Source organism: Halichoerus grypus, chromosome 1 (genome assembly GCF_964656455.1).
Source record: "Halichoerus grypus chromosome 1, mHalGry1.hap1.1, whole genome shotgun sequence".
Taxonomy (NCBI): domain Eukaryota; kingdom Metazoa; phylum Chordata; class Mammalia; order Carnivora; family Phocidae; genus Halichoerus; species Halichoerus grypus.
This window is the reverse complement of record NC_135712.1, coordinates 63,849,238-63,957,086: the sequence shown is the minus strand read 5'-3', so window position 1 is coordinate 63,957,086 and position 107,849 is coordinate 63,849,238. Positions and strand designations below refer to the sequence as shown.

Below are 107,849 nucleotides of genomic sequence, written 5' to 3'. Positions count from 1 at the left end.
GGTTGGTCCAGAGTAGTGAACTGGAATGAAGAAGTGAATTAGAAAGTGTTCTTGGGAGCCCTTGGGAAGGAGGAATAGCAATTTCTGTGAGCTAGAAGGGAGGTTAGATACACACATACATGGAGAAGGGGAAGTGCTTGCTGGGGGAGTGGGGGTGGAAGAAACATCTGACAGCGGAAACGTGGTGAAGTAAGAGGCAATTTGGGGGGGTCAATCTAGGAGGGGGCTTAGAATAGTGGAATGGCTTTTGTGAGTTTTGGGAATGAGGGTACTGCTGAGGTGGTAAACCATAAATTTCCAGTGGCTCTTTAGCCACGGTTTTATGATTTTTCTCTGGTCTAACTCAATAGATAAGGAAAAGGGCGGAGAAGATGGGTGTAAGAGTCCTGGTCCTAGTTTGGAGGTTCACCAGGCAGGTACGGCTGAAGTGGTCAAGGGAGTTAGTGGTGCTGGTGTGAATAGTTGAGATGCTGTAGCCTGGGGTCTGGAAAGGCTAGGGAAGGAAGACTGAAGTCTGGTTGGACGTACTGTCTGTCAGAAAGGGTAGGGGTAGACCAGGCATTAATGATCTTGAACAGGTTGGAGAAATAGAGGAGCAAGGATAGAAGTTCTGAGAATGGAATATGAGAGTTTAGGTTGTGAAACAGCATAATGTGTAACCCTGGAGGCAAATGGCCAAAACTGAAGAGAGGTAAAAGCTGTGAGCAACTGTGCCAAGACTGTGGAGTGGGTTTTCCTCAGAAACACTGAAATCATCCAGAACAATGGTGGAAACAGGAAGCTCGGTGCCAAAGACTGGGAGATCTGGGACATTGACTACATCATGGCCACAAAAAATGGTAAAAAAATAGCTGGACTCCATGAATTTTGGTAATGAGAGATTTCTGTATGAAATGGGAAGAAGCAATGGTGCAGAAACAGAAGTGAGACACGAGAACATCTCAGCAATTTGTAGTCTGTAACAAGGAAGGAATGTAGCCTTCTGTGTAGGAACGCTCAGGGGAGCGTCAACTTTTATGGGAGTCCAGGAAGTGGAATCAACATTCAGGGAAGACCCCAGGTTTGTGAGGAGAGAAGACTCCAGAGGAACTGTGGGATAGATTAGCAGTGAGGGCAACTGTGTGCTGCCAGTTGGGGAGCAGTGGGCACGGAGAGAGGAAAGAGAAACAGAGCTGAATGGGGATCTGGGAGTATGGAGGAGAAAAGGCATTTAGGGAAGTAATGAGGATGACAGGAGCAGGCCTGAGTAGCCGTAAAGCTCTAAAAAGAATATTATTGTCAAAATACTAGTATTTTTATCCCCTTGGCAATGGTGTTTCTCACTGCAAATATCACCAGATTATGAGCCTCCATTGCATGATTGTTTTTTCTAAGGGCCTGTGATTAAGACCCATCGAGTGCCCCTCTCCCCCTTTTTTGTGATTACATATGCCAGGATTTTTCTTCTTTAACATAATCATTAACATAATCATTCAAATGAAAGAGTAGTCCCCTCGATTGATGCAAGTAATAGAAAAATTGAGTTCACATCTGTTCAGATGGACCCACATAACTCCGTAAGCTGCGGACTTTTGAGAAGCAATAGGTTTTTTCTTCTTAGTTTTCATGACAATATCCATTGATTTATATGGGGTATCTTAGGTAACGTGTACGATTGCAACAGTAAGAGAGAGAAGTTGCAAATATTTGACAGTAAGAGGTAAAATAACAAAAGAAAAATTTACTGAAGCAAATCATCCGGACTTTAGCTGTGAGACCAAACCTTGAAGTAAAAACTAACACCGAACTAGAACAATGAGCCTGATGCATATAATCTACTTCTTCTAATATTGATTTTGGTGACCCCAGGTCCTCCTCTAGTTCATAGTGCCATCATAAGCATTATCCTTTATATCATTTATTAGAATACATTTTTAAAGCTTAACAATCTGTTTTAATTACACTTAAATGTCTCTATGGATAGGTTTAATATTTATACTTTTTTAATCAATAGAAAAAATTTGATTATATCTTTGGAAACATATTTGTCGAGCTCAACAAACAAGCTGAAACCATGTGGATTTCTAACAGATGCCTTTGACAAAGTTCTTTACCTTACAGAATTATCAGCCAAGAATTAGTATGGCATTAAGTTATTGCAAAGCATTGTGATCCATCCAGTAAAACACACGGCTACAGACTGCGTGGGTTTCTTATACTTAGCTACATCCTCCTTCATCCTCACAGAGAAGTGATTTTGCACTGCTCATGAACATCAAGGCTGCTAAATGACCTACTGTATGCCCATCCATCTGTGGTAGCCCCCAGTTTTATACTATCTGGACCAACACTGATCTCAGGCAATCACCCTTCTTCCATCTCCTATGCCTCTCTATGCTAGGAAAGGTGCCTGCTCCCTCTTCTGGCCCGACTTTGCTAGAGAAGGTGTTGACAAAGGAGGACACATTCTTTGTCATTCTACATTTTGAGCTGACCTTCTGCTGGAAGTGTCTAAAATCATACTCCTGACAACATTTAACTCCAGGATTCATTTTGTCATCAGATAGGACAAGCCGGGGTAGAATGTGGTCCTAGTCAATCATGGTGGAATTGGACCTGTCCTGAACCTCTCCCACTCCAATTCCAGACCAGTGAATCTTATGTTCCCACTACGTCTTCAGGCAGGAACATGAGACCTGTGTAGACCAATGACTGTACCACCCAATTTTAATAAAATGTGATCAGTATGCTGAACATTAGACACAAAAGTAACAGCTTATCTTGGACCTATGACTTCATCATCAACACAAGTTAACCCGTCTTGTGATGATGGAAGTCTCTAAAGCCCTCTCCCCAGGAGCATGGAATGCTGATATTACCTGGCTCATTAGCAGCGATCCAGCAGGACTTCACAACCAAACCAATTAAGACCACACACAACTTCAGAACTCTTTGTTCTTAATTATTACTCTTATATTTTTTAAGCAATTAAAGCAAAATTCTCGTGCCTGAGTGTCTCCCTGGTACCTTCTATTGGATTTGCAATTGTGTTTAATTTGAGTGAAGTCAGTAGGTAACCTGAACACTATTAAAAATCCTATTAAAAGATGCTAGTTGCTACATTTTTCCCTTTCAGCTTTCATTTGGTAATGTAATGGTTCTAAATCTTCCTCCTGTTTGTTTATGGACTGTTTCATTTGCTACCACCCCTATCCCTTTTTTCATTAGACTCTTCAAGGATTTAAGAGTACTAAGGTACCCAGGGCAATATTACTAAGCTCTTGATAAATATTGTTGAGGAGGAGGATGCTTACATTTTTAATTTCCCCAGAACCCAGAATTTTGACTTGGCCAATATTTTTAATTTTGGGGCTTAGATCAGGCTGTCTTAACGGGGTTCTTGGTCAGGTCTCTTCACATTCCATCTGAAGCAAAGAATAAAAACCAAATTTCCTCTATTTGGTCCAAAAAAAAAAAAAAGGAAAAAATATTTGGCCTGAGAGGGCCATTTTGCCAATAAATATAGATTATTATCTTCTTAAGCAAACACTAACATTGAAAGAAAACATTAGAAGATGCATGCATTTCATTTCAAATTTAACATTTAAAATCGACCATCCCCATTTTGAGGACTGGTAACTGATTTGAAGGAGCACTTTGAGAATTTGATTTTGCAGCCCTTTCTAGGGCACCATGCAGATGCTCCTAAAAACACCAGCCCTTGTCCTGTCCCTCCTCTGGATGGAAGCGGGCGATTTGATTTCCATCCAGCCATTCTCAGGGGGGTCATTTTTCAGTCCCAAATGAATGACCAAATAGGTAATCTCGGGGCATTTGAGGGAACAATTTCAGGGGGGAAATCTGAGTTCTCTTTGTCATGAAACGGAATTTCCTCAGTGCTGGGTTAGCCCACAGGAAGCTTATGAATGTGTTTGTGACAGTTGACAGGCTGGCCTATAGTGAAGAAGTCCACACTTTAGCCACGGGACACTGATCAAGAAGGTGAGTCAGCTTCCACAGCCTTCCGGATTGACTGGCTTAGGAAAGCTCAGAGTAGAGAGTATCTCCAGACAGTTGTCATTGTGTCTCATAACGGCATCCACACACCCACACTCCTGAAGACGATGCTACAAACCAAAGATGTCAGAGTCTAAGGAGCATGGCACCCATTTAAGAATCTGCCTAGGCGCCTCGAGCAAACTCATTCATGTGTACTAAGTGGCTTCTCAGTCTATCCCCAAATAAAATCTATCCTCTAAGTGTTACGAAAATTCAAAATAATCATAAAATAGTTTAAATATTTCATTACTCGGCTCAGAGTTCTGATGGTGAAGCAAAGTCCAGTTTTTTCTTCTCTCACATTCTAACTGGAACATGGTCTTTATCAAAGCATAGACACCATAGTGCACTGAGATTGGGATAAAGCCTATCTGCCCACATTTTCTGATAAGGCAGGAATGTACTTTTCAAATCTCCTGAACATGGCCTTTCTCATCTGTCACCACTATATTTCTTCACCTTGCTTGCCAAGGAGGAAAAATGCCATACCCTAGGACTTTTTTTATGGGTTGACATCCCATTGGTCCAGGGTCTCGCTCACCTAATGAGAATGCAAGACACTGAACTTCCTATTAACCGCTCCCCTTGCTCACTCACCTCAATGTCCTCTGAAAGTAGAACTCATCAGCTGGCCGACCAGTTACCCCTGCCACAGACACGGGCTTAAAATGTCCAGCACAAGATTTCAGAACTGTAAGGTTTATCAGGGGAGAAGGGAGAGAGGAATATGGATCTGTTGCAGGGCATCAGCTTCCAATTTCTCCCCGGCCGAGGTCACTTCAGTTCAGCCCCTACCCACCCCAGCAGCAGCCTTGGTTGTAGGTCTGCCGAGAGGTACTGCTGGCCCCTAGAGAAATTTCTGCAATGACGGAGCTTGTGGACAGAGTTCGGCCAGACTTGAACCTGAGATGACGTGCACAGGGCTAGAAACAGGTCTATTTTAATTTGTTTTTTAAATAAGATTGTTGTCTTAGAAGGTTTGAAACTGTAGATACCCTAATGGGTTTTGCCTTGAGAAGGGCTCCTGTGAAGCCCCTTTTTGGAGGAGGACCAAAAATCTGCCAGCAGGTTCTATTAGTTCTTTTTCCTCTCACCAGCTGAAAAAGAAAGAACCATTGGAAGTTCTAAATAACTGAAATAAAATCAGATTGGTTTATTGCTTCTGCTTGCATATAGACAGGAGAAAGGCAAGTTGGAGTGTCTGGGGTGGGTGACAGATGAGGGGGATTATGGGAGGGAGAAAGATGCCTCAAATCTGCTCTGAGTAATGGAAGGAGAGGGAGAAAGGGAGGCACCACCTGGCTAAAATGAAATATTTTCCGAAGGGCAGCTCTCCCCAAGTGGTGGAGATGGCCATCCTGCTAGGGCTCCCTCCTTATCCTCTCCTGCACTCCCAGCCTAGTGTGGAAGGACAAGGAAGCTGAGCTAGAAGTGTTTTCTATTAATGCCCCATCAATTTAAACACATTGACTTTGGAGCGTAGTTCTACCCATGCGTGAGGTTTTTCTCTACAAAGATATCCTGTTCATGGGCTCTGATTTGGAAAGAAAACAGATCACTTCACTATTGCATACCTAAGTGAAAATGCAGCACATTTCATTGAGGTAACCCTCGGCTCAGCCCTCACCCTGCCCAGCCACTGGATTTATAAATCAGAGGTCAGGATAATAGTAGAGTCCCAAATTAACGAAAGCTACAGCCAGTCTTCTTAGATTTTGCCAGTCTCAGAATTTGCTCTTGCGTATAGATTCTGATTTTCTACGCTGATAGACACAACCATCTCTGACAGGTCTGCAGAGAGATTCCAGGGAAAGAGCACGGGTAACTTCACCCACTTGGATCTTTAAGTGTACATTAGTTTGTACTTCCAAATCTGCTTCTATTCTGGAGTGTACACATTTACAAAACTTATCAGAAATCTGGTCTAAAAGAACACATGCTTTAAGGAGCATTAAAAAGCGTGAAGTAAAAAGGAGGCCTTCAAACCTCAACAGCAACATTTTCCAGCACAGGCAAAGGATTTCTCTTTCTTTCAAAAGACGTTATTTTAGCCAGCTCTCAACAGTAATAGATAATGACAATGTGGGAGAAATGCAACTCACAAACAACCCCAAATCTCATTGGAAGCAGGCATTTCAGCTTCTTCCCTTACCTGACCTTTTCCCACCTGCTGTTATGGACTTATCTAAATTTCATCTCTTGGTCCTTCCCTTGACCTCTCTTCTGGCAAATGGACTAATTAATAAATGGTCAAAAAGCTGAAGAAATAAAAGAGGCCAAAATAAGCCCAAACTTGGATAACCTATGCCTGGGATAATGGCAAGTCAGCCCTGTAATAACTTCCAGATGATGAATCATGAGTTTTTTTTTTTTTTCTCTGACACCAGCAGGTGAACTGATGTCATTCTATTTGCCTCCCACTTCTTCCATCCAGAATCACTGATCTGCGCTGGGGCTGGTAAAAACAGCTGGTTGAGGTCTCTAGTCTTTGGCCATTCTTAGGGATGGTCATTTTATTCCTAAGCGTAACCCCTTCTGGTGTGACCCACGTGTTTTCTGCCAAATCCCCACAAAGAAGGCCAGGGGAAACTGTCTGGGTGGGACTTCTGATAGGGGACAGGAGAACCTTGGAATCTGTCACTGTGGATGAAGGGGGTGGGTGGTCCATAATGGGAAAAGGAGGACTGAATAAGATTAGGCTCTGAGGTCTTCCTGGCCTTGACCTGTGGAAAGGTTTAGAACCCCCTGATGGTCGCTCCATTTTTGAAGAAAGAAGGTTGTCTCCGGACGGCTCTGTCTCTGATGTGCGCTTTCTGCATTGCACTGTTGCATCCTGGGTGGAGAGCAGATTAGCCAAGACTGGTTCTGGAGGAAGGGTGGGTCCCTCACACATGTGGGATGTAGTGGTATCCATTGGCAAGGACTCAATGGCTCCTGTATCTTGCTTTGGTTTCTCTTCTTTTGGGCTTTCCAAGGAGAGAGAATCATCTCTGGCAGATTTCTGTGAGGTCCCACCAGTTGAGCTGGGTTCCTCTTGGCTCCTCTCCAGAGGCTGGACTCCACTGTCCCCTGAGCTCTGAGAGGGCAGGGGCTGTGGGATCTGTGTGTACTGAATCTTGGGTGGGATGACTGGGACTGCCCTAGCCTGGCACATTTTGACCATGAAGGAGGTTCTCACAGCTGACACACTCACAGGAGCTGAGTTACGGCGGCCTGTCAGGGCATGAGCAACAATGTCCAGGTCCTGAGGGTCCTGGGAGCAAATGCTCCACGGGTCTCCTTTACAGTGGGATGAGGTCATCCATGTGACTTTTGTGTCTCCTGGCTCAGAGAGCTGCGTTCCAGGTGAACCAAATGAGGCCACATTGTCAAACCGGAAGAGGTCAGTGATGGGACTGGCAGAGTCCAAATTGAGGGAAGAAGGCCTATTTTTCCCTTTTGGAGGCCCACACTCAGGGCTCTTCAGCTGTAACTTTGGGGGATGCTCTCCACGTGAGGTGCTGTCTTGCACATGAGGTGAACTCTCCTTGCTATTGTCTGGCCCAGGAACACTACCTTGCTCAATCTGAGGGCTGCTGTGCCCTTGGTGTGTCCCCAGTTCCTTTCCCTCTGCTAGGCTGACAGGGCTGATTTCTGCTGATTTGGGCTGCAAACCACCTGGTCCCTTCTGGCTGGGAATAGCCTCTGTCCCTTCTGGGCCAGAGAACTCTCTGAAGGACCTCAGGGTTTTGTCATCCCATCCAGTAATCTCTCTCCTGGGTGCCAGGGGCTGCAGAGGGTCGGAATTCCTCTCTGCTTCAAGGTTAGCACAGCTGCTGGAGGAGGGAGCCTCAAGAGTCCACTGGCTCTTAACCGTGGTAGTTTTGCTATCTAGAGAACGGCTCTGACGAAGGCTGGGCCTGTGGGGGAGCCTCTTCTCCAGTCGGTGGCCCTGGGGGCCCTGCACCTGGGCCTCTTGCACATCTTTCAGGGTGGGAGAGTGAAGGGGACTCGTTACCCACTGGGGCTCCTCCCAGGGCTCCACCATCTCCAGGCCCTGCTGGGCAATGTCTGTCACAGTTTCGTCTTCATCACAGTCTGAGGGCTCCTGCACTGAATGGGCTACATCCCCCTCTCTTTGTGGGGAGATCTCAACCTCTCTTGTTGGGCTTTGAAAACCAGAGCCTTTTCCCTCAGGAGCAGCATTCTTTGAATTTTGCTCTTCACTTTGTCCTAGAGAGGCCTCCTCCTCCTCCTGACACAGGCTGGGGGTCCCAGGGCTGCCCCTGGACTTCAGCTGGTCTGTGTATGGATTTGTCCTCAAATTCCTAGATGAGTCTTCTCTCTCAGGACTGCCCTTTGATAGCTGGACTCGAGGTGCCTCCTCCAGGGGAGTTGGAGGAGGGGCAGCAGGCGGGAGAAGAGCGGACAGATTTCCTGGGCCTTCCTGGTCCACCTTTGCTTGTGCAGAAGCCGTCTCAAATGGAACAATTTCCAGAGGAGCCAAGCTGGTGGGGTCCGGACGCTTCTCGGGCTCGGGTCTCTGGAGGATGCTTGTTGTCTCCGGCTTTTCCCTATTGGCTGCTGGGGAAGTCCCCTCTGCACTCTGATTGGTTAGATCCGTAGTCCCCTCCTCCGCAGGGGTGGAGCCTGGTGTTGGGCCGCAAGACCAGCTCCCAGGAGGCTCCTGGGAAGTGAAAGGCCCTGGACTGGGCTCCAGGATCGGCTGAGTGGGGCTGACCTTTAGAGCAGGTGGTGGCAATGAGGAGAGCTCCTCCTCAGATTCGATGATCTTCAGCTCCTGTTGAATCTCGGGCCAGATCAGGGCATTGGCCAGATCATCTTCATCCTGAAAAACATCGAGAAACGGATTATTTTAGAGCCAAGGACTCGCGGCCTTGACAATGGCACCATTTCCCAGTGACAGTGAAGGGACTGGTGCCGGGACAGGCTGCATTATCCCAGCAAATAAAGGCCACCACATTACTCATAATTGTGGATGTTTATTCAGGGCTTACTGCATGCCCCAGCACATTCTAACTGCATGCTCTTGTTTAACTGTCCCAACAACTTAGATCTAAGAGATAAATACTACTCTAATGACTTCCATTTTAGAGGTGAGGAGACCTATGTTCAAACAGATTAAACAATTTACCTAAATTACACAGCAGCAGCCTGGGACTGAAATCCAGCTATGTCCACATCAGAACAGAAACACTTAATCCCTGTGCACTGTTGACTTATAAAACCAGCCAAGCCCTGATCTCAGTTAACCTCAGGTTTACCAGATGGCACACAAGAATGAGATTCTCCCGGTGGAATGTAAGTGTTAACTCTTGCCCTGACATCTGCTTTCCAAATAAATAAATACAGCTTTTCTCATTACTAAAGAAATACATATTTCCCATGGAAAAAAAATATTTAACACATGTTAAAAGAAAGGAGAATACAAAGACAGCAACATCTTATATTCCGACTACCCACGGATAACCGCTGTTGATCTAAAGGGGTGCCTCCTCCTCCATCGTGTTTGCTGCCCCTTGTCTCTCCTCAAGTCTAGTTTCTCTTTGACTCCTCCCTTCCCCTACACAAAGCCCCAAACTACAGACAGGAAAGGGATGAAAGGAGGCCTGGTCAGGGCCAGGGAAACATTTCAGTGGCCTTCATTTCTTGGCTCAAGACCTGTCTGTCCCAAGGAGCCGCAGTTCCAGGAGGCATATCCATCCTGTGGGGGGGTTTAGGCCTTTATGAGAAACCTGACCTGCCGCCAACCTGACATCACTTCCCACCTGGCTCTGATCACGTTTCATATTACAATTAATTTGATGGCTTATTTTTCCCAGTGGACTATGAGCTCCTTGAGGTAAGGAATTGTGTCTGTTCATCCTTGGTTCCTCCAGGCCAGATGGTGCCTGATACTGTGAGTGGTTGCTCAATGAGAGGTTTTCTTTCGCGGTATTTCTATTTGACTGTTTCCTTCAGAGAACTCTCCAGGAGCAGGATTCCTTGGTCAAAAGGCAGGGATGTTTTTGAGATCTGATTCTACTGTATCACACTTATTTGTGTCTATTTCCATTTCACCTTCAGGGCAGAGGCAGCCTTTTACTCATCTCTTTACTCTCCTCAGCACCTACACTAATTGATCTCTTACTAAGAAATCAATAAATTTAGATAAATAAATGAGCACGTAAACTCCCCTCCCCCACCATCTCAGTAAGTGGACCAGTTACTTATTACATATTACAGTTACATATTACTTTCTGCTTAGATCAGAAATCTATGAGGTGTCCTGACTCTTCCTTCTTCCTCTCTTATCCAATCCTTCACCAAGTCCTGTTCATTCTAGCTTTTTTGTGTGTGTGATAAATATTATTTCAGACACGGCTTTTTATTTATTTCATTTCATTTCATTTGACTGGGCTCCATGCCCAATGTGGGGCTTGAACTCACGACGCTGAGATTGAGAGTCACATGCCCTACTGGCTGAGCCAGCCAGGAATCCCCCCCAAAATATGGAATGCTTCACGAATTTGTGTGTCATTCTTGCACAGGGCCATGCTAATCTTCTCTGTATTGTTCCAATTTTAGTATATGTGCTGCCGAAGCAAGCACCATTCTAGTTTCTTTTTTTTTTTTAAGATTTTTTAAATTTATTTGACAGAGAGACACAGCGAGAGAGGCAACACAAGCAGGGGGAGTGGGAGAGGGAGAAGGAGGCTTCCCGCCGAGCAGGGAGCCCGACATGGGGCTCGATCCCAGGACCCTCGGACCATGACCTGAGCTGAAGGCAGTCGCTTAATGACTGAGCCACCCAGGCGCCCCCAATCTAGTTTCTAAATAGTCTTGAAGCCTTCCATTTCTATCCTTGTTGCCCCACTCTCCTCCAAGCCACCATGTTTTCTTGCCTGGCCTGTCATATACTAGCCTTCTAACTGGCATCCCTGTCTCCTCTCCTGCCTTTTCCAACCCATTCTCCTCACAAAATAGTGACCTTTAAAGCATAAAATTCCAGGGGAGCATGGGTGGCACTATTTATACTTGGGCTCCCCCCGCCTCCCCCCCCAATTCAATCCCTGTAAGAATCTCTGTATCCTTCTCTTTCTACAGTTGCAAACAGCCCTCCTGAGGCCGCTAACTCTCAGCACGTGGTTGTGAAGGTTGTCTCCTCAAGTCCCTTTGGCAGAAATTAGTTCTTAAAACAAACACCACCCCCCCACAAAATCCCTGCTTTCAGCTATACCAAGAGCTCTTGGGACAAAGAGGACTCTACTGGCTGAACCCAGCAGTGAGTCCATCTTACCATGTCATGGAGAAGGCCCGCTTGGACACTGGGGCTCTTCTGCAGAGTGCTGGGCTCCACCTGGCCAGCCTCTCGACCCTCCTCCTCTGCTTTCTCCGGGTCCAGCCTCTTCTCTAATTCACTTGAATGTTGAGAGCCCAGGGAGGTTTCCGAGGCCTTCTTTTCCTCCTGTTGGGGGCCTGACTCCAGGGAGAGGTCTTTGTTGCATTCCACCATCCTAATTGCCTCTGGTCCTGGCTTGGCATCCTCGAGAACCACCTTCTTAGGTATGGAAGCTGCAATGGATGAGAGTTAGCCATTGAAGACGTCATTTGCAGAGAGGCCTTGCCCTGCACAGTCACTGTCCTGGACTAGTCCCACTTCACAAGGGTGGAGGGAATTCTCCCAGCTCACTGCCCCTCACATTTTCGACCCTTTCCCCCAGCCGTGTCCTGCCTTTAGTTCCCAGAGTCACAGACTGTCAGAGATGGGAGGGGTCTTGAAGATCCTCTCATCCAGGGGCTCGCAACTGGGGACCACTTGCTCTTCCCCTCCCCAGGAGACATTCGGGTGGGGACAAGGTGGCGATTGGCCTTTAGTGAGGCAGAAGCCAGGGATGCTACTAAATATCCTACGAAGCATAAAATAGCCCCTGCCCCCAATAAAGAATTGCCTGGCCCACAATGTCAATAGTACCAAATTGAAAAACCCTTTTCTAATCTTTTACTTCACAGAATCTGTGATTTATACCAAGCTACAAAGATGTGTTAGGATTATGATTGGCAGCTTCCTGTGTGACTCTTCCCCGGGGTTAACTCCATACCAATTCGGATATATCTCAAGTGATTAAGCTCTGGTCTTAAACATCCACCAAGGCATCGGAGACCCCAAGTTTGACCTCTACTACCTCCATGCCGAAGGTCCCACCTCATTGTATAACACTGTTTTCACAGGGTAGAGTGAAGACTAAATACCTAGGACAGGAACCAATCACACAAAAGCCTCTGGAAACACTTTTTCCTCAAAGGCTTCCCTTCCTCTTCCAGCCCTCACCCTGCTCCATCCCACCAACCCCCCACAGAGCATTCTGCACACAGGGCATCACTTGACGCCCCTGAGTTTTTGCTCATCTTCTGCCCCCTATCCTGAAGGGAAAGGGAGGAGAAAAGGACAAATACTTATTGAACATCGTCTGTGAGCCAGACCATGAACAGGCATCTTAAGGACATTCCCACCAACTCCCCCCCACCCCCCTGGCTCAGAGATGTCAACCACTGTCCACTGTCACACAGCCCCAAAGTGCTGAAGTTAGGATTCGAATCAGCCCAGGTGAAGTCCAAAACCTACAGTCTTCCCACAACATTCAGCTGCCTCTCAGCCCAGAATGCCTTCCCCATCTTTTCTGTATGGAGAAAGCCTACCCATTTATGAAGGCCTGCACAAATGTCACCTCTTCTGGGAAGCCTTCCTAGAATCCTCCTGAGAGTACTGCCTCTTGTTGATGCCCTTGCAATCCTTTCTGAACACCTCTTTCATTATGTTTCAGGGACTGAAGTCCTCCCTCATTCAAAAAGCCCAGGGAGGAGGGGCGCCTGGGTCATGCAGTCGGTTAAGTGACCGACTCATACCATGATCTCAGGGTCGTGAGATCGAGCCCCACGTCAGGCTCCATGCTGAGCTCGGAGTCTGCTTGAGATTCTCGCTCCTTCTCCCTCTGCCCCTCCCCTTCGTGCTCTCTCGTTTTCTCTAAAAATAAATTAAAAATCTCTTTAAAAAAAAAAAGCCCAAGGAGAGTCTTATGCTACTTCTGCAGCCTGACCCTCTGCTGCACTTTGGTATGGTTTTAGTTTCTCTTCCTAGTTCATGAGCTCGCTGGGCGCAAGGATCCTGTTCTAACAATCTCTGTAACTCCACAGCCCCTTGTAAACAAGTGAAGGTGCATGGTGGAGTGTTTTAAAGCAGGGGTTTTAAAATCTGGATTAAAATCCTGGTTCTGGGGCGCCTGGGTGGCTCAGTCATTAAGTGTCTGCCTTCGGCTCAGGTCATGATCCCAGGGTCCTGGGATCAAGCCCCTCATCGGGCCCCCTGCTCAGCGGGAAGCCTGCTTGCTTCTCCCTCTCCCACTTCCCCTGCTTGTGTTCCCTCTCTCGCTGTGTCTCTCTCTGTCAAATAAATAAATAAAATCTTAAAAAAATAAAAAATAAAATAAAATATAATCCTGGTTCTTCCACTTCCTTGCTCTGAGTCATCTGGCAAGTTAACCGATTTCCTCTCTAAGCAAACGGGGATAATAATAACTACCTACACCTCACAGGGCTGTTGAGAGGAGAATGGAGATAATACATATAGAACACTTAGGACAGTGCCTGATACCATAACAGTTGTTCAAAAAAAAGTTAGCTAATATTAATAATGAAAATATGCTTAAACCACACTGAGCATTTGTTGGTGTGTCTGTCAGTCATCCTTCCCTTTGAGGTTCTCCCTACTTCTGTTTTATGTGGCTCACAGTTGCCTGTTGACCACAGAAGCCCTTCTAACTCCAGAGATGGTTCAGAGACTCGGGCTTAGCCAATCTTAGACCCCTAAGTGCCTGGCAACCATGATTGGTCCAAGGCTGGGCATGTGACCCAAGCAGGCCCAATCAGAGTCTTCCCTGCATTTGATATATGGAAATTGGGAGCAAGATACCCTTTCTCATTGCTAGGGTTGCTAGCCATGTTCTTTGCAGATATGAGGTAGAAGGGAGGGAGGGATGGATGGAGAGAGGTTGAGTCTAGAAGAGTTGAATTCTTTGAGCTTTTCCTCCTGTCTTCTCACTATATGAGTGAATAAAAGAATAGGCAACATTTACTGAGTACTTACTATGTATTACTCACTGTTCGTGAGCTTCACGTGTATTAACTAACTTAATATTCCCAGCAAACTTATGAAGAAGATATGATTAGGAACATCATTCCCATTTTATAGCTCAAGCAGCTGAGGCACACAGCTGCGAAAGATCGTGCAGTGAAATGGCTGAGACTAGACTGGGGCAATCTGGCTCCAGAGCCCACAGTGTTAACCACTTCACTGCACTGTCCTGCAAACTCTGTTTAAACAACTTTACGTCTGTTTTTTAATCACTTGCCATGAAAAGAAACCCTCCCTCCCCTGCTTTACCTGCAGAGGTCTCAGCTCCCAGGGGCTTGTCGTCTTCAGGCCAACCTCCACTCTCTGACCCCGGGAAAGAAAACTCCTCCAGGCTGGAAAGCGACTGGAGCTCCTTCGGGGGTGTTCTGCACGGGGTGCTGTTGGTGCTGATGACCGCGGACACGCGCAGCGGCACCGACACGGCGAAGGGCTCTGAGATGTTCAGGGCCTTGCGCTGGTGGCGGGGAGAGGGCTCCATCTGGAAGAGACTGCTGGTAAAGACAGATTTGCTGGGGCTGTCGTTCGAAGTGTAGAACATACCCAGCATCTTCGGGGCTGTTTGCTCGCTCTCCGGATCCTCGAGCGGCCGGAACACCTTCAGCTGCTCAGGTGGGGGCCGGGCCTGGGCGCCCTGAAGTTGGCTTCGGTCACTGCTCGTGTCAAAGCCCCCCTCCGCCCCCGCCGGCATCCCCTCCTGGCCCCATTCGCCCTCCTGCTTGCTGAGGTCACATGAGCTGCCAGTGTTGGTCGAATGCAATTTTGCCGCTGGAATAAAGAATCCACCGGTCGTGACTGTTCGATTAAAATTTCCTTTGGTTTCTTTCCCTAGTGAAAAAGCAAACACACACACGGTCAGCAGCCTGGGCGCACCCACCGTGACACAGCCTTCCAGTAAGGGACGGTGCCCAACACCTGAGCACTGGAAAGGCATAGCATTGTCGTAAGGGCATAGCCCTCCGAAGAGAGACAGATAACATTTGGTTGGCGAGAGAGTAAGAACTATTCTCATGTCCACAGAATGTTGGCAGGATGCCGTCGTATGCATGCATTTGTTTTAAACTCTGCAGGGGGAGCAGTTTCCAAAAGGCTAAGGGTGCTAGGCAGAGCAGTCATCCACCCAGCAGTAAATGTAGATCAAGAAAAAATAAAAAGATGCCAGATGGCAGAATGATGTTTGCTCAAAATGAAGGAAGAAGACAAAAAGGGCAAAATAACAGAATTTTGTTTTACTTTAAAACTTTAAAATGTGTTGTTTCAAGCCTCCTCTGGCAGATGGACCCAAACAGGGGTTTGATTTCCCAGCAAGGAGACAAATGCTGTTCTCAACTAGAACTTTCTCCCTTTTCCCAGGCTTCCTGCTGCTGATTCAGGGGGTGAGAAACTAGAAATGTAAATTAACTAAAAGTTAGAAAGCCCAGTTGTGAGGAGCAAGTTCCCAACGGACTTAAAAGTGAAAGCAAAGAGGAGAAAAATCTGGATGGGAAATAAACAAGCTGCGAGATAACACGTGAGTCGCCTGGGATCGGGAGAAAAACTCCCCACGAGGTACTAAGGGCTCTGCTGGGCATCTTCTGTTAACATTAGGTTTAAAATAGGTTTAAAATTCCCATGGCTGTAATGACCTCCTTTAACATGCGAGGAAACCGAGACTCGGAGAGGCAGAGAACCTGCCCAGTGCCCATCAACGTGAAGAACCATGCAAATTCAAGACACATACGAATCTAGGCACTGAAGTAGGAGGTAAAAACCAGTGCTGGGCTCTTCTTTATGCCCAATGGGGAGGCCTCGTCTGCCTTGGTTCTCAGGTGTTGCCCTTTTACCCGGTTCAGATTTGCGTGAACAATGGCTGCCCGTTCCAGGTGTGGTTAGAGGGAGGCGGGAGGAGGAGGATGGCCCTTGAGGCCAAGACTTGTGGTATAATGTGGGGCGGGGGGGAGGTGGTTAATGCAAGGGCTGTGTGAACCCGTTGGGTTCAGGAAGGGTCAGGGGGGACTGTGACGAGCCCAGAAGGCAGGTAGCTTGTGAAGGCAGGTCTGGTACCGGAGCTCCTGTCTCCCAGTGGTAATCCCCAGGTCTGAAAGCGGCTGTGAGAGCTCACCTTCCACAGGCACTGAGCACAGTGAGTCCATGCTTTTAGCTGGTCGGATAGTAGCCTTTTCCACTAAAGACAAAAGAAAAAATATCCCTGATGAATGCATATTGAGAGGAAGCATTCAGAACAGAAGTCAGGCTGTAAGGACACAAGAGAACGTTCTTTAGTAAAGTGTTTCAAGTATTTATAATTTTCCCCTTTGGAAAACATTCCTCCATTCCACCCTGGATGCTCCTACTTTCATAATGGGACTGAGCTTATAAAAACAGGGCATTTCTAGATCAAAGTTTCATGAATATTTTACAGATAAAGGTAAATTCCAATTTTGTCAAATAGCTGTTAGCAAATGAGGAGTCCTGAACCAAATTTTATGATACAAAGATTCATGCAGGGGGTAGGGTCCATGAGGCTCAAGGCAATCCCCCCTATCCTGCAGGCTGGAGAGCAGGATTCTTGGCTGCAGCCATGACTGACAGCATCCAGGAATTTGGTACAGCAAGGGAGGGGGCCCCAGGGACAGAAGGCCCCTTTCTCCCACATGCAGCTCTGCTCCTGAGGTCTGTGGGCTGGTTGCTCCTCCAAATGGCCTCACCCTGGAGCAGATCCAAACCAAACAAACCTTTTCTGAGCACCTGCTATGCACCTGGTGTCCTCTGTGCACCTTGATAAGCCACCGAGGCAGCTTTGGGGAAGAGTGTGGCTTAAATAAGTAAACACTTATTCCGGGCATGGGATTAGGCACTTCAAAATATTGCTTCTTCTCAGGGAGCTGAAGTGGCTGAAAGGTGGTTCCTCCTAGCGAGCTTGCCAGGAGGGGAATGAGGGCAGTCTGGGAGCTGAGTGGGAGCCCTTGTGTTCCAGAGGCTGTATTTCTGGACTTTCTCTGGGTCTCATGTGTCAGCCTTGAGGGCCGTGACCTGATGACACTAAGTGTCATGATAAAGGACGGGCGACAGTTCTCTCTGCATGGCCACCAGTGTTCACGTTTCACGTTGGACCCTCTTTCTGACGATGTGGCTTCTTGTGGCCTTGGTGGCCACAGCAGCTGCTTTTGGGAACAGTCCCCAAGGATTCCCTGGCTCCATTTAAGTAACTGAACACTCAGGGCTCCTTGGCCCAGGACTATATTTAGCTCATAGTTTTCTGTCTGGGACCTTGTCCTGGCCTCGTGGAGGTACATCTCCCAGTTTTCCGGCAGCTTTGGGGTCCTCAAGTCCCCTCTCTTAGATTATCCCTATGGCTTTGGGGCTTCCCTGCTGAAAGGCGTTTACTTTGGAGAGTTCCCTGGACTCTCCCTGCGGGATAATGCATCAATTCCAGTACAACCCCTTCATCTGCCCCCCTCCAAAAAAATCCCCAGAGCTATACATGGTGAATCAATTTTTAAAATTCCCTTAGTTATGGAGTTTAGAAAAGATTTAAAAAATTATTTAAATATGCTAATCCACTGACTCACTTTTTTCACATGCATATTTCCACAAATAGTGAGTTCGTGTCACTTACAGACAGCATGCCGGCGGATGTGACCACAGGCGGGCCCCACCCCTGGTCTTTAGTTTTGAGGGTCCCAGCAACACTCCTCTGGTGCAAAGTGGGCACTTAGGACCCCTGGTCAAGGTCAGAGAGCCACTTGTACTGGCACTGATGGCTCTTTCATTTCACCCCCTCAGCCCATCAAAATTCAGCCATCCCAGTGATCCAGTGGCTTCCAACCCTGGCTGCATTTCAGAATCACCTGGGGAACTTTCTAAAAATCACCAAGACTCTGGCTTCCCCACAGACCTCCTGAGGCAAAAGTGCTATGCGTGTGAGCCTCTGAGGTGCAGCCAGGCTGAGACCCCCTGGCCAGGGACATCCTGTGCATTCTGTGAGGAGACTAGCATTTGATCCAGCACCTTGGACTTCTTCCTTTTGAAAACCACACGGCGGGGGTGGCGGTGGGGGGTGTTGGAAATCTTCCTAAGGCAAGATCAAAGCAGATCATTTATTCATTGTTTTGCTCTATTGTTTTGGACTTTTTGTTATGTGGTAAACTTCTTTCATTGTATCACCGATTCTGTAACTGAAACGCTCTTTGATGTGCTTAAGCAAATCTCTTTATTATTAGATCAGGAGTTTCTTGCCAGGTACTCCTCACCTCAAATTCTCCTTTGAGAATCCTAATTTCTGATTTGTATCTGATCCAGCATACCTGTGGCAACCTGCCCTTTTCACCGGAGATACTTCCAGTTGGTGAAAGCCATGTTTCCTCATACGGTGAAGGTTGTAGATGCCTACCCAGGATCAGTTCCCTTCCTCCTTCTCACAGAACCCTTGTACTTCTTGGCTGCATCCCATTCCTCATGCCAGTGATTGGTTTAGGAAGGCAGGCCGAAGCCGGTCAGCACAGGGCACTGCCTTGGCCATAGGGGTTGATCCCTATGACTCAGTGAAGGCAACTGAGATGGGGGTGGGTTGGGGGGTGTTTCTGATGGGTGGCTGCTGGGAAAGAAGAGTCCCTGCTCTGAGGAGCAAGCTACCAGAAATGATGTTCTTTCTCCTTCTGGACGTAGTGACAGTCAAAGGTAAAGCCTAGAAGTACTATAGCCACTTTGCTGCGGCAAAGAAGCCAGACTGGGGGTGAAGCTGACCCAACAGCTGAGGAAAACGGGGGACTGGAGGCAGAGCCACTGTGTTAAACCCTGCAGCCTCCCCTACGTCTGGGTGTCCAGTTACAGAGCCCAGTAAGTTCCCTCGCTGCATAAGCCAGTTGAACTGGATGTCCTCTTACTTCCAGTCGCTGGACCTGCTATAACCCATAACATGCCTCATTACTCCAGGAGGCAAATGTGAAGGTTTCTAACGTCTGTCTTTGGCACACAGTTATCACTAGCTTCAAGGAAAGTCCTTCAAAATATTTTCTCTCATTTTTCCTTTAAGCATTCATTTTCCCCCAAAATCTTTATTACTAAAAACTTCAGGGGCACCTGGGTGGTGTAGTCGGTTAAGAGTTGGACTCTTGGTTTCTGCTCAGGTCATGATCTCCAGGTCATGGGATGGTTCCCTGCATCTGCTTGAGATCCTCTCCCTCCCCCCACCCCACTCGTGTGTGCGCTCCCTCTCTCTCTCAAATAAAATCTTAAAAAAAAAACAAACTTCAACCATTCACAAAATTTGAAGATCTCTAAACCTACCACCCAGGCTGACATTTGCCATATATTTGCTTTCTCTATTTCTGTATCCGTATCTACCTATGTACTTAAATTTTGCTGAATCATATGAAAGTGAATTTCAATATTTTGACCCTTCATCTTTACATACTTCAACCTTGGGGTGCCGGGTGGCTCGGTTAAGCATCTGACTTCAGCTTGGGTCATGATCCCGGGGTCCTGGGGTTGAGCCCCACATCAGGCTCCTCGCTCAGCAGGGAGCCTGCTTCTCCCTCTGCCCCTCACCCCGCTCGTGCTCTCTCTCTCTCAAATAAATAAATATTAAAAATAATAAATAAATAAATACTTCAACCTTAGCATATGCCTCCTAAGAACCATTAGCACCCTATGAAAATTTACAATTCCTTAATATCATCTAATAACTTACCTGTCCCCAAAATTATTATTTGTAGCCCCTTTTTTCAAAGGATCCAAAGTTTGCTCATTGCATTTGTACATTTACCTTTTACAGCTTGTTTTCATAATGCTTGCCCCCCATTTAAAAAAAAAAATCAGTTTCAGTCTATCACACTAAAGGTCATTGTGGCAGATTTCTCTGGACTTCCCTTTATGACAGTATTCAGCTGAATTGGTTATATTCCCCATTGTACCGTGATTACCTCAGTTCCTTCCTGCACTAATTCCCATTAATTATTCAGATATCATTCCCACAATGCAACACTCCTATTTAAAAATTATAACCCTGGCATGAGTCATGAGGGAGAAGGGACAGATCTTCCTTATAGTACAGTTCAATTAATCAATGTAGAAGGAATGATGAAAACAGAAAATGACCAGGAGGTGGATTGAACGGAGTTTTTCTAATACAATATACATCTCATAAAACATAACTGCTAGTAATTCTTACCTGAGAGCCTCTGTCCTCTCACAAATACACTCCCGTTTCTACTCAGCTTTGATTTGGAGTCTGATCCAGAACGTCCCAGGTTAAATATTGATTTCCACTTCTTCGATTTACTGGAGAGCTTTCTTCTAAAAGAGCCAAGCCATAATAAAGGGTTAGTTTGGTGACTGGTCATTTCAGTGGGACCTTTACATTGAGAAGGAATACCCCAGTCATGTTCTTGGTTATGAATGGCTCTGACATTTCAGGAAATTCCTCTCTAAAATTCAGTTTGAGCCCGAGTCTGGCCCTATCTGGGGATGCCCTGGACGACCAAGCTAGGCTTTCACATTCCTCAGGGGAAGGGGCAAAGGTGTGCTATTAAAGGCAGGTGTGAGGGCAGACAGAAGGAAGATGGGTGGGAGACCCGGAGGTCACAAGCAAGCACACAGTTCTAGGAATTCTGGTAAGCACCACAGTCCTGGGTTTTCAAAGACACCTATTTTTTTGCAGGAGTAAACACTAAAGACCAAAGAACTCAGTGCCGATATGCCCCCTGCACTTTGGCCATCCTGCTGGGTCATCCACAGGTGAGGAAAGGGCTGGTGAAGACTTCTGGGGACTGAAAAAGGGGTGGATGAGAATGGAAAAGAGTTTGGCCTGGGAGAGTCAGAGGCTGCTGGGTGTGGCCAAAGATCACTGCAGAGAAAGGCAGAGGGTAATTAGTGTGTCTCTGGCTTCCCTCTCATTTCCCTGATGCCTCTCGCCAGGCTGCCTCAGTAGGAGGCAAGAAAAGGAGAGTGCTAGACTGGGTCCGGAGGGCCTGGGGCCACCAGAGGTCACCAGAGGCCTTGCCCCACTCTGGCTCGCCCAGCTATCAGACTTCATAAAGTTCCACGATGAAACCCTCCAACTTGTGGGTTCCACAAAGGACCTTTTCTCCACAGGGTTCTCATAGAACACCCAGATCTCAAGCCCAACATGTTTTTACAATCAATCAGAGATAGATCTGCAACGCTTGGTGGTTTCTTTTGAATCTGGCCCAGTTTTTTTCCAAGCACTTGGCCTGGGATGTATTTTATAGGCTTGCGTACGTTGGGGTATGGTGCACCCCAAGTGTGGCTAAGGCACAGAGAAAATGCACTTGATGGTCCTCCTGGGGTACTCTTCTTTCTGATCCCTGGGTGGAAGTCTTATTCTCCAGGGATTTAGGGAGTGAAGTAATGGGGCTCAGTCTAGAGAGAGCATGATCCATGTACTTCAGGAAACGGAGGGGTTTCTTGCCAGGTGAGGTCTACGTGTGCCATTCCCATAATGCATATATATGCACTGTGACAGACACCCCTACTGGTGTGTAATGTGGCAGCACTCCTCCTCCCTCCCCAAAGGGAAATAGCCCCACCATCTTGGGGATCATGCTGACAAGAAGACCGAGGTGCCTCTTTTCATACCTCTTTCTATTGACCAAACATTGAGGATGACAGTCTCCCGTGAAAAGTTTGCCTTCCAGCCCCACCACCTACTGTCTGCCTGGAGTTTGGGACTCCTCTCAATCACTGTTGACTTTTTAGAGTGGGCTGTGAAGCTGAGAAGGAAAGGGGGCTGAGTGGAGACCAGGGTTCCAACAGAGAAAGCAACAAAGAAAGAAAATATCCTATGAATAAAACTGATGTTCGGTTTGGTTTTGGAGGCGAAGGAGGGCCCTGACGGGTATGGAAGGAGGAACGGAAGCCAGGCAAGTGTGTCCCCATGCCGCCTGCCCAGAGCTCTTGGTCTAGAGTGGCACTTCTTGTTAGCTTATCCTCCACTCGTCTCTATGACTTTTATAATGTCACCTGGAGGTGGAGGCTGGTGGGAGGGGGTCAAGTTGTTGACTGCAGCAAACTTCCTTCTGAAAATGTCAAGACTGTTTTGTCTAAACTAAGGAGTAAGGGATTTTAGCCATGACTCTTGACCCCTATGAGCCCCACCCCCAACATGGTACTTAGGGATCTCTGGTGGGAGAGCTGGTCTTGATAACTTGGCGGCAGGGAGGGAAGACATCAATCACCAGTGAGAGAGAGCTGTGGAGACAGCTCCCTTCTCTTCTGGAATGTTCCCTCACATCCCGACCCAGCCGGTACCCCCAACCCATGCTGTCATTGTGACCCTGAGACTGTATAACTACTTCCTCTGTCCCCCTCCACCCAGATGTTCCCCAGAATTTAAGAGAACGCTGCTTACTTGTTGTCTGGTAACTCAAGAACAGTGTGGAAGAGGGTGCCCATGGGAGGGACAATTTCAGGCAAGCTATTCTCCCTCCTTTCCTTCCGAGCAGGATGGTTAGTAGCCAGGCTCCGGGCCTGAGCTTCCTCTAGGCTTACCAGCTTCATGGGCAAGGAGAGGGCTGGCAAGGTCAGGCTCTTGGTGATGGGCGGGTTTTCTATACAAAAAAGAAAAGAGCTCAGTCATGGAAGGAGGCCTGTGCATCAGGTGTAGCCAGATTCCTCATCCACAGCGCCTCCGTTCCTGACCCCCTGACAGGAGGCTTCTGGGGGGTTTGGGGGTTGGGGGCAGAGGCTGAACATAGGAAACTGACAACCTCATGGCCAGACAGCCAGCAAGCATGTAGGACTTCAGGAGGTAACCTGTACTTCTTGTACTTTTCAGAGAGGGGCCCTCCCTCTCTCCCTCCCTCCCTCCCTTCTCCCTTCTTTCCTCCCTTCCTTCCTTCCTAGGACATTTATTGAGCATTTACTGCCTAGTACTTTGGCCAGGTTGGAATGTACGTCCAGCCACAGACGTGGCCTCACTCGGCCAGAACAAGGCAGGAGACCGTTCCTGCTCTCTGCCGCCACAGAACACACACTCCAAGACGATTTAACGTGGGAGCCTATACTTTCCCTAGATCACTAAGGTTTATATCCCTGCAGTGAAAAGACATTTTATGGCCTCCACTATTCCCTAAAAGATAGCTGGCTTTTTACTCACTACTCAGTGGTGTTAAGTGTATGCAAGCTAATCTTTTCTTTCTATGGTTTTGGGTTTTATTTTGTTTTTTGTTTTTGTTTTTATTTTTTGTTTAAAGAAATGGAAGTGATGATGATAGATCAATGGTGTCCAGGGCATCTCTTTTCTCCAAGTCATTGGTTCTCAACTTGGGGCACTTTTGCAGCCCCCACCCTCCCCCCTTCCCCAGGGACACCTGGCAGTGTCTGGAGACATTTTTGGTTGTCATAAGCATGTGTGGGAGTACTACTGGCATCTAGAGGCCAAGGTTGCTGCTAACCATCCTACAATGCACAGCACAGGAATGCACACCACAACAAGAATTCTCCGGCACTAGCACATGGGGATACGCTAATGGCGGGCCCTTCTCTGTGGGCCTCTCACAGGGGACCCATGCCAGGGGAGCGGGCAGTCCCGAACCATTGCCCAACCTCCTCACTGGTGGGCTGTGAGCGCTGAAGGGGGCTGTCCAGTGTGGAAAAGTAAAAAGGGAAAAAAACCCAGCCACACACACAAACAAAAAAAACCAAAAAGAACTATCCGGCACGAAACGTCAGTAGTGCCAAGACTGAGAAACCTTGATCTAAGTAAAAGAAGAGGAGGTCCAAGTTGGGCTCTGTGCAGCTTCTGGCAACCTGGCCAGTTCTCTGTAACTTCAGAAGGTGTGCAAAGACTCAAAGATAACTTGGACCAACGGAGACTAAAGCAATCTTTTTTTGTATAGGACTCACCTAATTTTCAGAAAGCATCTTGATGGCACCATTTCTCTTTGCAGAGCATGACCCTCTCTGGGAGGAGGGAACTAAAACCACTGAACAAGGGCCTTGTAGAAAACAGAGATGGTGGGCAATACTGGGGTTCTTCCAGGCAGGAGAGCACATGGCAGTCACTCAGCAGGACTGCAATTAAGTCAATCCGCGATCCTAAAATCTTTTCAGTAAAGTTTCCAACTTTAACCCAGTTTTCCAACTCAATCCCAAGGAGTTTAAAATATTTAAATTTTATACACTCTTAATATTTGCATTCTAGATTATTTACGATTTATTAATTATTTATTTACTTAAAAAATTCAATCATTCTGGGAGCAACTGGATCAATGGGAAGAACCTACACTGTAGGGTCAGGAGACCTCAGTTGGTATAGCACTTACCCCTAGTTTCAGGCTGCAGTATCCTAAAAGGCCTGCTCATTGTCTCTGCTTAGATGTTTAACAGGTATCTCTAACTTATCATTTCATAACAGACCTTGTGATTGCTGCTCTTCACCTCTAACCTGCTACCTTCTCCCATCTTCATCAAGTCAGTAAATGGCACCATGGACCACCCAGCTGTAAGCCGAAACCTGGAAGAGTTCTTTTTCATTCATTCCTTTTTTTTTTGATGCACCACCTCCTCCCACATCCAGCCCATAAGCAAGTCCTATGATTCTTACCTCCAAAATGCATCCTGAATCCAGCCACCTTCCTTCCACCCACTGCCAACATGCTAGTCCTGGCCACCATGATTGCCCACCTGCTTTCTGCCATTGCTCCTTCGCTGGTCTCCCTGCTTCCAGACTTGCTGCCTTTCCATCTCTCCTTCACACCACTGTCAGAATGCTCAGACCCTGCACTCCCTGCTCAAAATCCTCAAATGCTTTCCCATGGCACTGAGAACAAACCAAACTCCTAGCTTGACCTTCCATCTGCTTTCCTTCTCCTCTTTGCCCACAGACCCAGTGGTCTACAAAAATATACAGTAAAAATTTTTTGAATATATATTCTCATTATAAATTATACACATATACACATGTATATAATTACACATGTGTAAATTATACACATATACCACTGTATTATATATAATTATATATAATTTCTGTTATATATAACAGAAAACATACAAAATCATAGAAATTACAAAATATACAATAGAAAGAAATGAAAAAGAAATGCTAATAGTTTCTTCCAACACCTGTGGTTCGGTACTTCAGTCCTTGGTGCCCCCCAGGGTGGGGCACCCCACTTTGGAGACCCCACTGGCTCTAGCCACATTGGCCTACTTTCTGTACCACTATGAGCCCCTTTCCACTTCAGAGCTTTTATAATCTCTGTTCTCTGTGTTTGGAACATTCGCCCCCCAGATCCTCACATGACTGGTTCCTTTTGTCAAAAGGTCTCAGTTCAAAGATCACTTCCTCAGAGACCATGGCCACTCTGTACCAAAATAACACCACCAAATCATTGACCATTGCATTAACCTGCTGTGTTTTCTTCACAGTATTTGTCTTTGAAGTGATAATGTATTTATTTGTAATCTTGTATATTGCCTGCCTTCCCAACTAAACCATCGCTATCTGCAGGGCAGGATCTTTGCCATTTTGCACACTGTTGTGTGCACAGTGTGTAGAATAGGGCCTGGCACCTAGAAGTTGCTCAATGCATATTTATGTTTTAATGAATCTTGGGTATATCACAATCTCTCTGGCCTTATTGCTCTCATTTATTAAACAAAAGTATTGGCTTCTATGACTACTAAAATCTTTCCAATTTGAAATAGAGCCCTATTTCCAAATCTAAAATTCCAGAGGGTATGGCTTCTTCCATTTTGTGTAAACATTAACTATGTTATCTTACCGAAGTCCATACGAATTCATGACAAGAACATTTAAATGAAATGCACTGTATAATAAGCATTAGAGGCAATCAAGAGTTAAAGGCTCACAAGTAAACTGGATTTCAACATACAGTACAAAAGATGATCGAGGCAATGGTCACAAAGAGAAAAGGCATTTCCAGGTTAGAATCAGGAACGGCTTTAACACTAACAGTCACGGATAGGATTTGCTGTCGAGTAGAACATTTCCCAAAAGTCATTTATTCTCCACAATGGTTTATTGGTCTGTTTTCCTATTTTTTTCTCTTCATAGAGGCAGCATAGAGTTAAGGAAAGAGCAATGGGCTGAAAAACTAGGTTCAACATTCAGTCTCAAAGTTACTAGTTGTGTGGCTTAGGGCCGTTACTAAGCTTTTCTGGTTCTCCAGTTCTTCACATATAAAATAAGGTTGATGACGTTATTGGTTGTTGTGATAAGTCCATGAGATGATGTATGGGGAGCGCCTGTTCCTGGCATAGAATAAGTCCCCAACCATTTACTGGTTGATTCAAAAGAATGAATGAATGAATGAATGAATGAATGCATCTTCTCACCTACCTTCAAAAAGGATTTATATAGCTTATGATAAAAAATACATCTCTAGTGGGAGAGTTAAAATAAAGATAAAAGAAACATTAGCCACTCCTAAGTATATAACCGAGAGAATAAAAACATGTGTTCACACAAAAACTTGAATTCACAGCAGCATTATTCATAATAACCAAAAAGTAGAAACAACCCAAATGGCCATCAACTGATGAATGGATAAACAAAATGTCATATAGGTATACAACAGAAGAAATATTATTCATCAGTAAAAAGGGAGGAAACACTGACATTATGTAACAATATGGGTCAACCTCAGAGAACATATGCTAAGTGAAAGAAGTCAGTCACAAAAGACCACATGTTGTATGATTCCATTTATATAAAATGTCCAGAAGAGGCAAATCCCTAGAAATAGAAAGTAGCTTTGTGGTTGCCAGGGTCTCAGGGGAGGGCGAAATGTGCGGAGACGGCTTCATGTGTATGGGGTTTCTTTCTGGAGTGATGCAATGTTCTGAAATTAGATGGTGGTGATGGTTGCACAATTCTGTGAAAACACTAAAAGCCACTGAGCTGTGTACTTTAAAATGATTAAAATGGTGAATTTTATGCTATGTGAAATTTATTTCAATAAAAATTTTTTTTCAAAGGAAGGTTATAAACCACATAGAGGACAGGGTAGGGGTGGGCACAATTATGCCAGGAATCAAAATTGGATGTTAGTTGCGATCGATTATTCTGATGGTTATGCTTGTTTGTTCCAAATACATTAGCTAAACTAGAAAAGAATGCTTTAATCAGCTAACACAAATATTTTGCAGATAGGGTTCTCATATACCACTGGTTCTCCAAGTGTAGACCCTGACCAGCAGCAGCAACATCACCTGAAAACTCATTAGAAATACAAATTCTGGGGAGGGGGGTGGGGTGATGGGTATTAAGGAGGGCACGTTCTGCATGGAGCACTGGGTGTTATATGCAAACAATGAATCACGGAACACTACATCAAAAACTAATGATGTACTGTTTGGTGACTAACGTTACATAAAAAAAAAAAAAGAAAGAAATACAAATTCTCAGCAGCATTCCAGACAGACTGAATCAGGAGTTCTGGGGATTAGGTCCAGTAATCTGTGTTTGAACAGCCCTCCAGGTGATTGTGACGTATGCTTATGTTGGAAAACTCACACAAGTGGTAGTTACAAGGCTTCTTGACCAACTAGATTTTTGATTTTTACAAATTAAGCTCACAGGAGTTCAAGCAACAGAAACCAATTCATTCCTAGTGTTCATTATATCATTATGAGAGCTATCGGAAATCATAGTCTTGCATCTTATCACATCCAGCCTCAAAGAGCTATGTCTTTCTCACCAACACGGCCACAGAGGGTTTCAGCACTAACCAGTTTCTGCATACGCATGCCCACAATACACACTCATTTTTGTAAGCCTAGTGCCTGGTGCGGGGTAGAACAAAGCAAGCACTCAAGAAATGCTTGCGAAGAGAACACATTCTGAATATACACGTGCGTATCACCACACTGCCTCTTAACCCATTCACATAAAACTCCAAGACGAAGACCTAAGGGTCTTCTGAAATACCACAATGAAAGTAAAGGTGAGGGAGGAATGTTTCCTGTAGATAATAACCCAGAGAGTTTAATAACTCACTAAAACCAACAGATTATTCCAGCACAGAACTCTGCGTTCAAGGGATAGGTCATGTATACAATGCTCAGAAACATGCTACAGCCGCCCACGAACGCATCTTGCTGCACACAGACCAATGTACACATATGCACGATCCCCGGACGCTGACACACGAAGTAGTCAGCACACACGCACACAGCCAACACTCAGAGCTCGAAGCAAGCCCACCCTAACTTCTTCTTGGGCCCCAGCACTAAGGCAAGGAAGAAGGATAGCCTGCTGGGGAGTATGCCAGAAGCAGCCATTACCATTGCTCTCCAAAGACCCAGGTGTGCCGTTGTTAAAGATTTGATCCACATGATTCAGTATGAACTCAATCACCACCTGCTGGACTCGAACTGCAAGGAAAGCCGCGTCTCCATTGCACCCAGTGGCTTCGATTTCTTTGGATCTAAATCATGAATGAAACACAGTGAGTGAGTGAGTCTGCCCCACAACAGAAAGCGGTCAGGGGGAGCCCGTGGGCCTTTTGTACAAGCCCCATTTCCTAAATGTATACAGTTAGTTAATCTCTAGACTATTTTAACTATTTAAGACCTATTAAAAGGCCTCCCCAAAGGCTGTGAAGCCCAACACACTGAACAAATTTGAAAGCAATGACCAGGTACCATGCATCGCTAGACTATAAACACTGTGTTTGTGAATATACACGAATTGATTTTTTTTCTGCATAGGATCTCCTTCCACCCCCACCCAACTGTTCTGTGGGTCAGGTCATCATTTGTGAAGTCCTACGAAGCAGTGACCCCACCAAAACTAACAAAAGCCAATGAGCCCAAAAGACAAGAAAGGCCTTTTCAAGAACTTATAACATACAGACCCGTAACTTTAGCCACATGCTGGTTGTAGCCAGAAAACGCCTTTGGAACCCAGAGTTTCCAGGATAGCAGACAAAGAGCTCAGGCTATTACAATCGTCCTAATTTATATGTGTTACAAATGACCACTTAGCTACAGGTGTGTCTTCAAGGGCCTTCGTTTTGGTTGGTGGGCTGCTTTGAGCCCATGGGGGTGGTGAGAAGGTGAGGGTACGGTGGTTACCTGAGCAGGTTTGGCGCCCACACCAAGGCCAGGTTCCTGGCATGCATGTTGGTCTTACTGCTGAAGGAGGCAATGTGGGCCAGGTGTCGAATCAGGTATTCCAAGGTCCTGTAATGGTTCATTTTTTTTTTTTTTAATTTATTTAACAAAGAAACTTCAGTGCCTGTGTAAAGCCTGACATCTGGAGATGATTTCTATGTTTGGATTTAAGAGATTCTAAATATTTCTATCTCATGAATTTTGAAGGAATATCAGGAAGGTACCAAGACTGATGGAAATAATCTTCTTGGCCCTAGGCATGCTGGCCCAGGGTGGAGAAGGGGAATGGTTTTGTCAGAAGTCAGTCGAGGCCCTTGGAGAGCCAGAGACAGTTCCCTGGGCCTCCTTTTACCCAGGCCACCACTGCTGCCACACAATCTTGAAACTGGTTCTTATCTCTGCTCTTTCTGGAATTATCCCAGCTACGGGTAACTTGGTCCTTGTTAGTTGGAGAGCTCATCTCATGGATGAATGACATCTGTTACTGTAGGAAGTTCTTTCTTATACCGCATCAAAATCTGCCCCCTTGTAAAAGAGGCTTAGAGAACCCTGGGAAAGGTGGTAAGATGAGGGACTAAACTGTGAGAACAAAATGGAAGGATGGGAAGATGTGAGGGACGGTATTGGTGAGCAAACAGAGAGATCAGTCAGCCAGAAGCTCAAGAGCTCAAGCCAAACCCTTTTTAAAAACCCTCCCGGGGGCGCCTGGGTGGCTCAGTCGTTAAGCGTCTGCCTTCGGCTCAGGTCATGATCCTGGGGTCCTGGGATCGAGCCCCATATCGGGCTCTCTGCTCAGCGGGAAGCCTGCTTCTCCCTCTCCCACTCCCCCTGCTTATGTTCGCCCTCTCGCTGTGTCTCTCTCTGTCAAATAAATAAATAAAATCTTTAAAAAAAAAATTAAATTAAAAAAATAAAAATAAAAACCCTCCCGGATTCCAGAGATTTGTTTATGCTATGAATCTGGGTAAGAACCTAGGATACCACAGCCAGTGAGGCTGGCTTGTGTGATCAGAATGACTTCCTGTGAGACTCTGAGGGGGGCCCCACAAGTGAATAGGACATGGGCTGCCCCTTCCCACCAATGTCCCCGGGCAGGCACCGACGCATTCTGAGAAAAGTTGACCTGTTCACCCACCTCAAAATACCACAGGAAAGTTATGAACTTGTTCCCTTTTATGACACCAGCCTGCATCTCTGGTATTATACCACCTTGAGAGGTCGCGGACATCTTTTACCAAGGATTCTTACCTATAATGGGATGGGGGAAGCTCCTGGATGACATTCTGGATGCGGGCCAGTTGGCCTTCTTCCGGGCAAGGCGACACTGCCTCCTGTGGGGAAGAACGTGAAGCAGCCCAGTGAGTGCTTGAGAGGGTGGATGCCCACCTTGTCTCCTGGCTTTATTTAGGTTTCTGGTACTCCAGCCTCCCAACCAGGCCTAGAGATCATCCTTCCAAGAGGCATGCTTTTCTAGTAAAAACAAACAACTAAAACCCGAGGGTTCGTGATGCGAAGCGTCTAACAGTGAGTGCACACGGGGACATGTGGATTGCTCGGGTCTCTGTGCATCCTCAGAAGGTTGTTAGGTATCTGACACAGGTGTAGAATCTTGGGTGTGTGGTGTGGCAGAGAGAGGGACGGAGGTTCACGCTGGGAGAGATAAAGAGACAGAGACAGAGAGAGACAGGGATGACAGGGTGGCTCCATGTTTACTCAGTCAGCTGTCTTCTTGGGTGCAAACAGCTGCTTCCTACCTGGCCTGACAGAATTCCATGACCTCACTATTCAGTGGCTCATCTACTGTTATAGATGCTGATGTGAGGAAGCAGGGAAGACGAGCCTTCTCAGCAGAGTAAGAACCTTGTCCCTGAGACCTCATGGTCTCACCTGGACGTGCTCTCTGGTTGTTTCCTGTGTGGCTATTTGTTCTCTTGACACAGGGAAACCAAAGGGATCCCATGAAAAAAAAGAAAAGCTGTTTGTTTTTCTCTTTGCTCCTTTTCCTGCTTCTGTTCTTGCTAGGGCCTGCACCCCTTGCCTTACACAGGCCTTACAGAACAGATAACGTATGTCGTCCTTGCAAAGGAAGAGAAGTTAATGATCTCTTTGGAGTCTTCCAGCACAATAGATGACATCTAAGGAGTGACCTGGGTTGTCATGACCAGTTTCCAAGACCACTGACTCATCAAGACCCCTTGGCTCCAGGGCATAAGTGACTTACGGAGTCTTTGTTCCTGGATGACTGAGAGGACACATGCACCACACCTCAATAAAAACCTCAGGCCCCAAGTAAAGATGAGACTCACTCTTTTCTCCTTTCTGAGTCTTCTGGAAAATGCTCTGTATCTACTCTCTCCATGTCTTCAATAAACTCTACTCTCACTTCTTCTTGGCTTGCATTTGATTTCCATCCTGTGACAAGCCAAGGACCCTCTTGGCTGGTCCTATGGGACTCCCCACTCTGGGTCGGAGGACCCAGCCAGCCTGCATCACTTCCGTCTGCCCAGGTCCTTCAAGGAGAGCCCAGGGCATTTGTAAAGGCAGTGTGATCACAGGCTTGCCCAGAACTTCTGCCTGATGTAGATGTCCCTGGGCAGATGCCCGTGCCCTGTCCTGAGAAGCTGTCCTGCCTGTGCCCAGGCTCAAGGTGGCCCCTTCCAGTGCAGTGGCCGAATGCTCAGGAACTGCAGTGTGGGAGCAGTACCTAAGTGCAAGGTCAATGGTAATCACATCTTTCTTTTTTTACTGACGTGTACTTTACGTACATTAAGCCATAGCCCCATGAATTCTTTCATATGCATATACCGTTGTAACCCCACCTAGATCAAGACACACTTTAAAGACAGTTCCTGAGCTCATGTCAATCCTTAATAACCCTGAATTCACAGGCATATGTGACTTACAGTCTTGAATTTCCTCCCAGTGCCAGAAACTTGCTTTACATTTGTATATAAGGAAAAGTCAAATCAGGACATGCATTCTTTACTTTGACTCTCAGTAATGAGAATTTTTAGGCACAGAAAAGAAGGAAGTTGATTGGGCACTTTCTGTTATGCCAGGCCCTGTTCTAGGCCACATTTGCGGTGTCTGGTCTGCTTTAACTTAAGAGAAGAGGTCCTAAGTGCTGCCCCAGCCTGGACTTCCCAACGCCCTTACTTGTCTCCATTGTTTCCCACAGCCCTCCCCACCATTACAGATAATACAGCACATACTTAGTAATTAGGCCTGTTGCTTACTGTCAGTCTCCCATGCTAGATGGAAGCTCTGCAGGTGTGATGAGTCCTAGCGCCTAGAGCAGTGCCCGGCACCCAGTAGGGACTCCCTCCATATTTGTTGGATTTGTCATACTCCATCTCAGTGGGACATCATGCCAGGGCTTTGTCCACCCATTTTTTCCCCCTTTCCTTCTCTCCCCTCTCCCCTCCCCTTTTAATTTAATTGAAGTAAAACAAAGACACCAACTATTTTTTCAAAGGCTGTCAAAATTCTCCACAGGGGAAAACTTGAGATTTTGCTTCCTAAGCATTGGTGGGAGAAATGAGGCACCGGGAGGGTCACGGTCACAGGTGTCCCAATCTTCAGGTGGGGGTGCAAGCCTGAGAATAGAACCAGCAGAAGCATGATCTCTCTTGCAACCCTCAATTTTTGAGATATGGAGGAGGTGGAGGGAGGGAATAAGATCGGGGCCTGGAGTAGGAACACCAACACCCCGGCTTTCTTCCTGAGAAACTCACAAGGGGAGCCAGGGGAGAGAAGCTCCTGAGGAAGGAGGGGCTGTGGAATGCTGTGTGGACCCTCCCACATTCTGTCCTGCAAAGGGAGAAGGGTGGGAAGCCTCTCTTCCTTTCAGCAAACTTTGTACAGTGCTCCCCATTTTCTAAAAGTGTGTCTGGGGAATAAAGGTGCAGGTCAATTTAATAGCCCTCATGGAAAGTTTCTTTGATATTTTAGGAAGCTGTTAGTCATCTTTGTTCTGAGAGGCTGGGCGGGTCCTCCCCCTAATGCCTGCAGGTCCCATTTGGGATTCTTGTTTATTTCATTGTTCACAGCCTCTTCTCTCGCCCCCCCACCTTCAGAAGCCTTCTAGATCCTGTAGTTTCTCCTCCAGGGGTCCAGTCCTACAAACTTATTTTTAGCTCTCTGTTCCCCCATTAGGTTGGCTGAACCTATCATCAGGGAATTGGGGGAGGGGAGTTGAAGCTTTGCCTACCCCAATATTTTGCCTGAAAGAGAATTTCACTCAACTTTTGCCAAGCTAATCTGGCTAAGAGTTAAATCTTAAAAGACCTAGGATGAATCTGTGACTATTCGTTCTCTTCCAATCCGTATCAATAAGACCGGCTTCCTGCCTGCCCTTTGAGGACTTGGTCCAAGACTGGACTCTCCCTTCTTCTGGTGGGCCCTTGCTCTTGTTTTATCTGTTTACCTGAACACTACTGTCACCCTTAGAGCTCAAGTCCTGCTGCCGGGGCAGCCCTGTCACCAGGGGGACAAACAACCCATGTCTCTCCTTTCCAGTTGCGCCCCAGCTACAACTCAGTAAATTATTTTAAGCAATTAGACTAGAAAGTAATTCATGCCCATCATTTAAAAAACGAAAGCATTCAGAGGAGTACACAGAGGAAAGTAAGCCTTCCTGCCGACCGCAGATCTTCGGAGGTTGTCTCCAGAGGCAACCTCTGTGTGTCCTTCCAGACAGTCCTTACCTTTCCATCTTTGTCACACACGTGAAACAAGCCTGATTGTGACAGAGAACTTGAACTACCTCCATTTGACCTCAAACTTTCAGTTGATTACGTTCTTCTTTCCAGCTTATCTCTTAACTTAGGCAAAAGACCCTACAGGCAAAGCATCCCCTGAGGGGAATGAAACTACCCCTCAGGCCATAAGGGCAAGACCCTGTGTGACTGACCCCAAGACAAAGATCTGTTTGACCTTCACTGCCCACCTGCATGTTCCCACCCACCCTTGCCCCACATTTTCCTTATATAAACCTGGAAAGTATCTTCGGGACTTTGGAGACAGTCTTGGAGACACTAGTCCGCAGTCTCCCCATTGTTGGCCTCACTGAAATAAATTCCTTTCTTGTTTCACCACCACTCGAGTCTCTGCCTTTGGATTTCGTCAGTGGCAAGTGATGGAACCTGGCCCCTGTGGCACCCCAGGAGTCAGGTGCTCTTGCAGCCCTACACCCCGGCTAGAATTACGTGACCTGGCCCATCTGCAATTTCCCATCATCCTGGTTTGCCTGAGATTAAGGGTTTCCTGGGACATAGGACTTTCAGTGTTAAAACTGGGGTGGTCCTAGGCAAACCAAGGGCAGCTGGCCCCTGCCCCCCCCAACCTTGCAGCCATCTTGAGCTCCCAGCCAGTCTGCTTTTGCCTACTGCCACACACTAGTAGCCCACCCCAAGGGACCTTTCAAATGATACGTGTGGGTCCACAATCCTGTCAGCAGAGGCTTACTAGGTAAACATTTTCCAGCAGCTGGAGAGCAGGAAAAGGAAACACAACAATGAACAAAATGAACACTGTTTCTGCCCTCAGGAAGCTTACAACTGAATGAGGGAGACTGATACACAAAGAAATTATTTCAATATAAACTCAGTATAAAATTAAACACCTCTCTAAACTGCCTTCTCTAAAAATCCCAAATCAGCAACTTTTCTTTTGGGTGTAATAATTCCAGCTGAATCAATGGGATCAAAATTGAATTTTTCCTAAAATGAACTTTTTTCTGATAAAAATAAAATGTAATATAGTAGGCTGAACAATTGCTCCCAAAGATATCAGGTCCAAATCTCTGGAACCTGTCAATGTTACTTTATTTGGGAAAGGAGTCTTGGCAGATGTGATTCAATTAAAGATTTTGAGATGAGATGATCCTGGATTAACTCGATGGGCCCTAAATGCAATCAGAGCTATACTTGTAAGAGGGAGGCAGAGGGAGATCTGACACAGACAGAAGACGAGAGGACCCCGCCATCACGGAGGCAGAGATGGGAGTGATGTGGCCACAAGCCTTGAGTGTGGGCAGCCACCGGAAGCTGGAAAAGGTGAACAGCACTTCCGAGCGCCGCCCCCCCCCCCGACCGCTCCCCCCCCCCCCCCCCCCCCCCCCGCCCCGGGCTCTTGTGTGGGAGAGTACAAATTTCTGTTGTTTAAGCCACTAAGTTTGCGGTGATTTGTTACAGCAGCTACAGGAAACTAATATGTGCGTTCAAAATTAAAATACAAAATACGAAGGAATTAACAATCACTTGCTATCCTACCAGCCAGACATACTACTATTAACCTCCTCACATTTGAAGCATATAAGAAGCAATCTGCCTGACTTCCCAGCACCAAATATGACCATGCATCACTTCCTATTCAGTTGCATATACTGCTTTCTTCCATTTCACTTTACATTGTGGCCGATAAATACTCTTCAGAAATGCAACTTTTCATGGCTACCCAGGACCAAAAATAATAGATTTATTATCATTTATTTAACATATCCCTTGTTGTTAGACACATAGATACTCCCCACATTTTGGTATTATACTATTGCAATGAAGCATTTAGAAGTCCGTTACTTGTGTACACATCTGATTATTATCTTAGAAAGTAGTCCTAGAAATAGAGGTACTATATTTAAAAAATATGAGCACTTTAGGATTCTCAGTAGTAATTTCAAATGACTTTCTGAGGTGTCCAGCCAATTCACACTTTCCAACATAGAAAACCATAGAGGAGCACCTGCTGGCTCAGTTGGTAGATCATGCCACTCTTTTTTGTTTTTGTTTTTTTGTTTTTAGACTTTATTTATTTATTTGACAGAGAGAGACACAGCGAGAGAGGGAACACAAGCAGGGGGAGTGGGAGAGGGAGAAGCAGGCTTCCCGCAGAGCAGGGAGCCCAATGTGGGGCTCAATCCCAGGACCCTGGGACCATGACCTGAGCCGAAGGCAGACACTTAACGACTGAGCCACCCAGGCGCCCCGATCATGCCACTCTTGATCTAGGGGTTGTGAGTTCAGATCCCATGCTGGTGTAGAGATTATTTGAAAATAAAATCTTAAAAAGATAACAACAAAACACCATAAAAGAGCCAGTGTCAACACAGGATTGCTGCATGAAATACTAATGTTAAAAAATTATTTAATATGCAAATATATTTTTCTAATACATTTATAATTTTTATTTTTAAATTAAAAAATTTTTTTTACATTTCAAAACTGTCTATCTACAGTGCCTGGGTGGCTCAGTCAGTTAAGCATCTGCCTTTGGCTCAGATCATGATCCCAGAGTCCTGGGATGGAGTTTCACATCAGGCTCCCTGCTCAGTGGGGAGCCTGCTTCTCCCTCTACCCCTCTCCCCTGCTCGTACTCTTTCTCTTTCTCTCTCTCTCTCAAATAAATAAAATTTTAAAAAAACCTGTCTACCTATCTGACTTTTCTTTTTTAAATTGATTAGTTATACACCATGTTATATCAGTTTCAGGTGCATTTATAATTTTTTAAAAACTATATTTCTTCTACGAATTGTTTGTTGAGGTTCTTTGCTCATTTGTTCAGCAGGTGGTTTTTGTTATGTGGGGCTTTTTTCTTTTTATCAATAGGTAGGAGTTCTGTATAATTAAAGAACATTAATCTCCTGTCATCTTTATTGTAAATGTTTTTTATAGTTGACCATTTGCCTTTTAATTTTGTTAATGTGTTTTTTATATAGAAAAAAATTATGTGTAGTTTAGTTTGTTACATTTGTCTCTGGTGATCTTTTTCCTTTTGCTTTTGTTGTTAGAAAGCTTTCCCCTGAAATCTGTTAAATGGTAAGAATGTAACTTGACTTTCCTCCTTTCCCAATAGTCAATTTTTCTAATACCGTTTATTGAATTCTTTGTTAGCCTGGGATGCTTTCTTTATCTCATATTAAGTTACTGACTACCTGGGCCTACTTAGGAGCTGTTAACTCTGTTTTAAAATAGTATGGTAGTTTTGAGACAGAATATTAAATCATTCCTTCTATTTACTAACTGTACAAACCCAGACAAGAGTGTCTCTGAGCCTGATCTGTAATACACTCATCTGTAAGAGACTATAAAACCTACTTTATAGAGTTATTCTGAAGATTAAATGAAATAATATTTTAAAAAGCTTATCATATAGTAAGTACTCAATAAATAAACTCATTATTATCTGTTATTCCACTGAGATAGTATTCTACTTTAGTTGTGCAAGTGGGTTTAAATAAATCATTTTAAGAATGTGTGACAATGTTAACAGAGCTATTTCCATATTCCTGAAGGTTTGCTTATATTATCATAATTTGTTATTGTGACCAAAGAAATCAATTAAATGATAAATTTTTCAACATAGTTAACTTCACTAGGTCCTACTTATGTAGAAATCAGTTGCACAGCAGAACATTTATTTTATTTTTTAGTATTAATACCATGTTAGATTTCCTGGAAATCTGATGACAAGTTGAAAATAATGTTGCTTTGGTATTACTCTGTTGCTGTGGGAGAAGAGAACGATGAACAATTTTAGGGAACAAAAGTGGGAAGAGATAAATCTGGGTTTTGTTCTGAGCCTATAAGCAAGATTTAACAAAAAAACATATTTCTGAAGTTTCCAGATAAGAATTCTTATCTACTCCCAACTATCATAAAATGAAATTTAGTTAAAATAAATTAGACTCATTCTGTTCTTTAACATGATGCTATTCTATTCTATCATATTCTAAGATGTATTATTATACTGAGAAAAGGATTAAAGCTATGTAGAAAAAGACAATAAAGTCTTATGCGCAAATTAAAACAAAAATAAGATATTTTTGGTTGATTCAGATTGGCAAATAATTTAACAAATTAGAAATACTGAGTGTTAGTGAGACTGCAGGGAAAAGACCACTCTTATCTCTCTGGAGAACAATTTGACAATACATAACAAAATTTTAAGTAAGAGCTTTTTACTCAATAAATCCAAATCTATGATTTTTTTCCTAAAGATATAAACAGAGAAAAGGATAAAGATATATATACAAAAATATTTATTATTATAAAATCAAAGTGTTGAGAAACAAAAAGTCAAAATGTTCATCAGTAGGAAACTGGCTTCAGAAATTCATTGCGCATATGAGAAAATACTCTGTAAAAATAGTGTTTCTCTATTTGTTAGCACAGAAAGATGGTCACATTGTTGAGTTAACATTCCAAAGCAGCGATATATATAGTACTGAGAAGGGAAAGTGGGGAGAGAGAAAGAGAGAGAGGGAAAAGGAGAGAGATCTGTAATGATGTCTCCTGAAATGTTAGCAGGGGATATGCCTGGAGTGTGGGATTTCCAGCAATTTATACTTTCTCCTTTACACTGTCCTGTATTGCTTTCATTTTTGCAATAAAATCCCATTTTGATTTGGGAAAACAAAATACAACAAAAACACTAAGCGAGGAATAAAAGAGTGAAAGAAATACCCACATGTTAAGAGTAGCTGTCTTTGGTTTTTAAGAGAGGAGACAAAGGGTTCTTTTCTACTTCCTTCCATTTTCCAAACTGTTACCAAATATGATTACTTTTAAAATGAGGAAATAATCACAGATTATAATCTGGCCGACTCACGTGAGACCCACAACTTTTCCTCCTGGTTCCCAGGAAAGACTCCTCTATGGTTTCAATGGCTAGAGGCTGCCATTATTTTTGACTTAGCCACTCAGAGCGGAGGCTCATTTGCCTTCAGCCTTAGGGTCCACAAACCCCTGACACTTCACATCAGCTTGTATGTGTTGGCTTCTCCAGTAGTCAACCTCTAGGCCCAAGTTCTTTGTGTTTTGGCCTAATTTTTTTTCATTAAAAAATTAACATACTTTTAGTAGATGAGATTTTGAAAGTTAAAGTCTGAAGAAGCAGGGAAAACTATAATCTCATCATTGAAATAAATGGCTATTAATCCTTTGAACATCTTTCTTTTTAATCATATTTTAATGTAAAATTATGCATCTTTTCTTTTCTGGTTATCATTATGAGTGTTTCCCTCTATTATTGAAAACTCTTAAATATATTTTAATGGTCCAAACCCAACTTTTAAAATGCATCCACTTATTCCTATATCGTTTGGAAGTGAACAAACTTTTATATGCTCAGAATAAGTTTATTACAGGAGCCATGAGAAAGATTGCTTCCCATGTTAGAGCCTAGACCTGGTCCTTATCAATAATTGCAACTCCTCCATAATCTTAATTGCAAGCACCCCCCTGACCATCCGACTCTAACAGTCTATTGACCTCATTGGATGAATAATCCACCGATAACACTTTTTCACTGTCACTCAGTGCCTATGGCCTCACTTCCCCTGTTATCCAGACAAAATTCCATGGTCAACTATTTCAATCACTCTCCTGCATACACCCTCATCTTCCTCACCCCCTTCATTAGATGAAACTCAATCTTGGTTAAACCCATCTCTCCACCTACTCTGCACCTCCACCCCAGCAGCCAAACGTTCAAGCCTGATTTTTAATGCTATCTCTACAGACATCCTGTAAGCCTTTATTCTTTCTACTTTTCCTACAGGTGCCCCTATTTGGTGACCACACAGGTGCTAGTAAGGCATTCTGCCCATCCACCCTCCACCAACCCAACTCATGGGCCCAGCCTGCTCTTCCTCTTGGCTGCATTTCCTAGATTCTTTTCTCTTTCCAGCTTCCTGATCTCTCCCTTGACTTGGGTTTGTTCTCTCTCCCTTCTCTACCTGCCTACCTCATTCCCCAACCCCCAAAAGAACTACAAAAGGAGAAGCCTGATGAAAATGAACTAGCTGTAGGTGTACATCTGGAGTCTTAGGTTCCTGTCCTGCTGTGTGACCTTGGGCCAGTCATTTCACATCTCTGGTGCTTAGCTTCCCCCTATACAATGAGGCACATTTGGTTAAGTAAACACGGAGATAATTCTAATCCAGCTCTTGAAACAAATAAACATGATTCTGAAAATCTAAGAAAGGACAAATTTAGCCAATGGGCCCACTACCTTACTTTCCTCACTATAGTATCCTACTTCCATTACCTGGCTAAGATAATGTCAACCATCTGATGAATTTTATTATTGTTATTTTAGTGTTGAAACTCTCCTTGGCCCATCTAGGAGTCCCACCCGATAACCATAATGGAAATCCAAACACTCACCGTGAATTTCTCATAGAGCTCATAAGTCAGGAGGGGGTTGGGCAACTCCCTAAAGTAGAGCTTGCAGAGTGAGCCCACACAGTGGATGTCCTGGAGGTACACTTCCCTTGTCAGATCTGGACATTGATCTGAGCCAAACTCTTGCCTGAAACAACACAGACAGAGACATAACAATCCCGAGAGCATGTGTTCCATGTCAGCAGCTGCTTGGCTGCTTAAGGGTAAAAAGACCCTAAACTGCTGATCTGACTCTGTTTTTGACCTCCATCAAGATGACCTTCTCTTCCCGGCACAAGGAAGCTCCGGGAAGTCTTCCACGTCAGGTCTGGATCTTCTCTGTGAAAGCTGCTGTCACTGGAAAAACATAATGCCCATTTACAAATGGATTTCTCAGGGCATTATGTCCCAGTCTCAGTTATGAACAGTGGGGAAATATGAATTTTTGTTGCCAAAAAAAGCCTTTTGAGATTTCAGTTCTTCCAAAAGATTGTTCTAAATGAACTTCTCTTTCTTGGAGGAGAGACCAAAACCAGGGTGAGTCAGATTGTTATCATTCATCTCCATATACTCATGTCAACAAACTTGTTTATCTGGAGACTCGAACCCTTCCAAGCTGCCTGATAGTGACTCCCACAGGATAGATGAGATTATAAATATCTTCTTATGAACAATGTACAGTGAGGTGTTTGGGAACAACATCAGATTCCAGGCCTTGTTTCTAATTGAAAAATATTTCTTGACCAAGGTGATGTGAATACACTGCTTCAAATAATATATACTTACAAGTTAAAAACCTGTTTAAAAAAGTGACAAATTGGAGCTTTCATATAGAGGAGAAGTTAAGTTTCTTGAGAGAATTCATCTGGTCAGCCGAATAGTGGCAAACTCAACGGGACTCACAGAGCCAGCATTTCAAAAACGGCCCCCTGCCCAGTTTCCTGTCACCTGGTTCTGGCCCTTTAACAAAGAGTGGGGAAATCCCTGGTGCTGTCTGAACCTGAAAGGAGCTGGGTGGGGCCCTGAAAAGAAAACCTTGCAGCGCCTTATAAATTCACCAGTGTGTTTTTTGTTTCTTCGGCTTTTTGTTGTTTTTGTTTTTGTTTTTAAGAGAGCAGAAGAGCAGAACAAGAACAAATTTGGAGCTTATCCATTTATTTAGCCAAAATTTCCCTGCGGAGGCTTAGGTCTGTCCTTTAATGAAAAAGAATTTGGCTATCGCCCAAGTGTTCTCCCACCATACCAAGTACTGTGTCGTCTATTTCAGAGCTAAGGGTAAAACATTAGAAAGTATTTGCTGTTGAAACGCTAAAAAACGTCACGCAGGTAAATTAGTGAAATTATGTAAGTACATAGATCTGTTAAAATTGATGGTTGCAACAAAGCAATTAGTTTTTAACAGGAGTAAAAAGGATGTCTTATTCCTTTCGTGGAATGTCATTACAATTGCGATGGGGGGAGGAGGGGCCGAAAACCCAATCAGAGGAAGAAGACAGAAGATGAATTAACTGTACAATCTATTCAATTTAATGCTAACATGAACGTTTTTATTGTTTTAAAAGTCTACACTTATAATTAAACATAGAGATATATAAAAATAACACCTGATAAAACACTCTGTAAATATACTATATATCTACTCCCTTTATTTTATATGTATAATACATATAAAACACACACATACGTATCTGTGTTTTGTGTGAAGGTTATTGTACTCTTTTTTTTTATTTTTTAAAGATTTAATTATTTATTTGACAGAGAAAGACACAGCGAGAGAGGGAACACAAGCAGGGGGAGTGGGAGAGGGAGAAGCAGGCTTCCCGCGGAGCAGGGAGCCTGACGCGGGGCTTGATCCCAGGACCCTGGGATCATGACCTGAGCCGAAGGCAGACGCTTAACGACTGAGCCACCCAGCACCCCAAGGTTATTGTACTCTTAATTCAATGTGATAGAAATTTCTTCCCCCAAATTCTAGGATATATTTTAGAATTGTTTAGGATAAATCTATAGAATTGGAAATAGTTATCTACCCATAATTTTTTAAAATATCAACCTCATTGAGAGAAATGCACTATCATGCAGATTTTTTATTTCCTGACCAAGTGAACTGTCAAATGTTGAGTCTGTGTCAACAGAAAAACTCGCATCATCTCCAAGTTCTGAACGGGGACCTAACTGAGCTCTGGGTAGGCAAGTGAATAATAAATCACATTGTTCTAACTTGTGATCTAAATCATTTGAGTTCAACTGAATCCACCTAAGAAGGATAAACCTGGTGCAAGACAAAGAAACAGATTAAAAACCCTCAGGAGCTTTTGTTGGAAAGAATTACATCAGACTAGAGGATTTCCTGATTAGATTAAGAACACTTTGGCATCTGAAAACATCACACTGATCTGCTCTGCCAGCCTTCCCTCAACCCCTTCAGGTTTTTAATACTCCCAGCACTGGCGGAGTTATGGACAGAGGAAGGATCGCGGGAGAATTCTTTTGGGGGCTATTCTTTCAGCTTACCTTAGCTTTTGTATATTTGAGGTGACTCCTGAAAGCCGATAAATTCCATCCACAATGCCATGAGTCTCTATAAATTCTGCACAGCTCTTCAATACATATGGAACTATGTAAAGAAAAACAATAAAGTATTAGATATAAGTCTAACTGTCCTTTAAAGATATCCTTTTAAAAATACAGGTAACTTCAAAGAGAAGCAAGTATGGAATGCATATGAGTTACAAGTGGAAACAATTACTTCTAAATGGTAGATGATACTCTTTCGTATTTAAAAAAAATCATGAGGTTTTGTTAAAGTTTAGAAAAGTCATGTGTTTTAAAAGTTGGTTGGGTTTTTTCAAAGAATTTGAAAAATATGCAAACACTTAGATTTTGAAACCAGCAGTGACCTTGGAAATCCCACAACTCGATCTCCACATTTCACTGGTTCTCCAAGTGTGGTCTCCTGACTGGCAGCATCAGCATGTCCTGGGAACTTGTTGGGCGTGCAAATCCCCAGGCCCTACTCCAGACCCACTGACTTAGAAATTCTGGAGGTGGGGCCCAGCAATCTGTGTTTTAAAAGCTTTCCAGGTGACTGTTGCATGATACAATTGTCTATATTCTACACATGAAGAAACCAAGGGTGCAGATAAGCTTACTTACCTCACTCAAGATTACCTGTTGCTTATAAAAAGTAATTAATACATGGGAAAATGCTTATGATAGAAGTCAGTAAAAGAAAAACAAGGCACAAATTCAAATATACATTGTGAATTTAGCTATGTTAAAAAAGATGCAAAGGAAAAGAGACTGAAGATGTCTACTAGAATGTCAAAAGTGATTACAGGCTAAAGTGTTTTTTTTTAAGGGTGAGAACCAGGGGCGCCTGGATGGCTCCGTCAGTTAAGCGTCTGCCTTCAGCTCAGGTCATGATCCCAGCGTCCTGGGATCGAGCCCCACATCCGGCTCCCTGCTCAGCGGAGAGCCTGCTTCTCCCTCTCCCTCCGCCTGCCGCTCTGCCTGCTTGTGCTCTCTCTCTATCTCTCTGTCAAATAAATAAATAAAATCTTTAAAAAAAAAATAAAGGTGAGAACCACCCTCCACCAACACCACTGAATGGGTCAAACCAGCCATTGATTGAATGGACCACCTAAAAGGGACCAACATGGCCCTTTGAATTCCTGCCACTCCAGAAGTTCAATGCCCAGGTAGAAAAGTCTGGATATGCCGACCTCTCCTCAACACTGACCCTGATTGGCCCAGCCAATTCAGTGCCATAGAATGGCAGCTGTAGGCCTTTTGGATGGCATGGAGAGAGCAGCGAGTTACTTGCCACTTTGGTCCCTGGACAGATCCACCTGAGGTCCCTCCATAGAGAGTGCTGTGGATGGTGGTTTTTTATGGAGCTACCAAAGCCTTGGGCACCGAAGTCTTCAGTTGTGGAGGCGGTGGGGTGTAGGAACTCCATGAGCTAGAGCTGGGTTGGCACTGTGCTCCCTCCCCCTAGAATACACCCAATCCATGAATGCCTTAGGCTTAGAGTTAATGCCAACCCATTAATGCTTAATGTACATGATGGTGCCTGCACACAATTCCAAGTTGGGCTGGGCTTTTATGTAAGTAGACACCAGGTATTTAGACACAACACTCTCCCTGGAGTCCCTATTACAACATTTTCTAAACAATTCTCCGACCATTTTTTTAAACTACTAACTGTAACTTTGGATGCTCAGTAAAACTTGTCTACTTCAAGTATTCCACCCATCTTTCAAAGGCTGTGCACCCCCAGGACCATTCCCCTCCAGGACACATCCATGTTTGGCCCTTGTCTCTCATGACCGGAACTGGGGAAGAACTTCTTCGTTATCCCAGGTGGGTAGCAGGCAAGGAATGGACTTGGGTTTGGAAATATTGAGAGCAGAGACCTGCATGGTAGTATCGCTCACTATGAATGAATACAGGGCGGGACCAGAGGGGTTGTGAGGATGGGAAGGGGTCCAGGGCCTCTGCCTGGCTTCCACCAGAAAAGCTCTACTTTGATCTGTTGTATGAGATAGTGTTCCTTGTGAGATTTGTCTCTCACCCCATGCCTCTAAATAATAAATAGTAAATAAATAAATAAATAAATAGGCAAAGAGAGTTCCAATGCTTAAAAAAATTGTTTTGGGTTTTTTCGTTTTGTTTTTGTTTTTGTTTTTAACCCCTATCATGCACAATAATGGTCAACTCTTTCCCTACCACGCCAAGCTGTTGTTTTTGTAACCTGCCACATTTGGTTTATGGTTGAGAATACATGTTTGGATATCAAACTGCCTCTGTAAACTTGAGCAAAATACATATGTCATAATTCTGTCTCTCAGAGTCTACATCTGCAAAATGAGGATAATGGATCCTGACATATAATAAGCATTCTACAATGACAGTTATTATTCCTGTTTGAAGCCTGTTTGTGATTTAAATTCATAATTTGTGAGAAGTAATCTTGGTGAAAATATTTTGCCTCCTCTCATCCAGTGGGTGATTAGGGTAGAGTGGATCAACCTCTTACCAGCTGACACTCATCTCTACTATTTGGAATGGCTTTTGTGTCCTTCTTTGGTTAAATATTTCTACTTGAAGATAATTTTGCTTGTCTGAAGTCTCTTTTCTATGCATTTAGGTGTGTCTTCATAACACAAAGGCAGCAGGATCCCACAGTACAGACTTAGAATTAGAGTCCCACGGCTATGGTTGGCCTTGGTGTGTTCTGCAGTGTGTCTCCGTACCGAGGTATATGGTCGTTGGGCCGTGCAGGGCACAAGTGGACTTAAGAGCTCTGAGCATTCCCAAGAAGGACTCAAGACAAAAGCCCTGGCCTTGAAGGGCCTTTACAAAACACTCTACAGAAGGGGTTGTGCAGGGTCACCGACCCGTCCTATCCCATTCTCAGGTAGGGCCCTCCCAGGACCATAGCTCTTAGCTGTAGCACCTCGGGTCTGTTTGTTTTAAAGGTGGAGAAAACACATTCCCGGATGGAGCCTCTGCCATAAATTTACTCTGGCTTTGATACAGGGGCCTAGAACCTTTCGTCCACAGCTCTGTTTAAACAAGAGGCAATATTAAAACAACTCAGGGGAGGAGGCCATGGTCCCAGTCTCTGAGGAGTGTTAGCTTCCCTGGCTGCTTCTCTCAGGCTGAGTTGGAGATGTAGGGATTCTCCATCAACCCAGCAAATGGGAAAGGATCCACTTCATCTCCGTAATCATCTAGCTCTAGAGCCAGAGCAGTGGTTCTCAGACTGGGGCCCCCCGGCCAGGTGCACTAGCAGCAGCTGCATCCAGAAGATTCTGATACGTGCTAAGGTTGAAGAAACACTAGTCTAGACATGAGCTTCACATACTTTTTAATGTGACACAAATCCCTGAGATCTTGTTACTTGTGGGTTCCAATGGGGGAAGAGTGTCAAGAATTTGCATTTTTAAGAAATTCCCAGATGATGGGAACACTGCCCACCTTGCTGCCCACACTTAGGGTAGCCAGGGTCTAGCAGTAATACTGGTGTGTGGTGCCGCAGGGGCTACCAAGAGTTTAGTCGCAGCCTCAGATTTCTTTAGACTGTTGTCCCTGGAGTCCAACCAAATTGGGGACACCCTAGGATTCTGGACAGGGTAGAAGTTTGACACCAAATAGCTGAATGGTGATAGATGGAAAGAAAGCTTTCACTGTCACTTTGGGCATGGGAAGGAGTGATGCTAGAGGTCAGAGTCACAGAGCTAGTTCTGTAGGATTTATCATGGACCCAAAGAACTTGAAGTCCCCTCCTACAGAGGTCCACACAGTTGCTGATTGTGATATAATTTTATAACTTCTTTGAACTGTTTCATTGAAGGTTCTCGAAGACCCTTGTTTGTTTTGTTTTTCCTGGATCAGCAATCTTAGATGTTAAATTTTAATCTGAGCACAAAATAAATCTTGAAGTAGTTTCTGATGGAAAAGAAAACTCTGCCTTTGATTTATGCCTTACAGTTGACACAACATTTTAAAGTCCTTTGTCTCATTTGATCCAACCTGGTACAACTAAAAGACATTTTATACTTATACATAATGTGGGGCACTTCTTTCCTCAATTCCTAACCTCTTCAAGGGCTTAGTACAGAAAAGACCAGCAGTTAAAGCATTTCTCTGAGTCCCCCCAGAAGTAATGTCTGCTAAGCTGCCCCGGTTCCCCTTGTGGCCCAGGACCTGATCAGATCTGGAGACAGAGATTGGAACAAGCACAGTTTTGCTTGGTTACTGATGTGCTCATGGCAGCCATATGATGTCATAGTGCAAAGTGCTTTTGGGTTTTAGGAAAACATGGTCCTCTTTCCTCCCTGTTCTGGATTTTTGTTAAGGTCTTCTACTAATCAGATTTCATCCCCTCTCTGGGTCCTGCATTTCTAATCTTTAAAGTGAAGTCTAATGGTGTATACACACAGTGGAATCCTGCTCAGCCATAAAAAAAAGAATGATATAGCATATGCATGACAGAAGCCAGACTATAAAAGAGTACATACTGTACACTTCCATTTACATTAGCAAATGCACACTAATTTATAGTCGGAGAAAGCAGGGGAGAGGCAGGAGGTAGGAATTGGGAAGGGGTCAGGGAAACTTTCAGGAATGAAGGATATTTTCATCATCTTGACTGAGGTGCTAGAAAGGACCAAGGGCCACGGGTGGGTGAAGAAGAATTGATACTTGCAGGAGGAAGGTAAAAGGGTAAGGGAGACAAGCCCCTGCACAGGGAAGAAATTCTCTAGACTCTGCTGCTGTGCATTGGGCAGAGAGTGAGGTCTTTAAGCAGCATTGCTGTGCTGTGAATGAGGTGGTCCTATGACATTTTTTCATGAGATGGAGTAAAGAATTCAATTACTTTTCCATTATTCTTGGCTATCAGCAGAGAACCCTCCTCCACCCCCGGGGACTCTAAGAGCTGTCCCAGTGGCTCCTGGAAATTTCTCTCTCTGCTAACTTCTGCTCTTTCTTTGTGTTCCACCCTTTCTGTCTTGCAGCTCAGGCTTTTTGTCCCATGCTCCCCTCTAGCCTCTGGGAGTCTCAGCTTGCCTAGAAGTCGCTGTTCCCCCCCCCCCATTTCCCCTCTGATTCTTCTTCCTCCTCTTGTAACTTCTTTCTACTCTCTTCCTCCTGGCCTAGTGTGGAGTTAAAGAAATGTTTGAAAATGTGCAATATTGATTTTATTTATTCTTATCTTTTAAAAAAGGTTTTATTATTTATTTATTTGAGAAAGAGAGAGAAAGAGAGCTCAGGGTGGGGGGTAGGGACAGAGGGACAGAATCTCATGCAGACTCTGCCCTGACCATGGAGCCAACCGGGGCTTGATCTCACGACCCTGAGATCATGACCTGAGCCAAAACCTAGAGTCAGATGCTCAACCTACTGAGCCACCCAGGCACACCTGTGTGGTATTAATTTTAAGAAGTATAATGTTCTCTGTTCTTTAAAAAAGGAAATTAACTGCTTTCTAATTTTCTAAGGAAAAAAATTTAAATATATTCAGGCTTTGGCATGTTTTCCTCAGAAGAAAGTGTTGTTTTTTTTTTTAATTTTTATGTTTAAAATATTCTGATATAATTCAAATGCTGTAAAACTCACCCTTTCAAAGCATATAGTTAAGTGGTTTTGAGTATATTACAGAGTTAAGCAACCATCACATTTCAGAACATTCTCATTACCTCAATTCCAGGATATTTCCATATAGGCAAGCTTATTTCATTGCAGCAATTTTTGTGATAGCACAAGATTGTCCATCAATAGGAGACTGCTTATATAAATATAGAACATCCATGCCATGAAATACTATATAGTTATTAAAAAGAATGAGAAAATTTTCATGTACAGATATAGAGTATATTGTCAAGACCTCACTCTCTGCCCAATGCACAAGGTATATTGTCAAGCAAAAAGAACAAGATGCAGACAAGCATGACAGTATGCTAGCGTCTGTTTGTTAAAAAGAGAGAATAGAAGAATAGATATGCAATTCATTTGTATATGCATTAAATATTTATGGAAGGACACATAATAAAGTCATTAAATTTAGCTACCTACAGGAGAAGGACCTAAGGGGTGGGCTAGGGGTGTAAGAGGGAGACTTCTCACTAAATATTCTTTTATACTTTTGAATTTTGAACTATAAGGAAAAAAAAGTCATAAAAAATGAAATTTAACAACAACAAAAAAATGAAATTCAACAAATATTTACTGCAAGCCTACTCTTATCCAACACTAAGTTGTGAGCTCCTTGGGGGCACTGAAGACAGTACTGTGTCTCATTCATCCAGAATGGCACTGAAAACACAAGCACTCGAATATTTTGCTGAACAGGCGATTGGTCATTTTTCTCCAGATGGGTTTTCCAAGCTCCATGGATACCTGGATCCCACACTTATCATGTGTCAAGCACCACATTAGATGTTTTTTTTTTTTTTAAAACAGCATTCTCCATTCTATCATCATAGCCAATCCATGAAATAGGTGAAATTCTCCCTTCTGAAAATGTGAAAGTTGATTCTGATAGGTTAGGTAAGCTACCCAACATCACACAGCTAGTAAATGCCAGAGCTGGGCTCCAAAACCAGGTGTGACGGACTCCAAAGCCCATGCTTTTTTCATAGTATTACAGTTGGGGAGGAATAAGAAAAGCCTCCCCATCATGAGTTGGTGGCCAAGTATGGAGATCCATTTGAGAAGAGCTGATGGGTTCCTTGCCCTTAACAACCCAAATGCCTGAAATTCTACTACTGCAGGCCTTAGGCATTCAGTACCTCATGGTTAATATCTATTTCAAAATTCTTCTTGAAAAAGTTACACAGGCAATATATGTTGATAAAAAAATGAAAAACACTTCCTGATTTTAAGCTATACTGTAAAGCAATAGTAACCAAAACAGTATGGTACTGGCATAAAAACAGATAGATCAATGGAACAGAATCGAGATCCTAGAATAAACCCAAGTATATATAGCCAACTAATATTTGACAAGGGAGCCAAGAATACTTAATAGAGAAAAGACAGTTTCTTCAATAAATGGTGCTGATAATATCAGATACTCACATGTAAAAGAATGAAACCAGACCCCTATCTTACATTACTTACAAAAATTAACTTGAAATGAATTAAGTTTAAATGTAAGACCTGAAACTCTTAGAAGAAAACATAGGGAAAAAGTTCCTTGACATGGGTCTTGGCAATGAGTTTTTAGAGATGATACGTAAAGCACAAACAACATAAAAAATAAGCAGGTAGGACTACATAAAGCTAAAATCTTCTGCACAGCAAAAGAAATAATCAAGTGAAAAGACAACCAACAGAATGGGAAAAAATATTTGCAATCTTACATCTGATTAGGGGTTAATATCCAAAGTATGCAAAGAACTCAATGACTCAAAAGCAAAAAATAAAACAAAACCAAAAATAAATAAACTAAAAACCAAAACACCAAAAAATTCAATTAAAAAATGGATAAAAGCCCTGAATAGACATTTCTCCAAGAAGATATATAAAAGGCCAACAGACAGATGAAAAGATATTCAACATCACTCGTCATTAAGGAAATGCAAATCAACACCACAATGAAGTATCACCTCATGCTTATTAGAATGGCCAACATGAAAAAGATAAGAGATAACAAATGCTGGTGTGGATGCGGAGAAAAAAGAAACTTGTGCACTGCTGGTGGGATTGCAAATTGGTACAGCCACTATGGAAAACAGTATGGGGGGTTTTAAAAAAATAGAACTACCCTATAATCCAGCAATTCCACTTTTGGGAATATTTCCAAAGGAAATGAAAATACTAACTTCAAAAAGATATCTGCCCCTGCCTGTTCATAGCAGCATTATTTACAATAGCCAAGACATGAAAACAACCCAAGTGTCCATCAATGGATTGTACACACACACACACAGAGGAATATTTTTCAGCCATAAGAAGGAAGGAAATCCTGCCATTTGCAACAACATAGGTAGACCTGGAGAGCATGACGCCAAGTGAAATTAGTCAACAGCAGAGGACAAATACTGTATGATCCCACTTACCTGTGGAATCTTAAAAACAAAACAAAACGAAACAAAACAAAACTCACAGAGAGATCAGAATTGAAGTTACCAGAGGCAGAAAGTAGGTGAAGAGGAAATTGGAGAAAGGTGGTCAAAAGACTTCCAGTTACAAGATAAATAAGTACTAGGGATATAATGTTCAGCATGAAGACTCTAGTAAAGCTGTTATATGACATGTAGGAAAGTTGGTAAGAGAGTAAATCCTAAGAGTTCTCATCACAGAGAAAATATTTTTTTTCTTTTTTGCTTTCTCTTTTTATCCTAACTATAGGAGATGATGGATGCTAACTAAACGTATTGCTGTTATCATTTCACAATATATGTAAGTCAAACCATTATTCTGTACACCTTAAACTCATACAGTAATGTCAACGATATCTCCATAAAACTAGAAAAAATTTCTAATGAATAATAATAAAAAAAACCCTGATGGCATAAATAAGCTGGAAAGCAAGAAACAAATCTAAAGACCATATAGTGACGGTCTCTCTTTTATACCACCCTTCCCCAAATCTTACATGATAAAAAATAACACACACTGAAATGTTAATAGCAGTTACCTCTAGGTGGTAGAAACCAAAAAGCCTTTTGCTTTGTTATATTTAAAATTTTGCTTTTCTGAATTTTCTGTAATGAGGATGGGGTAGAAATAATTTTTTTAAAGAAAGACCTAGGTTTTCGCAAAACAAGTTTCATTAAAAAAGCCAGAGGGCCTGCTGAAGTCAGTGAGGCAATTTCTAAACGTTGAAATCCTCTCCGATGACCCCACTGAGATAATTATTCCTTGTTAAATACAAGTATTTGCCTGACCTGCTGGCCTGGTGTGGCCAAGGACTAGCTCTGTTCCAGAGCTGGGCTCGCGATGGTGAGCTGCATCCTGGAGGTCCCTCCTCTAGGCGCTTTCTCTGTCTCAGATACCAAGTCAAGTCAGCTCTTCCTTGTAGGAGTGTCCAGATCCTCCCTCTGGTGCATACCCTAACTTGCCCCAGCTGCTATCAATGCACCCCGTCCTTCCCAGTCACAATGATTCTCTGTAAAATGTATAGAGAAGCCATCTAGCCCCAAGGACAAAAAGGTGAGTAAGACCTTTGTCCCCAGGAAGACAAGAAAGGAATGGGAATTCCTGGGCACCTACTTTGTGCTGATCCCTGAGCTCTACACTTTCATCCATTATTTGTACCCAATGCACGGCCACCTTATGAGGGAGGTATTCATCCCTACTTGATAAATGAGGAAGCTAAAGCTCAGCGGTGTTAAGTAACTTGGCCAGTATGAGAATATCAAGCAAACTATGTTAAGGGCTCTACAGAGGCACAAAAAATGTGATAGAAGTCCTCCTAAAGAGATTACACACAGTGGGGGAGGTCAGGCAGGGCTTTGGGGTGCTGTACAAAAGAGGAGATCGTGTGCATTTATAGGGTGCTGACGGTACATGGGGACCACACTAGAGGCTGCTGGGACAGGACCCTCACCCCGAAGGGCTCACATGTGTGACATCGGTGGATAAAGAAGGACAAATCCAGGCTAGGCCATTAGAACTCTTGACGCTGGTTTGAGGGAGTGATGGGAGATGCTCTGATGCGATATGGTACACCGTGAGGTAAAGTATATAACATATACTATGACACAAGCAGAACGCTTGGTTAAGTGCCTGGCATATAATAAGCACTTAATAAATGCCACCCACTTTCTGGTGCAGGGAATGGTATAAACAAGGTGGGAAAGCAAGAAACAATGTGGTGAATTCCAGGAATGCTGACCAGACCAGTCTGGTGGAGAAGCGTTCAGGTAAATTGGGGGAGTTTTTAATGACAGCCCAGGAAGATTGTGTTCTATCTTGATCTCCACTACCAGACAAACCTTTCTAAAACACTAACTTGATGATACAGCTCCTTTCCTCTGGAACATTCAGTGGCTCCCTGTTGCCTGCAGGATGATGTTTGGACATCATCAGCTCTAGGACCAGACTCTTAGCTGCCTCACCAGGAATTCTTCCTGTCAAGAAATAGTCCTTCGAGAAAACTGGGCAGGGAGAGGAGATACTATGAGGGAAAAGACTTACCCCAAACCTATTGCTCCAAAAAGAAAAAGATGAAGGTCAGTGGAGAGGACCTTTTATGCTTTGTTGAGGATGAAAGAGAAGGGGAGAAAGCTCACTCTTTTCTAGCTGATTCCTGAATTTTCTCTAGTGCCTTTCTGACTCAGAGGTAAAAGGCTGGTTCAGGGCAGGGAAATATCTGGGACCACACATTGTCAGCGAGTTAGTGGGCAAGTGGAAACAACCTCAGAAGGGCTGGTGGTGGGGTGGAGGAGGGAGGTGGCTCTGGCCCCTGAGGAAGGACAGTGCTGAGTAGAGACAGGGGGTGGGAGGGAGGAGGCTGCATTCGGGGAAAACAAGCCTCCCAGGAGCCCCTCCATTGCCTGGGGCTTAGGTGGCCCGGTTCACCTTGTCGTCAGGAACAGTACAGAAGGACCTTGTCCTGTTGCTGAAAATGGAGGCTTCTGGGTTGTGTGTCATTTGTAGACTTTTTAAATGCTCATCCTTCCTACTGTTTGACTTCGTTCCCAGGGTATTTGTGAGGCAGGCATCACTCACTCCATGGGGGACTGACCTTTCAGTATACTCCCAGGCCCAGCTTGTGAGCATCACTTTCTTTTCATTGCCAAGAAATCATTTAAACCCTCAATTTAACTGTATGAAGGCCACAGTCAGTTTTGGTCACCTAATCAAGGTTTTAGTTCCTGGACCAGCAGCCCCTCTTCCTTGCCACCTGCTTCTAGGGATGCCATGGATAGAGGCTCTATCTTGGTAATAGATAAAGAATGTGATCGCATATGCCTCCAGGGAGAGTCCCAGGGGGAGAACGGATGGTTGCTGAGCAGGTTAACAAAAGATAAACAGGGAAAATAAACCTGTTTCTTGAATGGTATGCTTCACTAACACCAGTCATCTTAAGAACGAGGACAATGTGACTTTTTTTCTCAGCTGAGTGTATCCAGGCCACATTTTTTTTTTTTTTTTTTTTTGCATGCCTAGTGGGTGGTCATGGGATGCACTCATCAAATGCTGTGTGGAGTATCATGCTTAACGATCATTATTTTATTTAATTCTTACAACCCTGACTGGTAGGCATTCCTATTCCTATTTTATAGATGGGCAACTAAGATGCAGTGTAGTTGGATGACTTGTCCACAGTCGAACAGCTAGTGGCAAAACTAGGGTGCCATCATAAGCCTGTTCAAGTCCAAAGTTCATGCACTTTCCAGTACATTTTATAAACATGACCTCCAAGCTAGGGAAACTGAGGCACAGCCCAGGCACGAGGAAGACCAGAAAGCAGCAGGAAGCAGAGGTGATTTCCTGTCCAAGAGCAACCTGATGATGGACAAGGATGTAAAACAATGAATTAAGAAAGCTGAGTTTTCGCCTGGATCCCCAGGTACCAGATGTCAGACCTTTGAGGAGAGTGACTATTCGCCTTTTGAATTCTCCCACAGGTACTAGGGGCTGGGTTCTTATCAGTTAAAGCCACATGAATCAGCTGTATTTCTTCCAGGGGGGAAAAAAAATAGGCACTCCCAGCCTCAGACTTTCATCTGTACCAGGAGCAGGTTTTGGATCTAGATGACCACTAAAGTTCCTTCCAGGTCTAACATCCTGTGACGCGTGAACTTCCTGGATGAAGCCGGGCTCGAGATTGAGAAGGCAGACTTGACTTTTCCCGGCAGTGTTCAAGTCCTCACCCCTGCTGGTTTCTATCTAGGTCTTCCAGGGCAAATCGCTCTCTTCCGTTTTTGTTACTTTTGTTTTTGTTTCTTACTTGTATGAATGTCTCCCGAGCTTACCCTTCCCATATGAATGGAAATTTGTGTTAAATAAATATAAACTTCAATCTCAGAAGGTTTATACGTACCTCCCTTGGTATAACTGAGCTATTAGCTCAATGCTATTTTTATTATTATGGATGCGAGAGTCCTCTGGGGACTTAGCTTGAAACGTGTGAGTCCATCTGAAGGCCCCACCCCCACCCCCACCTGAGGTGACCGTGCCCTGAGGGTGAGAAATACCTTCTCTTGCTTATTGTACCTTCTGGTTTCCCTAGAGGCTCAGCTTCCTAATAGTTTCCAGACCTATGGCACCATGGGTTCTCTTCATTTCTGTGTTTTTCTAAAACCAAATTTGCTGATGAAAGATGAGGAGCATTTAGAAAAAACAACTTCATCGTTGACCCTCTAGGTCCACGTGAAGAACAGCCAGGTAGTGCTTATCAGCTCCTCGCTGTACCCCCTGTCCCAGCATCCTTTCATTTCCTGCCCAATATTCCTGAGCCACAGGCAGCCATTGTTTCCAGAACAGCTCTGCTTGGAAGCCTGGGTTCCTCAGCCTCCCAGCGCTTCCTGTTGTTACAAGGCCTCTCTTTCCTGCTGAAAACAAGGGCACTTCCCTGCAGTATGTAACCCTTTTGGGGCAACTCATTTTTTACATGAGCTTGCTCGGTGCTTGCAAGTACTAGGTGCTCATTAAATTTATTTTCTTTAACTTTTAAAAAAGGATTATTATCATTTATAAATGCAAATATAAAAATATAGCTGAGCAAAAGAAAAAAAATCACCAAATCTCACCCATTCTGTTAGCACTTAAAATCTCTTGGGTGTTCATATGCTAAGACTCTGCATCAGGCATCTACATACACAGAATTTACCACGGGACCCAGGGCTTGAAGAGATGCTCGTTCCCGATGGTTGAGACAGGCAAGGAGGCCTGCCTGGAAACCAGCCTCTTGAGGTTCTCACATATTAGCATGCAAAAGCCCTTGGCAGCTTCAGGGAAGTATAGACTCTAGGTGATTCCCCTGCAAATTCTCAGGACTACTCTTAGAGAAATTCAGAGAGAGGTCCTCTTTAAGAATTTTGTTAAAAGACTTTGGGAGGAGCTCCTGGAGCAATTGAACCTGAAAGGACTGGGGAGGTGGCAGAGGGATGACATCGTTGGGGTTTTTAGGAATCAGAGTCTACCCAATCCATCTCACTGCCGGCTGCCAGGATGAGATTTCAAAAGCACAGATCTGACTGTGTTTCTCCCTTGCGAAGACCAAGGTCCATCGCAGGGCTAGCGGGGTCTTCGTGACAGTACTTTCTGCAGCCCCATGGAAGTTCTACAAAGACCACCGCTCGTGCCTTTGCATCCTCCTTCCTCCTACCGAAGTGTGCTATCCCACAACTTTCCTGTGATCTCAAACAGAATAAACCGCCCAACACAGGACACAAATCTCTGCTCTCTTGTCTAGAATTCTGGACATTATTTTATGATGCAAATCAAGATATCCTAATTGCTGGGAGTTTCCGTTTTGCGGTCCCAAGGAACACAGCTGAGGCATGTGATGTAGAGTATTTCGGAGACTAACACACTCCCCTTCCCCAACTTTTTCTGTGAATCAGACAGATTCCCAACAAAAGATGTGCTCCTGCAGAAAGACTTCATCTTTACCTTTGCAGGTAATGTATTATCCTTCACATAAAATCAGGCAAAAATTAGTAGCAATCTGTGGTTTCTAAAAACAGCAAGGGATGATGATATTCAAGCTTTTATCGTGAGGCCCTGCAGCTCAAAAATGACCTCCTATTCTCTGAATGTCTTCTGTGAGGAACCAGCACTCATTCAGAGACTAGATATTACAATTACCAGAACGTGCTCACTCTTCTCTTCACTCAGAACCGTTATACCCCTGTCTTTACAAATGATTTTCACCAGGTATACCTAGGATTACGGCTCTGTAATGAAGATGGCACAGAGGACTACTGTCAGATTTCCGGACACCTTCTTAGAGGACGAGGCAGTCAGAATATATAAAGGATGCAGACAACTAGTGAAGACAATGCTAGTGTACCACTTAGATACCCTCATGTCTAGAGTACGAGGAGCTAAATATCAAACAGATCTCTTTTGCTTTAAATTTCTAAATTTTGTTCTCACTTTTCCTGTAACAGCTTCAGGATTGGAATTTTCTGCACTTTGCTGTTTGCAATAGAAAATGTGAGCGTCAGATCTGATCCAAGGGTAGCGCAGGGAAGGGCAGCTTTTCAATGCTAAGGCTCAGGTCCTGATCCCTTTCCTGGGTACTCAGAAGGGGTCAGGGAAAGGGTCAGGGATGCCTCTGGGGCATTCTGGGTGCCAGAAGGCAGCAGCTAGGCCTGGGTGTAACAGCCTAGAAGAGGCTTCAAAGGGAGACTAAGTCTCTACTCAAATTTGCATACAACGAGGCCACTGTAAAGCTTCCATCAAGGAAACAATGGTAAGAAATTGGTGTTTTACAAGATCCATCAGGATCAATTATAGTGAGGAGAATCAAGAGGTGGAGAGACCTTCTGGGAAGGATCCAGGCACTGAGGGACTCACCTCCAGGTCGCTTCCTCTGGGAAGCCATCTCTGATCCCAAAAGGAGGGGAGGACTTGTTATACAGTTTTAGAGTAACTGATAGACACTTGATACTCAATCGAGTGGTTTTGTTTTTGTGCTGTTAAACAACTGCTTTTTATCTATTCTGTAAACTCCATGAGGAGCTATTCCATCCTACCCCACTTAGGAGACACTGCTCATGAGCTCAGCTGGTAGGCTCGTGATCGGCCCTTTCCCGAGCGGCCCCGGAACAAGGCGAGCGCTCGCCGATGAAGGAGTGAAAGGAAAGGCTGGGCCCGCACATGCAGGCATCAACTGGACCCTATGGGGCACATGGCAAGGTGCCATCGTCTTAGCGAAGACCAAAGTAGAGGCCAAGTGCACCTTTGTCTCCCGGGCTTTGTTCCTTCCCAGCTCCATATTTATTTTCTCCTTTCTGGCCACCCCATCCCCACCCCCACCCATTGCCTCCATACTCCATTTGTGCTCCTCACTGCTTGGGCAACCAGCATCCTGGGATTCTGGGATGTCAAAGCTGCGAGGGGCCTTAAGATCTTCTTGTTGAAGCTGCTTGATTCAGTGCCAGGTACGCAAGGCTCTAGGAAGTTTGGGGACCTACTCAAGGTCCCCCAGCTCTATGGTGGCAAAGATTAGAATTGGAGAGAGCCTGAGAAAAGGGGGCAGGAGTACTGAAAAGGGAGCAGGATTTCCTCTCTTTTAAATTTTGAGGCTTAGGGTTTAAATACCTGGTAGGCCTCTCTCTGGCCCGGACTAACACACACTTCAGTGCCAGAAGCAATTTATGATATTTAAGCTTAGGCACACCCTGAGCAGTCAAACCAAATTAAGTGTGTTTATTGAATCCCCACGTGTAAAATCCTGTGCCAAACTTTTGGGATTGAAAGAAGTATCTTGTACTTATAAGACACTGCCCATGACCTCAGCTGACACTCTAGTTAGTTCAGTTACATGCAGTGAAATTGTGGGTAAAACAAAAATGTCAGGAAGAGCCCTTTCTCGTTCGTTCTACCGCTGTCAGGCAGGAGTCAGTTGGGTTTAATGGTATCTTTCTGGAGAGAGAGGAAAGGGAGTCAGCCACCAGAGGCTCTCTCCTCTTCTACAAATCTGCTCTCTCTTCTTAAAAAGTGAGTAGCTGATCCTCAGCAAGGAGGAGGGGTTTGTTTATTGTTCTAAAGACCTCCTGATTCCTGTTGAAAGAGGATGTAGGCTGGCAGTGAATTGTCCCAGGCTTAAGTTCCCTGAAGAGAGGTGGAAGTTGCAGGCTGTGAAGGCACTCTCCAAGCAGCCTGTCGCCGCAGTGTGGGCGTGGGAGGGGAGCCTCAGGCCGGGGGCTCTGCTGGGAACACACAGGAAAGCAGGCCTGAGCTGGCTGGGGAAATTCTGGGGGACTTAACTGAGAAGATCAGCTCTATGCGGAGGACAGAGCAGCCCTGGTGCCACGGGACCCAGGCGACGCGAGCAGTTCTCGATCCATGGGATCCGAGAGACTGGAGAGGGCAGGCCGGCCACGCCTGGGTGACCGCATAAACGGGGTGGGCAAAGGCTGACAGAGAGCCCTTCATGGCTTAGTCTCAAGCGCACACTTCTCCTTGATCATGTCCCAACATTTTGGTTTGGAATCGCTTGCTTAGCTCACTTAATGGCCATCTCTCACTTATCTTCCTTCAAACATCCGGGAAAGAGGGACAGATCAAGAAAGAGAAAGTAGTCCCTTTCTCATGCTCATGTCCCACCCTCTCCATGAAGGCTTCCCAGATTCAGCTGTCAATCAAGTATTTTTTGGCACCCACTCTATACTTGGGTGGTGGGTGCTCGTGTCAAGGACACAATGGAAAGCAAAACAAGAGGCCTCATCTTCAGGGATTTGAGTGTAGTGGGAAGGAATTCATCGAAATTAATCTCCTCCTCTACTGTTCCTGGTGAAGGGGACAAGTTCTCAAGCCACTCTGCCTGGGTTCAATCCTTCCACTGCACCTTTCTACCAGTGAGACCTGGGCATGTCTCCTATAAGTTGATGCCATAATCCTGGTGTCCTTGGTTGGTTCCAGTTTATGCCTGTTGTTCTGTATAATTACAGAACGAATAGTAATCCCTTTCACTTAAAAGCATTTCCCAATCTGGGTGAGAAATTATACGGTTACTTCAGGGGGCAGAGGGAGAGGGAGAGAGAGATTCTTAAGCAGGATCCACTCAGTGCCTAGCCCCATGCAGGGCTCTATCTCACAACCCTGCGATCATGACCCGAGCTGAAATCAAGAGTCAGATGTTTAACCGACTAAGCCACCCAGGCGCCCCTGGTTACCTCACTTTTAATGTTCAGTTTCCTTACTTATAAACTGGAGTTAATAAAATCTACCTCAGAGGGTAGTTGTAAGATTTAAATAAAATAATCTGCAAAGTGTTTGGAACAATATCTCAGTAAGCTCCCAGTAAATATTAACACTTGCCATTGTTACTTTTATTGTGATTATGGTCCCTTTGGACGTTGGTCCTCCAGAGTGAGTGGGTCCTTATGTCAGGGACTGTTTTACTTCTCTCTGAATTCCTCGCACCCAGCACCGTGCCCTGCACAGAGATTCTGACCCAAAGTCTACTCAAAGGCACCAGGCCACAGGCTTTAGCCATAGCAGGGTGAACCTGCCGAATAGCAGATCGATGGTCTGTCCAGAGATGCTGCCTCCCATCTGGCCTCAGACAGAAACACAGGAAAACGGACGATGTCGTCCTCATTCCCTTTCTGAGTAGGGCTGCCAGCGAAACTACAGAACACCCGGTTACATTTGAATTTCAGATAAACAACAAATAATTGTTAGTGTAACTATGTCTCCAATATTGCATGGGACAAACATTAAAACATGATTTACTGTTTACGTGCAATTCAAATTTAGTTGAGGGTCTTGTATTTTTATTGGCTAAATATGGTAACCTTATTTCCTGAGTCCATCTCCCACTCTTGGCTGCTGCCTGCCCCGCTGCCTGCCCCTGTTCCCTTGAAGCCTCAGAGCCACGAAGCCACTACCACAAATCTCCCCTGACTCCTATCTGCCCTATTGGCCAAGCCTGGGCCTATACGTGAGACCCTGCTCACGACTGAGCTCACTCCGACATAAGGAGGAACTGAGAAAGGGGTGGGCAGCAGGCATGGGTGTGTCGGGGAGCCAGAATTCTCACTGGTCAGAGGACTCTGGATGTCCACAAGTGTCTGTGGGTTCTCCTCCCTGTAGAGGTAAGGGAAAGCTATTTTTCCACCTGGTCTCTGGGAGAAAAGGGATGGTAAGGGTAAAGCCAGTCTTGATATCTAATTAGGATTTCTCTTCCCATAGGTTTGTCTTCTAAGCCTATCTCTGCATGTTCCCACCTCCTGGTGGCCCTTTTTCTTGGTGACCAAGTATATTTTTGATTGTATGAGTCTGTGGGTGGGTGGGGGTATCTTGGCAGCATTCTTTCAGAAAAGGAGGGAGCAAGAAACCTGGGTATCTCTGAGTTTAGGAAGTATAAATGTTTGGAGTACCATTTCCCCTTGCTCCTCCTTTTCCTTAAGACCTTTACTGCATGCCAGGCACTGGGTTAAGTATCTCCTATGTATTACTTCATTCAGTGCATACCTGCAAGGTAAGTATACGTATCCTCATTTCACAGATGAGAAATCAGGGGCTAAGGGTTGACTCCCGTGCTGAACCTCAGTCAGTTTGCAAGTAATGGAACCAGTATATAACCTGAGTCTCTCTGACTCCAAATGCCATTCTTTAACTGGCCTCCCACTCTGCTCCTCTTGGAGAATTCACCCTGGTACCTTCTAGGTGCTCAGTAACTATTTCCTGAATGAGTGCACAACTGAATATTTAAATAAATGTGTCTACACTTACCTCTATAGACAATGCTCAGCAGGAGAATGATTTGTCATGATGGATTTAATATATTTTTTACTTTGGAGATTCATCAAAGTATAATTTGTGATCAAGTCTTTCATGACAGCTAATACCATCGCAATCTTTGTTTTTAAATGAAAATATTGTGGTCCTGGGTTCCACAGACTTTGATGCTCCTAGTCATATTTTACATTTATTATAATGTTTGGGGGGAACATATTCCCTGTGTAATTCAGGATTCAGCTGGCTTTTTGGGAAATCATCCTTGTGGGATACTCAAATCACAGCCTCTGGCTGGTCCCTGCCTTTTAAAGAACTTCATGAAAACATGCTCTGACCTTCAATTTTATGTGAACCAGCAGTAACCAGTGGTCTCTGCATAGCTCTGAGTATTCCATTGAGAAATTTATTTTTTCTTTTGATCTTGATGTACATTTGGTATTAATTTTTTTCTTGGTGTGTTTCCATTTACACATGAATGACCTCAGTCTGTTTTTAGCAGAGCCCTGCTCGAGTTGGATGAAGATGCAGGGCTTTTTAAGAGAAAAGTCCTTGAAGCTGCTGGCCTAGGATAGAATTGTTTTTTCAAAGCCCATACATTTATACCACACATTCTGTTACACACACACATGCACACACACACACTGGGTCACAGGACATCAGGCTGTGAAACACAGAGGGATTTTACTTTGAGGAATGTGACCATGAATATGAAAAAGTAAAACAATCACTGTCTTAAGAAACAAGTGGTGGGGACCGGTGGGGTACAAGCTGTGATGTGCAGCTTGGAATGGTTTAGATCAACATTCCAGGAGTGCCCAGAACTCCTAAGTGTGTGTCAGAAAGTGGGAAGACATCTGGAAGAGCCCTGAGAGATAGCAGGAATGTCTTGTGCACAGATTTCTGCTGGTTATATAATATCAGCGATGGGCTTTTCAATCAAGATATGTGCTCGGACAAACATGAGAATACTTAAGAGAAGGACAAGGCGGAATAATAAATATGGAATTGTCTCAGATAGCTCTGGCCATATGGTCAACCAAATTAAACTGCTTCAGAAAGTCCCTTAAACTCCTCCTGGAGACTTGGGTCTTGGCTGTGTGTAGAAACAATATCCACCCCCACGCTGAGAACGAGGCTGAGTACCTCAAATCCATTCACGGATTTCAGTCTGATCCTCACAACACCTTCCAAGGTAAGAATTATCATCCTCATTTCCAGAGGCAGCAACTGAGTCTCAAGGAAAGAGGTCCCCTGTCACATCACACAGCTGGTAAGTGGCCCAGGTGTTGTGCACCTCACGTAGCTGCTGCTGATATGGCCGATTGGTGCCAAGTTTCATAGACACTAGAGCTACTCCTCTCTCTACTTAGTCACTAAATCCGCTGGAATTATATACGGCATTTGGGAGCGATACCTCTGGAGACCTTTGTGGATCCCAAAACTTGTGAATACCTCTAGAGCACTTAATTTATATGATAAAATGAGAACAGAACAATTTACCTTAGGAGATGGCGACTGGGGTCAGCGAAGCTCTTTTGCTGGCTAAATTATTGATCTCTATATGCCAGACCCTCAATGTGTGCCATAAATGTGTGGCTCAGCAAAATCTGAAATGACTGCATGACGTGTATCTCACTCTGGTTTTAATTTGCATTTCTCCAGTGGCTAAATGATGATGAACATCTTTTCATGTGTTTATCCATCGGTATATCCTCTTCAATAAAATGCCTGCTCGTGTCTTTGGCCTATTTTCTAATTGGATTATCTGTTGTTGTTTTATTTACTGCGAAGGTTTGAAAGTCCTTTGTCAAATGTGGTTTGCAAATTTTTTCTCCCCCTCTGTAGCTTATTTACCTTGTAACCAGGGTCTTTTGCAGAGCATAAGTTTTTAAGTTTGATGAGGTCCAGTTAATCGATTTTTCCTCTTATGGATCATGCTTTTGGTGTCAAGTCTAGGAACTCTTTCCTAGTCTAAGATCCCAAAGATTTTTTTTTTTTTCTAAAAGTTTTATAGCTTTGCCTTTTATATTTAAGTCCATGACCCATTTTGAGTTAACTTTTTAAAAAGATTTATTTATTTATTTGAGGGTGGGGTAGGGTAGAGGGAGAGAGAGTCTTAAGCAGACTCCACACTGAGCATGGAGCCTGATGTGGGGCTCGACCTCACGACCCTGAGATCATGACCTGAGCCGAAACCGAGAGTTGGACGCTTAACCAACTGTGCCACCCAGGTGCCCCTTGAATTAACTTTTGTACAAAGTTTAGGTCCAGGTTCATTTTTTGACCTGTGGATATCCAGTTGCTCCAGTACCATTTTTTTTTTTTTTTAAAGGCTATCCTTTCTACATTGCATTATTTTTGCAACTTTGGCAAAAATTAGTTGGGGTGTACTTGCATGGGGCTCTTACAAGGTTCTCCATTCTGTTCCATTGCTCTATGTGTCCACCCTCTGCCAATACCACACTGCCTTCATACTGTAGCTATGTATTAGGCTTTAATATTGGGTAGACTGATTCTTCCGATTTTCTTCTTTTTCAAGTTTGCTCTAGGTATTTTAAGGCCTATGCCTTTCCATATAAATTTTAGAATAAGCTTGCCTATGTCTACAAAAAACCTTGCAGGGATTTTAAGAAGAATTGCTTTAAGCCTTTAGGGCAATTTAGGGGGGAAATTCACATCTTCCCTATGTTGAGTTTACAAGATCTTTTTTATTTGTTCCTTCACCATTCCTGTAACTTCTACCCAAAGGAGAATGTCATTAGCTCATGTCCCAATTACTTGACCAACCTTGTAACTCGACTTTGAATTGTGGTCTTCTGTTGTTCCCATTCATCTTACATATTGCTGCCAAAATAATGAACTCAAACCCTCTTCCACAAAGTTTTTGTTTGGGAGTCTCAAATGGCTTTTTACTCCAGACCCAAACCCAGGTTTACCCTCTTCTTCAAACCCCCCAAATTTCCACTTTCCATTCATTTTTTATATATCCAGGTAATTCATGACTCTGTATCATTCTCTATTCTTATAACTTAGCTAGGAATTCCTTCCACACTACCGGGCTAATCTGTTTCCATCTTTCATGGAAAGCCAATTCAAGTTTACTCTATGCAAGAAACATACCCTAAATAATCTGGTTGTCTTGTACTTGTTCATACAAAGTGCCATGCCTAGTGTCAGATCAACAAAAATAATCTGACATCCAGAGCAGATCACTTTTTTTTTTAAGATTTTATTTATTTATTTATTTGACAGAGAGATAGAGAGAGAGCACAAGTAGAGTGGCAGGCAGAGGCAGAGGGAGAAGCAGGCTCCCCGCTGAGCAGGGAGCCTGATTTGGGGCTCCATCCCAGGACCCTGGGACCACGACCCGAGCCGAAGGCAGACGCTTAACGACTGAGCCACCCAGGTGCCCCCAGAGCAGATCACTTTTAATACCACCTTCCTTTATATAATGAAATTATTTTTAGTAATTAGCATACAATAAATAGTAGTATAGTAATTGTTGTTATTTTCTTATTTTGTTCTTCAGTTTTGAATCAATCACTTAAAAAGGGAAAATAAAATTGTATGGTAAAGATAATCAAATTCAGTCAAATATTTCAGGTATGAACTAAAATTTACACTTGTAAAACAAAAATATCATACCTTGCAGTTTATACTGTTTCACTATTTCGAGTTTTAACCACAAATAAAAAAACTCGAGTGGTCATATAATGACTTATGTTCTGTTTTTCCCTTTTTGTAAGCATTGTGCTATCATTAGTTATTTCACATCCATTGTTTAAATGCAAGAATATGTATAGCACCACGTGGGTTGGAGGCACAAACTGCACCTGAAATGAGCTCAAACTATTCAAGCCAGTATGAATGGTCATTAAACTGAATACCTATAGTTGAGTCCACATGGATTGGGGAAGGCTTAAGTGGGAGGTCTTCAAGTCAACATCCATGTAGAATACAATGTTTATGAAAGGATAAGTCATAAAAATGTACTAACACACTAAATATATTTACATATACATTATTAAAACTCACGGTCCCTCAAAATGTTAAAATGAGTTACCAGAGGATCCAGCAATCCCACTTCTAGTTATATATACCCAAAAGAAATAAAATCATACATCTCCACAAAAGCTTGCACATGAATGTTCATAGTAGCCTTATTCATAATAGCCAAAGAGAGGAAACAACCCAAATGTCCATTAGCTGTTGAGTAAATGAGCTCTCGTGTATCCATACAATGGAATATTATTCGGCAACGAAAAGGAAAGAAGTATGGATGCATGCTATGACATGGACGGACCTGGAATGTATTGTGTAATTGCACTCATATTACATGTCCAGAATAGGCAAATCTGTCAAGATAGAAAGAAAATTAGTGGCTGCCTAGCACGGGAGGGGTAAGCAGAGAGGTCAGGGAATGGGGAGTGACTGCTAATGGGCACAGAGTTTCTTTTAAGGGTGATGAAAATGTTCTAAAATTCGTTGTGGTGATGGCTGCCTAACTCTGAATACACTATAGACCACCCATCTGTCTTTAATTGGGGAATTGTAGGATGGGTCAATTATATCTCAACACAACTTTTTCTTAAAATACAATAATAAACATAGCACTTGTTTAGAACTGAGACCAACAAAAGACTCTTGTGGGGAAGGATATTTTATCACTGTCATTGTTAGAACTACCAGCGCATGGTGATTAAGAAAAGCAATCCCACTCTTAGTTAGTGTTATTGTCATTCACTTCTCTGCAGACAGTGTACCCCTCATTTTGGGCACATAGGCTGGACCTCTCCCACCACTGCACCTTCTTGATATGTTCAATGTATAGCTACATCAGGGCCCACCTGGTGATTGGCTGATATAAATTGCTTATGTAAAGAAAAAAGTTTAGGGGTGCCTGGGTGGCTCAGTCGTTAGGCATCTGATTTGGCTCAGGTCATGATCCCAGGGTCCTGGGATCGAGCCCCGCATCAGACTCCCTGCTCAGCAGGAAGCCTGCTTCTCCCTGTTCCACTCCCCCTGCTTGTGTTCCCTCTCTCACTGTGCCTCTGTCAAATAAATAAATAAAATCTTTTAAAAAAGTACAATTTGAGACTTAAAATTTAAAAAAACTGAAGGAATACTCTTGTTTTGGGGGGAATTGAGAGCCCCTACAAATGAAATAAAAACTTTTATATAGTTAAGTGAGTCTTCTGTAGACTTTTTACTCAGAAATCATGGTTGGTTTTTAAACTCATTTGACCCCAGGATCTAGATTCCCTGTACACTTGACCAACAGAGAGCACCCTATACTGATGAACTGTGACTGAATCCACAGATATGCGTCTGCTGCTCTTTTCAACCCCCAGAGCAGTAAGAGCCCCTATTCTCATGTGGAGACACTGTCCCTGAGGTCACCTCCCCCTCCAGCCAGGGCCCAACGCTCCTGCACCTCAGAGTCCAGACCTCCCCTACAGCATTGCTGCCACGTACCTCTCCTCTCCCGACTGAGCCCCAAATCCCTGTAGGAGCCTATGTGCTCTCCTCCCTCCACACACTTCTGTATCCCTCTGCTCCCCACTCACAGGGCCACCAGCTCCATCTAAGTCTCTCGCCCTGGTGGTCACCTCTCTTCCCACTATGTCCCCAGCTGGAGGGAGCTGTTGTCTCTACTTAGAGCTCTTGAAAACCTAACTTGCCTCCTGGCAATGTCATGAGTGGTGGTCCATTCCAATAGGACTACAAGTGCTATTTTTAAAAGAGTTTTATGCACATTATCTCCTGTGATTCTTGTAATTTTCTGAAACTGAACATTTTCTAGATATTTTCTCAAATTTTTAGAAGATTTATTTATTTATTTTACATAGGGAGAGAGAGAGAGAGCATAAGCGGGAGGAGGGGCAGAGGGAGAGGGAGAGAGAATCTCAAGCCAAATCCCCACAGAGTATGGAACCTGATGTGGGGCTCCATCTCACGACCCTGAGATCATAACCTGAGCCGAAATCAAGAGTTGGCTTACTGACTGATCCACTCAGATGCCCCTGTTTTCTCAGTTTTGATGATAAAACCGAGGCTCAGAGAGGTTAAGCAGCTTGCCTGAAGTTGCACAGCCAACAAATGAAAGAACTATGACAGAAGCCTATGGTTTCTGCTTCCTATTCCAGCTCAGTATTACATAGAGGAGTAAACCACAGTGAAATTATAGTCTACATAGACTTTTGTTGGTTGGTCTTGGAACCTAACCACCATTTTAGACTTTTTTTTTCCATGGGAAAATGCACTTTGAATTCCAAGTGATCAATGTACAAGTGTTTCTCTGGAGCTTAACTCATTTTTAATCTGGGGGCTGTCTCTATCAGCTCTCCACCAAAGGTTTTGTTTTTATTGATTTCATTATTACACTGATCAAGACCCAAAGGATTAAAAACAAAGGCTTTGGAGTCAGGCTTGGGCCCACCACTTCCTAGATGTGACCTCAAGCAGATTATTTAACCTTTTTGAACTTCAGTTTCCTCCTCCGTAAAAGAGGGGCAACGTTATACATAGAGGAATATTGTAAGAATTAAATGAAGAAGGCACATAGGTAAAGTGCCCGGGGCGGGGCGATGTTTGGTGCAAAGTCCATCCGCTGTAGATACGCGGTGTTGTTTTAACAGGGCAGTCAGGCTGATTACAACCCAGAATATATCCTCACTGGCCAGGGATGGCCCTTGTTTATCTTCTCGTGCAGGTGAAATTATTAATAGTATCCCTCCCACTCTTCTGGTGCCCCAATATGGATGAGAACTGATAAATCACCCTCCCTACAGATGGCTGGCTGGCAGGGCCCAGGAACTGGGATTTTAGGGGACTGCACAGCTCTAAGGCCAGAGCTCCCAAATCATAGGAAAATCCAGCCTTTGTCAAGAGTGTACCATCAGGGAGCTGAGAGTTACCCTTTGGATGTTTCCAGAAGCTGAGTCTGGGTTCCGCTGAGGGTCTGAAACCAGGAAGAGAGCTTGCAGGGATTAGGGAGTCCAGCCAAAGGAATTAACAGTCATGCAGGTGTCTGGTCAGCCAGGAGCCCTGCCAAGAAGCCAGGCCACAGGGGCAGGGTGGGGGCTGGGGAGGGGGTCAATATGGCAAGCTAAATAGGAGGTGAGCATGAACCAGGAGACAAGGGACACCAGTAAGGGAGCTCAGCAAAGTGCCAGAAGGGTGACAGGACTCCCTGTGTGTGGAAAGGGGTGCTGGGCATCAGTCCCCCCCAGTACCTGGCTCCACCCTTCCTCGTCTTTAAAGGGGCTGAGGCACTGTCCAGGGTGCATGTGGGTGGCTCCCTCCACTATGCCACAGATGTGCCACGGTTAATCAGTGACTTTGAGAAGACTGCTGGTGATAACAAGGACCAAACATAACGTGCGTGGGGCCACTCACACCTCCCGAGACATTGCTTGTGTCACTTTTCCACGTTGAAGAAACAGAACTGGCAGCTTACTACAATTTTACCTGAGTCTTTCTCACAAAGTGACTGTCGAAAAAAACTCATAAATGGGGTGCAATGACTGAAAGCCCTACTAATCCAAAGGTTCGTTGGCAAAAAGAAATAACAGGGTAGGAGTCAGAACGAGGTTCTATCCTGGTTCTGCTTCGTCTGACTCTGACTCTTGAGCTAAGTCACCTCACCTCCCTGAGCTCATTTTTCTCAACTGTCAATGATGAATACAGTTGTGAACATAGAGAGTATGGGTATGCAAGCATTACAAAGATTGTAGAGCGCTAACAAATATACAAATACATATAAGCTGGACAATATCCAGTATAATAATAATGTAGCAGTATTTTATAAAACAAACATTTATCATTTGTATTAAGAAAAAAGCTCAGGGGCGCCTGGCTGGCTCAGTCTGTAGAGCATGTGACTCTTGGTCTCAGGGTCATGAGTTTAAGCCCCACATTGGGCGTGGAGCCTACTTTAAAAAAAATTACAAAGAAAAAAGAAAAAAGCTCAGAAAAATAACACTGTATTTAAAAAATATGTAGCTGGGGCTCCTGGGTGGCTCAGTCAGTTAAGCGTCTCACTCTTGATCTCAGCTCAGGTCTTGATCTCAGGATTGTGAGTTCAAGCCCACACTGGGCTACACGTGTGGAGCCTACTTAAAAAATATATAGCTGGGGTGAATGTAGTAAACAAATTCTAGTATATTAGAATCGCAACCTCAAACACTACAGAAATGCTCCTTTTACATGCTCTTTGAATATGTTACTGGGAGTTGCTAACCTCACCTCCCTCTGGAAACATACAACAGATACTATAAATATCCTCCCAAAAGGTTGGGATAGATACAGGGATGATAGTCCCACACTGGAATATTAATATTAATGGAAATCCAGAGTCCCCTTTTGAAGAAGGAAGGACAATCTTTTCTTTTTAATGAACACTCCTGGTCTGAACCAGACTGCTGAGTTGGGCTGTTTTCGACCAGTATTCCTAACAGATGGGACAAATGGCTGTTTGATCAAGGCAGCATGGTGTTACAGAATAAAGTGTGGGCTCTGGAATCTGACAAGCCCGGGCCCCTTTCCAGGCCAGCCCTTCCTGCTTCTCTGCGACTTGAGGTATTCATTCTCTCTGAGCCGAGGTGCTCTCACCTGGAGAATGAAGAGGGCGGTTGCTGGGAAGACCGAATTAAATCACACCTGCCATATTGTCACTATGAAAGCACCTTGGCCTCTGCCTTGCACTGCTGAGAAGTCGGGGACCAAGGCCACGGCAGTAGCTGTGACTAGTCGATGGCAGTGAGCAGGGAGACAAGGCTGCCGAGAAAGCTAACCCAGCGCAGGCCTTGTGCATGGGAGCGGAGGGCCTGGCACTCGGGCGTGGGTTTGATCTCTGTGCATTCTACTCTGGTTAGACCACATCCAGAGGTCTGGGGGCAACTTGTGGAGATTCGTCTTAAAATACAGGGACTCCAGAAGGATGAAGAGGAGGCCAAAGGGCCTGAACACTACCTCATGTGGAGAATGGTTGAAGAAGCCAGGGTGTTTAACCTGGAAAAGAGAAGTCTTAGGGCAAAGCGAGAACTGTTCTCAAATAGTTGAAGGGTTTCATGCGGACACAGGTGAAGACATATTCTTTACGGGTCTAGAAAGCAAACCAGGACCCAGAGACAGAAATGCCAGAAGCACTAGTTGGCTCATTAGCAGAAAAGATTCTCCATCCAGGGGAGCTCTTCACCTCAGGGAAAGTCACGGCAGGCAACCCCCCTGGTCCAGGATTCCTGCCTTGGGCTGGACTGAGAGTAGCTGCCCTGTGAGGTCCCTTCTGAGTCAACAGAAGCCCTGTCTGCACAGAGCCCTGTTTGTAAAATTCTGTTATCATCTCCTGTTCATATTTTATATTATTAAATCAAATTTTATAAATCTCAAGTTCTTCAAAATTGTTCCTCAGGGTGATCCTCCTGAGACATATGAAGAGCCAGTGACTATGCTTCATCATTCGATTCAGAATGCTTTCGGATGATTTTCATTCCGGTCTAGAATTAATGATTAGTTACTAAAGTTCCCAGGCACTCTCCACATACCTTCCCTGACTCCTCCTGCCACCCTCAAAATCCAACCTGGAATCAAAGAGTCCTATTTACTAGTGCTCTGCCCAAAAGTTAAAGTATTTTTTAATTTAAAGTCTAAAAAGGTTAATATCACTTTTCTTAACCCCTTCCATGGTTTTTTTTTCTCTCCAATTGTTCTAAAGTTCAGAATGAATTTGTGTAAGAATACTACACGCACACATAGAAATGAACAATTAAAGGGCTGGGCTGATTTTGATCCTCTTTTTCCTCTAAAGAAAGCCACAGATACTGCACTGTGTATGTCATCTCAAGCGCGGAACGGCACAGAAATGTGATTCAGTGCTCAAACAATGTTCAGTTATTCAGCATGAGGACCGTGGGGGCTAACGGAGTTTTGGGGACTCTAAGGTCCTGGCCAAGCCCCCCTTGAACTCATTAGACCAAGGGCAAGACCATGAGAAGTGGACATTTGAAACATGTCAGCAGTTTTAGAGGAGAACCCAATGACATTTTAATCTGAAAAATTATAAACAACCTCACTCCCACCAGCAGCCCTGCCACCTCCTGAGGAATGTGCAGTGTGGCAGATCTGAAGGAGCTATTGATAAGCAGAGCAGCTTTCAAGTGCCCTGGTGAGGAGAGAGTTTGACAGCGAAGATTATGTCTGCAGCTTTCAAAGGCACACACTTTATAAATATATTGCACATATAGAACATAGGTCTGTTTCTAAGCAGGGCATGTATACACCGCAGCCTATTTAAAAGCATTTCAAAGCCCATTTAGTAATGGCTTCTCCTAAGTGCTGTGGGGTGAAGGATAAAGAGATAAAGGAGGCAAAGCGTCTCCCCACAGAACTGTGGAATGCCCTATCTTCCAGGCCACCCCCATCTTCCTCATTTGACAGATGAAGAAACTGGGATTCCAAGAAGAGAGGTGACTTGCTTTAGGGCTGTCAGAAAGTTAGGCCCTAGAGCCTAGGTTTCTTGATTCTAAAAATTAGAGTTTACTATGTGATGGTAGAAAGAAAATAATCCACACTGTCAGTCACAAAACAGTTCTAAAAAATGGGCAAAGCCACTGGGGGCCGGGAGCCCTGGTTTTTATCCCAGCAAAGGAAGGCACATCGTGTCCCATTTTTTGGCTACTGTCACAAAAACCATGGGGCCCTCACACTGGGTCACAGAACAGTCATGCCTCTGGCGTGGAATGCAAGATGGCTGGTTGTCCCTATGAACCAGCTGCTGGCACCAGCCTGCTTGCAAAGCAAAGAGCTAGCCACGCCACGCTCCCTCTCTTGTGCAGCCCTGGGTTCTCTACCATTGCTGTTTTGATCCGTCAAGTATATGAGGAGTCAAATGGGAAGATACCGAAACCCCATCTCCTACATTTCCTCAGTGTGTAGCTCTTGCCTTTCAGCCTGGTTTGTTCCTTTCCTGATGGCTTGGACCACAATACTAACTGGGGTGATTAGATCAGTTCAGACAATCAGTCAATTCAACGGAAATATCTACCACACCGGTAGGTTTTATGAAGCAGTTGGCTGAGTCGAAGATGATAGTGGAAGAGCTGCTTAAGACACAGCCTCATTCTCCTCTCCATGTGACTTCATCAGTGTCTCTGTTTACCCAGACAGGGTCGTCATTTACCCGTTTCTCAGCACCAGGGAAGACCCACACAATGAGGCTTGGCTAACACTGCGGTGGGGACGCGGCGCATGCAGTCCCTCCATGCGCTCATGGTTCAGTCACAGAACAGTCTGTCCTTTCACTGGCCACTGTGGAATGAGCGCGAGCTCTGTGAGCGGGCACGCAGGGCATCCTCTGTCTGAGGGCCAAGTCCTGTTTCCAAGTTCTCCGCTGTAACCTTGGAGACGCTGCAGGGGGTGGGAAGGCCCTGTGAGGGGCCTTTGTTTGTCCCTGGAGACTCTCTAGCAGGAGGGTGTGGGCAGCTGGGTTCTGGGCCTGGCAAGGAAGGAGGAAAAAGAACTGGAAAGAGGGCCCAGAACTGCAGGCCCACAAACCAAGGACCCAGGCCAGGGCGGATCCACTGTAATAAGCTCTCCAGTTCTCCTAGCACCCTTCAGCACCTCTCGAATGTTTCCTGTCGGCTGCTCCCACTCACACAGGCTGCAAGGTTTCGTACGGGAGGACCCGGAGCCCAGGGTGTCCATGTGGCACGTGCGTGTGCGCGGTCCTGCAATGGCACGGCAGGCAGGGCTGGGGACTAGATGCAGGCAGGGCTGGTGTGTGATGGAGATGAGCAGCAGAGAGAGATGAGCTTGGGGACCACATGCCACCATGATCTAAAAGGCAGTGAAATGACAGGATCTGCCATAGTCTCCAGCTCAGGGTAGACTCTGCAAGCCGGACTCATATCCTCAGACAGACTTCCTTGCCATAGGGTTTCGAGGTTCCTTCCAAGGTATGTGAGGCTATATGATCATGTCATCAAGTCCCATCATGGGTGATTTAATTATCCGGTAGGTATTTCTTGGAATATAATGATGATTAGTCTTTTTCTAGTAGCTAGCATTTAAAGCATCTGTGAGGGGTGCCCGGGTAGCTCAGTCGGTTAAGCATCTAACTCTTGATCTCAGCTTAGGTCTTGATCTCAGGGTCGTGAGTTCAAGCCTGCGTTGGGCTCCATCGCTGGGTGTGGAAACTGCTTTTTAAAAAAAGCATCTATGGGGTGCCTGGGTGGCTCAGTCATTAAGTGTCTGCCTTCGGCTCAGGTCATGGTCCCAGGGTCCTGGGATCGAGCCCTGCATCGGGCTCCCTGCTCAGTGAGGAGAGGCTTCTCCCTCTCCCACTCCCCCTGCTTGTGTTCCCTCTCTTGCTGTGTCTCTCTCTGTCAAATAAATAAATAAAATCCTAAAAAAAAAAAAAAAAGCAGCTATGATATGCCACACATCTACTTATATGATTTTGTTTCTTCTCCCCAACAATCTTGGAAAGTGGGTATTAGTACTCCCTTGAATAAATGAGAACACAGAGGTTCAGAGGTTAAGGCTGCCCAACCAGGGAGGGGCAGAAGTGGCTTTCAAATCTAGGTTTGTCTGACCCCAAAGCTTGTATCTTTATAATTATAAATATAGATGAGAAAGTAGTAAGCAGACACTGCATTCAATTTTTAAGTATTTTATAATTTCTTAGTTGCCATATTTGAGTATCATTTTCCTCTCCAAGGGCACAATCATTATCCTGCTGATTATACCTGACAGGAAGTATAATCAGCCAAATCACAGCCAAAGTATGATGTGGCTGACAAGGACATTGAACTACCTCAGGCTGCATTACCAGAAGTATAGTGTCTAGAAAGAAGAAGGAGAACACCACTCTGCACTCCTTAGTCGACACCTGGAACAATATGTTCCATCCTTGGAAACACAGCTTAAAAGGGACACAGGCAAACCGAACCACATTCAGAAGAGTCTGACCTTGAAAGGAAGTGCACCTAAACAATGTCCTTTGCAGAAAAACAGAGAGACTGAGGTTATTTGGCTTGGAGAAGAGTTGGAGTTTCTGGTGCCATGTAGGAGTTGGGGTGTGTGGCCAGGAGAAGGGACCGTAGTGGGTATCTCTGAAGTTTGAAATGCTGTCTAAAGGAAGAATGCAGTTCTCCAATGTGATGTTAATGAATGGCTCTATTCACTCATAAAACTAGCATAAGGATGTTGCTAACTGTCAACAGAACGAAAAGCTTTCCAGTATGTGGAAACTGTTCACAGATGGAAGTCTGCTTTGTGAGGTAGTGGGTTTCCTGTCACTGGGAGATAGGGGACAGTCAAGCATTAGGACTCCATGACCTTTAAAGTCCCTTCTGACCCCAAATCCCACAATTCATCAATAAATTCATCATCAGAAGTGTCCTCTCAGATTCTGTATTTCTTCTTCCTAATATCTCATTTGCATTTGATCTGTTACACTTGGTAAACTTTACTTTTTCCCTTCACTGGAATCAATTGTATCTTAAAATATTTCCATATTAAGTTAATCATTGATGGTTTTGTGAGATTTCCTTGAAGACAATTTTAAAGACACTTGATCTTTCTGATCAGCCAAACATTTGTCCTAGATTTCTAACATGGGATATTTAAGCAAATCTCTTGTCCATCAGGGAGGAAAATTTATTTTTATGAACACATTATTCCAAATTTTCCTACCTAGTGACCAAATACTGTCATCATTTCCTCTTCCAGATGGAACAGTAGCAAGATGAATTCCTTTGGTTTCTCATACCCCTGAATGATGAATTTACTCACATTGGCAATAGTACTATGTAAGCATTCAATTCAGATCATTAATTCATTCATTCAATAAACATTTGTGGCGTGTCCAATATTGTTCTAGGCACTGGGGAAACAGCAGTGAATAACACAAACGAAATGCTCTGCTCCTGTGGAGCTGCCTTTTAATGGAGGAGACAGTAAGCAAGATAAGAAAGTAAATATATACAAGATAAACAAAATATATACTAGATGGTGACACTTACTAAACAGAAGAATAAAGCAGGGAGAAGTGTGTGGGAGGGTGGGGGAAAGAAAGAGGATGTTTCCATTTAAACAAGCTGGTCAAGTCCCTTTACAATTTATTTAAATGATGGGAGCCCCACAAAGAAAGTAAGAGTTAAATTTAAAGTCTCAAAGGAAGTGAGTGAGCAAAATAACTATCTATCAGAAGAACATTCCAGGCAGAGGGGGGATCAAGTGCAAATGTAAAACCTCAGTCAAAGGTGCAAAATCAGCTGTGTTTAGCTTCATGTTCGACAAAAAGAAGTAAAACACAGGTCTGTGTGCACAGGATTTTGAGGGAAAAGGAACACATCTGTACTCAGAACAATAGGCAGTCAACTGCCACGTGCTAAATAGCATAGATCAGATCATTGAAATTTTCCTCTTTAGTTATACTGGACCAGCCATTGTCCCCCAAAATACACCTTGCATGTTCCCACCTGTAGGCCTAGAACTGGTCACAGAGGCCAGAAAGCTCTACCCATACTTCTGCATTAGATCCTTTTTTTTTTAAGATTTTGTTATTTATTTATTTATTTATTTATAGAAAACGCTCACAAGTGGGGGAGGGGCAGAGAGAAAGGGAGGGAGAGAATCTCAAGCAGACTTCAGTGCTGAGGGCAGAGTCCAACCCGGGGCTCGATCCCAGGACCCTGAGATCATGACCTGAGTCAAAATCCAGTCAGACACTAAATGGACTGAGCCACCCAGGCGTCCCATTAGATCTTATGCCACCTTCCAAGCCCAGCCCAAACATGTCCTCCTTCATGGGGCTCTTCCTGACCACCCAGCACCCATTTGTCTGAATTCAAACACTAGCATGTCTCCCTCTCAACCTACTGAATCAGAACTTGCATCTTAACAAGATCCACAGGTGATCCACGGGCCCACTAAAGTTTAAGGAGCACTAGGCCACTCATCTTCAAATGTGGCTGCACACTGTGAAACCCTGGGGAGCTTTTAAAAAAATACCAATGCCTCATTCCACCTTCAGAGAACCTGATTTAATCAGTATGGGGTGAGTGCTGGGTATTGAGAGTTTTGAAAACTTCCCAGATGATTCTAATATGCAGCAAAGTTTGAGAATCACTGCTAGATTCTCTTTCATTTCTAATTCCTCTCCCCACCATTTTTTCCCTAATTGGCAAACAGCCTGCCCTCCAGCCTGGTCATTTTTCCCTAGAGGTAAGAACCAGGAGAAGAGGCTTCCCTCCACCCTTTGTCTCCTGACTTGGGGACTCTGGGCTTGGCCTCACCGATTCCTTTATAGGTGTGGAGACTGAAAGTAAGAAGGAGTCAGTAGGGTGGTGGGAGAAAGAAAGTGGATCCTGCCCTTCCCCCCCCACCCCCCCAGCAGTGTGGCCTTATAGTAGGCACCTTGGGCAAGACTCTTCAATACCTTCTCTGTAAAGGGGGAACAACAGGATCTCTCCAGTGTGCCTCGCGGAGCACAGGGGCTTGGGGAAGATCAACAGAAGTCATCTGTGAAAGTACTTTTAAAATAGTAGAATATAATGTACATGAAAGCTGCCATGTCTTTCTGTCCAGTAGTCTTAGGAGACTCATTTCAAATTTTAAAAATTTGCCTTTCCCCTATTTCTCAAATCTAAGCAAGAATTTTAAGTGAAATGTTATCTTAGCATCCAAAAGGGATGAACATGCCTGTGTAGCATCCGTACTGATGTGGGTAAGTGATTCAAGTTACACTTCGCTGCACCATTGGTTACCAGAAGGAAGTGATCCTGTGACTTGAGGATATGTTGATTAGCACCAAACATCCTGTGAGTGTTCAATAAATATTAACTAGTGAGGCCTAATTTAAGATGGTACAATGGTAAGACCACACCATGCTACTATTGAAGTAAGGAGTGCTACTCATCTCTTACCCACAGGAACCTAATTTTCACCTTTTAAGGAAAAGTACAGCACCTTTATTTAGCTGTTCTGCTGATGTGCAAACTGAAAGGCCAAGAGAACCTGGCTTAATCAAAATATGTTCTTTGTTTTACTAAAAGGAACAGTCCCTTAAAAGTCATGGTAAAAGCTAAATGCCAGAAGTTAAAACTAGATACAACCATACTACCTTTATCTAGAGCAAGTGTGAGATGTTGAGTGAGTATAGAAAGGCCCCTCTGCCCAAATATATTTTCCCCACATCTCTCTAGAAATTTTGAGGTTCTCATGGTGCAGTGTCTTTGAATGGATACAAGTGCCCTTGGGAAGGGCAACAAGAAGGCCCCAGCACTTTGGTGTGAACCAGATGCTGAATAGAACAATGGTACCGAGGATTTCTGGATTTTGTAAATCAATTTTTTTTTTACAATATTTTTGCTTTTTTAAGTAATCTCCACACCCAAGATGGGGCTCAAACTCACAACCCCGAGATCAAGAGTCGCATGCTCTACTGACTAAACCAGCCAGACAGCCCTGTAATTCAGTTTTAAAAGATTTTGGAGGACTCACACGGGATTACTAATTTTTTTATTTTACTGAGAGAAGACATCAACTAACAAGTAAACTATCATCATTTCATAATAGAATGGACAGTTCAAAATAAAGTCAGGAAGAACATAATCTCAGAATAAAGTACTGTTCTTTTCTTCTTTTTTTAAAGGGAGAGGGAGAAAGATAATTTTTTTTTTTTTTTTAGATTTTATTTATTTATGTTAGAGAGAGAGCATGAACGGGGTGGGGGGCAGAGGGAGAGGGAGAGAATCTCAAGCAGACTCTGCACTGAGCATGGGACCCTGCGTGGGGCTCGATCTTACAACCCCAAGATCATGACCTGAGTCAAAACCACGAGTCGGACGCTTAACCGCCTGAGCCACCCAGGTGCCCCAGTACCATTCTTTTCAAGACAGGACAATTGTAATCTTAAAACTGTGATGATTATGCACAGACAAATATATTACATGATCCCTCCCACTTTTTCCATGGCTCTCCATTTGTGAGCTACCATCCTAGACAGCTAGGAAGATGTGAAGTGAATTGAGAATGTTGAGTGTCCCGGAGATGGGTGGGGGCTAAAGAAGAAGGTGTATTCTAGAAAGGGGGAAAGAGAGAAGAGAGGAACGCGCTATAGCAGTAATTTGACCTAGGATTGTGTACAGCTATAGACAACAGAGCCCTACCATGTTGGACCCGAAGGAAACTTCATCCCTTGGTTGTAAAGCAGGGAGTGCAGGAGCCCCACATATTAACCTGAAGAAAGCAAGCGCACAGTGGCAGAGGGTCCCTGGGACTAACTTTTCATGTTCATTCACGAGGGTACCCTGGCTGTCTCCCTGGGGATCCACCTCTCCATTCCCTGGAGGAAAGAGCAAGGATGAAGGAAAGGAAATGTGAAAACAGTGTTAACAACCGGAAACATAAACTAGAATGTAACTAAGATGCAAGGAAGGAAGAAGAAAAGGAACTCTCTCATTGAAGTTGAAAACTTTCCAATGAACCGAATCCCTCCCTTTGAAAGTAAGGATATGAGCCACAAAAGTGATATGAACGTTTTCTGTTAAAGATGAGCTCATCTTGCCTGAGAAGCTGAAGCTCAGGGGATCTGCCCAAGACCGTCCAGCCCCAGATGGCAAAGCCAGGCTTGCCCCAGCCCCCACGGCTGTTTCCATGGCTTCCCGCTCTCCACAGATAGTACATCACGTGAGGCAATTAAAACAATTTCCTAAAGTTTTGATGTATCCTCTCTCTCTTCTTTTCCTGTTATCAGTCAGGTTTCCCTTCTTCCTGGATGTGGTTAAAAGACAAACAAACCCCCTGTTTGCAGTCCAGAGCGCCCCTCCTCCGCGTGCTCTCGCTCAGTGCGGGCTGGGTGTGCACCTTGGCCCCGGGGTGTGAGGATGCCACCAACCCCAGCTGCTGCGGGAGTCTGCGCCTCGGTGGCCCCTGGGGGTTCCCCAGCCCTGGGACAGCTGCGGGAGCGGAGCGGGCACGGTGGGGGCGCCGCCGGGCTCCGGGTGACTCAGACAGGCCGAGGCGTTCCGGGAAGCGGCGGGAGGCGCGCGGGGGCGCAGGGCTTTCCCCGCAGCCGCAGGGTGTCGGGTTCCTGACGCCGAAATGGGGATCAGAAACCCGTGGGCGGAGTGGCCCGGGAGGAAGCCGAGCCGCACCGAGCACAAGCCAAGCGTCGCTATTCCTTTTGAAAGGGATCGGAGGGAATGTGGCCTTGACCTTATGGAAGCCTTAGACGTCCCCCAGGGGACTGCGCGCCGGCAGTGCGCACGCGGGGCCCCGGGCCCCGTTTGGGAGGATCCGCCCCCCGCCCCCGGCGCTAGGAGGTGGGGGCAGGGCGGGGCAGGGGGCGGAGAGGCGGGCGGCGGGAAGCGGCAGGGTGTCCCGGGACCCCGCTGCCTTGGTCCTCTTCTCCCCGTCGTCCCACACGGAGCTAGGCGCAGAGTCTGACCTAGACCCAGTTCAGCAAGCAAATGACAGGAGCAGGCTGAGGACGGCCAGGACCCAGAGCCAGGAGGGCTTTGAGGGAAGTGCCAAAGTGAGGGCCCCCCCTAAGAACCCCCGCCCACCTCCCCTCCCAGCCTGTCCTTCCCAGACTAGCCGGTTCTCCATCAGAGATTCCTTTGTTTTCCAACGTTGGCCTCTCAGCCCTATGGTGGGAGGCTGCGGAGGAAGACGGTTGGACAGAGCTGGGGAAGCGGAAACAAAGCTTGGGGTGTGAGGTCGGGGAGCTACCCCCCAGGGTAGCTGCAGTAGGGCACAAGGGAGACATCCATGACAAACCCATCTGGAACACAAGCTGGTGAAAATGAGAAGAGGTGCCATGAGGGGTCATGGAGCGCAAAGCTCAACCTCCAGGCAAGACAAGGTCAGAAACAAAATCTTGGCTCTAAAAAAAAAGATGTAAGGTGGTGCAAGGTTGTCTCTGTGAGTTAGGCACTTTAAATGCATAATCTTTGTTTTCATTTATCTTTGTAAGATAAATGCTATTATCCCATTCCAGAGACAAGGGAAACATCAGAAAGTTAAAATTTCAGTCTCAGGTCCCAACTCCCTAAAGCCAGTGCCCCCACGCCCCTGGTGCCAAGGTCTACTTATATTATGAATCAATCACTACCACTCCCTTTTATTCTTTTTTTAAAAAGATTTTATTCATTTATTAGAGAGAGAAAGTGCGTGCCTGCCCACGCACAAGTAAGGGGAGGGGCAGAGGGAGAGGGAGAAGCAGACTCCCTGATGAGCAGGGAGCCCAACATGGGGCTCATCCCAAGGCCCTGAGATCAGGACCTGAGCCAAAGGCAGACAGACGCTTAACTGCTTAATCAACTGAACCATGCAGGCACCCCTACTCCCTTCTTATTCTTATGTAGTTTGAGTTCCTTCACTCCCAACCAAAAAAGTCCTAATAATACACCTTTTAATCCAGTCACTTTACTTCTGGGATTTTTTTTTTTTTTTTAAGATTTATTTATTTCTTTGAGAGAGAGAGAGTGCAGTGGGGAGGGGCAGAGGGAGAGAATCTTCAAGCAGACTCCCTGCTGAGCAGGGAGCCCAAAGCAAGGCTTGATCTCAAGACCCTGAGCTCATGACCTGAGCTGAACTAAGAGTCCCAGGCTTAACCGACTGAGGCACCCAGGCGCCCATCTGGGTATCTATTCTAAAGAAATATAAGATATATACACACATACATACATACACACACAATGTAATCACAACCATATGGAAAATATACATAGAAAAAACCCTGGAAATAAATTAGATCTTTTTTCCTAAAATGTTTATATATTTTCCAATTTCTCTACAATGTGGATAAGCATGTATTATTATTTAAGATATTAAAATATTTATTTCAGAAACTTTCCATATCATACCCACATACACACACACATACAGGCATACAAAATATGAAATCACTAATGAACAGGAAGTCACTAGGCTTGGATGAAAGAAGATAAGATGTACTTGAGCAGTTTTTCCATCAATTGAAAGATTTTCCATAATTTAAAAGATATGTGGAAGTTAGAGGGGATGGGGCAATTTTTATACGTCCAAGACATTAATGAAAGGGAAGAGCATGCCTTGTTGGGCCAAAGGAGGGGCCAAAATCTGAGCTTTAGAATACATAAAAAGGAAATGATGAGATCGCATCTGATTCCTGATTGGCAAGGACATGCTCATTCATGGACAGAAGGGACCAAGTTGGAATGGAACTCTTAATGGCAAAGGAAAGAATACATTCATAAACATGATTACTTAGGAAAGGAGGTAAAGGAGTAAAAGGTAAAGTAATGACATCATGAAAAGTTTATTTTACAATAAATGTATTTATCAGAAGAATATTTTCTAATCACAGAGATTAAGATTAGATGTGCAGAATGAACTTAACATGTTTATGTTTGGCCCAAGATTGTTGATACCAGTATAGTATTTTGTATCTCAACCCAAGTAGATGATAATTATGCTAATTTGGGGTTAGAAAATGCCTAACAATGAAATGGCCCCTTATTTGGGGCCCATAACTTTTCTATGAGAAGGGAAGGGGAGAAAATCAAGAAAGCCACATGTCTATATTCTGCGTGTTCCTGGAGATCCTTATGTAGCAGCAAGAAAATATGCACTAATTCATAAAAGCACGTTTCTTTGGTTTGACAACTTCCAGTCTTGTGTAAGGACCTAGTAGAATGAAGAATACAGCAGTATCCTTCAAGTTATCTAATACTAGATATGGTATGAAAATCACAGATGGAGCATAAACCATATTGAGAACCTATGTTAGGGTAGAAGGCAAAATTCTTATTCTGGGATTGAAATCTAGGATTCTCTGAGTGGTTAACAAACCATATACAAAAAGCTCCCTGTTTGGGCTTAAGGATGTCTTGGGTATTTCCAATTCCCCTCCCTTGGTTCTTCCCCTGACAAGGGAGATACCTTACTGATGGCACTTCTGTTGCTGATCTCACTTTTTCTCCCCCAGCTGTTGAAGGCTGTGCACCCTTTACTGGGGATGAGGCAGAAGGACATATTAGATTGAGGGCCCAACACTATCACCCCCCACTCTTCCCAATTTCATCACTTTGTTTTCTAATCACTGAAGTAGGCTACAGGAGGGCAGGAGGAACCACCCTTTTAAAATTAAAGGCTACTAGAGCCAGGAGATAGGATGTTTCAGTCCTAAGACAATGTTAGGCTTCCTACAAATACTTATTGGTTAAATGAAGAAATAAAGAGCACAATGTGTTGTTGGATATAACTTTGTATCAGTGCCTAGATGGAAGGTGGGAGACCATCCTGCTGGATATCCTGCAACACGTGGAATGCAGTGAAATGTTATCTTCTTAAAGTGTCTTATGCTACACTGTGCAGTGAATTCTTAATACCTTCCATCAAAATCAAAGAAGGTGGCAGAGAAATCACGTTATTTAAAAATTATAATAGAGGAACGGAAAGCATTTTGGGTTACTTTGCCTAAAATACCAAACACTGAATAATAAGCATTGGGATGACACTTGGGTCACAAAATGGAAGAATTTTCTGACGCTGCCCTTAAAAAAAAAAAAAACCACAACCCTCTAGAGACTGTTTTATAAAAATATGTGATGAAATCCAGAAGGTGCTTTTATCTCATAACAACCATACCAGCAGATTAATCTCTGTGGTCAGTGTCTTGTTCTGGCTGGGGATGTGTCTGAGCCCAGCTCTGGAATCTTCTATTCCACAGTTGGTAATGTTTATTTGGTATGGCCCATAAGAAGAGAGCAGAAGGGAAGAATTTTTAACAATGAGTCCCAAGGTAGACTAGGTCAGAGGCACTGCTTATTTTGAAAAGGCATTTCTTTTTTTTTTTTTTTTTTTTTAGTAATGTGACCTGTATGTTCAAAAAAGGGGGGGCAGGTCATTGGACCAAGAGATGGATGTCCATCCAATACTGGAATGCAGTTTAGCTTATTTTCACCACTTCTCAAATTTTCTTCCCAGAAATATTTGTTCATTGACTTATTACTACATTCCACACTTACTAAGCTTAGTTTTTTTAATTTTTAGACAGAAATTTCAATGTTTAACTTAAAATAAAAATAATCATAAGCAAGAGACTGATTCTACAGTATCTAATTAGGAGTATGCAAGAATAAAAAAAAAATCTAGTGTCTTAGGAAACCCAAGTAAAATATGTAAATAATCTATATCATTTGGAAATTTGCCATGTTAGCCAAGAAAAGAAGGAACTATTATTTCTTGGGCTCAGTGAAACCAGATTAAATTAGTTGATCAGTAAGTAAAATATCTTTTCATTTTTCTAAATAATGTGAGGTTCAAGAAAAATCAAGCAGGCCTGCTTTTGCAGAATGGAAAAGTTATATTTAAGGCAAAATTCAAATTATTAGATGACATTTTTTTAAAAAAATTAGACTGTAACTTCTTTGTCATTAGTGCTATCTTTAAATTATTGTTTTTATAAGAGTATTATTTGACACTTCCAGCAGAGATCATTTATAAAGATTCTGAGTTTTACCCAGTAAAAAAACCACTGAGGCCTAACATTTGAAAACTTTGTAGAAACAGCTGGGTTTAGTTTCAGAGCTCCAAAATTAAATTGAAAGAGGGAAAGATCCTAATCTCTCAAACCATCTGTTCAAAGAACAGTGAAAGAAATGATGACAGAGTCTTCAGCTGGGGGAACAATGACCTCTTAACTGAGATCTGAAAGTCCCTTTCCTATTCACTATTTCAGCTGATTCTCACAGCATCCCTGTGAGTCTATCAGGTAAATATTTTTACCCTCTTATTGCAGGTAAGGAAACTGAAGCTCCTTACTCCCCATCACACAGAACATCATTAGCAAAGGCTAGTCTTCCACTTAAGTTGGCCACTTCCAAAATTCTAAAGCTACTCTTCTGTACCACCTTCCAATTCCATTCTTCCTTCAGATCTCCCTTCCTTTCTTTTTCCCTCTTGTTTCTTCTTTCTTCCCCTTTCTCCCACATTAATGAGGATGCCTCTTTAGTGCCAGAAATTATTCAACGTTGCTGGTGTTCACATAAGAAACTATACCCACAATGGCAAGAAGGCTAAGAATTATTCATAGAAATCTAGAGAAGTGGCATGAATGCTAGCCCTCTCTCTCTGCCTTCTTTCTTTTTTTTTTTTTTTAAGATTTTATTTATTTATTTGAGAGAAAGAGAGAGTAAGAGCAGGGGGAGGGGCAGAGGGACAAGCAGACTCCCAGCTGAGCAGGGAGCCCCACACGGGACTGGATTCCAGGACCCAGGATCATGACCTGAGCCAAAGTCAGATGCTTAATCCACTGAGCCACCCAGGCACCCTCTCTCAGCCTTATTTCTATACTGTTCCCATTGAAAATGGAAACTTCACTATCCTATAAAACAGAAAACAGAACAATACATATGGGTGATGGACATTTTTTGCCAAAGAACTGAATTTGCATGGTATTATGCAGGCCCTTTGTGAAATGTCACCAAACCAAACCAAACACACATGACACCTGGACTGTCCAAAGGAAGGGTTCCAGGGCAAACCTCAGGCAACAGATCTCAGAAAGGAGGTATTAGTGAGGTCAGGAGGGGGCACAGGAGATAAGTGGTTGGTTGGGTGGGTGACTTTCAGACCAAAAAAAAAAAAAAAAAAAAGTTTTGCTGATTTGCAGATTTAAGTAGGAGTGGTTTTCAAACTTATTTTTTTAAACATGAAGTGTTTTGTTCAGATAAATTTTACCCCAAAGCATAAAACAAATAGGACTGAAGAAAGCAAGAGTGCTCCGCTTAAGCAGAGTGGGAGACCCCAGGGCTCTCACTCCAGGCCCCTACAGTGGTCCCTCCTATGGGAAAAGCATAGCACAAACTTAATAAGCTTTTTATTTATTTATTTATTTATTTATTTATTTATTTATTTATTTAGGGGGTGGAGGGGTGGGCAGAGGGAAAGTGCAAACCCCAAGCAGGCTCCATGCCCAGCGCAGAGCCTGACGCAGGGCTCAATCCCACAACCCCGAGATCACGACCCCAGTCAAAATCAAGAGTCAGATGCTTAATCAACTGAGCCACCCAGGCACCCCACAACTCTAAGTTTATTTGCATTTAAATATCCCTCAAAATAAGTAAGCAAGCCCAATTTCTTAGGATAAAAGTATGGGCTCCCAAGCAAGTATTTCAGGAAGAGTCCCTAAATCAAGCCCACTCCAACCCTGGGGGGTTTCAGAGAAAAGGGGCAGCTGGTCAGGGATGCTTCTTTTTCCTGCAAACCCGATTGCTTATCTTCAAAGCTGAGATTCTACCTGAAGCAGGATAGGAGGCATGAGAATAGACGGTTTGGCTTCCTAGGGAACTCGCTGGGGGTTGTTGGGTTGTCGGGGGCTGCATTAAGTTTATCCAGTTCTAAAATAACAGTTTCGTTTAGAGAAAGTTATTCTCAAACACACATCCCTCAGTCCTGCACCGGGGAAATTGTCATACTTTTTTATTCCTTTAGCAATTCACTATTTTTGTGTCCATTTTCTTGTCAGATCCCCACCCCATAAAGCAAGCTGGACAGGTATTATTATCCCCATTCTACAGATGAGGAAGCTAAGGCTCAGAAAGATGAAGGGACTCCCACAAGGTCACACGACAAATACATAGGTCTTCTGATTCCTAATCCAGAGCTTTACGCATGCATACTAGCTACATAAATCTTGCGTCCTAGTAAGCAGCAACTAAAGGCCATGGATTTGGTGTTACCAGTTCTGTGTCCTTGGGGACCATCAGTGTCCTTATTACACAGCAGGTGCAATAATAACCTGTTTCATCTCACAGGATTATGAAGGACAAAGGAGAGGATTTGGTAAAAACACTTGGTAAGGCACCATCTAAGGGTTCGTTACCCCCCCCCACCCCCGCACAATCTTGGCAGGTTCTCTGTCCTCCTATTAACTTGGACTTTACTTTTACAAACCAAAAAATATTTGTCTCACACTTTTTGATGGCCTCGTGCAAGTCTCTTGCAAAATTCGGCAGGTGACTAGAGCAGTCAGCCAGCCATACTTTTGCATAACCTCAAACCAAAGTTCTCTCTCCCTATGTTGGAGATTCAAGGATGCGCTGCCAACGGCTTCCAAGAGTGCTCTACCGTGAACCCCAAGCAGTGGCCATAAGGACTGTGAGTCCAGCTGATGTGTTAAGGAGGGCCTCAAGGGGTGTGTGCATGGGGGAAGCTGGACCTTCGCGGAGTCATCACAGCTAGCTAGGCTCCTTGTCTTCTCCTTGGCAGAATCAGAACCTGAATTTGGCAAGTTCATCTGAGAGTGATCCATTCTCTGCAACCAAGTCCTGTGGGGATGACTTTGTGACATCTAATGGCAATTTCATCTTTAAAAAAATTTTTTTTTAATAGGAATTCACAATTGGGTCTAGCCTCTGTATAGATGAGCGCCTCCCTCAGGAGGGTAAGTGCAGATGATAAAAGTTGTTGATAAGAACAAAACCAGAGTAAAGAAAGTTGGAATAATTTAGGGAATCTGTATGGTTTTACAAAATGAAAATGCCTTATTGTTTTTCCAAAGTATACACATTCTACATATACATTATTAAAAAACCCCAAATCATTAAAAAAAAAAAAAACAACCACAGCAACACAGCAAAGTATGCAGAAGAAAGAGAAAAGCATCCATCCAGAAGAAAGCTATTGTTAATGTTTTGAGTATATTCCCCCTGACTTGTTTTTATATATATAGTTACTAAAATAAAATTATACAGTATACGTTTTGTAAGCATTTTCACTTAGATATTGTTGGACATCTTTCTATGCCAGCAAACAGACGTCCTCCTTGTAGCCAGCCATATAATACAGGATATTTTTTCTCAGGCTGTGAGGTACTCAGTCTTCTGAATCCTCCTTGGCAGTTATCATCTGAGCCTCTTCTCCTCTTTCAGGGATTCCTGATGCTGGATGGTTCTGAGAAATGCACTGACCTGTTCTCTCTGGCTAACACCACCTGGCAGCCAGAAAACACCACTGGCCAGCTGCATTTTCTCAGGCAAATTACTGTCCTGTCCAGGGCCTCAGGTTTCTCTGTGTATGAAACCAGAAGTCTGGGTAACAATTTTCTGAGGTTCTTTCAGCTCTAAAATGACACATTAGCGTCTAGTTCATTCATCTCCGTGTTTGCCTTGGCACAGGATGACCCCGGCACTGAATGCAAGGGGAGCCCCAGCTGTGCACCTGCACGAGTTACTTAAAGGCCCCGAAAAAGAACCTCTGTTGGTAGCCGATGCTTGAAGCTGGCAGAGATGGGGAGGCACAAGGGTGCCTAGGGAAACAGCCCTCCTGGTTTCCTTCCAATATGGCAGTGGGTGATGTCTACAAGGAGGCATCAAATTCACAGCGTATCAGTAAACACAGCCTTTGGGGCCGTTCAGTCTTTCCTGAGCACAAGTGTCTAAACTGCAGCAGAACTATTCATAAATACTGGAATTCGTTTCCCATTTTAAAAGCTCTTTGGCCTATATTTTCTCATCTAAGTCTAATTCCTGTCTCTTAGATGAGGAAATTGAGATTCAGAGAGTGTGATGATTTGCCTAAGACCAGTGGACAATTATTTGCTGAAGGAAGATTCCACCCCACGCTCCACCAGTGGATTCCGCCTCCACCTCCACAGTCTCCACTTTGGATACATAGTCACATGACAGATGCACACATATGTGCAAAATATTCACACAGACCCACTTCTCCATCCCCACCCCACCACTACTAGGACCCAAGACAGCAAGCATTGCCCTTCCCTGGCTCCATCTACTCATTTAACACATATTTGTGAGCATTATGCTAGGCACCAGTGATAAAGTGGTGAACCAGGAGGCATGGCTCCTGATCTCACAGAGTTGACCCAGAGTCATGGAGAGTCTAGAATGAGGCAGGGATAGGGTGGATGTGAGGATGGTACATTCAGTGTGGCAAGAGCAGCTTTGAGCAGTACAGGGTAGAATGGCGGCACATAGGACAGGCACCCGACCCTTCCTCAGAGGGATCAGGGAAGGCATCCTGGAGGATGAGACATCCGCGCTGAGACCCAAGTGATGGGTTGGAGTTGGCAAGACCCCTGGTGGAGCTTAAGAGAGATAGGAGATAGGGTGAATATTCTGCACAGAGAGAGGAGCACAAACAATCACTTGAAGGCAAGAAGAGCACAGTACTTTTGAGGAACTATGAGAAGAACAGTGTGGTGGGGGGTAATGCTCAGGTGGGTAGGTCGTGTCCTTTGAGGCCACAGAGAAAGCAGGTCTCTGAGGATGACATCTGGTAAACCTTATTGGCATTTATGGAGCCGATGTTTGTCTTAAGGGCACTGGGAAGCCAGTCAAGGGTGTAGAGAGTGATACTGATGAAAGGCTCTTATCAGACATTCTCTTTTCCAATCCTACTGTAAGATATAGTTTTTGCAAAAATATGGATGCTCAGCTTCGGGATACATTCCTATTTAGGCTGTCACCTGTTTCACTGTTATTGCCACTTCTTGGGTCTCTGTGGCCTGTGCTAACATGGCTCAGATGACCAGAGCACTGTGATCAAGATGCCGTGGCTTTGCCACCATGAGGGCCAAATAGCTTCTAACTATTCCCTGCCCCCAGCCTCAGCCTTAACCCAGGGCCTGGACTCCAGCTGACAGACTATGGATTGACCAGCCAACATCCCTAAGGAATATTGGAACACATGTTTAACGTATAACTAGAAGCCTGTGGACTAGCAAATTCTCCCCTCATTATAAGCAAAGGGAAGCAGTATTAATATTCAATAAGTTATAGATGATAACAATTATTAATGAAAATGATGCATGGCTCATACAACATATTCGATACATACTAAATCAATTGATCAGTATTTAGACAATAAGAGAAGCTTTATAGGAACTTGTAAAAAGGGAAAGAAATGGTTAAATAAATTATGATATTTTATAAAAAGTATATATATATTTGCTTGTATATATGCACAGGATATCTATGGAAAGATTTCCAAGAAAATTAACACTAGTTACTTCTGGGATGAGGAATAGGGAGGCTGAGGACAGGGATGGGAGGGAGATTTTTTTACTATGCCCGTTAGAGTCTTTTACATTTGGAAACACAGGAATGTGATACCTGATTTAAAAAAAATAAAATTAAACTTAACAACCCATTCATTCAGCAGAATCCCATGCAATGATGAAAAGGAGTCAGACTGAGCTATATACAATTACAAAAATGGGTAGTTCTGCAAGATCTTCTATTATTTATAACAGCCTATCTCAAAACATATATATGTTGTAACTTTGTGGGGAAAAAAAAGCAAAGAAACTCATTCTATGTGTATATTTTTTAGCATATACACAGAGAAAGTTCTCTGGGCCGTTCAATACAATAGCCATTGGCCACAAATGGCTATGTAAATTTAAATTAACTAAAATGTAAAGTTCAGTTCCTCAGTAGCGCTAGCCACAATCGAGTACTACCAGCCACATGTGGCCAGTGGTTGCCAAATCGGACAGTGCAGACAGAGCACATTTCCCTCAGAAAGTTCCGCCATACAGAACTAGTCTGGTTGAATCCAGCCCTGACTCACACATGGGACCGCAAGGGTGTGAGAAGGGACTCTGTACTTTCTAAATCTCCATATTGTTTCAATTTCTTTCTTTCTTTTTTTTTTTTTACAATTACTTTTATAATTTTACAAGAGAAGACGATGGCTTGCATCTGTGGCAGGTGTTTATGCCTCATTAAAATCACATCCTGTATTTTGTCATGACTCCTGCCAATTCCACTCAGGAGTCAAGGGATAGCAGAGCTTTGTCAGAGGAGCTATTCTGGTGAGGGGGTAATGGAGACCACCGCCATCCGGAATGGGAGCGAATGCATCTCTGGGAGGGAGCCCCTCAAGCAGGTGCTGACCATCGAGCTAGTCTTGCTTCCTTCTGGTCCTCTGCTTTTCAGTCACAAGGAACAAAACCAGTTTGAGTGCCTGCCAGAGGGAAAAGCAGAGGCTGAAGTATTTTTAGTTCTTGGAGCTGTGGAATCTGGCAGAGGTGAGGCGGGCGCTGGACAGGGAGGCCCACCTCCAAGGGACCCCAAGGTCTCCTCAGAGATGGAGACCTCTCAGGGTGGGGAGGACACTGCTCTGAGGTGAGGATGGCCATCCTACAGTGGAGTGGGAGCATACTGGGCCAAGCTCAAAATGGTACCTGGGAGAAAAACTGACAAGAACAATGGATCTGATAACTACTCCATGGTTTCTTAAACTGGAGGAATGACATGGATGAAGAAAAACGCCGAAGAAAAAGAGATGGGATAGAGTAGAAGTGTGGCCAGGAGGTAGGTGGGAAGGGACATTACAAAATTTTTCAACTCAAATAAAACTTGGGTTTGAAATATTAAACATTGCTCTGGTTATCATCCACAAGACAGAGAAAAGTGAAATTTCCTAAGATTATAAATAGATGGAATAAACTAAAACTCTGGGATATAACTGCTTGGGGCACTTCATTTTTCCTCCCCCTGGAAGTTTATTCCTAGACTGGGGTGCAATTTTTTTCTTACCAGCAACAACGGAAACAGCAAAAAGGACACAAAAGCTTTAAAGGTGGCTTAAGATTCTTCCTTTATCGAATTGGAATATAAACTGGCACATTTGTGCCAATTGCTCTTTTTTTCTTTGGAAGATTTATAATGGTCATTTAATAAGCCATTTATTCTTATAAACCTAGTCCCGGCAGGTGGATGGCTCATGCTTCATCCCTGTTCTCTTTGTTCTTCTTTCGAGAATGTTGATCCTGCCATAATGTTTTACACCCAATGCCTCTGCTTAGATTCTTCCCTCTGTCTGAAATATCTTCCTTTCAGGCAGAGACCTCTCAGATTCCACTCATCTTAGAAGACCCAGCTCCTCTGAGTCAGAATTAATGTCATCCACCTCCTATTGTGGTTTGTGTGAGAATCAGTTGAGAATGTGTTCATCTCCTGCATGAGACTGTGAGATCCCACAGGGACAGACAATGCATGTTCATCCCTGTGTCCCAGCTAACCCAGGGCCTGGTTTATGGTAAGTGTTTAAAATGCTGATGCCCATCTCTTCCTCCCCTCCCATAATCAACACCCTATTCCCTTCATTCACATTATTATTATTATTTTTTAAAGATTTTATTTATTTATTTGACAGAGAGAGAGACAGCGAGAGCAGGAACACAAGCAGGGGGAGTGGGAGAGGGAGAAGCAGGCTTCCTGCCGAGCAGGGAGCCCGATGTGGGACTCGATCCCAGGACCCTGGGATCATGACCTGAGCCGAAGGCAGACGCTTAATGACTGAGCCACCCAGGCGCCCCCCTTCATTCACATTATTAATATCTATTGAGCCAATGGGCTGTGGGGAAAACAGACTGTGGTAGGTTGAGTAATGGCACCCCAAAGAAGTCCATGTCCTTATTCTGGAACCTGTGAATGTTGCCTCATATGTCTAGAAGGATTTTTGCAGATGTGGTCAAGCTAAGGATCTCAAGATGAGGAGATTATCTTGAATTATCTGATGTAATCACAGGGTCTTTATAAGAAAGCAGCAGGAAATCAGAGAGATGTGGTGAGGGGCCACAAACCAGGGAACGAGAACAGCCTCTAGAAGCTAGAAAAGGCAAGAAAATGGATTCTCCTTGAGAGCCTCCAGAAAGGAACCAGTCCTGCAGACATTGAACACACAGAGAAACAGGGCATGGTCCCAGTCTTCAAGGAGCAGATTTTCTTTCTACACAGGGGAGGAGATAATTTAGGAAACTAGGACAGGTGGCCGTTGAAAGTGAGAAGTAATGAAGGTCTACACTTCACCACCCTGATTACCTTCCTAAATATACTTCTGTGTACAAGCTTCCATCTTCAAATACAGCACTGAGAAATGAACACAGACTCCATATTTGATTCAACCCATCACGAGTACAGGATGGATCCGTACATTTTACAGCCTAAGATTCTGTTCGTACAGGCTAAGATTGAGTCAGATCTACTGCATTCAGTCAACTGTCAAAATGCGGCTGTGGAACAAAGAAATAGGCAGATGTGAAATAGCATCTGGGCCAGCTAAAACCCTGGCCTTACGTTGTTCCCTCAGTGATGAAAACAGGCTCATTTTCCAGATTTATAGCCCTCCTGAAATACAAATGGAAACTAGAAGATTAGATGGCTATCACTATGATTGTAGCCTTGTACCATACCTCTCATTTTTTTTTCCTTTTGATTTTGTGTTTAGATTATTTTTTCTGATTACTAAAGAAATGTAAAATTTAGAAAGGCTGCCACGGTCCTACCCCCAGAAATATTTATCAACAAATGAAAGTCTTAAGACTAGCATTTTTATGCATCCAACCAAAGAAAATAAATAATTGGATGTATATTAAAGAATTTTTTTTTTTTTAAAGAGGAAGCCCTTAGAGATATATGGGAGCCTCAGAATAGTATTCGTTCTCAGCTCCCTTAACTTTCCATATCTGCAGCATTACTCAGGAACCACATTCTGAGTAATGAGGCTGACACAGGGTAAGATTTCCAATCACCAAGGAAATACTAACCATAGTTAACACTTACGGAAGATTTATTAAATTCCAAGCAGTGCACTAGTTCATTTGGTCCTCATAATAACCCTGCGCAATGATATCATAATCCCCACTTTACAGATGAGGAAGCAGAAGCACAGAGAGATCTGGTAGCTGGTCCAGGGTCACAAAGCTAGTATGTGGCAGAGCTGAAATTTGGACCAAGGCAGACTATCAGCAAAAAAGCCACATGCTAACTACCTTGTCACACCGCTTCTCAGAGAAGAAGTTAATTGATTTCACTAAACTGCACCTATTAAGGCAGGAAAGCAAACGAACAGAACTTACATAGATTTTTCATAAGGATTAAAACAAAAAGGCTTTATGAAAAGTTTAATGAATCAGGACAATCCCATTTCTATTATAATTTTAAAAGACTGCGCCCTCCCCCAAATTTGAGCAGTAAAACTGCATGTTTACTGTTGAAGATTTGAGCAATATGTAAAATATAATGAAGAAAATAAATGTGGTTTCGCTCAGCTGCTTCTTTCTGTGGGCTAAGTCCATGTTTCTGAAAATGAGATCAGTAGACGAAAGATATCAGAATCACCTGGAGCTCATCTTTAAAATGTGGATTCCTTGAGACCCCATCTCAGACCTACAAAAGCAGAATCTCTGAGGGACTGACCTCAGAATGTTGCTATGCAGGGGTACTTTTCAGCTCACAGCCCTAGAAACCGTAGAACTCACTCAGTGAAGTCTCATGCTCTCCACAGACCCAGATACTAGAGGACCTAGGCAAGTGCCTATCGGAAATTCTTACTAGATGTCCATTTTGTTTCGAGGTGTCTGAAATGGAATTTAAGGAGTATTTCTAATACTCCTTATAGTGTACTAAAGTGTACTAACTTTAACTAATATTTTTTACATTTTGAAATTCAATTTTAGATTCCATTTTAAAAGTAAAAGCTGCAATTTTAGTCATTCTTATGCCCAGTAGAGTTTGAGTATCACTGCCTGAGGCTTAAAAAGAGAGGTCCAGAATTCTTAAACCCAGAATTCAAAACTCATGCTCCCCACCCCCACCCCCTAAGGCCTACCCCCCCCTCCCCCCCCACCTTTCCTTTCTGAAACCAAATTGTCATTAGGGGCAGTAGAGAAAGGGGAACTGAGGAAACCATGTCCCATTTGAAAGTCAGGCTTGGGGTGAGAAAAAAACAGATTACTCCATGAGTATATTTTCCTGACCTTCAGCTACAGGCTCTGTGCCCAGGGTCCAAAGAGCTTTAATGCACCCTCTAAGGGGCCCCAAGTAGTGTTTGTGTCCTCATTTGTGAGCCCATTCAGGGCCCTGCATCTAGCTTTGCTTTGCCATAAAGCAAAATGGCTCCTCCCCATTAACATCAGGCCCATGTTCTAGCTATTAGCCAAACAAAAGATTTTCCAAATATGGACCCAAAAAAGCATGTGCACTTTGAAGGCCACAATACGCTTAAATAGCTAAAACATATTAAAAAAGAAAGCCAACAATTGACGCCAAAAGCGTGAGTCCTTAAGGAACAGAACAGCAAGACAAAAGCCAGAAAGAGGAACAAAAATATGCATTGTAGGGGAGGGGCAAGCAGGGAGGTGTAGATTTATATGGAAGGGCTGACATCATTGTTTCCCAATAATACTCTGCATGCAGGAAACAGATGGGAAAGAAGTGGTGGAAGGGACTACTTATGGTAACAGGGCATGCTCTCTGTTTAGAAGCCTGCCATTTGGAACCTCAATGTTTTACTTTGAAAAACTGGGGATGAGAACTCCATTGCCAGAAGTTTTATTAAAGTCTAGCTAAATCCTGCTGAACTTATCACCTTGGCACTGCATGGTGTAATGGAGCTCTGCATCTCAGAGCCTGATTTATCGCCAGCTGACCTGTTTGGGTCCAGAGGACACAAAGCTGTGGAATGGGAATTTAATGTCGGACAGACAGGCTTTCAGTCCTGGTTCCTCTACCTCCTGGCTGGGTGATGTTAGGTAAGTTACTCAGCCTGAGTTGGTCTTCATATAAAAAATGGGAGACAAAAAGAACTTTCCACACCATAGGGAGAGGTCGAGGTACACTGGTACCATACTGCTAGACTGAATCAAGACACATAATTGGGACGGTCACTTAACATCATTAAAAAAAGTTTTCTCTTTTAACAGACTCCCTCGTTGTCCTGCCCTTAGGCAGGGCACAGACAACAGCTAAACCAGTTGCCACTCTTGGTATGATCCGCTACTCTGTATTCTCCTGAGGGTAGCTTCACTCTCCTGCCACTGAAAACAGCCCCCGCCCCCAAGCCTGGCCACTAGAAGTCACTCTCAACCACCTTTCTCAGAATTTCATCGTCTTCTCCCTCAGAGGGCAAGAAGGCGTGAGCAATCACAAGTATCAGGCAAGACCATGTTGTTTCCTGTCTGTAGACACCAAGCATCCCATCTCCCCCTATCTCTGTCATTCCTCATGGTCGGACGATATTTATCATGGAGCCCTCATTTCATTCTTTGTACCTCTTTTAGGTATCTTCCTCTCCCACGACCCCACTAGGCTGAGAGCAACTTGAGAGCATCTTTGTAAATCCGAGAGTGTCCTGCACATTAGAGTCCCATAAATACTTGTTGCGTTGAAATGAAAAACCCCACACAAGATGGTTTCTGAATAAAAACATGAAAAGAGCCAGGGAAAGAAATATGCATAATTGCACAAATTAGCTCAGTTGCCTGTCACGAAAGCTATAGATACATTTATAGTTTGCCAGAATCCTACTTTATATGTCAAATTATTTTCTAGTGTCTGTAACAGTAAGAGCTGGGATATGTTGCTTTGGTTGGGGGGGGGTGACATTCATCCCTCTCTCTCTGGGGGTGGTGGGGAGGGGGCCCCAAAGGCATTCTGGGGCAGCATCAGGCCATGGGCGTGGCACTAGGGCCTGGTATGCATCAGCCAAGCTTGAACTAGAACAACGAGTGCCTGAGACTCCATCCCAGAAACTCAGTTGGTTCTGGGGCCCCGCCAAGAATGTGGTTCATACCAAGGAGTGACTGGTGAGGCACTAGGAAAAGGCAATGTTTCTGGGGCGTCCTGTGCAAAGTCTGGGTCAGTTTCTATCTTGGAGTAGCTAGAAGCCCCCATGGGGAACCTTAAACAATCTTGGATTCCTGATGCTCTAGCACATCAGCAATGTCTCTGGTCCTGAGCTTCCTGGAAGGGCTGTAACTCTGACTTCCTGCGGAGGAAATAGGGTCAGTCAATCAAGTGCTGTGTGTCGGCCACGGGGCTCACCCTGAGAGGTGCAGGGCACGACCAAATCTGCCTAAGCCGCTGACTGCCACCTGCCTTCAGCAGAGCTCACCACTGACGTGCCAGCCAGAAAATACAATAATAGGGGAATGAAGATCAAATTGGGTGTCTCTGACTCTAACGCAAAGGGTGTTCCAAGAGGGAAGAGGACTGTGGCTGCTGTGGGCAGGGAGGGGCCTGGGAGGAAAAGGTGGGGTCTGGTTGGTCTTGAAAGTTGGTAGGTTTAGAACAGATGTGTGTGAAAAGCGCCTTGCAGAGGGTAAAGTGCCATGCAAATGTCCGTTGTTATTACTATTAATGATCTAATGGCGGGGGGCGGGGGTGCGGAGAACGAAGCAAAGAGAGAAAAAGCTACTTTTTTTTGCAGGGTTGTGGGTTTTGTTTTTTGTTTTTGTTTGTTTGTTTGTTTTGACAAAACTGTAATGTAAATGCCAAATTCTAAAATGTGCTACTCTGGGAGACTGTGTTTGTGCCGAGGACTGTGGCCTTGGGAGTCAGGGAGATCTGGATTTAAATCCTGCCTTTCCTATCTCTATAATCTTTGTAAGATATTTAACCTTTTTCATCAAGTTTCCTCCTCTATAAAATGGGAATAAAAAAATGCCTGATTCTTACAGATGTCAAAAATATTACTTGGTATGTATAAATTGACTGGCACATAAGAAGCAATCAATGCAGACAGTAACTCTAACTCCTAATAAAAATAACAAGCAAAGGGGTGCCTGGGTGGCTCAGTCATTAAGCGTCTGCCTTTGGCTCAGGTCATGATCTCAAGGTCCTGGGATCGAGCCCCGCATTGGGCTCCCTGCTCGGCGGGAAGCCTGCTTCTCCCACTCCCACTCCCCCTGCTTGTGTTCCTGCTCTTGCTGTGTCTCTCTCTGTCAAATAAAGAAATAAAATCTTAAAAAAAAAAAAAAATAATAACAAGCAAGTCTGACTTGGGGCTCGGCCTTCATTTCGGGTTCCCTTCTCTCTTTCCAAGAGACCTTCTTTTCCTCCTTCTTCCTTTAGCCATCTAGCACCATCATGTTCTCCTCTTTCTCCGTTAAAAGCTGCTCTTAGAAAAAAATCTAATACCAGTATCTGCTCTTCTTTGAGTTGCAGTCAGCTTCTTTCCTCTGGGTGCTCTTTATTTTAAGCCTTACCTAAAACACTATCCTGGGGTGGGGGAGAGTTAGAGGGATGGGCTCTAGCCTCCTGAAGCTGTAGCAGGCTGCGGCCCCACCTCAGTAAAGACTTGAAGCGGAGGAGCATCAAGACCAATTAAACTTAAGCCTGGCATTTGTACTGGCGCATAGAAATAATTCAGAAAATCGGGTGGGACATGCACCCATAAGCAAAAAGACAGGTCATTTGAAGGGTGGGGATAAGTGGGAAAAAACTACATTGGCTTAAATTCAAGGCAAGTCATGAGTGAAAAACAAAACAATAAGAAAACAAGTGGCTCCACGTTCCCGGGCCTCAAGACTGGTGTGAAGTCACCACAGAGGGGATAGTGGAGTGCTGAAACCCAGAGGCCAGTGGGGGCGGACAGCTCAGCTTGATCAGTCTGTTCTGGAGGAAATGAGGACCAGGGCGCCCCAATTAGAAGGGTCTGTCACTACTTTCTTCCAAAAATATTTAGCTACAATATCTAATGGAAAAAGGGGGGGGGGCACATTTCTTATCCTCAGACTAAGTCCTGGATCTTTCAGCCCACCCGCTTCTCCCACCCACAGTCACACACGCTGCCACAAGATCCCAGGAAGCTCTCCAGTGAGGTGATTCCCAGGAGCAAACAGTCCCCACCAAGTGTTTCAGAACGGCCTAGGTCAATCAGCTGCTGGAATTCAGAATGCGTTCTCCCCTCCTCCCCACTCTCACAGCAAAGTTTTCCAGCTAGCTTACAGATGCCTGATGGAGTGCGGGTGGGGGTGGGGGGAAAAAAAGGATACAGCAAAAACTACAGCTGCAATGGCACCGGGGAGCTTACCCCCCATTTACAGCTTCGGCTATGGAAATATGTGTTCCCGCTTTCATCAGGTTTCCCTCTGCCCCAGCAGAAGGCCAGGCCTCCAGCTCCCTCCTACCCCACAGCAGATGGTTCACTTGGCTCCAGCGAATGTCTGGGGTGAAAGGAGAGTGGGCTTCCTCAGCAGGGCCAAAGCCCGAGCCTCCTGAGGCTAGAAGGCACCTGAGTAGCCGCCGGTGGGGGTGGGGAGGGAAAGCGGAAGGGTGAGGCCATGCCTGGGGTCAAGGGGCTGTTGGCAGAGGTCTGGAGGGTGGCCGGAGGGAGGGCTGTGGGCAGACGGAAGTAGCTGCTTCTATCCTCTGTAAGGGTTGTTTGCCATGTCCAGACCATACAGAGTCAGTGACAGTCGGACTTTGTGTTATCAGTCAGTTTGCTTCAGTTTGCTTACTTCTCTTTGGGTTCTTCCTGTTCAGTTCTGAGACCCAGATATGGGGATGCCCCTCGAAATCAAGCCTGTGAGGTTGCTGTTCTGTCCCCACAAGCTCTACCTCCAGGACCTGATTTCTCTCTTTCAGTCCCCTTTGGTTTCAGGAGCGGCTGGGTATCTTTCTCAGAGCGTTCTGAGGGCCCTTTCGACTCAGGTTGACGTTTTGCTATTCCACCGCTCTGCACTGATGGTCCACTCCCCGGTGGCCCTGGGAAATGCCTGCATGAAACGGCCTCTTCGTTCAGAGGGGCAATCAATCTGCTCGCCACCCCTCTTCATGACTGATTAACCCAACTGACCATATCATTTTCCTGTTCCATCGGAGCCCTCCCTCATTCAGTCATGGATGGTATGTGGTTATACTAGGGCAAGTCCGGGGTCTTCTGATAATAATAGCGACATTCATAGCTTTCCATATGCATGTCCCCTGCCAAGTGCTTTGCCGGTATGAACTCATTTATCTTCATATCAGTCCTCTTATCACCATTTCACAAGTGAGGAAACTGAGGCCTAGGGGGGTAAGTAACTTACGCCAGGGTCAGGAACAGGCAAAGCTGGAATTCAGTGCCAGACAGTAAGCTTCCAGAACTCCTAATGGGAGTCCCCAGCAGGGGCACCTGACTTGGGAGGTGAGGGAAGGTTTCCAGAAGGAGCTGAGAGCTAAAGAATGAAAAGGAGGTAAGGGAGGGTGTGATAAGGATGTGCCCGGCAAGATGCTGGGGAGGAAGAGGCTAAGCCAAAGAGAGTACCTGCCCTGGTTCTCCAGGCAGTGTTAAATCCTACCTTGAACAGAAAGACTTTGTTCCTGTTTATGTTTGGGTATCTTATCTGTTTGATTGTAGATAGTAGCTTTTACATGTTCTCCTTCAGTTATGACAGCTAATTTCAAAGCTTCATTGAGCCATTCGTTTCTGAAAGTTTGTTCACATCCCTTAGACTGTAAATTTCTTGAGTCTGGGGTGCATGTTTCTTTCTCTCTCACAGTACCCCCACCGTGCCTCAATCCCTATTTGTTAAATAAACCAATAAACAAACTGAGAGAATGATTTAGCCTCAGAAATTTTATATATATATATATATTTTTCTTCCTTTTATATCTGATAAGAACTAGAAAAAAATCTTAGTCATAAAAAGGCTCACAGTTCTTATCAAACATTCAGAGGATGCATTCTGAATAGTCAAGTTTCCTTATCCAGGGAGAAAATGGTCTGTAAAACCCTATACAGCAAACAGTGGTTCCCAACTCTGCCTGCACATCAGAATCATCTAGGAAGCTTTTAAAACATACCCATGCCTGCCTGGGCACCAAGAGATTCTGATTTAATTGTTCTGAGATGGGACCTGGGCAACACCTTGCATCACCTTTTTTTTTTTTTTTTAAAGCTCCTCAGGTGATTCTAATGTGCCGCCACCATGGCAAACCACTGCGTCAGACAATATCACCTTTTCCCAGGGATCAGATAAAATGACAGATTTGCTCGGAAGGGTGAGAAAGTCCTCAGCCTTCAGAGTGGAGACAGCTGACACAAATGGAGGCAGAGGACAGCTTTTCCGATAACGTTCTCTTACTGGTCCCTTGGCTCCTGGCCCCAGCGTTTCCAAGCCGTGTGGGGAGACCCGGGGCACTGGGCTGAGAACGGAGAGGTGGGAAACCCTTGTGGATGCGCTCTGGCCTCACAGGGCTTCACCCGCAGCCTTCCAACCACAGATGACAAAATGATGGGGTTTTATTACATAGATGCAAGCAATGGCCTTCTCATTCAGTGGTCAAAAAGAAGACCCCCAAAACTATTTTCAGCATACCAGTGAGGGAGGGACGCTCTTCTCCCTCTACTCCAGCCAGGAAGATAACATTATCTGGTTCCCAGGGGAGAGCTGAGGGTTGGGGTGGCAGGCACTGTGCTGGCCAAGCTGGCCACGAGCAACTCTGTGCCATTCTTGAGTGTTCTTACCAGGCGGGAGGAAAGTGGTCAAAGAAGCGAAAGGGGGAAACTGACCCTTCACATCAGGCCTGTGTGCAGATGGGATGATCAACAGCAGGGTCTGAACTTGGTATCTGTGTGGATGCCCACAGAAACTGTATACACGATTTGTGTGTGTGTGTGTGTGTGTGTGTGTGTGTGTGTGTATGCGTGCACGAGCATACATTTCTATGAGAAAGGGCTTCTGGTTTTCATCAGCTTCCTAAAGATTAAAGATGACACTTGGCCTGAGCAGCTTCCGCTCTGAGCTGGACACCTATTTGTCACCCACACACCCTGGCCTGGCAGATTTATCCAGCTGAAGGTAGCAGGGCTGGCCACAGCAAATGACGGAAGTGGATGGCATTCATCCTTTATGCTCGGCCTCAGGGGTGTAGCTTCCCCATTTTCAGATGGCCTGAGCACAGTGAATTGTCACCAGCTTTGTCCTCCACCCCAGCTTGGGGCTTTCCCTCCCTGGCCAAGCACAAGGGCGCTCTTGGCATCCTACATCTCTGTCCTCTTCTGCCCTTATGTTCCCAGACCTGGATCCATTTTTCTCTGTCTCTTTGCAGGATCATCACCTTACCCTTGACTCCAGAATTCAGTAATCATCATGTCTATCTCATGAGGCCCTCCCCAGCCTTCTGGTTTCTTTACTATGTTGACTTGTCACCCTCAGGATTCTGGGTTGAACTTCCAAGGTGGTGGGCAGAGGGGTAGTGCCCAGATCAGCTTTTCCTCCCTGGAAGCAGAGTCCAAGCCTTGTCTACTAACCAATACATGTTTCAGAAAGTCCGCGAGGAAAACACATTTTTTGAGAAAAAACCATTAGCATTTTGCTTACTGATGCTACAGGAAAAATAAGAGACAACTACATAACTAGTTTTAGATGTGGCAAAAAAGAAATCCTAATCACTCTCATTTATATAAGCTGTTTATTTTGCGCAGCTAATTCTCATGTGGCACAAGAATGGTGTCTAGATCATTAACTGGGTCAGTTTCCTTTTGTTTCAAAGCTAAATTGTATTCAGGTATGTCAGACTTGAAAGTTTGCTGATCCTGTGACGGGGCTGTCTGCTTTCAATTTAGGAAAAAAAAAAATCATTAGAGGAGAATGTTGGCCTAGATGAGAAAACTAGGGAGGGGAGAGGAGCCTGGTAAGCCAGGTCCCTCTGCACCCTCTGTCATTTACTGTATGACCTTAGGCAGGTCAATTTACCTGTTCGGGCTTCCTTGCTTCCCCCCCCCCCCCAAGGCTGGGAACACTGGGTACTGGTTTTCAATTTTTTTTCTTTAAGCAGTAGCGCCCTTCCCTTTTTCTTTTTCCAAACGAAACCTGTATGGAAGCCCAAACTATAAAGCATGTGAAAGAAGAGCTGCCAAAGTCTGCCTTTGAGGTGTCTTCACAGAATGCTGGGATTCCTGGCTCATCCTATGATTTATAACATTGTAAGAATGGGGCGGGACCAGCACGCACCCCCATGCGTCTCTCATGCTTGAAGGGGGGACCAGAATAACACCAACATGGCAGGCAGGGGCATCCCAGCAGCATTTGTAGTGAACCTGGACTTAAACTTGAAGTTCCTCACAAAAACAGGTGGAGAGAAACATTTCCTTCTGAACTTCTGAGGGCAGAGGTTAAGATGCACTCTTGGAGTTCTATCACATTCAAAAAAGTTCAGTCCAATTTTATTTCAAATTGCCCTCTCCCAGATTATTGGAGAGGATGAAATGAGTTGACTGTTATACCTTGGTTTCAAAAGAGGCAGTTTTGAAACCTGTGGTCCCCCAAGCTCTAAGATACTAAGCCATTTGTCCTAATGACACAGCAGAGGCTGAAGTCTAGAATACTGCAGGAATATCACACCACTGCAAATTACTAGGTGGTGCTGAGTCTTTAAAAAAAAAAACAAAACGGAATTGAAACAAAATCATTGCACTCTTTTTGAGATGCACGTTTGATATGAGCTGATCAAATTGCTTTTGAGATGATTTTCCTGGAGGCAGAAATATTCTGCACAGTTAAACAGCCCTCCAGTTTCCTCCTTTGTTATAGCTATCTATGTATAAATACAAGGCCTATATAGTGGACTATTTTCTCTCTCACTTAAGTTTCTGAAGACAAGGCCTTTTTGTCACGGTATGCACAAGACCAGTCAACCTTACAAAAGGAGTCATTTTCTGCTCAATTTCCACAACTTTCCTATGATTAAAAACTTCTAACTTCAAACGCTGTTATTGTATTCTAGATTGTTTTCTTTCCCTCTCCCCCAACAAATGTTTAAATTGTCTCTACTCTGCAGGATTCCCTTTAAAAAAAAAAAAAATCCAATCTGACCTTGAAAACAGAGACGCTGGCTCTCCTTTTCTTTTATATACCCTAAACTATTTTAAAATCCAGGCCCTCTGACCTTTTTACAGCACTCTTCTTGTCTGACACACCAAATGCTAATCTGAAAGCCAAGAGGAGGTAAAGGGTCTGGGGGGTTGGGAAGGGGAGGGAGGGAGGTACTATATATCTGGCATCAGTTCAGAAATTCAGAAAATGTTTGTGCAACCACTCCCCCAGCCAGGATCCACCGCACCCCCTGCCTTCCAGCACATTAATAAAAAAAGATGTGAGCAGATGAAATTGGAGATCCCGGGAAGGACACCCAAGGCGGTCATAATTATGTACCCGGAGAAGCCCACTGATCACCATCCCACAAGTCCAGCCCGCATCCCTCCCCTCCGACATCCAAAACTTGCGATCAGGACCTCTGGAGCTCCCACCCCCAGCCCGCAGAGGTAGCCGGTTAAACTTGAAGCAGCACCGCCCATTAACGGCTGGTGTGCGACCAACGGAAGGACCGCCACAACCTCAGCACGTCGGGGTGGCAGCGCCGTGCACCTTAGGAACCATACGTGTTCTTTAAAAAGAAAAAAAAAAGTACACTGCGCCCACAGGCCTAGACTACATTAACTTGTGAACTGAATCCATCTCGCCCTCAAACAAAAAGAAAAGCGGGGGGAAAAAGCGAAGGCACTTTACCATCCTGTCCTGAGCTTTCCAGATACTCGGTCAGGTCACAGCCAAAGGCACTGGCGGCTCCCTTTCGTTTCAGCTTCTGCTTGGCACCCTTGTTCTTCATGAGTTAGTCCCAAAGAGGTTGCCCCTCCGTCTCCCCCTCCCCTGTGCTTGGCACCGCGCCTAGGATGGTCTCCGGGCTCAGATCACGGGCTGCGGCGCGGCTCTGGGGGGCCGCATGGGCGCGCGGAGGAAGTGCGGCCCGGGGCAGCGCGCATGGACCCCGCGGGGCGCTGAGCCCGGCGCGGCCGCGGAGCCTGCAGTCCACGGCGCGCTCCTCCAGGGCCGCGGGGCCGGAGGCCGGGCGGAGCTGGCGGCCGCGGGCCGGCCGGCGGGAGTGTCACTTCCTCACTTGGAGTCCCAGGGACTTTCACGGGCTCCTGCGGTGTCTTCGGGTGTTTTCCTCCGCCTCGGAGGGAGGGCGAGCTCTCCTTTCCGCCTCTGCAGATGCCCAGCAGAGGACGAGAGCGCGGGAAGCGGGCAGCAGCCGGGGGGCGAGGAGACAGCCCCGGGGCTGCGTGGCTCCTCTGCCCTGCGCCCGCTGTCTTGCCTTCAGATGGTTTTGGGAACGCGACAAACAAGCATCCTGTCTCTCTCGCCCGCCCTCACGCCTTCCTTTTTTTCCTGTCTTACAAATCCTAGGATCATCCAGCTCAGGAAATGCTGGAAGGAAGTTAGCTAGGGAGGGGGGCGGAGGGTGGAAATTTTTGGCAGCTCCGTGCTGCGTGTGTACGGGGCCGGAGGAAGTAGGTGGGTGGGTTGAGGAGTACGGGGAGGGGGGGCGGGGGGCGGGAGGACGCGCTCCTCCGAGAGCTGGTCTGCGGCTCTGGAGATAACTGGGCAGCTCGGGAGGAAACCGCCGCGCTCCCAGGAGGACCCGCAGCCCCAGCCGCCCGCTTCCTGCCCCACCGCGGCTCTCGGAGGACGGCAGGAGGAGGCGCGCTGGCCTTCTGGACGGAGGGCGCTAGGGGGAACTGAGAAAAAGTCCTGCCTTGTTTTTATCCTCGTTGTCACCATCTCTTTGACACTTTCTATTTTGGTAGGAGAACCTACACAAACACTTGTAGTGACAGAGACAAAGACTGGGATTCCAGCGGAGAAACCTGACGGCGAGCGGTTTTCCGCCAGCCAGCCACTCCCATCCTCCTCTCCTGCGCCCGGGTACCCCCAACCCAGTTAGCTCCCCTCCTACGCTGAGGGAAGACTGGGGGCTGCCGTCTTGTAACCACTGCCCAGGAAATCAGATTTCTGGTTACAGATTCACGCGCGCGCACACACACACACACCACCCCCACACCACATCCCACACACGCATTATTCCAAGTTTGCCAAATGGAAGTGATTTGCGGGGTATCCAGGATTTAAGGTGACTGATAGTCTAGCATAATGTGGAGAAAGGAGTCTCCCGGGCTGTTCCAAAATTTGTCTCAAGTTTTCAGGAGGACTTGATTTTTTCTTCTCCAGTTAGATCTGAAATTCCTTGACTTCTGTGTACTCAGCACACAGTAAGCACTCAAATTCTTGTGATTTAACCATTTGAAGATTAGATTAAACTTCCTGTATAAATTCAAATCCATATATAGACTTGAAGGGTAGGGACATTCATACAGCTCAGATTGCTGATGGAAACTTTAAGTATAGTATTTTAGTTACTGAATCCCTTTACAGTCACCTAACTCCCTATGTATCACAGTGACAGTGAACTTTGACCCTTAACCTTCTGTCTTTGCCAAAGGTCACAAGTGACAGCCTGCCTTCCGAATCTGGTCCACAGATGTGTTTGGTTTGGCAACACAATGCTTTAAAATTTTTTTAAATTAATTGCCAACTTTGAAGGGTTAAGAGATTTCACTTAAGAGATCTGAGTTTCTAGCTTCTCTTGCAAAAATGGAAGATCTGGTAACACGGAAAGAAAGTGCAATCCCACAGGGCAAGGACTGCTGATGTCCAGCTGTGACAGCCCCCTTTCAGGTTTGCAGCTCCCACCGCCTGTCTTCCCCCCTTTGCACCTGCCTGGCTTCTGGAGCCACTTGAGTTCCCAACCCAAGCTCTGTGTATGGGGTTTCCTTCCTTCCATTTTCCATCCATCTCTCAGTGACACCAGCATTGCTGTAGTCATCTTGGCTAGACATCTTCAAGTAACCACTGACTCATTTCTTCCCTCTCACCCCCACCTCCAGGCTAGTCCTTTAAAATGCCTCTCCTCTGGGTTTCTTCTTTTCCACGCCCATTCAGTAAGGATTGTTCACTCCTCAGTTATTAGAATAACTCATAGTGGCATTTGCTGAGTCTGGGCTCTGCCCACTCCATCCATCCTATGTACTAAAGGCTTGATGACCCTTCCTGAAATATTCTTGTTATATGCCTGCTTTGTTCAAAACCAGTCAATGGATCCCCAGGACAGCAATTTCTAAGCTTTTTGTAAGCTACTTAGAGAATATCTGGTAGGGTATTCAGTATGATGGCTTGTTCCTCCCTCTATTTTTAGAGAAGCATTTCCATATGAGACAATAATTATTACTATTACCATTTGTTTAGGAGTTTACTTTAGCGAGGACTTTCATATTCGTTCATTTCATCTACCCTACAGTGGATTTCATCACTTTGGCAGCAAAGGAGAGAGGCCAAAGAGGTGCTTTTTTCCTGGGTCCAGGCCCCCAGAACACAAAATATGGATAAAGTTCTTGAATTACCTCTTTAAATCTTTGAAAATCTTCTTTTAACTTTTCATTTTGAAGTAATTTCAGCTTATAAAAAATTTGCAAATAATAGTCAAAGAATTCCCATTACCCTTCACTCTGCTTTCCCAAATATTAGTATCTGCTATAACCAGAGCACAATTATCAAAATTAGGAAATTAATACTGATACCATAATATTAACTAATCAACAGCCCTTATTCAAATATCAATTAATTTTTAATTACATATAGTTTTTGTTAAATATAATCTTTCTCACAATAAAGTCCACCAGTGATTTATAAATAATTCTCATACACTTCACAGTAAACATTAACTGTGTACCAGATCCCCTTAATCACCAACAAACACAGAAGTGTAGGTTGTCACAAAACAGAACTGCCTAGGTGAACTGAGAAAGCTGGTGACCCTGACACAGCCCTAAGATTCTTCTGTGCTTCACTGAGGACTCCCCAGGGGGATGCCGCAATCCTAGAAGTTTCATCCTGGAACAGCCTGAGACCTTTTGGTCCCTGCTTCGTGATAAGTCATGTTAAGTTGGGTTCAAGTTGTTTTGCATTCAGAGTTGAGGTAAAACTGAGCGCTGGCTAAGGTGTCCATGATGCCTGGGCTGATTGAACAAACATCTGATACATGTTCATGGTGGTTCTTTGTCTTTATTTGATAACTCTCAATTATCTACACTTCTGGTTGGAAGAACTCACAATTTCTCAAGCCAGATAATGAAGCCACATAGTGACAGCAAGACTCAGGAAGCTGGAGAACTGCCCCCCTCCCCACTTGTCCCTGTCCCCTTTCATTGCTGAGTATGCCCTGTGATAGATGCCAAACTTGAATCTAGCCCTTGTTCTGGACATTCTACTTTTCTTTCTCTTTCCTTCCTCTGCTTATCTCTTACTCTTCTCATTTTTCTTTCTCCTTGCTTACCCGAAGATGTGTGCCTTTTTCTGGGTCTGCTGAAGAAAATCAGATTTGGGTTTCAAAGGGTTTATCCGTTGGGCTTGGGATTTCCTAGAAAGTAAGATTATATGGAGATTGCATAAGAATGTTAGCTAATAGGAGGACGGATTAAGCTGTTTGGCGGTAGTATAAATGATCCCTTCAGTAGATTATCATAGGACAAAAAGCACTGCACTCACATCGAGCTCCCACCATTGGGTTTTGCTGTTGCCTACGATTTATCTTATCGGCAACTAAGACTGCTGCCTATCAAAGGGTGCCATCTGCTTCCCTCGCCAATGATGTTAGTAATTTTCTCTGCCATAAATAAATTAGATACAGAAGACAGAGAGTGGGTATGGAGAGATTTTAGTGTCATGTGTGGGGTAGCCTTTTCTTTTACTTGGCCGTAAAACTAGAATTGGCAATCAGCAATTTTATTTTATTTTTTTAATGATTTATTTATTTATTTTAGAGAGAGAGAGAGCATGCACACACGAGTGGCGGGAGGGGCACAGGAGAGGGAGAGAAATCCTCAAGCAG

General features: G+C 44.5%; 1 protein-coding gene and 2 non-coding genes across 3 annotated transcripts; 1 reads left to right on the top strand and 2 right to left on the bottom strand.

The window, feature by feature from the left end:
* Positions 1–5,167: 5,167 nt before the first annotated feature.
* On the bottom strand, positions 5,168–104,341 carry ARHGAP31 (Rho GTPase activating protein 31). The gene is made up of 12 exons (XM_036066781.2): positions 103,634–104,341; positions 42,967–43,069; positions 40,456–40,600; positions 30,539–30,621; positions 29,252–29,359; positions 28,460–28,602; positions 22,557–22,755; positions 20,358–20,482; positions 16,308–16,370; positions 14,459–15,034; positions 11,318–11,592; positions 5,168–8,866 (listed from the first exon to the last, which is right to left on the bottom strand). The coding sequence occupies exons 1-12, from the start codon at positions 103,731–103,733 to the stop codon at positions 6,440–6,442; spliced, it is 4,347 nt and encodes a 1,448-aa protein (XP_035922674.1). The 5' UTR covers positions 103,734–104,341; the 3' UTR covers positions 5,168–6,439.
* Positions 10,524–10,629, bottom strand: LOC118519389 (U6 spliceosomal RNA). The gene has a single exon (XR_004909153.1). It is a non-coding gene; the product is annotated as a U6 spliceosomal RNA (small nuclear RNA).
* Positions 23,660–23,796, top strand: LOC118519391 (small nucleolar RNA SNORA42/SNORA80 family). The gene has a single exon (XR_004909154.1). It is a non-coding gene; the product is annotated as a small nucleolar RNA SNORA42/SNORA80 family (small nucleolar RNA).
* Positions 104,342–107,849: the final 3,508 nt, after the last annotated feature.

What these genes read in the sequence shown, in the direction of transcription:
- ARHGAP31 (XM_036066781.2), bottom strand. Translation starts at nt 103,733, where the DNA reads ATGAAGAACAAGGGTGCCAAGCAGAAGCTGAAACGAAAGGGAGCCGCC. An exon ending in CTTCCCCCATCCCATTATAG is followed by an intron (nt 29,360 to 30,538) that starts GTAAGAATCCTT and finishes GAACCATTACAG; the next exon opens with GACCTTGGAATACCTGATTC. An exon ending in CGGGCCTTCTCCATGACATG is followed by an intron (nt 8,867 to 11,317) that starts GTAAGATGGACT and finishes GATGTTTTTCAG; the next exon opens with GATGAAGATGATCTGGCCAA.